The following is a 144179-nucleotide window of genomic DNA, read 5'->3' as shown; positions in this document are numbered from 1 at the left end:
CTAGAGATGAATGGGGAGTTTTCAAGTATCCCTGCTTATCCACAAGGTTTACTCTTTTTATTTTATTTGAGCCTCTATAATCTTATTATAGGTTAGTAGATTTACTGTTGTGAGGATTAAAAGACTGGCAAGTAGGCTCTCAGGTTGGCAGTAAGTGTGCAAGTTCAAAATATGTGATAAGATTGCACTGTATGTACATCAAAATGTTTTATCTCTGGAGAGATGGGATTTGGGGGTATTGTTTTCTGTATTTTCATTATTTCCCAAAATATTGAAAATTATTATATTTTAATTTTACATCAGGATAAAGAGGTATAACTTAACTTTTTAAAAATTATTTTCAGGTAGGCAATCATTTCACAGGGTTAAAGATCAAAAAGTTAAAAAACAGTATGCAATGGAAAGACTCCCTCTTTCCCCTGTTCTTCATCTCCTCAATTCCTATTCCTTCAATTTGCCTGCCCTGGGTGGTCATTATTACCAGTTTATTGCTTGTCCTCCAGAGATATTTCATGCATTTCCATATCAAAATAGATTTACATTTTCTCCTTCTTAGATATATTTGCAGTTTTCTTCCATTGCTTTTTCCACTTGACAGTGTATCGTAGAGACCTTTTTGTATCAGTATATACAGAGTATCCTCAATAAAAGTGTTTTTCTTTTTTTTTTTTGAATTTTTGAATTTTATTTTATTTATTTTTTTATACAGCAGGTTCTTATTAGTCATCCATTTTATACACATCAGTGTATACATGTCAATCCCAATCTACCAGTTCACCCCACCACCACCCCCACCACCCCGCCGCTTTCCCCCTTGGTGTCCATACGTTTGTTCTCTACTTCTGTGTCTCAATTTCTGCCCTGCAAACCGATTCATCTGTACCATTTTTCTAGGATCCACATATATGCGTTAATATACGATATTTGTTTTTCTCTTTCTGACTTACTTCACTCTGTATGACAGTCTCTAGATCCATCCATGTCTCTACAAATGACCCAATTTCGTTCCTTTTTATGGCTGAGTAATATTCCATTGTGTATATGTACCACAACTTCTTTATCCATTCGTCTGTTGATGGGCATTTAGGTTGCTTCCATGACCTGGCTATTGTACATAGTGCTGCAATGAACATTGGGGTTCATGTGTCTTTTTGAATTATGGTTTTCTCTGGGTATATGCCCAGTAGTGGGATTGCTGGATCATATGGTAATTTTATTTTTAGTTTTTTAAGGAACCTCCATACTGTTCTCCATAGGGGCTGTATCAATTTACATTCCCACCAACAGTGCAAGAGGGTTCCCTTTTCTCCACACCCTCTCCAGCATTTGTTGTTTGTAGATTTTCCAATGATGCCCATTCTAACTGGTGTGAGATGATACCTCATTGTAGTTTTGATTTGCATTTCTCTAATAATTAGTGATGATGAGCAGCTTTTCATGTGCTTCTTGGCCATCTGTATGTCTTCTTTGGAGAAATGTCTATTTAGGTCTTCTGCCCATTTTTGGATTGGGTTGTTTGTTTTTTTATATTGAGCTGCATGACCTATTTATATATTTTGGACATTAATCCTTTGTCTGTTGATTCATTTGCAAATATTTTCTCCCATTCTGAGGTTTGTCTTTTCATCTTGTTTATGGTTTCCTTTGCTGTGCAAAAGCTTTGAAGTTTCATTAGGTCCCATTTGTTTATTTTTGTTTTTATTTCCATTACTCTAGGAGGTGGATCAAAAAAGATCTTGCTGTGATTTATATCAAAGAGTGTTCTTCCTATGTTTTCCTCTAAGAGTTTTATAGTGTCCAGTCTTACATTTAGGTCTCTAATCCATTTTGAGTTTATTTTTGTGTATGGTGTTAGGGAGTGTTCTAATTTAATTCTTTTACATGTAGCTGTCCAGTTTTCCCAGCACTACTTATTGAAGAGACTGTCTTTTCTTCATTGCATATCCTTGCCTCCTTTGTCATAGATTAGTTGACCATAGGTGTGTGGGTTTATCTCTGGGCTTTCTATCTTGTTCCATTGATCTATGTTTCTGTTTTTGTGCCAGTACCATACTGTCTTGATTACTGTAGCTTTGTAGTATAGTCTGAAGTCAAGGAGTCTGATTCCTCCAGCTCCGTTTTTTTCCCTCAAGACTGCTTTGGCTATCCGGGGTCTTTTGTGTCTCCAGGCAATTTTTAAGATTTTTTGTTCTAATTCTGTAAAAAATGCCATTGGTAATTTCATAGGGATTGCATTGAATCTGTAGATTGCTTTGGGTAGTATAGTTTATAGTATAATTTTCACAATATTGATTCTACCAATCCAAGAACATGGTATATCTCTCCATCTGTTGGTATCATCTTTAATTTCTTTCATCAATGTCTTATAGTTTTCTGCATACAGGTCTTTTGTCTCCCTAGGTAGGTTTATTCCTAGGTATTTTACTCTTTTTGTTGCAGTGGTAAATGGGAGTGTTTCCTTAATTTCTCTTTCGTATTTTTCATCATTCATGTATAGGAATGCAAGAGATTTCTGTGCATTAATTTTGTATCCTGCAACTTTACCGAATTCATTGATTAGCTCTAGTAGTTTTCTGGTGCCATCTTTAGGATTCTCTATGTATAGTATCATGTCATCTGCAGACAGTGACAGTTTTACTTCTTCTTTTCCAATTTGTATTCCTTTATTTCTTTTTCTTCTCTGATTGCCGTGGCTGGGACTTCCAAAACTATGTTGAATAATAGTGATGAGAGTGGACATCCTTGTCTCGTTCCTGATCTTAGAGGAAATGCTTTCAGTTTTTCACCATTGAGAATGATGTTTGCTGTGGGTCTGTCATATATGGCCTTTATTATGTTGAGGTAGGTTCCCTCTATGCCCACTTTCTGGAGAGTTTTTATCAGAAATGGGTGTTGAATTTTGTCAAAAGCTTTTTCTGCATCTATTGAGATGATCATATGGTTTTTCTTCTTCAATTTGTTAATATGGTGTATCACATTGATTGATTTGTGTATATTGAAAAATCCTTGCATCCCTGGGAGAAATCCCATTTGATCATGGTGTATGATCCTTTTAATGTGTTGTTGGATTCTGTTTGCTAGTATTTTGTTGAGGATTTTTGCATCTATATTCATCAGTGATACTGGTCTGTAATTTTCTTTTTTTGTAGTATCTTTGTCTGGTTTTGGTATCAGGGTGATGGTGGCCTCATAGAATGAGTTTGGGAGTCTTCCTTCCTCTGCAATTTTTTGGAAGAGTTTGAGAAAGATGGGTGTTAGCTCTTCTCTGAATGTTTGATAGAATTCACCTGTGAAGCCATCTGGTCCTGGACTTTTGTTTGTTGGAAGATTTTTAATCACAGTTTCAATTTCATTACCTGTGATTGGTCTGTTCATATTTTCTTTTTTTAAAAGATTTTAATTTTAATTAATTAATTAATTTTATTTATGGCTGTGTTGGGTCTTCGTTTCCGTGCGAGGGCTTTCTCCAGTTGCGGCGAGCGTGGGCCCCTCTTCATCGCGGTGCGCGGGCCTCTCACTGTTGCGGCCTCTTTTGTTGCGGAGCACAGGCTCCAGACGCACAGGCTCAGTAGTTGTGGCTCACGGTCCCAGTTGCTCTGCAGCATGTGGGATCTTCCCAGACCAGGGCTCGAACCCGTGTCCCCTGCATTGGCAGGCAGATTCTCAACCACTGCGCCACCAGGGAAGCCCCTGTTCATATTTTCTATTTCTTCCTGGTTCAGTCTTGGAAGGTTATACCTTTCTAAGAATTTGTCCATTTCTTCCAGGTTGTCCATTTTATTGGCATAGAGTTGCTTGTAGTAGTCTCTTAGGATGCTTTGTATTTCTGCGGTGTCTGTTGTAACTTCTCCTTTTCCATTGTTAATTTTATTGATTTGATTCCTCTCCCTCTTTTTCTTGATGAGTCTGGCTAATGGTTTATCAATTTTGTTTATCTTCTCAAAGAACCAGCTTTTAGTTTTATTGATCTTTGCTATTGTTTTCTTTGTTTCTATTTCATTTATTTCTGCTCTGATCTTTATGATTTCTTTCCTTCTCCTAACTTTGGGTTTTGTTTGTTCTTCTTTCTCTAGTTCCTTTAGGTGTAAGGTTAGATTGTTTACTTGAGATTTTTCTTGTTTCTTGAGGTAGGCTTGTATAGCTATAAACTTCCCTCTTAGAGCTGCTTTTGCTGCATCCCATAGGTTTTGGATCATCATGTTTTCATTGTCATCTGTCTCTAGGTATTTTTTTATTTCCTCTTTGATTTCTTCAGTGATCTCTTGGTTATTTAGTAACGTATTGCTTAGCCTCCATGTGTTTGTGTTTTTTACGTTTTTTTCCCTGTAATTCATTTCTTTTTTTAAAAATTTTTTTTTCATTAATTAATTAATTAATTAATTTGGCTGTGTTGGGTCTTCGTTTCTGTGTGAAGGCTTTCTCTAGTTGCGGCAAGTGGGGGCCACTCTTCAACACGGTGTGCTGGCCTCTCACTGTCACGGCCTCTCTTGTTGCGGAGCACAGGTTCCAGACGCACAGGCTCAGTAGTTGTGGCTCACGGGCCTAGTTGCTCTGCAGCATGTGGGATCTTCCCAGACCAGGGCTCGAACCCGTGTCCCCTGCATTGGCAGGCAGACTCTCAACCACCGCGCCACCAGGGAAGCCCCTGTAATTCATTTCTAATCTCATAGTGTTGTGGTCAGAAAAGATGCTTGATATGATTTCAATTTTCTTAAATTTACTGAGGCTTGATTTGTGACCCCAGATGTGATCTATCCTGGAGAATGTTCCATGCACACTTGAGAAGAAAGTGTAATCTGCTGTTTTTGGATGGAATGTCCTATAAATATCAATTAAATCTATCTGGTCTTTTGTGTCATTTAAAGCTTCTGTTTCCTTATTTATTTTCATTTTGGATGCTCTGTCCATTGATGTAAGTGAGGTGTTAAAGTCCCTCACTATTATTGTATTATTGTTGATTTCCTCTTTTATAGCTGTTAGCAGTTGCCTTATGTATTGAGGTGCCCCTATGTTGGGTGCATATATATTTATAATTGTTATATCTTGTTCTTGGATTGATCCCTTGATCATTATGTAGTGTCCTTCCTTGTCTCTTGTAACATTCTTTATTTTAAAGTCTATTTTATCTGATATGAGTATAGCTACTCCAGCTTTCTTTTGATTTCCATTTGCATGGAATATCTTTTTTCATCCCTCACTTTCAGTTTGTATGTGTCCCTAGGTCTGAAGTGGGTCTCTTGTAGACAGCATATATATGGGTCTCGTTTTTGTACCCATTCAGCAAGCCCGTGTCTTTTGGTTGGAGCATTTAATCCATTCATGTTTAAGGTAATTATCGATATGTATGTTCCTATGACCATTTTCTTAATTGTTTTGGGTCTGTTTTTGTAGGTCCTTCTCTTCTCTTGTGTTTCCCACTTAGAGAAGTTCCTTTAGCATTTGTTGTAGAGCTGGTTTGGTGGTGCTGAACTCTCTTAGCTTTTGCTTGTCTGTAAAGCTTTTGATTTCTCCATCGAATCTGAATGAGATCCTTGCCAGGGAGAGTAATCTTGGTTGTAGGTTCTTCCCTTTCATCACTTTAAGTATATCATGCCACTCCCTTCTGGCTTGTACAGTTTCTTCTGAGAAATCAGCTGTTAACGTCATGGGAGTTCCCTTGTATGTTATTTGTCATTTTTCCCTTGCTGCTTTCAATAATTTTTCTTTGTCTTTAATTTTTGCCAATTTGATTACTATGTGTCTTGGCGTGTTTCTCCTTGGGTTTATCCTCTATGGGACTTGCTGCGCTTCCTGGACTTGGGTGGCTATTTCCTTTCCCATGTTAGGGGAAGTTTTCGGGTATAATCTCTTCAAATATTTTCTCTGGTCCTTTCTCTCTCTCTTCTCCTTCTGGGACCCCTATAATGCGAATGTTGTTGTGTTTAATGTTGTCCCAGAGGTCTCTTAGGCTGTCTTCATTTCTTATCATTCTTTTTTCTTTATTCTGTTCCACAGCAGTGAATTCCACCATTCTGTCTTCCAGGTCACTGATCCGTTCTTCTGCATCAGTTATTCTGCTATTGATTCCTTCTAGTGTAGTTTTCATTTCAGTTATTGTATTGTTCATCTCTGTTTGTTTGTTCTTTAATTCTTCTATGTCTTTGTTAAACATATCTTGCATCTTCTCGATCTTTGCCTCCATTCCTTTTCCGAGGTCCTGGATCATCTTCACTATCATTATTCTGAATTCTTTTTCTGGAAGGTTGCCTATCTCCACTTCATTTAGTTGTTTTTCTGGGGTTTTATCTTGTTCCTTCATCTGGTACATAGCCCTCTGCCTTTTCATCTTGTCTATCTTTCTGTGAATGTGGTTTTTGTTCCACAGGCTGCAGGATTGTAGTTCTTCTTGCTTCTGCTATCTGCCCTCTGGTGGATGAGGCTATCTAAGAGGCTTGTGCAAGTTTCCTGATGGGAGGGACTGGTGGTGGGTAGAGCTGGCTGTTGCTCTGATGGGCAGAGCTCAGTAAAACTTTAATCCACTTGACTGCTGATGGGTGGGGCTGTGTTCCTTCCCTGTTGGTTGTTTGGCCTGAGACAACCCAACACTGGAGCCTACCTGGGCTCTTTGGCTGGGCTAATGGCGGACTCTGGGAGGTCTAACACCAAGGAGCACTTCCCACAACCTCTGCTGCCAGTGTCCTTGTCCTCATGGTGAGCCACAGCCACCCCCTGCCTCTGCAGGAGACCCTCCAACACTAGCAGGTAGGTCTGATTCAGTCTCCCCTGGGGGCACTGCTCCTTCCCCTGGGTCCCGATGCGCACATTACTTTGTGTGTGCCCTCCAAGAGTGGAGTCTCTGTTTCCCCCAGTCCTGTCGAAGTCCTGCAATCAAATCCCACTAGACTTCAAAGTCTGATTCTCTAGGAATTCCTCCTCCCATTGCCATTCTCTCAGGTTCAGAAGCCTGATGTGGGGCTCAGAACCTTCACTCCAGTGGGTGGACTTCTGTGGTATAAGTGTTCTCCAGTCTGTAAGTCACCCACCCAGCAGTTATGGGATTTGATTTTACTGTGATTGCACCCCTCCTACTGTCTCATTGTGGCTTCTCCTTTGTCTTTGTTTGTGGGGTATCTTTTTTGGTGAGTTCCAGTGTCTTCCTGTCGATGATTGTCCAGCAGCTAGTTGTGATTCTGGTGTTCTCGCAAGAGGGAGTGAGTGCACGTCCTTCTACTCTGCCATCTTGGTTCAGGACCCTAAAAGTGTTTTTCTAAAAAATGATCAGAACAGAAAGAGAGAATAAAGACAGAAAATGGACCTCGATCAAAACTTCTTTTTGTTTTGTGTTTTTTTGTTAACAATGTTCATTTATTTTATTTATTTAGGCTGCACTGGGTCTTAGTTGTGGCATGTGGGGTCTTTGTTGCAGCACACAGGCTCATAATTGCGGCATGCAGCCTACTTAGTTGAGGCATGCGGACTTCTTAGTTGCGGCATGCAGACTCCTTAGCTGCGGCACGCATGTGGGATCCAGTTCCCCAACCAGGAATCGAACCTGGGCCCCCTGCATTGAGAGCATGGAGTCTTACCCGCTGGACCACCAGGGAATTCCCACCTTGATGAAAAAATTGAAAAGACAATTAAAAGAAGAATTTTCCTCATGGTTGTTGGGGTATTGAGTACAAGACTCTCTTGCTTAGTGAAGAGGAAATCGCTCTGAGTACTGATGTAAGGAATTGTAAAACCTTCCAGTTTAATTAGCCAATAAATTATTTTTTAAATGTTACCTCAACATCGAAGTAATAATATATATCATTGAAAAAATAAATCGATTCTTAAAATTTTACTACAGAAAAGTGGGACACATTCCTCTTGAGTGCTTGTTTATTTCCTGGGAGGCAACTACTTTCAACTCATGCAACTTTTCCTAGTAGTATTTACCTCTGTCTTTCTAAAAAGTATACTTTATAACTACTTCTTGATTTAAATGATTTAATGGCTTTTTTGATAAATTGAGAACTAATAAATGAAGATGAGGATTTAGCTCCTTTTCTCTGTATTCTATTTTGACTTCTTCCATCCTCTCAATTGAGATTTTTATCTCAATATTTAGTTAAATCAGTAGTGAGGTTTCATATTATTATGACTAGGTAAATATGATTAGCCTTTCAGCCAAAAGATAAACTAAGATTGTTTCTTTCATTTACTTAATTTTCTATTAATGTAAGGTTGATTTTTTCCAGTTACTCAGATGCATTAAACAAATGCAGGAATCTGTCAATTTCATTTTTTCCTTAAGACTTCCTTTCTCTAGACCTCATTCTTTTTTTCCTGTTTTTTATTTATTTAGCAGATTACATTCCATTATAGCTTATTACAAACTGTTGAGTATAATTCCCTGTGCTCTACAGTAAATCCTTGTTTTTATCTATTTTATGTATAGCAGTTAGTATGTGTTAATCCCATACTCATAAATTTGTTTTCTATGTCTGTGAGTCTGTTTCTGTTTTGTATATAGATTCATTTGTATTACTTCCACATATAAGTGATAACATATAGTATTTGTGTTTCTCTGTCTGACTTATTTCACTAAGCGTAATATTCTCTAGGTCCATCCATGTTGCTGCAAATGGCAAAATTTCATTCTGTTTTATGGCTGAATAATATTCCAATATATATATATCACATTTCTTAAGCCAATAGGCTCTTGATGGACACTTAGGTTGCTTCCATATCTTGGCTACTGTAAATAATGCTACTGTGAACATTGGGTGCATGTATCTTTTTGAGTTAGAGTGTTCACTTTTTTTTCCAGATATATACCCAGGAATGAAACTGCTGGATCTTATGAGTTCTATTTTTAGGTTTTAAAGGACCTCCGTACCATTTTCCATAGTGGCTACACCAGTTTACATTCCCATGAACAGTATACAAGTGTCCCCTTTTCTCCACATTCTCTTTGGCATTTCTTTGTAGACTTTTTGATGGTAGTCATTTTGACCCATGTGAGGTGATACCTCATTGTGGTTTTGATTTGCATTTCTCTAATAATTAGCAATGTTGAGCATCTTTTCATGTGCCTGTCAGCCATCTGTATATCTTCTTTGGAAAAATGTCTATTTAGGTCTTCTGCCCATTTTTTTATTGGATTGTTTGTTTTTTTTTGATATTGAGCTATATGAACTGTTTATGTATTTTGGATATTAACCCCTTGTTAGTTGCATCATTTGCAAATATTTTCTCCCATTTCGTAGGTTATCTTTTCATTTTGTTAATGGTTTCTTTCACTGTGCAAAAGCTTTTAAGTTTGATTAGGTCCCATTTTTTTATTTTTTATTTTATTTCTTTTGCCTTGGGAGACTGATCTATGAAAATACTGCTGTGATTTATGTCAAAGAATGTTTCACCTATGTTCTCTTCTAGGAGTTTTACAGTGTCATGTCTTACATTTAGATCTTTAAACCATTCTGAGTTTATTTTTGTATATGAGAAAATGTTCTAATTTCATTGTTTTACATATAGCTGTACAGCTTTCCCAGCACCACTTGTTAAAGAGACTCTCTTTTCTCCGTTGTATATTCTTGCCTTAGTTGTCATAGATTAGTTGAGCATGGGCTTATTTCTTGGCTCTCTATTCTGTTCCATTGATCTATGTTTCTGTTTTTGTACCATTACCATGCTGTTTTGATTGCTGTAGCTTTGTTGTGTGTAGTCTGAGGTCTGGAAGGGTTATGCCTCCAGCTTTTTTCTTTTCTCTCAGGTTTGCTTTGGCAATTCTCAGTATTTTGTGATTCCATATAAATTTTTTAATATAAATTTATTTATTTATTTATTTATTTATTTATTTATTTTTGGCTGCGTTGGATCTCTGTTGCGGCACACGGGCTTTCTCTAGTTGCGGCGAGTGGGGGGCTACTCTTCGTTGAGGTGCGTGGGCTTCTCATTGCAGTGGCTTCTCTTGTTACGAAGCATGGCTCTAGGTGTGTGGGCTTCAGTAGTTGTGGCATGCAGGCTCAGTAGTTGTGGCTCACAGGCTCTAGAGTGCAGGCTCAGTAGTTGTGGCTCATGGGCTTAGTTGCTCCACGGCATGTGGGATCTTCCCGGACCAGGGCTCAAAACTGTGTCCCCTGCATTGGCAGGCAGATTCTTAACCACTGTGCCACCAGGGAAGTCCCCATATAAATTTTAGAATTATTTATTCTAGTTCTGTGGAAAATGTCATGGGTATTTTGATAGGGATTGCATTAAATCTGTAGATTTCTTTGGATTATATGGCCATTTTAACAATATTACTTCTTTCAATTCAAAAGCATGAGATATTTTTCCATTTCTTTGAATCATCTTCCATTTCTTTTATCAGTGTTTTATAGTTTTTAGTGTATACGTCTTTTACCTCCTTGGTTAAGTTTATTCCTAGTGTTTTTTTGATGTGATTTTATTTAATTAATTAATTAATTAATTTTTTAACATCTTTATTGGAGTATAATTGCTTTACAATGGTGTGTTAGTTTCTGCTTTATAACAAAGTGAATCAGCTATACATATACATATATCCCCATATCTCTTCCCTTGATGTGATTTTAAATGGGATTGTTTTTTACTTTCTCCTTCTGATATTTCATCACTGGTGTATAGAAATGCAACAGATTTCTGTATATTAATCTTGTATCCTGCTACCTTGCTGAAATCATTTATTAGTTCGAGTAGTTTTTGTGTGGAGACTTTAGGGTTCTCTAGAGAGTATCATGTCATCTGCAGATAGTGAATTTTACCTCTTCTCTTACAATTTGGATACCTTTTATTTCTTTTTTTTTTTTTTTGTCTGATGGCCATAGCTGGGACTTCCAATACTTTGTTAAATAAAAGCGGTGAGAGTGGGCATCTTTATTTTGTTCTTGAATTCAGCAGGGAGGCTTTCAGCTCTTCAGCATTGAGTATTTTGCTGGCTGTGAGTTTGTCATAAATGACCTTTATGATGTTGAGATATGTTCCCTCTATACCCACTTTGATGAGAGTTTTTATCATGAATGGATGTTGAATTTTGTCAAATGTGTTTTCTGTGTCTATTGAGATGATCATGTGATTTTTGCCTTTCCTTTTGTTAGATCTCATTCTTCATACTCTGATCTGGTCTGATTCTAGGTTTGCACCAACCTGAAGATTAGGATCTTTAAAGAGATAGGAAAGGAGAGTGCACCCATGAAATAAGAATTGGATGCTATGGAAAGAAACAATCAGAGAAGGAGAAAATGCTCTATGAAATTAAAAATATGATAGCCAAGATGGAATTTTGAACTGAAGGGAGAAGATAAAGTTCTCTCAATTTGGTGCATAGCTGGGACTTTCCTTCACGTCTCTCCTAGTTTGGATTCTTTATTTGGATCCTGGTTTGGTTTACTCAATCACTTTGGTGAAGCACTTAGTCCAGTTACTTTCTAAGAGAGGATAAATTTTCTAAGTCCTTGTGTGTCTCAGAAATGTCTTTATTCTACCCTTACACTTGATTTCTCTGGCATGCTTCTTCTGGTACACTCCTCTCTGGTATTCTGAAATTTTATGGTTATGTGACCTTACTGTGGTTCTTTTTTTCCATTTATTGTGTTTTGGCTCTTTCAACCTGAGGCCTCTTTTTTCCTAGTCTGGTGAAATTTATTTCAATAAGTTTTTTTCTTTCCATTTAAAATATTCTCTCTCTTTCTCTTTTTTTTTTAAAATAAATTTATTTATTTTATTTTTGGCTGCATTGGGTCTTCGTTGCTGCGTGCGGGCTTTCTCTAGTTGCAGTGAGCGGGGGCTACTCTTCGTTACGGTGCGCGGGCTTCTCATTGCAGTGGCTTCTTTTGTTGTGGAGCACAAGCTCTAGGTGCACAGACTTCAGTAGCTGTGGCTCGCAGGTTCTAGAGCGCAGGCTCAGTAGTTGTGGCACACAGGCTTAGTTGCTCTGCGGCATGTGGGATCTTCCCGGACCAGGGCTCAAACCCGTGTCCCCTGCATTGGCAGGTGGATTCTTAACCACTGCGCCACCAGGGAAGCCCTCTTTCTTTTTTGTTCCTGTTTTGTTTGTTTGTTTGTTTTTGTTTTTGTTTTGCCACACCACGTGGCTTGCGTGATCTGGAACAGGGATTGAATGCGGGCCACAGCAGTGAAAGCCCAGAAATAACCACTAGGCCACCAGAGAACTCCCGTTCTTTTTCTTTAGTTAAGTATTTTAGACTTCCTGAATTGATCCTTTAGTTTTCTTCTCTCTTCTGTTTTTTATCCTTCTCCTTTTTTTTTTTTCAACTTCTCAAGGCAATTTTTTTTCAACTCTATCTTCTAGCACTTCCACTTCTATTCAGTATTTATTTTTGATTATCATATTTAAAATTTTAACCTTTCTTGTTCTCTGCTTCTTTGCATTTTATAGATGCAATATATTTTCTTACCTTTTTAAAGATATAAATTGTAGTTTTATTTTTGGAGTTTTCTTTTGCTTTTTTCATTGTTTCTGCCCTTTGTGGTCCTTTTTCCTGTTTGTTTGGCTTTTCAGTTTCTTCAGGGAGAAGCCTCCAGACCTCTGTAGTGTGGGATATAATCCTAGGTGTCGACATTCTGGGAGCAGGGCCAATGAAGTGGAATATGTCGAGATTACCTAAGACTACCCACAGGTTCAGTGATTCACTAAGAGGACCCACAGGACTTGGCATGTAGTCATACTCACAGCTATGATTTAATACAGTGAAAGGACACAACACAAAATTAGCAAAGGAAAAAGGTAGGTGGGGCAAAGTCTAGAGGAAAGCAGGCACCAGCTTCCAGAGTCCTCTCCCACTGGAGTCACACAGGCTGTGCTGAATTTTATGCACCAAAATTCTAGACTCCCAGAAGGAAAGCAGGTGTTCGGCACAAACCACATTGTTTGTGTTTAGGCACATTAAACTGCTTCTATCAGTTAGGGAATGGTGGGAACCTTCTTGAAATCAGAGTTTCCAGATACCAGCCAAAGGCTAGCCTTGCAAACAGGCCTTTCAGAGAATAGCAGTCTTAGGCCTACAATGTGAATTCTTTCCTGAATAGGAACTGAGGGCCCCACAGTTTAATATACAGTTGACACTTGAACAATATGGGTTTGAACTGCGCAGGTCCACTTGTACACATGTTTTTTTCAATAAATATATTGGAAAAATTTTTGGAGATTTATGACAATTTGAAAAACTTGCAGACAAATTCTGTAGACTAGAAACATGGAAAAAATTAAGAAAAATATATGTTATGAATGCATAAAATATATGTAGCTACTAGGCATAAGGTGATTGATATTTAATATAAAATTAATAATGTGTTAGTTTTCTTACTGTTTTATGACTTTGATTTCAAAGAATTACATTACCATACAGTATGCCTCTCTTTCTTCCTCTCTCCTAATTGGAGAAATTGTGTATCAGCCTATCATCACAGGTAAGTGGTTTCTTTAAAAAGGTAACAATGTTTCCAATACTGTATTATGAATATGACTGTATTACTGTATGCCATAAAAATTTTATAATGACTTATTTATTAGTGTATAGACTAGGCTTACCGTGAAATAATCACATTGATTACACTAGGCTACCATAAAACAATCATGTTGCTTCTTCATTATCAATGCATGAATCGTTATACCTGTAAATAAATATAAATTTCTTTTTCACATTATCCTTTCATTTTTGATGTCTGGTGTTAGTAATACATATAATATCTACAGTGTTTTGTATCTTATAAGACAATATGATGTAGATACTTATAAACGGTTGTAAATTACAGTATCAGTAAATACAGTCCAGTACTGTAAATGTATTTTCCCTCCCTTATAATTTTCTTAATAATGTTTTCTTTTCTCTAGCTACTTTATTGTAAAAATACAGTATATAATACATATAACCTACAAAATATGTGTTAATCGACTGTGTTATTGGTAAGGCTTCTGGTCAACAGTAGGCTAGTAGTATTGATAGTTAAGTTTTGGGGGAGCCAAAAGTTATAGGTTGATTTTCTGCTGCATCAGGGAGGTCGGTGCCCCTAACCCCACATTGTTCAAGGGTCAACTGTATAGGCTTTCTCTTAACCTTCTTATCTTCTGCCTGGTGCCCTATCCTTACCCTCTACTGGTAACCTGGTGGCCGGAGCCTTTCACCTGCTGTAGGTGACAAAGTCACCTGTTTGCAACAGGGTAAGAGAGTGGCCCTGGGTGAGTGAATATCTAATATTTTGCTGTTTACTTGTCCAATAACTAGGTGACTGGTTCTCAAAGTGTGGTCTCAGGGGGCTCCTGAGACCCTTTTCATAATAATACTTACATGATGTTTGCTTTTTTCTTATAAGCATACAATGGAGTTTTCTAGAGGCTATATAGTGTTACAATAGACTGAATGCAGAAATATAAGCAATGCCACTCTTCTCACTAATTTATTTTTTGTTTTGGAAAATATGGGTTCTTTTCCTAAAAATCATGAGCTTATTATTTTTAAATGGACTAATAAGTGGAGTAAAAATTTAAAATAATTTGAATTTCTCGGTTTTTCTTAAGATAACAAACCTAGATAGATATAACCCACATAAACAAAAGTTCTTTGGAGTCTCAATGCTTTTTAAATACGTAGGTCCTTGGACCAAAAAGCTTTTCCCATTCTTCTGAGTCTAGTAGTTTGTCCTTTTACTAGTTGTCTATCTATACCTGTGTTGTCCAGTATGGTAGCCATTAGCCACATGTAGCTATTTAAATATAAGTTAATTAAAATGAAATAAAATAAAAAATTCAGTTTCTCAGTCATACTAACCAAATTTCAAGTGTTCAGTAATCACATGTGGGTTGTGGCTACTGTATTGGGTGGCACCGATCTAGACCATTTTCATCATTGCAAAAAGTTCTGTTGGACAGTGCTGATCAAGGCTGTTAACATTTAGAAGCTGTTCTTATCTCTTCCCCTTATTCTTTTCTACTCTCATGCTCTGCTTACATTACGATAGCTGAGCCTATATGCATATATTATTGGTTCATAAAACATTTCATCACCACCAGGGCAAAGGGACAGGACAACCTTTCCTAGTGCACACACCCATGCACACTTGTGAAGTGGAGGTGGTGTTGCCATATATGCAGTGCAGATCTGTGCAAAGGACTATGCAGTGAAGCACATTCACAAAAACTGCAATGTGAACGGCTCCCACTGGAGGTATGCAGTGCAGGGGCCCTGAGTGCCTCAAAGAGCCAGGATTTGAATCCAGGTTTGTGTAATTCTACAGTCTGTGCTTTTTAAAAACTTCGGTTAAGGTCACACAATCAATCCCTCTTGTCCTAGATATATGTGCTGTTGGAGGAGAACTTTCAAAAATGGGTAAAATCATGGTTTTTATACAGATATAAAATGAACAAGCGTTAAACATTTTATTTAACTCACTGATTAAATGAGGGAACCAGTAAGATGTTACAGCAAATTCAAAGGGAGAGTTCAAAGGGAGAGTCCAAAGAACAGACACGTTTATAGATCAGGACTATTGAAATGAATGTGCAGAGAAGGCAGAACTGGCCTCTTCCATTGTAGAGGGAAGTCAGTTGACCCTCCACCAGACAGAATTCACATGCCTAACGGCAAGAGTTATTTTGCATCACTATCAGTTTTCTTCAGTAGAAACTAATAAAGTAAAACAGCTCAACAGCAATCAAAGGCTAGAATCAGATAACCTGGGAGGGCGTGATCTAAATGCAGCATAGTTTTCCACTGAAGCACATATCTTCTCTTACAAAACTCATCCAGCAAATTTTGGATTTTAATTTGCCTGCCCATGTAAAATTATCTAAATGAAAATTCTGGTTAACAGAGAAGTTACATCTAGCGTTGAACTGAATAAATTTGTATTCTGGGTTCGTTTTGTTTGCTAGGTTACTTGCTTGTTTTAAGCAAGTTGTTTAGGTTTATAAGGCAAATCAGTGATGAGCTGAATAGATAATTTAGAAGGTTTCTCGCTTTGGTCCCAGATAGGTTTCCTTACTGATACAGTACTGAGAGTGACTAGCAGTTTTTTTAAGTTCAACACTGCCTGGAGCTTGGGGGGGCATCAAACTTAGTTAAGTCTCAGTCCTATATTTTCACTGGAGAGACAGCCGTATACATAGCAAACCACTGTACCATGTGATAGGTACTGCACCAGAAGTGGGAATAGTGTGATGTAGAATCATGAACAAGGAAGCAATGAAATCTGGCTAGGGAGTTAACATTTCGTCAGGGCCTTGGAGGACAACTAGAATTTAACCAGAATGACTTTTCCATTCATACATATATAAGAACTTCCGATTGTACTTCCAAGTAAAAAGCCCATCTCCTAGATGATCCCCAGACCTAGCTTCCTGGTAGTTGCAGCCTGTGTAGGCTCGTTCAGCATTGTATCAGGATTGCTTTGTATACTTACATACACAGTGGTGGAAGTGGCAGCGTACGGATTCCAAGACTTGGTCATAAAATCCATTGCTGCTTCCATCGTGGTCTCTTGGCTTTCTTGCTCTGAGCGTGACCAACTGTCACGTTGTGGGAACACTTAAGCAGTCCTATGAAGAGGCTCCTATGGGAAGAAACCAAGTTTACCCTCGGCCAACAGCCACCCAGCCAAAGAGTATTTCCTAGCTTCCCTGGCATCTAGTTTTATCTTTGTGAGTAAGTTCTTGGGAGCAGGAGAGATGTGTGCAACTTCTGTTACTTGCCTTTAAAACATAATTTTGCAATCTGTTTTTCATGATCACTTCCGTGAGGAGCCTTCTTAGACTTTTTTTCCCTAATTGCCCCCATGAAATTTTAATACCACAGATGTATATCTATTTATGCACTGTATGTAAATATCTGTGCTTTAGCCATAAAAAGACTAAAGTTTTTTTGCTCTTCCACCGCCCGTGAACCAGATTTTGCCCCTTGGGGGCAATATGTCCTTTCTGAGAATGCATGCTTTAATGGGCTGGGTTTGTTCTCCCCTTCTTCTCTTTCTTCCTTCTCATGGGCAGAATTGTGCAGTGAGCTAACTTCAACTAGGCAGACAAAAAGAGAATGCAAGCAACAAGGTAGAAGGAACCTGGATGCTTAGACATCATCACAGAACAAAGCTGCTAGCCTATGTCTAGACAGTTAACTGAGAAAGAAACCTACCCTGATCTCATTTGACCCATTTTATTTGGGGGCCTTTATTACAGCAACTTAGTCTGTATACTAACAAATATGCCTCCCATTTCTTCAAAATTGTTTTAGAAATTTAAAAAATGTCTCTTCTATTAGTCCATGTCACCCAGATCTGCTTACCCATGATACAGAAACATTATTAACCCTTCTGCCATTTGCAAGCACCTTATGATTACCAGTACTGCAAATTGTATACATATTAACATTATTTTATTCAAAATTTGGGCCCCTCTAAGTGATATCTCGTAATCATTAAACCAAGGTGTTACCATGCTTTATCTCATAGCATATATTACTAATTTGCTGTAGTTTTGCTTTGCTGGGTTTTTTTTAACCATTAGTTTTGAAGCAGTAGAGTGTACTTGGAGCACGTTACAGGATCTTCATGAACATTTTAAGGTACATTTCAGATACTTGAAAAGAGAGTATTTGAGAATTTAATTCCCCAAACTTCAATAAAATGATAAGAGAAGGGAATAAAAAAGGCAAAAGAGAGGGGAACAGGAGACCACAGTAATTTCAAGCATCTTTTAGGGCAGTGATCCCCAAAGTGTGGTCCCTGGGGCAGCAGCGTCTGTATCATCTGGGAACTTACTGGAAATGCAAATCCTTGGGCCTCGCCTCAGACTTACTAAATCAGAAACCCTAAGGATGGGGCCCAGTAATCTGTTTTAACAAGCTCTCTAAGTGATTCTGATGTGTGTTCAAGTTTGAGCAGTACTTCCTTCAGAGAATGGAGATTCCCTTGAAAAGTAAGCCAGTTCACCACTGTCCTTCCCTCACTCTCCATGCTCAGTATTTGTTGGCACCAGGGGCCACAGAAGACGAGAATGAGATGTGCAAGCAAGGGTATCCTTTCATCTTGAGGTGGCCACCAGTAACATTCTGATTATCATGCTTTCATGCATCTCTGTATGTATATACATGTGCATATGTTTAATTTTACACATATGAGATCATATTGATATTTTTTAGTAGTCACTTTTTGGTTAATCTTTCCCTTCTTACGTTCCACATCTTAACAATGTAATCTTATATTAGCAAAATAATATGTATATTTCAGCAATGTGTATATTTTGTATATAGCTACACTTTTCTTTATGCTCGTATATATATCATACATAGACACAAGTTTTTCTCTTTTGAAGTAATTCATCTAATCAAATTTTCTATTATTTCATGAGTTAATTTTTATAATTTATATTTTGCTGAGAAGTCATTTGTTTTCTTTTGGTTTTCAAATTTGTTGTCATGGAGTTGCACATGATATTCTCTTGCTGTTTATTTAAGCTCCTTTGTGTCTTCTTTCTTCTTTCTGATCCTATGCATTTTCGTTCAGCCCTCTCCCTCTTCCCCACTATTTACCGAAATCAGGGTTTTGTTTTTTGTTCTTCCAAAGAGCAAGCTTTTGGATTTATATATCCTTGCTATTTTTTAAAATTTACTCTTAGGTTTATCTGTATCAATTCCTGCTTCCTACTGTATTCTGCTGTTTATCCTTTTTCCTTACTTTGCATAATAATTTCCTTACATTTTTTAAAAACCCTATTTAATGATGAAGGCATTTAAGGCTCTAAAATTTCCTCTGAGGACTGTTTTAGTTCCTAGAGTGGTATCTCATGGGTCTAAATTTTTCTCCTTTTCATCACTTTCAAAATGGTTTGAAATTTCACTTCTGATTTCTTTGATCAAAACATTATTTAGTAGTATGTTTGTTAATTTCCAAATATTTATGAGTTTAAAAAATCTTTTTTACTGGGCTTCCCTGGTGGCACAGTGGTTAAGAATCCGCCTACTAATGCAGGGGACACAAGTTCGAGCCCTGGTCTGGGAAGATCCCACATGCCACGGAGCAACTAAGCCCGTGCGCCACAACTACTGAGCCTGTGCTCTAGAGCCGGCAAGCCACAACTACTGATCCTGCATGCCACAACTACTGAAGCCTGCGGGCCTAGAGCCTGTGCTCCGCAACAAGAGAAGCCACCACAATGAGAAGTCCACACACCGCAACGAAGAGTAGCTCCCGCTCACACTAACTAGAGAAAGCCCGCATGCAGCAACGAAGACCCAATGCAGCCAAAAATAAAATAAAATAAATAAATTTATGAAAAAGAAAAAAAAGACCCACACATTAAAAAGAAAATTAATGTAAATGGGTAAAAATATATTAACTTGATTACAGATAGTGCTCCTGGAATAGTGAATAGCTGGGGTTAATACTGGACCATGTTGGAAAGAGAAGTCATAGATTTAATAATTTGTTTATTGCAGATTTTACTAGGAATAATTTTAGACCAAAAGCTTAAAAATGCAACCAATATAGTAATTATCACCGTAAATTGGATACTGATTCCTGAACTTAAGATGTTTCAAGACTTTGCAGTACTTATGGTATGCACAGCTCTAGTTTCCAATATGTAGCTTAGAACTCATAGTGCTTTTTTAACTGTTATAAGAAATCAATCTGGGGACTTCCCAGCGGTCCAGTGGTTAGCACTCTGCGCTCTCAACGCAGGGGGCACCAGTTCGATCCCTGGCCAGGGAGATAAGATCCCACATCCCGCATGCAGCACAGTGCAGCCAAATAATAATAAAAAATAAAATAAAATGCAAGGAGGAAAAAGGAAAAAAAAAAGAAATCAATCTGTACTTGTCATTCAAGGGAAAATCTTTGCCCTCAGTTTACCAGTGATGAATGGCTCAATGATTTGGCTTGTTTGGTTGACATTACGGCTCATCTAACTACTGCAAATACAGGGGCATTCACAAAGAGTGCAGCATTTATATGATTCAGTTCTCTCGTTTGTAGTAAATATATATGATTTTGGCAAACTTTTTTTTTTTTTGGCTGCTCTGCGCAGCATGCGGGATCTTAGTTCCCCCACCAGGGGTCGAGCCCGCACCTCCTGCAGTGGATGCGCGGAGTCTTATCTACTGGACCACCAGGGAAGTCCCTGGCAAACATTTTTTTAAGGAACAATCTGGATCACTTTCATATGCTGAAGTTGGTTTCCAGAAATGAAAATTATGGCCTTAACTTCATTCCCTAAATTATGGAATTTAAGACTGAATTCCAAGCAGGCTTTTTGATTTTACACTTTATGAAAATGAACATTTTTCAATTAATAGCAATAAGGTGAATGGATAGCTACAAATGAAAGTATTAAAAACTAAATATTGTAGGGCCTTCCCTGGTGGTGCAGTGGTTAAGAATCCGCCTGCCAAGGCAGGGGACACGGGTTCGAGCCCTGGTTTGGGAAGATCCCACATGCCGCGGAGCAACTGGGCCCGTGAGCCACAATTGCTGAGCCTGCACATCTGGAGCCTGTGCTCCGCAACAAGAGAGGCCGCGATAGCGAAAGGCCCGCGCACCGCGATGAAGAGTGGCCCCCGCTCACTGCAACTAGAGGAAGCCCACGCGCAGAAACGAAGACCCAACACAGCCAAAAAATAAATAAATAAATAAATTTATTTTAAAAAAAACAAAAAACAAAAAAAACTAAATATTATAACATCGGAGCACGGAACTCTGCAAAGAGCTTTGAATTATCCTAAATTTAAAGAACTATGCAAGAACTTCATCTTTGTTTGAAAGCACCTGTGTTTAAGAAGAGTTTTTTTCTCTTATGAAACTCAGTTTTAAAAAAATACTGCTCTTAGTTCAAGGATTCAGGGCTGAATTCTATATTATACATTGCATGTTAACTACATTGGCATCTTGGTACAGTTTTAGATCAAAAATATGTGAGCTACCAGAAAAATTTAATAATTAAGTTCCTATTTTTTAATTTGTGTTATTTATTTATTTTTGGCTGTGTTGGGTCTTTGTTTCTGTGCAAGGGCTTTCTCTAGTTGCGGCAAGCGGGGGCCACTCTTCATCGCGGTGCGCGGACCTCTCACTATCGCGGCCTCTCTTGTTGCGGAGCACAGGCTCCAGACGCGCAGGCTCAGTAGTTGTGGCTCACGGGCCCAGTTGCTCCGCGGCATGTGGGATCTTCCCAGACCAGGGCTCGAACCCGTGTCCCCTGCATTGGCAGGCAGATTCTCAACCACTGCGCCACCAGGGAAGCCCCAATTTGTGTTTTTTGAGTTTCAAATTTATGATATATCATAAATGCTTGCATTATGTTACATGCCTAAATCATAGTTCATTAAAAATAATGTTTGATTCTATTTCTGGCATTGAATTTTCTGTTATCTTGATCACTTCAATTATTTGTTACTAGCTTGTCCCCTGTGGGTATTTGAGTTTGCGACCTTTGTCATAGTTGAAAGGTAAAATCTTAGCTGTGTCCTTGGGGAAGATGCCTGTGAAAATATGGTGATCACATCATTCTAATTAATTTTACACTGTTACCACTTTTCCTTAACTTAGGCATTAAATAAATTTTCTTGGTGGTTTGTTTCATGGTGGCAGTCTTAGGAACTGAAAATTGAGCATTTATGCTTATTTATTTCAACATTGTAAGTACATATTAGACAACTCAGTATCATGGGGCAAGAGCTTTTCCCTTCACCCTTCTCTCACCCCCTGTAGACTCTTCAATGAAAATTCCCTGTGAAAACTTCTGGGCAAAGCATTGAAAAATAACACCCATAAGCTGTGATAGGATCAGAGACTCCACCCAGACTGTTTAGATGGGTAATTCTGTTCAGGTGAGGAACCAGAGGTTGTGCTACGTTTTGTAATAACTCCCGAGTTTCTGTCGTTGCCTCATTGAAATTCTTTGGTTTGGGATCAGTCGTATGCCGTCTGTGAGAAGCTGCCTGGTACTCCTCTCTCCCTGGCAGCACTATCCTTGCCTTGGCTCCGATGCAGCTATGGCTCTGCCTTCTCAATTGCTTGCTGTGTTTGCCTTTTTATAGAATTATAGACTTTAAAGAGTGTAGTAAAACTTTTGACCACAGAAGAAAAAGGTTTTGTCTAGTTTCTAAACTCGTCCAAGGAAAACAGAAAAAGACGATGGAAAAAGTTTTTCTAAATCTTATGTAATTTGTAGGTACTGAATTGTCACTATTCACATTTCCTTTGTTCTTCCCTAAAGTTCAGTGTCTATTTGGGTGTTTAAATTTTAACTTTGCTGACTGATTAGAAAAAATACGTTTATTTAAAGAAATGACAATATCAAGGGGTAAAATGGCAACTCTCCGCTCTTCACATTTCTCCTCGCTCCCTTTCGATCCTTCTTTGGGGTCAGATAGGTATAACGGGAGTTGTGTTTCTGAATCTGTTCTTCAGTGGTTCTCAAGTGTGGTCCCTGTGCGAATAGTTCCCCGTACCACCTGGGAACTTACTGAAAATGCAAAATCTTGGGGGCCATCCCAAACCTACAGAATGAAAAACTGTTGGGGTGTATGTGGGCAGCAATGTGTGGTGATTGTGGCTTACACTAAAGTTTGAGAACCACCGTGCTATATGACTTGAATTATACCTCTGTTAGCTTTGTACATGGAAACCTAGAAAAGTTTTCAAACTCCTTTAGTGTCTTTGTGCTTTCCTTTCATTGCTTTGGGAGTCTGAGATAAAGTATATATATTGTGGTAAGCTGGGGACCTTCATCCTAGCTGGCTGGGACTTTGTGGTCCCTGCATTCAGTGAACTGCCTTGAATGATAAAACTGATGGGTGAGGTAATGGATGAGACAGAGATGCCATGGGTACTTCCAGAAGAAGTCAGTTAGGTCTGGCATCCCAGGAACTATTGATCAGAAGGGAATCTAGTTTTGAGAGATGGCCAAGAGCAATTATTCTCATCTTGATTAGTTAGTGTATGTAATTCACTAGAGAAGAAAGAAAGTCTGAGTATATGACTTTGCATGCGAAATCGTGTGTTTAGTTTCTTTTTATTGTGGTAAGATATACATAACATGAAATTTACCATTTTAATCATTTTTAAGTGTACAGTTCAGTGGCATTAAGCACATTCACATTGTTGTGCACCTATCATCACTATCCATCTCCAGGACTCTTCCATCATCCCAAACTGAAATTCAGTACCTATTAAGCAATAACTACCCATTCCTCCCTCCCTAGAGCCCCAGGTAACCACTATTCTACTTTCTTTCCTATGAATTTCACTATTCTAAGTTCCTTATATAAGGGGAATCATACAATTTTTGTACTTTTGTGTCTGGCTTATTTCACTTAGCATAATGTCTCCAAGGTTCTTTTATGTACAGTAGCATGTCAGAATTTCATACTTTTTAAAGGCTGAATTCCATTGTATGTATATACCACATTGTGTTTATCCATTCACCTGTGGGTAAACATTTGGGTTGTTTCTACCTTTTGGCTCTTGTGAATAATGCTGCTATGAAAATTGGCATACAAATACCTGTTCAAGCCCCTGCTTTCGGTTCTTTTGATTATTTACCTAGAAGTGGAATTGTTAGATCATATGGTAATTCTATGTTTAGTTTTTGAGGGACTGCCACATTGTTCTCCGTAGTGACTGCACTATTTTACATTCCCACCAGCAAGGCACAAAGGTTCCAGTTTTTCCAAATATTTTCTTTTTTCTTTTTTCTTTTTTTTATAATGGCCCCCCTAATGTGTGTGAAGTGGTACCTTATTGTGGTTTGGATTGTATTTCCCTAATGATTAGTAATATTGATTTCATGTGCTTATTGGTCATCTGGATATCTTCTATGGAGAAATGTTTATTCAAGTCTTTTGCCCATTATTTTAATTGGGTTATTTTTTTGTTCATTTGTTTTTGAGTTTTAGGAGTTCTTTATATATTCTGGATATTAATACTTTATCAGATATACATTTTGCAAATATTTTCTTCCATCCTCTTGGTTGCCTTTTTACTTTTTATACTGTCCTTTGATGCACAAAAGTTTTAATTTTGATGAAGTCCAGTTTATATTTTTTTATCTTTTATTACCTGTGCATTGAATGTGTAGATCCCTTTGGGTATTATTGAGATTTTAACAATTTTAAGTCTTCCAATACATTTATTTGTTGAGTATTTTTATCGTGAAAGGATGTTGAATTTTGTCAAGTGCTTTTTCTGTGTCAATTGAGATGATCATGTGGTTTTTCCCCCTCGAATTCATTTTATGGAGCTAGTATTACCCTGATATCAAAACTAGACAAAGAATTTTTAAAAAAAGAAAAGTACAGACCAACATCCCTCGTGATATTGAAGATGCAAAATTCTTAGCAAAATATTAGCATTAGAATTCAACAAGATATAAAAAGAATTATACGCCATGATCAAGTAGAGTTTATTCTGGGGATGCATGGATGGTTTAATACCTGAAAATTAATCAATGTAATCAATCATATTAACAAGTTAAGAAGAAAAATCACATGGTCATATTAATCGATGTAGAAAAAGCATTTGACAAAATGTAAAATACATGCATGATAAACACTCTCAAAAAATAGGAAGAGAGGAGAACTTTCTCAACTTGGTAAAGAGAATCTACAAAAAGCCTACAGCGAAAATCATATCAGTACTTAATGGCGAAAGACTGAATGCTTTCTCTTTAAGATTGGGAACAAGAATGGTCTGGGAGTTATAGCAGAGAATAAAAGACATACAGATCAGAGAGGAAGAAACAAAACTGTCTCTATTTGCAGATGACATAATTGTCTTCATAGAAAACCCCAAGGAATCAAAAGAAAAACTAGAACGAATACATGAGTTCAGCAAGGTTGCGGGATACAAGAAAAACATACAAAACTCGATTGTATTTCTAAATGCCAGCAGTGAACACATGGACACCAAAATTAAAAATATAGTGCCATTTACAATTGCTCCAAAAATCTGAAATACTTAGGTGTAAATCTACCAAAAAATGTACAGGACTTGTTTGCCAAAAACTATACAACACTGATGAAAGAAATCAAAAATGATCTAAATACTTCTTTGGAAAGAAATACCGTGGATTGGAAGACTCTACATAGTGAAGATGTTGATTCTCCCCAGATTGATATACAGGTTTAATGCAATTCCTATAAAAATATCAGCAGCTTTTTTTTTGGAAAATCTAGGTAAGTTTATTCTAAAGTTTATATGGAAAGGCAAAGAACCTAGAATAACTACAATTTTGAAGAAGAATGAAATGGGAGAAGTCAGGCTACCTGACTTTAAGACTTACTATCTTTAGCTACAGTAAACAAGACTGTTGGTATTGCTGGAAGGAGAAACACATAGATTAATGGCACAGAATAGAGAACCCAGTTATAGACCTACACAAATATGTCCAACTGATTTTTGACAAGATGCAAAAGCAATTTAATGGGGGAGATAGCTTTTTCAGCAAATAATGCTACTGCAAGTAGATATCCACAGGCAAAAATATGGACTTTGACCCAAATTTCACATCTTATACAAAAATTAACTCAAAATGGATTACCAACTTAAATGTAAAATGTAAAACTCTGAAACTTTTAGGAAAAAAAATACATAGTAGAAAATGTCAAGATCCAGGGCTAGACAAAAAGTTCTTAGAATTAATACCAAAAGCACAGGCTAGAAAAGGAAACATTGATAAATTGGAATCCATCAAAATTAAAAACTTCTGCTCTACAGAGGACCTTGTTAGGGGATGAAAACAAGCTACAGAGTGGTAGAAAACATTTGCAAACCACATGCCTGACAAAGGACTAGTATTTAGAATATATAAAGAACTCTCAAAACTCAATAGTTAAACAAAAATCAGTCAAATTAGAAAATGGGTAAAAGACATGAGGAGACATTTCAACAAAGAGGATATGCAGATGGCAAGTAAGAACATGAAAAAGATGTTCAACATCATTAGCCATTAGGGAAGTGCAAATTAAAACCACAGAGAGATATCACTATACAATTATTAGAATGGCTGAAATAAAAAATAGTGAAAACACCAAATACTAGCAAGGATGCCAAGAAACTGGATCACTCATGCTTTGCTGGTGAGACTATAAAATGGTACACTCACTCTGGAAAACAATTTGGCAATTCTTATAAAACTAACCATGCAATTACCATACAACCCATCAGTAGCCCTTGGGCATTTATTTATCCTAGAGAACTGAAAACTTTTGTTTACACAAAATCCTGTACACCAATGTTCCTAGCAGCTGTATTCATAATAAACAAAGATTGGAATCAACCTAGATGTTCTTTAAAGGATAAATATTTAAATTATGGTACATCCATACTATGGAAAACTATTGGGCAATAAAAAGGACTGAATTATTGATATGTACAACAACTTAGGTAGATCTCCAGACAATTATGCTAACTGGAAAAATCCAATCCCAAAAGGTTACACACCATATGACTGCATTTATATAACATTCTTGGATACAAAAATGGTGAACAAATTAGTGGTTGTCCCTGATATGGAAGAAGGTGATTGTAAGAGGGAAGTAGATGTGGGTATAAAAGGGCAATAAGAGGGATCCTTGTGATGGACGTGCTCTGTATCTAGGCTCTATCAATGTCAGTATCCTGGTTGTGATATTGTACTATAGTTCTACAAGGTGTTACCTGAGGGAAAATGAAACAAAGGATACAAAGGACCTCTCAGTACTATTTCTTACAACTGCATATGCATCTACAATTATGAAAGGTTTAATTTAAAAATTGTCTGTAGACAAATTCAACAAAGTAGCAGGTTCCAAAGTCAACACACAAAAATCAGTTGCATTTCTATACACAAACAATAAACAATCTGAAAAGGAAATTTCAAAAACAATTCCATTGGAATTGTTTGGAAATTCCAAAAACAATTCCAAAAGCATCAAGAAGAATAAAATACTTAGGAGTTAACTTAACCAAGGAGGCAAAAGACTTGTACAATGAAAACTATAAAACATTACTGAAAGAAATTAAAGAAGATACAAATAAATGAGTACATATTCCATGTTCATGGGTTGGAAGACTTACTATTTTAAAAATGTCAATACTACCCAAAATGATCTACACATTCAATGCAATCCATATCAAAATGCCAATGACTTTTTTTTTTTTTTTTGCAGAAATAGAAAAACCCATTCTAAAATTCATATAGACTCTCAGGGGAACCCCAAATAGCCAAAATAATTTTGAAAATGAAGAACAAAGCTGGAGGATTCAGACTTCCTGATTTCAAAATTTAGTACAAAGCTACAGTAATCAAAAGTGTGACATTGGCATAAAGCCAAACATATAGACCAATGGAATAGAATAGAGAACTCAGAAACAAACCCTTGCATATATGATCAAATGATTTTTGCTAAGGGTGCCATGACCATTCAATGGAGGAAGGATAGTTTTTTCAACAAATGGTGCCAGGAAAACTGGATATCCACATTGCAAAAGAATGAAGTTGGACCTTTACCAAACACCATATAAAAAAATAACTGAAAATGGATCAAGGATCTAAATGTAAGACCTAAAGCAATAAAACTCTTAGAAGAAAACATATGGCAAAATCTTCACAACATTGAATTCGGTGATGATTTCTTGGATATGACCAAAAGCATAGGTAACAAAAGAAAAAAATAGACAAATGGACTTGATGAAAATTTAAGAATTCTGTGCATCAAAAGACACTATCAGCAGAGTAAAAATGCAACCCACAGAATGTGAGAAAATATTTACAGATTATATATTTGATAAGGTATTAATATGCAGAAACTATACAGAATTAAAACTCAACAACAAAAAAGGCCCAATTCAAAACTGGGCAAAGGACTTCCGGTGGCGCAGTGGTTAAGAATCTGCCTGCCAATGCAGGGGACATGGGTTTGAGCCCTGGTCCAGGAAGATCCCACATGCCGCGGAGCAACTAAGCCCGTGCACCACAACTACTGAGCCTGCGCTCTAGAGCCCACGAGCCACAACTACTGAGCCCCTGTGCCACAACTACTGAAGCCCACGTGCCCTAGAGCCTGTGCTCTGCAACAAGAGAAGCCACCACAATGAGAGTAGCCCCCGCTCGCTGCAACTAGAGAAAGCCTGCACGCAGCAACAAAGACCCCACGCAGCCAAAAATAAAATAAATAAATTTTAAAAAGCAGGGTCTCAAAGATATATTTGTAAACACATGTTCATAGCAGAATTATGCACAATAGCTAAAATGTGGAAGCAACCCTATTGTTCATCAATGGCTGAAGGGATAAACAAAATGTGATCTGTACATACAGTGAAATATTATTTAGGCTTAAAAAGGAAGGAAATTCTGCAATATGCTACTCAAAGATATGAGTCTCAAAGAAGTGACCAGAGCAGGAGGAAGCTTTTATACATTTTAGACAAAGAAACAATACATTTGTGAAGAATTGACAAGGCAGAGGTTTGGGCTAGGGACAGTAAATGTTGAAGAAGTAAGGTTTCTGCAACCTTCTGGTCCCTATATTCCTTGACTCTGGTTGATAGGGATTTCTCCCTTCCTCCTGGTACAGGGAGGATACCTTTCACATAAAAAGATTTATCTCTTGCTTTCAGGGAAGAAGGGCAGGGGTGGGGGCTGAGGGGGTGGTCAGAGTGATCTTGCTTCTGCCATCTTCTCAAACTCCTTCAGCTTAAGATCCACATTTTGGGGTGGCATGTCCTGAACCCCATCATGTGTAAATTGGTAGAAAGTACTTTGGAAAAGCTATTTGGCATTATCTACTAAAGTTGACCGAGAATTTTTACTCCCTTGGTTTATATTAGGGTAATCAACCATCCCAGTTTGCCTGGGATGAAGGGGATTTCCCTGGACATAAGACTTTCAGTGCTAAAACTGAGAGAGTTCTAGGCCCGCCGGGACATTTGGTCTCCTAGTGTATAATCAAGAGATATGCATACATGTGCACCAGGAAACGTTCAAAGGATGTTCATAGTATCATTATTTAGAATAGTTCCAAACTGCAAACAAACTGTTCAAAAACAAAATTCAAATGAGTAAATTTTAAAAACCTTATTGATTTTATTCAATGATTCATGAATCGGGCAGCATCCCATCCAGCAGATAGAAATGAGCTCCAAGAAGCTGTACAAAATGAAATATTTTTATAGGCAGAAGAGAGCAGGACAAGCAAGTTCTACTAGCAAAAAGTGGATTGACTGTGGCAAGGTCGCTTTCCTTTAGGGGATGATGGGAGTCTATGTGACAGATTACCTCACTAGCCTTGACTAGGTAATTCCAGATTGACCGGTTTAAGATTCTCTTTCCGGAAAAGCTGAAAGTATAATCAAGTATTGGTTTGGTGATGTGGGGCTTAGCGTAAGTAACTCCATTTTGAGCCTGTTGTCTTGTTTTTAACAAACCCAAATGCCCTCCAACAGTGGAACAGTTAAATTATAATATGTTCAAATAATGAGATATTATGCAGCAATGAAAATGAACAGTGAGAATGTAACCATATAGGTGAAATTCACAAACATAACACTGAGTGAAAGAAGCTATATACAAGAGAATACATGCTGCATGATTCTAATTATATAAAGTTTAAAAATAGAGAAATGAAATTAAAATGTTTTGGAATGCAAGATTAGGTGGTAAAACTATAACGAAAAGCAAGGAAGTGATTGTCATAATTGCCAGGCCCATAATAGTGGGCCTCTGAAGGGGAGGGAAGGGATATTATTGAGAAGGGGCAAGGACCATCTTTGCAATGTCTAATTTCTTGACCTTGGTAACAGTTATATGGGTATTTACTTTGTCATGAATTATTAAGTTATACATTTTTGTTTTGTCTTTTTTTCATGTATATATGTCATATTTCTCAAAGAGCCTCCCCTCCCTCCTTTCCTCCCTCCCTCCCTCCCTTCCTTGCTTCCTTCCTTCCTTCCTTCCTTCCTTCCAAGATTTAGCCTTGCTGGGGAAATATTAGAGAGCAACAATAAAAAGAAATCATTGCTCACCAGGAATATGATGGTAGTATCCTCTCACAGGTATCGTCACATAAACTATTGCAAACCTTCAAACCATTCTCCACAATGAATGATATCTGGCATTTATCAGTCAGAATAATGGCCGTTTCAAAATAGACATCTGATAATACTCTTTGGCTTAAAATCCTTCCACAAAGACTGGTTAAGTATACTCTAGGATAGCTCCATAAAATGAAATATTCTGCAGTCATTAAAAAGGATGAGGTAGAGCCCTTTGTATTAATATAGAATAATCTCAAAGAATTAAGTCAAAAACAAGGTGCAGAACAGTGTTTAAAACTGGGTTGATATAGTGGAATTTCATCAAAATTCATTTAAGTTACTCAAAATCAACCAATTCATGGAGGTGAAAGAAAGAGAAATAATATATTATTAGAGAGGGCCAAGGGGACTGCCGTTGCCTTTTTCCCACTTTTTGAATATATAGTCCACTCTATAACAGTCTCTGGAAATAGTTTGTGAATAATTTTAAGGGTTTTACTAACCATTTATAAAGAAGAGTTATGCATGATTTGAGAGGCCAGACAAATGAACGGTAGTGGTTTTCCTAACTATCGTGCTGGATTATTAATTTTAAGAGAGTGTCTCGCCCATTGCAGGATTTTTATTTATTTTTTTAATTGAAGTATAGTTGATTTACAATGTTGTGTTAATTTCTGCTGTTCAGCAAAGTGATTCAGTTATACATATATATACATTCTTTCATTGCAGGATTTTTAGTACATCTGGCCCTCAACCATTAAGTGCCAGTAGTTCCTGAGTTACTGAGTCAAAGAACCACCCTTACAGATCTTCAAACATTAGTGGGTGGGGCAGGGGTTAGGAGCGTACTGTCTCAGGTTGAGAACACTAGAAGAACAAAAGAAGAAAGAATATAAGGTCATAGAGAAAGAGAGCTGAGTGAAGAAGAATTAGAGGAACTGACCACCTGGTCTTTAGGATTGGTTGCACAAAACTGTGAATGCTGTATTTGAATAAGGAATTTTCAAAGATTATTTTGACCATAAGCAAGGCAGAAAAGCAGGTAAGCTGGGTTCATTCAAGTTCTCTCTGGGGCTTAAGTTGGGCTCTCAGTTGCCAACACCAGGGAGCTGCCAGGAAATGGACTTGTGCCTAAGGGACTCATCAGTCTTCCCTTCTGACCCTCACTCGGAAGTGTTCCCCTGAGACCTGCACTTGCCTTGTCTCCCCAGTGCCAGCTGGTCCCTCCTCCCTCCCAGAAGAAGGAAAGGGGAAATACCCTTGAGGGGGAGACTAATTTAAGATTTCTAATTTGATACAATGTGTTACTGGAGTTAACTAAGGAAACCCAGAATGAATTCTGCATAAAAACTGTCTTGAGACTGTTATAACTTGTGAAAAGTCACACGGACTTCCCCTCAGAAGGGGCTTGGTGGGACTTCCCTTTCTGGTTTTGGGCATGGCCATCCTTTGTCTAGCACTTTAGTGATAGACTGGATTATGCCCAGTTTTGGTTTCTACACTTTTAAAATGATGTAGATTAATTCAGGAGCCGGTGGAAAGGTGATCAGAGCCCAGCCCAAAGGTTTAAAGTTTTCAGTAGCGATACTATAAAAGACCACAAGATGGCAACAAAAGAACTCTAACATGCCACTTTTTTTTTTTTTTTAAAGCTAGATTTGGGAGAGGCAATTATCAGATAAGATGTTCCTTGATGAAAACAAGAAAAAGAGTTTAAGAATGTCTATATTTTAGGTGGTGTGATGAATTGGGCGATTGAGATTGACATGTATACACTGATGTGTATAAAACTGATGACGAATAAGAACCTGCTGTATAAAAAAATAAATTAAATAAAATTCAAAAAAAAAAAGAATGTCTATATTTTAAAACTTACAGAATGATCAAAATACTTGCTGTGGTAAATTTTTGCAATGCTTGCTTATTGTTTAGGCGAAGGATTTCATACATGTTAAAGAACAATATTGTGGTATCACTTATATATGAATCTAAAAAAACACCTCAAACTCATAGAAACAGAGAGTAGAAAAGTAGTTTCCAGGGACTAGGGGGTGAGGGAAATAGGGAGAGGTTGGTAAAAGGGTACAAACTTTTAGCTATAAGAAGAATAAGTTCTAAGGATCTAATATAAAACGTAACTATAGTTGATAACACTGTATTGTATAATTGAAATTTACCAAGAGAGTGAAACAAATATTCTCATAATACATATGTGTGTGAATCTAGTATATATATCATTTATATAGATATATACAATATATAGAGTTAATTAATATATCCATCACTATATAGAGTATAATATATATAATATATATATAAATACATATATATATAAGGATCTTGGTAAAATATATATATGTAAAGCCACATGTTGAGATGGCAGTGTCACAAGAAGGAACCATTTCTTGGTTCCATGGACATGGACACTCTGTGACTACTTGGAACAGAACCCTCTACCAAACTGCATTAGACGGGTAGCACAAACAAAAAATAAACTTTGTTGTGTTAATTTAAATATATCAATATATATGTATATATACACACATATGTGACGATGAATGTTATATGGTGATGGATGTGTTAATTAACTAGGTGGGAGGAAGCCTCACAATTATATCTATGTCAAATCATCATGATGTACACTTTAAAAGTCTTACAATTTTATTTGTCGAGTTACCTCAACAAAGCTGAGAAAAAAAAAAAAAGAGCAATATTGTTAAGTGAGTTAGATATTTGTTTCTCAGACTTTAACAGGTGTCAGTATTGCCTCTTAGCTTTCTGCCCTCCTTTTCTCTCTTTTCTGACCTCTGACCCTTTCTCTGCTTCCACCAAGACATTATCAGAGGAAAACAATATAACAAAGTGGTGAAGGGCATGGGTTATGGAGCCCTACTGCTTGAGTTCAATTAGAGACCACCAGTTATTAACTGTGTGACATTCAGCAAATTGCTTAACTCTGTGCCTTGGTTCCTTTGTCTGTAAAATAAGGATAATAATAGTGCCCACTTCATTGGTTTATTCTCAGGATTAAATGAATTGATATGTGTAAAAGCACTTAAAACAATGCCTGGCATAGAAAAATGTTAAATCTTTATGGAATTAAGGTTTCAAATTTTTCTACTCATGTATAGAGTTACATTGTTTTAATTTATTAAGCAGATGAGTTAACTGTTTGAGGATTTTCTCGTTAAAAACAAAAAACAAAAAAACTTTTAGGGAATTCCCTGGCGGTCCAGTGGTTAGCACTCTACACTTCCACTTCAGGAGGCATCGGTTGGATCCCTGATCGGGGAACTAAGATCCTGCAAGTCACATGGTGTGGCAAAAACAAAAACAAAAACAAAAACAAAAACAAAAACAAAAACAAAAAAAAACCAAAAACCAAACTTTTAAATCAAATAGTTGCTTTTGGTGTAGGTGGCATTTAATAGCTTTTTTTTTTTTCTGTCAGTCATGTTTCCCTATCTTCCACCCTTAGATAAGTCACTGAAGAGACGATGGCATGAATTTTGTTTATTTATATGGAAGACTTTTATTAAAGGGTTTAGGGTTGTTATATTCCAGAAAGTGAAACAAGAAAATAAAAAGACAGATTAAAGCAGAATAGATTTTTATTTTATAGATATTTGCTATCTGTATAGAAGAAAGACCTTTTCAATAATCCAAAAGGTTTTTTTTTTAAAGGATACTATGCTTACTTATTTAACCATTTCAGGATAATATTTTTTTAGGGTTTTTAAAAAATTGAAATACATAGTGATTTAAAATTTTTATAGATTATACTCCACTTATAGTTGTTATAAAATATTGGCTATACTCCCTATGCTGTACAATATATCCTTGTAGCTTATTTATTTTATTCTACTTTTTTTTTAATTAATTTATTTTTGGCTGCGTTGGGTCTTCCTTACTGTGTGCGGGCTTTCTCTAGTTGCAGTGAGCAGAGGCTACTCTTTGTTGCAGTAAGCAGGCTTCTCATTGCGGTGGCTTCTCTTGTTGCAGAGCACAGGCTCTAGGCACGCGGGCTTCAGTAGTTGTGGCACACGGGCTCACTAGTTGTGGCTCACGGGCTCTAGAGTGCAGGCTCAGTAGTTGTGGTGCACGGGCTTAGTTGCTCCGCGGCATGTGGGATCTTCCCAGACCAGGGCTCAAACCCGGATTTTTAACCACTGTGCCACCAGGGATGTCCCCTTATTTTATACAGAGTAGTTTCTACCTCTTAATCCCATACCCCTATCTTGCCCCTTCCCCTTCCCTCTCCCCACTGGTAACCACTAGTTTGTTTTCTATATCTGTGAATCTGTTTCTTTTTTGTTAAATTCATTTGTTTGTTTTCTTTTTTAGATTCCACATATAAGTGAAAGCATCCAGTATTTGTCTTTCTCTGACTCATTTTACTAAACATACCTTCCAGATCCATCCATGTTGTTGCAAATGGCAAAATTTAATTCTTTTTTATGGCTGAGTAGCATACCATTGTGTACATATATATCTTCTTTATCCATTCATCTATTGATGGACACTTAGGTTGCTTCCTTGTCTTGGCTATTGTTAATAATGTGCTGTGGGACAGGAATAAAGACGCAGACGTATTGAATGGACTTGAGGACACAGGGAGGGAGAAGTGTAAGCTGGGATGAAGTGAGAGAGTGGCATGGACACATAAACACTATCAAATGTAAAATAGATAGCTAGTGGGAAGCAGCTGCATAGCACAGGGAGATCAGCTCTGTGCTTTGTGACCACCTAGAGGGGTGGGATAGGGAGGGTGGGAAGAAGACGCAAGAGGGAGGAGATATGGGGATATATGTATATGTATAGCTGAGTCACTTTGTTATAAAGCAGAAACTAACACACCATTGTAAAGCAGTTATACTCCAATAAAGATGTTAAAAAAAAAATAATGCTGCTGTGAACATTGGGGTACATGTATCTTTTCAAATTAATGGTTTTGTTTTCTTCAGATATATACCCTGGAGTGGAATTGCTGGATCATATGGTAGTTCTATTTTTAGTTTTTTGAAGAACCTCCGTACTGTTTCCCACAGTAGCTGCACCAATTTACATTCCCACCAACAGTATACAGGGGTTCCCTTTTCTCCAAATCCTCACCAACATTTGTTATTGTGGTCTTTTTGGTGATAGCCATTCTGACAGGTGTGAGGTGCTATCTCATTGTGGTTTTGATTTGCGTTTTCTGATGATTAGTGATGTTGAACATCTTTTCACGTGCCTGTTGGTCATCTGTTTGTGTTCTTTGGAAAAATGTCTATTCAGTTCTTCTGCCCATTTTTAAATCAAGTTGTTTGGTTTTTTTTTTTTTTAATATTGTTGTATGAGCTGTTTATATATTTTGGATATTGACCGTTTATCAGTCATATCATTTGCAAATATCTTCTCCCATTCAGTAGGTTGTCTTTTCATTTTGTCAATAGTTCTTTTGCTGTGCAAAAGCTTTTAAGTTTAAATAGGTCCCATTTGTTTAATTTTGCTTTTGTTTTCTTTGCCTTAGGAGAGAGATCCAAAAAAAAAAAAAAATTGCTACGATTTATACTGTTGTGTTTTTTTTTCTTGTCTTACCTCATTAGCTAGGACCTGCAATGTAATGCCAAAAAAAGCAGGGAAAATGGGTATAGTGATTGAACGGCATTCCTCAAAATTCATGTCTGCCTGGAAGCTTAGAATGTGAACTCATTTGGAAATTGAGTCTTTGCAGCTGTAACCAAGGATCCCGATGAGATAATACTGGATCAGAGTGGGCCCAAATTCCAATGAAAGCATTCTGATAAGGGCAGAAAGGACACACACAGCCACAAAGAAAAGAAGGTGATGTGAAGATGAAGGCAGAGGTTGTAGTAATGTATTTACAAGCCAAGGATTGCCAGTGACCACTGGAAGTTGGGAAAGGGGGACATGTCCCTGTTTCTCCCTCAGAGCTTTCAGGAGTAACCAACCCTGCCAATACCTTGCTTTTCGATTTCTGGTCTCCTGAAATGTGAGAATACATTTCTGTGTTTTAAGCCACCCATTTTGTGATTGATTGATTTATTTATTTTATAAATTTATTTATTTATTTATTTATTTATTTTTGGCTACGTTAGGTCTTCGTTGCTGCGCGCAGGCTTTCTCCAGTTGTGTCGAGGGGGCTTCTCACTGCGGTGGCTTCTCTTGCTGTGGAGCACTGGCTCTATGTGTGCAGGCTTCAGTAGCTGTGGCACGTGGGCTCAGTAGTTGTGACTCGCGAGCTCTAGAGTGCAGGATCAGTAGTTGTGGCGCATGGGCTTAGCTGCTCCTTGTGATTTATTATTACAGCCCAGGAAACTAGTGCAATGGGCATCTTTATCTTTTTTCTGGCATTACTACTGTATTTATTTATTTAATTTCTGTGTGTATGTGTGTGTGTGTGTGTTAGCTTTAAATCTGAGAGAACTTTTAAAAATTACATTCTTTTAAAAAATTATTTTGAATAGGCAATGTACTTAAATGGTTCAAATTTAAAAGGTATAAAAGGCTATACTCCAGCCACCCACTGCACACACTGTTCTGCCTCTTATTTTTTGCTTGTCACTAAATATAGCTCAGTGATTATTCTTGATCATTCTACAGATTCCTTGGTCATTTCTACAATTTCACAGTATTTTTATTTGTTGAATGTACCACAGTTTTTTAACTAATTCCTTACTGGTGGATATTTAGGATGTTCTCAATTTTTTTGCAGTTACAAATATTGCTCAGTGAATAATCTTATGTGTTTGTACACTTAGGAGTACATCACCAGGATAAATTCCTAGTAGTAGAATTCCTAGTAATTTCTAGGAATTGCTGTTTCAAAGAGCATGTGCTTTTGTAATTTTGATAGATATCGCCAAATTGTCCTCCATAGAGATCACAACAGTTTACACTCCAAATAGAAATATATGGGGGTGCTGCTCTCAGCCTTAGCGCCATCTTCTGATAAACCTCCGCGCCATAGGACCGGAGTAGAGGAAGACGCGAATGCGCATGCCGAAGCACAAAAGAAAGTTGAAGCAGATGTCCGAGTAAACTCTTACACCCACGGAAGCCACAGGAGCAGAAACAAGGGAAGCCAGAGGCCAGGGACGCTGGTACAAATTGTTGGACTGCATGCCTACTGTCTAGAACTTGTCTCAATGGACCTGAAACATCTATGGCCATTCTGATGGCCTTGACCACCTTTGAGAGACCCACCTTGCTCTTATCAAAGCAGCCTCTTTTGGTCCTTTGCCCTGGACCTGGGACATTCTGGACTAGTTCTGTTCTCAGTTGTGACTGAATGTAACATGTGTACAATAAATTGTCTCTCTTGCTATCTTAGCTGAAGAAAAAAATATATATATATGGGGGTGCTGGTCACCCACACTCTAACCAACGTTAAGTCATACTTTTTGATCTATGCTAATCTGATAACAATAACAATGAGTTTTTTTTTCCTTTTTGATTTATAGGTGCTGTGTTGGGAAACTAGTCCTTTGTTCGAAATATGCTTTACAAATATTTTCCTTGATAATTTACTCTTTAATAACGTTTTCCACACTTTCTGATTTTGTGAATTCTTTTGTAAATTGTTTTTTTTCCCTTGGTGCTAGTATGTAGTTGTGATAGGTGTCAAGCCAGAAAAAAATAGAAATTTAGCATGCTTGAGAGATTGTATTTTCAAAGAATCCTTATGTGACTTCGGCAATCTTTAGTCAAAACTTGAGGGCTCTTATTCTGTGTTTCAGGTAGAATTTTAAATCTGAGAACTGTATCTTGATGGACACATAAGTTTTGCAAAGTTTTTTGCTTCGGCACGAGGAAAAAACTGTGGTCATTGTAAAAAAAAAAAAAAAAAAAAAAGTAGAAATAACAATAAGCAGGAAGAAAACCCTCTCAATCTCTTCCACTGTTAACACCAGGCTTTTTATGACATATACTTTTGGATATATGATTGCATATATATTTTGTTGTTTAAAAACGGGAACATACTATAGATACTTTAAACTTTTTCAACTAATCGTACAAATCTAAAAAATGTAATAGGTTAATAATATTCTATTATATGAATATAAAACAGTTATGTGGTCTGTCCTCAATTATTGCTGCATGCTCATCCTTTTCTTCATAGTTATTCATTATTGCCTATTCTCAACACTTGGCCTTGGCCGTCTGCTCTTCTCACTCAATATTATCTCCCCAGGTCATCTCATCCATGGTTTTCAGCTTCAATTATTAGATACATGCCAGTGACTTCCAAATTTACATCTCCTAAGCCTCTTCTGAGCCCCAGCCTAGGTATCTAACTGCCTATTTAGCACTTCTAATTGTGTCAAAGACACCTCCAACTCTGCATAGCCAAGCTAGACAGAACTAATGAATCCCCTCTCCCCCAAACCTGGCAGTCTTCCAATGTTCCCTGTCTAAGTGAATAGCAAGATCATCTGTCCCACTGAATAAGCCATAAACTTAGGAATCACCATTGCTGCATATTTCACCTCTCCCCTCTATCTACTGTATTACCAAACCATACCAGTTTTTCCTCTTAAATATCTCAAGTCTTTCTTGTCTTACTGTTTTCAATGCCAGCGTCTTAGTCTCTGCTATGATCTTTGGCCAGAGCAGCTGGTTTCCTGGACCCAATCAGGTATTTTTTGTTAGATACAATAAAAATAAGTTACTGGAAAAAATGAAATCATTAACAAAGGTATACAAAGCACAAGCCTCACATTTTATTAGATTTAACAGACATAAAACTGCTCTGTCAAATTGGTATAAAAGTTTCTGAACACTCTTGATGTTTGCACGTAACTCGATGTGTTGCATCCCCAGTGCTTAGCACAATACCTGGCATATAGAAGACATATAGAATAAATAAATTAAGAAGTATTTGTGAAACGAAAGATATAACTTTGGTAATTTGGGGACATTTAAGTTGTTTCCAGTGATTGGCCATTTTGAATACTATGAGAATGTTCTCATAGTATAGTTAAGTCTTCATTTCTTTCTTTTTTTTTTAATTGAAGTATAGTTGATTTACAGTGTTGTGTTAGTTTCTGGTGTACAGCAAAGTGATTCAGTTATACATATATATATATATATATATATATATATATATATACACACATATATATATTCTTTTTCATATTCTTTTCCATTATGGTTTATTACAGGAGACTGAATATATTTCCCATTCTATATATAGTAGTTTGCATCTGCTAGTCCCAAACTCCCAATCCAACCCTCCCCCGACTCCCTTCCCCCTTGGCAACCACAGGTCTGTTCTCTATGTCTGTGAATCTGTTTCTGTTTCGTAGATAAGTTCATTTGTGTCATATTTTAGATTCCACATATAAGTGATATCATATGGTATTTGTCTTTCTCTTTCTGACTTACTTGGTAAATTGGGAGGTTGGGATTGACATATACTCTACACACTACTGTATATAAAATAGGTAACTAATAAGGACCTACTGTGTAGCACAGGGAACTCTACTCGATTCTCTGTAATGACCTATATGGGAAAAGAATCTAAAAATGAGTGGATATATGTATGTGTATAACTGATTCACTTTGCTGTACCTCTGAAACTAACACAACATTGTAAATCAACTATACTCCAATAAAAATAAAATAAAATAAAAAATACGGGTGTTCCCTGGCTGTCCAGTGGTTAGGACTCCGTGCTTCCACTGCAGGGGGCCTGGGTTCAATCCCTGGTGGGGAACTAAGATCCCTCAGGCCACGCGGCACAACCAAAATAAATAAATAAATAAATAAACTAAAAAATAATAATAATAATAACCCTGTCAACCATAAGTTTGTTTTCTACATCTGTGACTCTATTTCTGTTTTGTAAATAAGTTCATTTGTACCATATTTTAGATTCCACATATAAGCGATATCATATGATATTTGTCTTTCTGTGTCTGACTTACTTCACTCAGTATGGCAATCTGTAGGTCCATCCATGTTGCTGCAAATGGCATTATTTCACTCTCTTTTATGACTGAGTAATATTGCATTGTACATATGTACCACATCTTCTTTATCCATTCATCTGTCGATGGACACTTAGGTTGCTTCCATGTCTTGGCTATTGTAAATAGTGCTGCAATGAACATTGGGGTGCATGTATCTTTTCGAATTATGGTTTTCTCTGGCTATATGCACAGGATTAGAATTGCTGGATCATATGGCAGCTCTATTTTCAGTTTTTTAAGGGACCTCCATACTGTTCTCCATAGTGGCTACACCAATTTACATTCCCACCAACAGGGTAGGAGGGTTCCCTTTTCTCCACACCCTCTCCAGCATTTGTTATTTATAAGTCTTCATTTCTTTAGGATCAATTCCTATATATAAAATTGCTATATCCAGGGTGGATACATTTTTTTAAAAATTTTTATTGGGGTATAATTGCTTTACAATGGTGTGTTAGTTTCTGCTTTATAACAAAGTGAATCAGTTATACGTATACATATATCCCCATATCTCTTCTCTCTTGCGTCTCCCTCCCATCCTCCCTATCCCACCCCTCTAGGTGGTCACAAAGCACCAAGCTGATCTCCCTGTGCTAGGCAGCTGCTTCCCACTAGCTATCTGTTTTACATTTGGTAGTGTATATATGTCCATGCCACTCTCCCACTTCGTCCCAGCTTTCCCTTCCCCCTCCCCGTGTCCTCAAGTCCATTCTCTAAGTCTGCGTCTTTATTCCTATCCTGCCCCTAGGTTCTTCAGAACCTTTTTTTTTTTTTTTTTTTTAGATTCCATATATATGTGTTAGCATATGGTATTTGTTTTTCTCTTTCTGACTTACTTCACTCTGTATGACAGACTCTAGGTCCAAGGGGTGGATACATTTTTTAAAGAGGTTTTTTTTGGAAATTCCCTGGTGGTCCAGTGGTTAGAACTCGGTGCTTTTACTTTGGGGGCCCGGGTTCTATCCCTGGTTGGGGAACTAAAATCCCTCAAGACACGAGGCGTGGCCACAATATTTTTTTAAAAAAGGTTTTTGTTAAGCTAAATTGCCTTCTAGAAAGACTGCATCCCCATCGATATTGAATGGGAAAGCTCATTTCTGTTCCTTAGGAATAGGCCTCCTTCTCTGTTAAGCTCCTTCGATCAATTTGACTGTTTCAGTCTTGGCCTCTGTCTTCAGGCAGCTTTGAGGTGGGGAGGCACAGTTTATCTTCCACTTGTCCCCAGTCTGCATCCCAGAGACTGGCTCACCTATGTGGTATTTACCTTTGTCCCACCTAGAGCCCTTTGGGGTGGGCTGGAGGAGGCAGGAAGGACCTTGGCCCTTCAGCTGTCCTGGTTCTTTGGCTCTTCCTGGATCCTGATCAGATCTCCCATTGTGTCTCCTTCTTTACTTTAGCATGCAGTAGAAGTTTTGGCTTTTGCACCCTAGGAAGGTTATTATATCTGACTCACACCATTTTGGGATTTCTGTCTAGGCAATAAAGGTACCTCTTTGCAAGGCTATCTATCGTATTTCCTATTTGCTTTCAGATGGACCAGCTTGACTGAAGCTTGTTCTTTTTTTTTTTATTATTTTTTATTTTTTTATTATTTATTTATTTATGGCTGTGTTGGGTCTTCGTTTCTGTGCGAGGGCTTTCTCTAGTTGCGGCAAGTGGGGACCACTCTTCATCGCGGTGCGCGGGCCTCTCACTATCGCGGCCTCTCTTGTTGCGGAGCTCAGGCTCCAGACGCGCAGGCTCAGTAGTTGTGGCTCACGGGCCCAGTTGCTCCGCGGCATGTGCGATCTTCCCAGACCAGGGCTCGAACCCGTGTCCCCTGCATTGGCAGGCAGATTCTCAACCACTGCGCCACCAGGGAAGCCCTGAAGCTTGTTCTTTCCTGCAAGAATTATATTCCAGAAGTAGCCAATTATATGACTTAGAATACTTTTTGACTTTGAGATACAGAAAAAAACAATTCAAACAAATTTATTGTCTTATGTAACCGAAAGTTCAGCAGTAGGGTGGGCTTCACACTGCTAAACATCAGCAATGGCTCCTTTATGTCATTATAGACCCAGGTTTATTCCTCTCTTCATCTGCTGTTATCAGTAGAGGCTTCATCCTAAGACGGGCTTCTTGTGGTGGCAGGGAAGCTGCCAGTAACTGTGGAGAGCACCAGAGACTTCCCTGGTGATTTCTTGGAATAGAGGCAGGGAGGGTCTTTCAACTAAAATGAAATAAATCTTTTCCCTTAGTCTGATTGCAACAACCTAAGTCATGTGTTCACATCTAAAATTTTCTAAAATCCTCTAAAGCTTTAGGTTTGATAGGCACAAAGTCAGTGTTCCAAGTTACAGCAGTTTTAACGAGCTCCTTTGTAACCACAGAATAAGACTTGTTACTTCCCAGCCAGGGAAAGAAGAATCCTCATGGCATTCCATACTGTAAGGTCTATCATTGCCACCCCTCCCCTTTTCCATATCAATTTATATATTAGTTAGGACTCTGGTTTGCAAGTGACAAATACCCAACTCAAACTGGCTTAAAGAAAATGGGAATTTATTTACACATGGAACTGACAGGGCTGTGGAATAGACTGGTTTGGGGCATGCCTGGATATAAGGGCTCAAGTGATGTCATCTACATCCTCGTTTTCTCTCTAATAGGTTTCCTCCATTTGGTAGTCATGAGGGCCACCAGAAGCTCAAGACTCACATGTTATCAGCTTAGCAACCTTGGCAGAAAGAGAGCATCTTCTCTGATAAGTCTGGCAGAAAAATCCCAGAGAAGATTCTGATGGGCTCTGTCCTCATTCCTGAATCAACTACTGTGACCATGGGAATGGAATATTCTGACTGGTCATGTGTCTACTATGGTCAGGGGAGGCAGATCAGCCACACCTAAACTATTTAGAAGTGGTTCCCTTCTGGAAAAGGGTTTGGTTACTGGAAGAAGGCAGGATGAATGCTGGGAAGGCAAAATAACAGCTGCTCACTATAATGGTATTTTAGCCATTCGAAGGAGGTCAATTTGGCTAGAGCAGTGGCTCTCAAATTGTGGTCCCCAGACCTACTGAATCAGAAACTCAGCAATCTGTGTTTAATAAACCCACCAGGTGACTCTGATACAGGATAAAGTTTGAGATCCAGTGATAAAGAGGTTTCCCTCAGGGGCTATGGAAGTGCAATGGAGCTAGCAGTTAATTCTGGGTATGGGGGTATTTCTTAGGGGAGGTGGAATCTATTTGGGTCCTAAAGTAGGAGGTGGACCTCATGTGTGAGGAAATTTCCATTTCGTACTCTCTAACTTCCTACTTTTCTTTTTCACTGAAGCCTGGCTAATGCCAATTTACCATATTTATCCTGCCTCTTTGAGCCACTGTGACTCATCTTTTCTTTCTCCTAGAATATCCTTCTTTTTCTCCTCACTGATTCAAACTCTAGCCATCCTTGAAGGTTCAGCTCAAACTTTTGTCTTTTCCAGGAAATCTTACCTGATAATCTCAATTTTCACATGCTTAATGATTCCTTATATACCAGGTACCATGGTAAGTACTGGAATTGCTTAAATGAATTATACTCCCTGGTTTAAAGGCTATATGCATATTTTTAAAGATGCCATTAGAATGCCCTCTAAAAATGGCTCTACCAGTTTACATATTCACCAGCATGTGAGGCTGCTTAGTTCCCCACATGCTCATCACCACTATAGACACTATCAGTCTTTCTCATTTTTTAAAAAAATTTATTTATTTATTTATTTATTTGTTTCTTTGTTTGTTTTTGGCTGTGTTAGGTCTTTGTTTCTGTGCGAGGGCTTTCTCTAGTTGTGGCAAGCGGGGGCCACTCTTCATCGCGGTGCGCGGGCCTCTCACTATCGCGGCCTCTCTTGTTGCGGAGCTCAGGCTCCAGACGTGCAGGCTCAGTAATTGTGGCTCCCGGGCCTAGTTGCTCCGCGGCATGTGGGATCTTCCCAGACCAGGGCTCGAACCCGTGTCCACTGCATTGGCAGGCAGATTCTCAACCACTGCGCCACCAGGGAAGCCCTCAGCCTTTTATTATTGCTATTTGCTTGATATATGTTTTTCCACCCTTTTACTTTCAACCTATTTGTATCTTTGAGTCTAAAGTGTGTGTCCCATAGACAAAATATATTTGGAGATATATTTTTATCTATTTTGATGATCTCTGCCTTTTGACTGGATTCTTTAATCCATTCACATACAATGTTATTATTTATGTGATTGGATTTATTTCTGCTGTTTTACTTTTAATTTTCTGTTAGTCTCATAACTATTTCCCTCCTTTATTGCTTTCTTCTGTATCATGTGGATGTTTTCCTACTGTAATATCTTAATTCTTTTAATAATTTTTTTCATTATATAGATATTTTTGAATTATTTTCTTAGTTGTTGCTCTAGGGTTTACCATGTACATTTTAACTTTTCAGAATCCATTCAGATTTATACTGACTTATTTGTAGTGATATTTAAAAGCATTACTCTTGTGTAGCTCTAGTGCCTCTTCCCCTTTTTGGTGCTTTTAAAATAACGTTACCTTATATATGTTACAAACCCCAAAATATATTGTTATAAGTATTACTTTATATAATTTTATGTCTTTTAGGGAAGCTGAGAGAAGAAAGGACAGCAAGTGTATATTTATAGAGTTTGTTATAGTAATCTTATTTACCATTTTTGGTTCTCCTCATTTGTTCCTGTGTTTTCAAGTTACCACCTGGTGTCATTACCTTACTGAAATACAAATTTGCTTCCATTCACTTCCTTCTATTATTGTCAAATAGATTACATTTCTATGTGTTGTAGGCCAACAAAACAATTATATACCTGTTGTTTTAAAAGTTGATTTTTAAATCACTTAAGAGAAGAAAGAAGAATAAATAGGCATTTATATTGTCTTTCATAATTACCTTTACTGGTATCTTTGCTTTTTCATAAGGATTTGAATTACTGTCTGCAGTCTCTTGTTTTCCACCTTAATAACTTCCTTTCGCATTTCTTATAAGATAGGTCTTCTTGCAACAAATTCTCAGTTTTTGTTTGTTTGGACTGTCTTTATTTCACTTTCATTTTTGAAAGATAGATTTGCTGGAGAGAAGATTCTTGGTTGACAATTTTTTTCCTTTAATACTTTGAATATGTCATTCCAGTGCCTTTTGGCCCCCATTGTTTCTGATGAGAAATCAGTATGCGATGAGTTGTTTTTGTACTGCTGCTTTCAAAATTCTTTTTGTCTTTGTCTTTCAACATTTTTACTATGATATGTTTGTGTGTGGATATATTTGCGTTTACATGACTTGGTCGAGCTTCATGTATGTGTAGAATAATGTTTTTCATCAAATTTGGAAAGCACTTGGACATTATGTCTTCAATTTTTTTTTTCTTTTCTGCTCTTTTCTCTGTCTCCTCTTTCCTCTTCTTCTGGTACTTACATTATGCATATGTTGGTGCACTTACTGGTATCCAACATTTCTCTGAGGCTCTGTTAACTTTTCTTCATTCTTTTTTTCCCTCTGTTCTTTGGGTTGCATAATTACCATTGGTCTATCTTCAAGAGAGCTGATTCTTTCTTTTGTTAGTTCAAACCTATTGTTGAGCCCCTCTAGTGAACTTGTCATTTTAGTTATTGTGCTTTTTTATCTCCACAATGTTCATGTAGTTCTTTTTAAAAGTTACTTCTCTCTCTTTATTGACATTCTCTATTTGTTGCAATGTTGTCATACCTTTGTCTACTTCTTCTAGCATGGTTTTCTTTAACTCTTTCAATATGTTTATAATGGTTATTATGAAATCTTTGTCTGTTAAATCCAATATCTGGGCCCTCTCACAGCCAGTTTCTGTTGCCTATCTATTTTCCTATGTATGAGTTAGTCACACATCCTGTTTCTTTGTATGTCTTGTAATTTTTTGTCATTGAAAACTGGACACTTAAGGTAATATACTGTAGCAAATCTGATACTGATTCTCCTTCTCCCCTGGGACTTGTTTGTTGTTGTTTATTTATTTATTTGTTTAGTGACTTAACTATTTTAGTGAAGTCTGTTGCCCCTGCAGTGTGCAGACTCTGTACTTGCTCCTTAGAGATTATAGCCTTCAATGTGCACAAGTTGCTCTGGGATGACAGTGTTTTAGCAGTGCTCTCTTTGACTGTCTCTTTCCCTGATCTCTCTGTTAAGCTGTCTGCCTCTGTTGGTATCACATCCAGCTTTTAGGCTGATTTCTCTATTGTTTCGGACATAAATTTCTTTATAATCTGGTCCAATTCAATTTGGGCTCCTTGGCTGGTGTACTTTTTGAGACTAGTCTCTGACATGTCGTCTGTCCCCAGGAGGCTATGTTAACTTTTTCTTTCCCTGGTTCTCTCTGTTAAACTTGCTGATCTACCAGTTTAGCTTGCTGATATTATGAAGCTATCAGCCTTCCTCTTAATTTCTTACCCAATTTCTCCATTATTTCTGAGATTGCCAGTGTAGGTTTGAACTTCCCTACACTGTTTTAAATAAAGTCATTTCCTCTGAGGAGAGCTTAAGAGCTCTCTGTTGTTATGACTGCCTTCCTCCCTAGGCAAAATCTCTGAGGCACTGCTCCAGAGCAGGTGTTGGGGACAGTGGCCCACTTCTTTTGGAATGACAACTCTGCTTATGAACAGGACTTTGGGTGGGGGCAGTAGCCTCTGGTCTTCTTGGCTTGCCTCTCCTGGAGTAAAATCTCTGTCCTACCAACAGATTGGGACAAGGGCAATTAGGGCCACAGTATTTTTGGCCTGCTTCATCTGGGATTGAGCCTCCAATTTATGAGTGTGGTCTGGGCTTAAGAAGGGAGCCCTAAACCTCTGTGCTGCACTTGCCTGAAATTTAGCCTCTATAGCACAGAGCTGGGAAGGAACAGAAATGTTGGTGGCCCATCCTTCTTGATGGGGGGGGGGATGCCATATCCCTTGGGAGTTAGGGGAAGAGGGAGCCCCATCCTCTTATCAGTAGCAACTGGAGTAGAGCTTCCATCACACTGAGATTGGTGGGAGTGGCAAGTGAGTGGGCCATGGGTAAACTGCCACAAACTCTCACTTCTTATCAAGGTTTAGTAGATTTTCTTGAATAAATATTTCTTCATTTGCCATCTAAACTTAGGACAATTTACAGACACTTTAAATGATTGTTTTTTAAAAATAATTTTCACCAGTATGTTTGGTTCACTGGGGAGTATGTCTATAGAACTCTTCATGCTTCCACTCTTGAAGTGGATCTTTTTCTGGAATTGCTTTTGTAGCTGGTATGTAGACTCTACACAGAATGTATAGGGGTAAGGAATTCATAAGATGAAAATCCTGAAGGTAAAGGATTATTCTCATTTTATGCTTGTGGAAACTATTATTATCGCTTAAATTAGAGTTCAAGTCAAAATTCTATTGTTTCTAAATCCCAGGTCTTTGTTCACTGATTGATATATCATGCTTTTTTAAAAAAAAATTATTATTTATTTATTTATTTTTGGCTGTGTTGGGTCTTCGTTTCTGTGCGAGGGCTTTCTCTAATTGTGGCAAGCGGGGGCCACTCTTCATCGCAGTGAGCGGGCCTCTCACTATGGCGGCCTCTCTTGTTATGGAGCACAGGCTCCAGATGCACAGGCTCAGTAATTGTGGCTCACGGGCCCCGTTGCACCGCGGCATGTGGGATCTTCCCAGACCAGGGCTCGAACCCGTGTCCCCTGCATTGGCAGGCAGATTCTCAACCACTGCGCCACCAGGGAAGCCCTATCATGCTTTTGATTTGTATTTTTAATGAATTGAGACCCCAATCTTCAGATAACAAATGCATTAGTTATGTCGGCTACATAAAAAATTACCCTAAAACCTAATGGCGCAAAACAAAGATATACTTTTAAAAAAATTTTTTATTTATTTATTTATTTATTTTTGGCTGCATGGGTCTTCGTTGCAGCATGCAGGATCTTAGTTGCAGCATGCAGGCTTCTTAGTTGTGGCATGTGTTGCGACATGCGGACTTCTTAGTTGCGGCATGCGAACTCTTAGTTGCGGCTTGCATATGGGATCTAGTTCTCTGACCAGGGATCAAACCAGGGATCCCTGCATAGGGAGCTTTTAGTCTTACCCACTGGACCACCAGGGAAGTCCCAAAACTATACTTTTTTATCCTTACCATTTCCATGGATAAGGAATTCATAACTGGGTAGTTCCTCCTTAGGGTCCGTCATGAGATTGCTTTCAGGATATTGATTTAAGCTGCAGTCATTTATGCTTCACTGTGGCTGGAGGTTCTGTCTCCCAAGTGGCTCAATGAAATGGCTGCCAATTTGGTGGTAGTTGTTGGCTGGAGGCTTTAATTTCTCTCCTTATGGGCCTCTCAAAGGCTGTTTGGATGTCCTCATGACATAGCAGCTGGCGTTCCCTGGTATGAGTAATCCAAGGGAGAGAAGGGAGGGTCAGTCAGAGGCTACCCTTTTCATGACCTAGCCTTGGAAGTCACATAGCATCACTTGCACCACATTCTATTCATTAGAAACAATCTGCTAAGTCTGACCTACATTCAGAGGAAGTGGAATCAGGCTCCACCTTGTGAAGTGAGATGTATCAAAGAATTTGTGGACAGGTTTAGAAACCACCTTAACAAGAAGAGGCAAACAGATTTCTGGTCACCATTGCACTAGCTTTGACAAAAACTCAGAAAAATAACTGCTTGTTTTTTTTTGTTTTTTTTGTTTTTTCACACACACACACTGTATTTTATTTTTACAAGAGATAAATAGACTGACACCAAGCATTGTACATGGATGACCACAACAAAAGCAACAATGATTGCAATTACCAAACATGAAACACACTCATACTATGTCATAATATTGACATTCAGTCCAGTAATCCTCCACTGTAACAGCTCCTTTACTTTGCAGTGAAAATTGATTTCTATATTCTTTGCCTCTGAGTCCTTGTGGGATTTTTTTTTTTTTTTAATTCAGACAGAAAGTCACAAAAATTGTACTCATCCTCATCAGTTCACTCAGTCCCATGTAATTAATTTTTTTTTTTCATCTTGATCTTTTGTTAGCACTTTTATGAGTTCATCAGTTTTTCATTAGAGTTCTGAAAATGCTTATTCATTCAGTTCAGCAGTACAGTCAGTTACCAGAAACCTGTACTTGTCAGAGTCTTTTCCATGAATTTCTTGAAGATGAAAGCCTTTTATAGGAACATATTTGCAAAAGCATCAGAGTACACCCAGAACTGTCTGTAAATGACAAAAGACTTAAAAATGACCACTGTTAAAGATTTGATGAAAGTTCATAATAATGCAGTTGACAAGAAAATTAGTTATTTTTGAGATACACATTTTAAAGTAATAACTAGGATTATTACTTATAACATTATACCAGAACATATAAGATTTTTAGAAATTTCATGTAATGTCTGAAACATTTATATTAACATATTTCCATACATATTTCCATACAAATACAAATATAAGATTTTTAGAAATTTCATATGTCTGAAACATTTATATTAACATATTTCCATACATATTTCCATACAAATACAAATATAAGATTTTTAGAAATTTCATGTAATGTCTGAAACATTTATATTAACATATTTCCATACAAATAACCCAATGAAAGTTTAGTATTAGTTGTTTTGTTTGTTTTTTTATACTGCAGGTTCTTATTAGGCATCAATTTTATACACATCAGTGTATACATGTATACAAGTCTGACCTACATTCAGAGGAAGTGGAATCAGGCTCCACCTTGTGAAGTGAGATGTATCAAAGAATTTGTGGACAGGTTTAGAAACCACCTTAACAAGAAGAGGCAAACAGATTTCTGGTCACCATTGCACTAGCTTTGACAAAAACTCAGAAAAATAACTGCTTTTTTTTTTTTTAATATTTATTTATTTATTTGGTTGCACCAGGTCTTAGTTGTGGCAGGAGGGCTCCTTAGTTGAGGCTCGCCAGCTCCTTTGTTGCAGCATGCATGTGGGATCTAGTTCCCTGACCAGGGATTGAACCCAGGCCCCCTGCATTGGGAGCACGGAGTCTTATCCAATGTGCCACCAGGGAAGTCCCAACTGCTTGTTTTCTTGAGTTAGTTTCTAAAATTCTATATATGTTATACCTGGGTACACACCTTATAGTCTGGCATGAATGCTGCAAAATTCAAGTATCAGAACTAAGTATTCTCGATGTTTATGTTCTATTGCAGGACATGAAATGTTGTGGGATTTCTCAAACTTTCATCATGGCCCTGTGTCTATCCCAGTCGTTGGATTTGGATTCTAAAGACAGAAGGAAGGCAATGGTTGCCCCCAAATCCTATTTATTAGGACAGTTGCAATTGAGATGAAATGGTGATGAGATTCTTTATGTCATTGAAACAAAGCCCCATTTATGTTAACAAATCACAGGAAACAGTTTGTGATGACTATTCTTTTTCTAATACGTTCAGGCATTGAGCTGTGGCTACGCTGAACAGGCAGAAGCTGAGCTTTGGATAGAGCTGCTCAGGACTTGTCTGGCCAATCAGAAAACAGAGTGGGTAAAAGTAGAGGATGGGGAATTGTAAAATAGAGTAATGGTGAGAAGAGGATGTGGGGTAGCATACCTTTTTTTTCTGTGAAGAATATTGACATTTTTAGATGGGAATGAGAATTTCCGTAAGTGGTCCAAAGAGACTAGATGACATAAAAGCTTGGCATAAAAGCATGAATACAGTAGACTCTAAGGGTAAAAATATATTTTGCTTTGGAATGCCATGAATATTGGTGAGCATCTTTCAGTTTACAGGAGATTTCCAGGCTCACATCTTATAGGCAAGCTAATCTAGTCCCCTCCCTTATAAGAAATTGAAATCCAGTGAGATTAGTATCAGAGCAGGGACTAGAAAGGTAACTCTTTTGATTCCTAATCTAGGGTTTTATTCAGTGTTCTATATTGCCGTAAGGGGTTTATAAGGCTTTGCATTATCTGGTTCCTTGCTATCTCAACTTGTTCTTTCTTTACATCACTTCACCTCAGCTGAGCTGGCTTTCATGTTATTCCTCAAACACACCCAACATGCTCCGGTCCCAGGGCTTTTGCACTTGATGTGTCCTCTACTGGAAAGCTCTTCTTCCAGATCTCTGTGTGACTTTCCTCCCCCCTTCCTTTATATCTCTGCTTAGCTGTCACCTCACCAGGGAGGACTTCTCTGATTACCTTATTGAAAGCATTACCCAGCCCCTGCTTCATCATTTTCCCTTACATGCTTTATTTTCCTTTAAAGAAGTGATTACAGTTAAATGAGATCATATGGGTGGGCCCTAATCCAATATGACTGGTGTCCTTATAAGAAAAGGGAGAGACACCTGGGATGTGTAGGCATACAGAAAAGCCCACATGAGGACATGGCAAGAAGGTGGCCAGCTGCCAAGGAGAGAAGGCTGAGGAGAAACCAAACCTGTCCACACCTTGATTTTGGACTTTCAGCCCCCAAAACTGTAAGAAAATAAGTTCCTGTGGTTTAAGCCACCCAGCCAGTGGTATTTTGTTATGGCAGCTCAAGCTGACTAATACAGCCTGTAAGTATTCCCTGTTCCCCTCCACTCATCTCCTCTGTCTCCTCTTACTCATGCTGTTGCAGCCTTATTGGCTTGCTGTTTCTCAAATATGCCAAGCTGGCTTTCACCTCAGTGCTTTTGTGTTTTACATTTACTCTGCCTGTAATACCCTTCCTCCTGGATATCTCTCCTGCTTATTCCCACACTTCATTCAGATTTCTGCTCACATGCTGCCTTCTTAGTGATGCCTTTCTTGACCATCCTATTTAAATTATAGCTTCTGTCACCTCCTGGTTCCCTATGTCCTGATCCCTATGCTTATTTTTATCCATAGCACTTAACACCATCTGACATACTACATACTTACTTGTTTATTGTCTGTCACCCCAAATCAAGGCTGTAGGTGTCATGAGGGCAGGAGTTAGCGTTGCTGTCTGGTTTGCCACTGACCCTTTGGTACCCAGAAGGGTTCCTGGCATAGAGTAGGCCCTCGAGTAATATTTGTTGGATCAGTTAATGAATGAACAAATGGTACTGGCCCATAGGTAGACAAATAGATTGGTAGGATAGACTAGAGAGTCCATAAATCCATTTTTATATACAGGAATTTAATAATGTTTGATTGTTGTTTTTTAAGGGGAAGGAGCATTTCAGTGAAGGGGGAAAATGGTGGTTTACTTAATATCTGGAAACTTCATGATGGATCTAATACATTTGGAAGAAAACAAAGGTAGGTTGCTACTTCATGTCACAAAAAGAATACATCTTAAATTAATTGAACATCTAACTGTAAAAAATAAAGTTATAAAATTGTAAGCAAAAATATAGAAATTTTAGAAGAATTTTTGTATAATTTCCAGGTGTATATGCTTCTGGGGGTGAGATGAGCCTTCTTAGACCAGAAACAAACAAAACAAAAACCCACACCATTTAGAAGTCATAAAGGAATAGATGACAAATTTGATTACGTATAAATTTTATAATGGCAAAAGACACTCAGAAACAAAATATCAATGTGGAGAAACCAATTGCAGCATATTTGACAAAGGGTTATATTCCTTATATACAAGCACCATCTCCTGATAAAAAAAGAGACAATCAGCTCATTAGAAATACCAGCAAAGAATATTAAAGGTTTTTTTTTTACCCATCAGGGTCATTCACCCTTTCATCAAATATACACTGATTTTCTACTGTGTGCCAGGTATCGTTCTAGGTATTTGAGATAAAGCAGTGAAGAAAACAGACAAATATCCCTAACATCATAGAGCTCATGTTCTAGTGGAGGGAGATAGATAAGAAATAATAAGAGCTAAACTATATGGTATGTTAGAAGGTGATATGTGCTATAGAAATAAAGCCATGTAAGGGGGCAACATAAAGGAAATGAATTTAAGAAGTTAGTTTGCCCAACTCTAGGGAAATGAATTAGAAAACCTAGATGAAATGGATGCTTTTCTGGGAGAATGTAAATTATAGGAATGATTGTGGAGGAAAGAGAAAAATTGTAATCAAATTATATATCATAAAATATCTAGAGAAAGTTGTTCAAGAGCAGCCGCTAGAGAAAGCACCAGAAGAGATATTTCAAAGGTGAATTCTACCAAACTTAGAAAGCAGACAGGTCCACTGATTTTTAAACTACGTCAGTTTAGAAAAAGAAGTGAGGTTGTGGAGAAATGGTCATTCTTTTACATATTTAGTGACAGTGGGAATTTGTATAGGCTTTTTGGAAAGTATTCTGTCAATATTTAGTAAAATTAAATATCTGTCTATCTATCCATGTCCTTTAATCTAGCTGTCTCACTATTGGGATTCTTGCCTTTGGAAATAAAAATATTAGTTGGTAAGGCTGTTTGTATAAAACAATGTTTGTAAGTATCAAAAAGACTGAAAACAACTTTAATGTTCAGCAGGTTGAATAACTGATGATAGAGTCATACTGTGAATCTTATGCAACTATTAAAAAAAAGAGGATTTATATGGTTTACTTGGAGAAATGACAGTAATCAGGAAAGCAAATAGCAGGGCAATGTGTAAATCTTTGGAAAAAAAAGAATGAAGAACATTTCCCATTATATGCAATTAACACGTTTGGGTATGTTTGTATGAATATAAAGAAATATATGGAAGGAAATAATCACACTTTAACATTGGTTATTTGGAGTTTTGGGAGAGCTTCTTGGCTTTTTCTTTGTTGTTTTTGGCTTGTTGCCTCTATCAGGACTTTAAGTTTGAAAAGAAAATCCAGTAAGATATATTTTATAAAAGACTTTTCTTTCAGCCTTTTCTATGCTTAATGTGAATAAAAGAAATGCATCTACTTGGGTTCTAGCAGTTGCTCGTAGGTGATGTGAATTGCATGGTATCCAAGGGACAGGACTTGTGTATTCTACCAGATTTTGCCCAATGATTGAATTTTTTTGTTGGTGTAGTAGAGGTACTTTGAGAAGTTACTCAAATTCTCTCAACCCAAGGTTTTTAATCGGTAAAATAAAGGTAAAAAATATCTACCACATTAGGTAGGTATTTTTATTATGAAACGACTCAAAGGATTTTCCAGGTGTTAAGTTTTAGCTCAGTTAGCTTTAATTGAATTCAAATTTCCTGACGTTTTCAGTGGCTATGATATGCCTCGCATCATTGCAAATTTATATCGATTTGATATTGAAATATTAAGTATTTCTATATCTATGTTTAGAGGATAAAGGCAGGCGAAATCTTAACCATACAAAGCATTACGATATCCAATGCCAGATGAATACTATGTATTTTAATGTATTATTGAAGGCAAAAATGATCAGGGAAGACTTCATGGAGCTGAGACAATGCAGGTCTTACATATGCGAATGATTTGAACAGGACAATACAGGACAGGCACAGAACAGGCAGAGGCGCTGATACCGATGCCCGAGTTTTGCCGGGCAGGCCTGCAACGCCACACGAGAGAGCGCCCCCTTCCGGAACCGAGTTCCTCGTGCCCCTTTCTCGTGCCTCCGGGCGAGCGCGGTGCCGGCGGTACGCAGGCGCCGCGAGCAGCTGAGGGCTCGCAAAGGCTCGACAGGAGCGCATGCGTGCGGCTCTTTGGAGGCGGTAGCTTCTTCGGCGTCGAGACTGGAGGCTGAGTCTAAACTGTGTGGGGCGCAAATGGGATCCGGCTGTTAGTCGGGTAGGCATAGGTAGGACGGCTGCCTTGTGGGGAGCAGGGGGCTGGAAGGCGGGAGCCCGTAGCGTGGAGGTCCTGAGCCTTTGCTTTGCAATCCGGGCCGACTATTGTATCTGTGTCGCAGCGGCTGCGCACAAAATGGCGGCGGGCTGACGGCGGGGGCGGGAGGAGGTTGGGGGACCCCCGGGATGGGAAGGGAGCTCGGCTGCCTCGCCACCGCGTCGTTTCACCGCATTGCCCCCGGAGGGCCGGGTCGGGGCCCGTGCTAGGACCCTACTTCAGGAAGAGCCGCCTGACGCCGTTTGCACTGGGCGGAGGAAGGAAAACAGCCCTTTGGCAAGGCCGTGGCGGCCCCTTCCCCATCCGCGCAGGGCCTGCCGAGAGCGCACCAGGCCTGACAGCCGGAGGAAGCGGTGGTGAGGGAGCATCGCGGAGGGAGTAACCATTCCCGTCGGGCCTGGAAGAGAGGCGGTGGAGCTCGAGCTGAGCCCTTTGGCGAGCGATATTGTGCAAGAAGCGTGGAGAGAAGAGCGTATTTGTGTTTGGGGCTGGGGAAGGGGGAGTTGGGGTTAAGAGGGAATCTACGATCCAGCGGCTTTTGCTGGTCGGGGTTTCCTCTGCCTGCGTTGTGCGGGCCTGAAGGCAAAGAGAGTGTCACCTCTGTGCGGGATACCGAGGGCTCGTGAACTGCTCTGATACTTATTTGCAAATTACTCAGAGGAATCCAGAATGCGGATCGTTAGTGATTTAGTTTTGCGTGATTCCTAGCTTGGGCCCCGTTCTGTTCAAGGTGGGGGGAGAATGTGTACCACACACAAGAATCCTGGAGGACATCTGAAACAGATCTTTTGTTGTTTGGGATAACTGTGAATAAGGGAGACATATTATTACAAGATCTTTAGTTGAAGTAGACAACGAAGGCTGCCTCAAGCTATTTTCTCTTAATTTAAAAATTTGCTCTGAGGCAAAATTTGGGGGGAAAGTAATATTTTAATCTGGAGGAGTTCTGAAGAAAAATTTGTTAGCAGGATCCGGCGACTTATGTTGATTCAAATTCTTTTTCTAACCAGCTTTGGAATTGTGCACAAAAATTTTTTTTTCTTTATTTGTTGTAAAGGCTTAACTCATTTTTCAAGGATGTTTGCTGGCTCAGATTTGCAATTAAAATTGATAACCTGTTTACAAAAAAAGTGAGTTTAATGAAGTTTATACAGAAAAATGAACGCATAATTTACATTATTTCAACATAGCTTTAAATATTGTTGATGATTAGGTATTCTAGACTTAGTGGGCTTATGTTGCATTCTTTTTCCTTTTGACAGCATTTCATATACACTTTATATTCTCATACTCGGTGATATACACTTAAATAATCATGTGAAATTAACATGTTATTACACAGAAATAATGCTGGGCCTTCTTGATTGTGTTGGAACCAAGTGAGGGTAAAGATAAAACAGTTGGAAGAAACCACAGAATCTCGTCCGTTTTTATTAACTAGTTTTCATGTCACACATATCTATTACCTTGAGTAGTGGTTGTATTTTAGTTTTGTAATCTCTTGTATTTTGTTATGGAGAGTGTATCCAGCATATACTCAGGTTTAAAAAAATACTTCTTACAATCAGTGATCACTTTGTACTTCATGGCTGTCTTAAAAATTTTCTCTTGGGTGCTCTTAGGAAGGTGATCTCTGGAAATTTTTTTTATGTAGTGAAAGAAAATGAGAGACAAACAGTTTAGTGGAAAGAGAATATAGGCTTTGGAATCAGAAGATCTGGCTTCGAATCCCTGTTTTCCTCTTACTGTATGAGTGAGATTTGGGGTAAGTTATTTTAGTCTTTCTGAACTTTTGTTTCTGTATCTGTAAAATGGTGATAATACTACTTCCTGCTTGGGATTATTGTGAGGATTAAGTTAGAAAAGGTATAAAAAGCCCCTATCCTTTGGCACGTAGTAGGTACTTAATAAATGTTAGCTGTTACTATTGTTTTAAGTTTTTAAGTGCTTAGGCAGCATCTTTTAATAGAAAATTGCAACCTGTGGATACTACCTCTTAATTAAAAAGAAGAGGCTTAAAGCAATTTAGGTTAAATTGATAGAATTTTGGAGCTGAAAGATCATATAATCTTTCATTAAAATATTTTGTTCATCTGTTGATATAAACTTATCAAAATATATTGTATCCATTTATTTATATGATTGTTATGTTCATCTTTGTATCTGTCCCAGTGCCTGGTATGTATTAGATGCTCGAACTCAGGTGGTGTTTGCCACAGTCTGGATAAGAACACAGGCCCTTGGGAGTCCAAATCATGCTCTTTCTACTGTGACTTAATGTATACTGGTCAAGGTTTGGAAAATATCTGTCCAAATAATTAATATAGTGCTTTATATACTGAGAAACAGGGCTTCCAGTATGGGTACCCAGTAATATATTTTGGGCTGTTGTGCAAGGAAACAAGCTACTGAATGTTACAATGTGTGGTGGTTTAGAGATCCTCCAAACTGAAAGTAATTATACTTGTGGCTAAAGCCAATAAGCCCTCTTTGTATCCAACTTTACTTACTCTTTCATTGCTTCAGCTTTATTTACTGTAGTCTGAAATTTGTGATTGAAATGAAAATGGAAAGAAGATAGGTATATGGAAAATAAGAGAATAATGGAAAGGAAGAAATAATGGTAGGGAAAAGGTGAGGTACAGAAATAAAACACAGCTCTTATGATCAGTGAGGATCAAGAGTAACGGGCTTTGTATTGAAAAGAAATGTTCAGGGAGTATAGGAGAAGGGGTTTTAAGGTGCATATATTTTGATGTTTTCTTAGTGCTTACCTTGGGGTGTGTACATTTTGGATTATTTTTCTACTCTTTTGAGCCCCTTAAATAACAAAGTTTATTTATTGTTACAGTCATTCTTAAGTTTTCATACTTTTTTTCTTGCCTTATTTCCACAGTCTTCATTTTATTAATCTTGCAACTGATTTCCCTGTTGTCCTTGCTAATGAGTGAATGTTGCCAACTTTCTATTCTTTTGAATTTCTTCACTTAAAAAAAATTTTTTTTTTATTAGGGAAAATTTTAAAGATACACAAAAGCAGAGGGTATTTTATAATGATTCACCTATCACCCAGCTTCAACAATTATAAGCTAATGGTCAGTCTTGTCTCTACCCTCCATCCTGTTATTTTTAAGCAAATCCCATAACATATCATTCATCAATTTATAGTTTAGAATTTTTCTCCAAAATATTTAGGAAAAAACATGCATATCGCACCTAAAGTAATAATAGTTCCTTAATATCAGAGATTCGGTCAGTATTCAGATCTCCCTAATTGTTTCTTATACACCACACACGTGTCTGTGTATACATGTATTAATTTAATTTCTATTTCTACTACCATATTGAAATTTTCAGAAATTACCCACGTCTTAATAAAAGGAACAAACAACTACCTGCTTCTTAGGTAAAGCATTTTGTTTACTGTCTAACATTTTTTGAGCATCTGTTGCATGTCAGAGGGTATAATTTTAATCATTCTTCACATCAACATTCTGTGCTGTTATACTGAGTCTTGGGTTCATCAGCTTGCTGAGGCTCACATTTTTAGCAAGCAGCAGGATCAGAATTAAAGCACTGAGTCCAGGGTCTAAGTTCTTAAAAAACACTATGCTATGTTAGTGTTAAATTTTACTTATGGGAGTTACCCAATTTTGCGTGAAGTCACTTGCTGGCACCCCTTTGTAGCGGGTGGATATCTTCAGATCAGTGGAAATTTCCCCAAAGATGAGATTATTATGGATTGCATAATGGGCTGACTAACAGTCAATAGTTAGGGAGTGAACATGTTACAGAAGAATAGCCAAATCCGAAAATGTGCTTAGGACTGATGCTCTTTATCATTGCCAGCTTTTTGTCTGTTGCCATACTTGCTTATAGTCCTTTTTTGACCTAGTACTAAGGTGTTAGATAGCCTGGTATTGGGTCATTTACTATTTGAATGAATTAAAGTGCTGGCTGACAGGGGAATTCCCTATTTCCCTTCCCTTTATCGTTTTGCGTGCTTGCATGCACACACACGCACCCTTATTTTTTTCCTCAACTATCTTGAGAGTAAGTTGCATGTATTGTGCTCCTTTACCCTTTATTAGTTTATTAATTAGTGTAATAGTTTATTTCCTAAGAATAGGATGTTTTCTTTTGTAGTCATAGTGCCGTTATCAATCTCAGTAAATTTAACATTGATAAAATTTTTTACGATATTCTGATTTTGTCAGTTGACCCAATAATGTTTCTTATAGCAGTTTTTTCCCCCCTCCAGTACAGGATCGGTCTAGGATTAGGTAATTGCATTTAGTTGTCATGTTTCTTTAGTCTTCCTTGCTTTGGAATATTTCTATAGCCTTTTAATCTTTTTGTGAAATTGCCATTTTCGAAGAATACTATTTGCTTTCTTTTTTTTTTTTTAATAGAACATTTTTCATTTTGGATTTTTTTGATGTGTCCTCTTGAATAGATTCAGATTATGCATCCCTGGAGAGAAAAATCAAATTGCTTTGTTCCCCCATGGTATCAGATCTGGAGGTGCAGGAAGTCCATCTGCCCCTCATGGACAATATGTTGTTTGATCACATGTTTGGTCAAAATGTTTGAGGTTTTTTCCTCCCTTGAACTACTTGATCTGTGGAGAGATATTTTAAGACCATGCAAATGTCCTATTCCTTGTCAAAATTTCACTCAGGATTTAACATGCAAGGATGATTCTTGCCTGAACCAGTCTTTACATTACTGTGACGGTTATAAAATGATTTTCCAACTTAGCATTTCCTCTACATTTACAGTGATTGATTGGTGTGGCGTTATGGACTCCTGGTTTTCTCAGTGGTTACTGTCCAGTTCTTTCTTGCTTTATCTTATTCCATAGATATATCTTGTTTTCCACAGTGAGAACCCTGGTTCCCAGCACTATCAAAACATTTACTTATATGCTCAATCCCATGATATATCTAAAGTAATTTAAGAATAGCTTCATCCATACCACTGCAAAAAAAAAAAAAGCAAAAAAAACACCAAACTACTAAAAAGGGTAAGAATTTGTTTGTAGTTCTCAGTTTTCTCCCAGCTCCACCAAAACTGAGGGTGTTATAGATCAAATAGTGGGTTCATAAATTACTTGTTTTTAGTTTAGTTTAGTTTTCTTTTTCGCCTTCAGTGAGTTACGGTATTCATTTGAAAAATGAATTAGTTTGCTTTCAGTTTTAGCTTTTTTCCTTCTTCCCATCCTTGATTTAATTTTTTAAAAAATTTAGTTTGTTAACATGCTTCTGAAAGTCAAAATTATATAGTAAGACATACTCCATGAAATATGGTTCCCATTTATTTCCTTTGAGTCCTGTTTTCTGTGTTATCCTACCTATATTTCTTTTTGTAACCATAAGCAGATGCATGTGTTTTCTCATTTCCATTTTTTATATAAAGTAACATTATATATGTTCTTTTGTACTTTGTAAAGACTTTAAGGCATTTGGCATTTTAAGGCATTTGGTCGGATAATTTTGGTATGCTTAATTGAAGATTTTGGAAACCCATTTTAGGCAGATGGGAACATTTTCTGGCTCATGCACATCATGAAAGAAGTGAACAACCAAATGGCAGGAAGGGTAGGGATGCAGTCTGACTTCAAGAACAATTGGAACTGGGTAGTGAATGTCTTCAGTACTATATTTACCTCTTGGTCCTGCTTACCTATTATACTGGCTTTCCTTTTTTCAGTATTCGTGCTTTCTCACTAAGGCAGTGAGTATGCTGTCAACAGCATTTTGACAACAGAATTTTATCAGTGTTCACCATTTTTCTCATTTCTAGTTTAAAAAAAAAAATCCCAGAAAAGATTTCTTTATTCCACGTTGGATCTAGTAGTTTTTCTTGGACTAATGTGTTGTATTTGTTGAGGGTAGCAAAGTAATAAGCAGGACCACCAATGAACATCTCAGGGGGGCATCATTTACTGTGGGAATACAGTGTTGTCTGTAGAGACCCATTTATGTATGCAGTATACATATTCCTGAAAAAGAAAAAAGCATCTGATTATACTCACATACCCTGTTTATCAAAAAAGTTGTTTTCCTGGAAATAATAGCTTTTAAATCATTGCTGTATAAGGTTGTTAATGGTGATCTGTTCCTGGTATTGTGCATTATTAGCAAGTTGATCTTCCATTTTCTTTCAGATCTGAAATCATGATGGTTACCAATCCTTCCAGGTAGCAGTGAAGTTTGATGATGCCCTTCATGATAAAAACAATGTTTCTAGTTTTCTGCTTATTTTTTTCTTTCTGTTTCTTTGACAGTTTCATTGAGGTGTACCACGTTTTGGCATTTTTAACAGTTTCATTGAGGTGTACCACGTTTTGGCATTCTTAACATCCAGCATGGTACTCGTGGCACCTTCAGAATTATGACTTGTGTACCTTTTGTGAGACATGAGAGGATAAAACTAAAGGTAGAAAAGAGTTGGCTGAGTGGATCTACCTATATACTAGAGGAGATTAGAAGATTGAGTACCAGTCAAACTGAGAAAAGCACGGAATGACGTGTACTCTTGTATTAACTGGCCAGTGTAATACTTGCATTCTTAGGTGTGAAAGTAGATATTATATATTTTGAAACAAACATTTGCTCTAACACAGGGTATCAAGTGAAGTATGTGGGTATATACCTAGAAAATAATGTTAATTGTAGTTTTCCCTTCGTGGTAAGATTATCGAAAACTTTTAATTCTTTTCTGCTTGTCAAGAGGATGATTTTTCTTTCTTTTGGGGGAGGGTGTTAATGAACATGTATTGCCTTTTTTAATAATTAGAAAAAACAAAGCTACAAAATTTAAATTTTATATATCTAGAATACAGCATGGAAAGAACACCAAGAGGAGCCACAGTTTCTATTTGTGACCTTGCCACTTAGTTCTAAGGCTTTACTTAACCTGTAAACTTGGATTCACTTGCTTACTGGGTTGTTGCAAGGCTCAGATGAGATAACGGATATCAAATTGCTTTTTAAACCGTGAAGTGCTATAAAGTTCAAGTATGGGGTTTGATGAGTCTTTTCATTATGAATCTAATGGAGCCATTATGATCTGGCTGACTAATTTTTGATGATGCTTTTATATTTTTAGATTTCAGATTTCTTTATGAATATCTGTAAAGAAAATTAAGGATTCCCTTCCATCTGAAAGACTATCAAAATAGCAGGTAGTGGACATCTCAGAAATATCTCATGGGATATCATGGCGATTTTTAAAAAAATCTTTTAAGCCATTTCTTCATGTCTGCCTCAAGAACTCAGTTTCTACTAGATGCTTCTAAAAGAATTTTTATGGTTGACATTTTATTGAATATTTCATTTCTTTTCAGAGTGGCATATTTTCGTTCTTGATAGGACATAGAAGAGTTTTTAACTGCTACTTGTCAAAATAATAATCCTTCAGGAGTTCAGAATGTTTTGTGACCATTAAATATCCTGTTTTTGAAAACCATTAAATATAGGAAAATAAAATGTTGATTGAAAATAGCAAATAGCGTAGTTCATACAATAAAGTTTGGTGTACCCTCTTCCCCTTCCCATCCATGTATGTATGCACATACACAAAACTAGAAGAAATTACATCAAAATATTAGTTCAGTGTTGGTAATGGTTTTACTGGTAAGCGTTTCATTTACTACTATTTATTGTTTTCTTTAACAAACATCTGTTAATATCATCAGGAATAAAAATTTATTTTAAAGGGTAAGTGTTATTTAATTGCAGTTGTGTTCAGAGGAGTTAATAATTAAGAACTCAGATCCCAACTCAGATTTTTCCAAGTTAGTTTAATGATTTGATGTGTTGGCTCTCTGTAAATTCCATTAGGTGAATGAACCTCTTTATGGCCAGAACTCCCAGAGTTAAGTGAAGAAGGCTTTATAATTGTTGTCTTTATTTGTTCAGTTGTTTTCCAGGTGTTAATGCCAAATTTACCCTTGTCTTCCTGGTTCTTTTTTTTTTTTTTTTTTTTTAGAGGAAGCAAGTTTTTTGTTTTTTTTAAAATTTATTTATTTTTTTATTTATTTTTATGGCTGTGTTGGGTCTTCATTTCTGTGTGAGGGCTTTCTCTAGTTGTGGCAAGCGGGGGCCGCTCTTCATCGCGGTGCGCGGGCCTCTCACTGTCGCGGTCTCTCTTGTTGCGGAGCACAGGCTCCAGACGCGCAGGCTCGGTAGTTGTGGCTCACGGGCCTAGTTGCTCCGCGGCATGTGGGATCCTCCCAGACCAGGGCTCGAACCCGTGTCCCCTGCATTGGCAGGCAGATTCTCAACCACTGCGCCACCAGGGAAGCCCTCTTGTTTCTTATCACGTTGTTTTTAGGTTATATCAGTTTCATTCTCAAAAGACTGAGGGTTTATTTTCTTTGGTGTGGCATAACCTAATTCTTAATCAGCGGTTTCATATCAAGAGTCCTTTGCTTGTTTTGCTTAATTTTACTTTTTTCATCTCACAAATAGTTTAACTTTTTTCCACACAGAGAAAGAGTGAAATATGAAACTGTTTAATATCTAATAAGTCTGTTGAGTCAGGTGGGAAGGAATGATGTAGGGGAAAATGAACTAAAATGAGATTTTAGATTTAATCTGCGTGTTATTTATACATTGCCTGTTAATCATAGCAAATTAGCTGATTTTGGCTTTTGTAAGACTTTGGTGTGATAATATTAAATTAGATTGAGAAGTATGAAGTTACGTTGGTTTTATATTCTCCCACCCTCTTTTTTTGTTTTGTTAAAAATGTCATACTTAATATTTAGCACTTTAATTTTTTATTTTGGTAATGTTCAAACACGTAAAAAAGTAGAGAGGAAAGGTGATAAATCCTTTTGGACCCGTCACTCAGCTTCCACAACAAATATTTTTGCCAGTTGTGCTTCATCTAACTTCTCACTCACCAAACCCCACCCCTCACTCCCGCCGACATGCACTCTTTGTTTTCTAGATTATTTTAATGAAAATCCCAAATTCATCATTTCACTTGCTAGATACTTGAGTCAACATTTGATTCTTTAAATGCTAGTGCATCAACGAATCTATGTGGATAACTGTAGATTTTCAGTTTATAACAGCCAAGGAAAAAGTGTTAATGTTAGACTGGAGCGTACTATTGTGTAGCTGGGAAGCTTGCCTTTTTCTGATCATTTTGCATTTTGAGTTTTTTTTTTTTTAAGATATTGACATTATCAGGAATTAATTGCTTCAAAACACTTTTATAAAGCACAGCTGGCTTTTTGGATTGCTTTTACTTTTGGGCTTCCAGAGCACCTATTGTGTTGTAGTTCTTCCAGGATAGGTTTTGTGTTCAAGAGATTTAACTCTATTTTTCTGAATCTGTTAAGATAGAAAGAGGTTGTATGTGAATAGAGATAGAAATTATTTTTATGATTTCTGCTTTTACTCATCTCTTACCCTTTTTGCCCCCCTAAATTTAGCTACCCTCTGCTTTGCAGAGGCAGAGATTAAAAGGTATTGATGCTTAGGAGTGAGATTTGTCTGCCTGAAAGACCCCTGCTCAGTGGAATGAGGGGAGGGAGAGTGAAACTAACATTTATTGGGCAGCTCCTTTGTTAGACACTGTACATGTTTGTATTTCATCTTAGTCCTTAACAGTAATCCATAGAGGAAGATACTTTCCTTTTTTACAGATGAGGAAACTGATGCTCTGGAGATTAAGTAGCTTGCCCAAAATCTTAATAGTAAATGGTGAATCTGGTAGAATTCAAACCCTTCTCATCTGACGTATAGAGATAATTACTAGCTTAGAAATGAATTTGAACATTGCATGTATTACTGCATTTATTAGATTAATAGCTTAATGTGTGCCATAGGAGATGATCAAAGAGATTCTTGTGGGGTGGGACTTGGAAACAATCTTGAAGATTGAGTTTGATTCAGAGAGCTAGGAGTATTCTAGGTAGTGAGGTATGAATAAAGTATGGAATGTGTTGAAAGTGGTCAGGAGATTGCAAATAGACCAATTTGGCTGTAGTAAAAATTTTTCATTAAGTATTATTGGCTAGGAAAGTGTGAAAGGTAGATTGGGATTAGGTTATATACTAAATGCCAGGTTGACAAGTTTGGACACTATCTTACGAGAAGCAGTAAAGTGGTGAAGATTTTTATGTAGAGGGGTGATAATAAAAGAAGTGTTTCAGGGATATTAATCAGTAACGACAGAATGAATTGAGATGGAGGCCAGCTGTGGTATAGAGTGATGAGAGCTTGCAGTAGGGTGGTGGTGGTGGTGACAGGAGAAAGGAAAGTATAAGAGACATCGACAGGAATACGTAGAATTTTATGATTAGTTAGAAATGGAGAATAAAATGTTTTTGAGCCTCATTGACTAAAGGAATTGGTGTAGAGAACAGAGGGTTGAAAATGGATAGTTTTGGGAGAAAGTTACAAAGTCAGTAAAAACAGTAGCTAAAAGTTGGCATAAAGGAGAGAGGTTCTTGGCAATTTTTTTTTTTTTTTTGTCTTCATAGATAATTTTATTAAATAGTCCTGGGGTTAATGAAGAATCACATATCTTAACTGAAACTATATTTTGTCTTGGTCCAGAATTTTATAGCTTTGTCCGAAACATGCAGTTAATAAGTTTAATTAGTTTTAAAATTTTAAATCATCCTAGCAAGCTGTTTCATCTTATTACAGTGTTTTATTCAGAAGCCTTAACCTAGGCTATTCTACATTTTAAAAAATTTGATAAACACATGTTTAGTAAGACCTTGTTATCTGAACTCTCTCTTACCCCAGTTCCCTCAAAACTCTAGAAGATACTCATCCTATAAAACTCAACTCAAACACTCATGACCTTTTACAGAAATAAATCCTTTTATGATGCTTTTTAGCATTGTTGTAATAATGAAAAACTCTATTTTGTTTTTCTTGTTAGATTGCTTGCACTTTGGCAGGAATCATGTTTTATTTGGCTTGAAAACTCCATAATGACTGTCATATTAGACAAAAAATGTTTAATAAATTGAATGATTCTGAATTCATTCCTTTCCACTAAAATCAAAAAGAAGGGGGAAAAAGATCTATGATGATAAAGAAACAACTTCTGAGAACTTACCACAGCAACTGAATGTATATTCTCACCCCATCCCCCAGTGGCATGCAGGATTTGGACACTTCTAAGAAGTTTTAAAAGGAGTTGTAATTACCGCTCAGCACCTAGGACAGCACCCAGTGCAACGCAGTGTACATGAACTCTGGCTTGAGGTTTGGGGTTTGTGTTCTGGATTCGGGAAAGAAAAGAAGAGAAAGTTTTGGGGAAAATTTAAAATCCTCGTAAGCACTCTAAAAGTGTATGAAATGCAGAATGGTTTCATGGCTTTGTTTCAAAATGTTTTACACTGGCTGTAGAACCCACTTCATGAAGTAGTTTGAGTTAAAATGATCTAATATTTGTGTTTTAACTTTCAGCTTTGTGTTATTCTTGGAAAATTTGGCACCACTTGTGAATTCCTTGAACCTGGGCATTGCAAACCCACTTCTGTTGGGCCCATCTCCTTTGCACTTTGCTCAGATTAAGACTCAGTTGGCGCTTCAGCAGCTGAATGCCGTTGCCTCACATAGTTCAACACCACCTTATACTTTATTAAATCAGGCTTTCTTGAAAATAGCCATGTCGAGACCCAGGTTTAATCCTCGAGGAAACTTTCCACTTCAGAGGCCACGAGCACCTAACCCTTCTGGGATGAGGCCTCCAGGACCATTTATGAGGCCTGGATCTATGGGTCTTCCAAGATTTTACCCAGCAGGGAGAGCCCGTGGGATACCACACAGATTTGCTGGCCATGAATCTTATCAGAACATGGGACCACAGAGAATGAATGTTCAGGTAACTCAACACCGAACTGATCCAAGATTGACCAAAGAAAAATTGGATTTTCATGAAGCACAACAAAAGAAGGCGAAGCCTCATGGTAGCCGGTGGGATGATGAACCTCATATGTCTGCATCAGTGGGAGTGAAACAGAGTTCTGTAACGCAGGTTACAGAGCAGAGTCCTAAAGTACAGAGCCGCTATACAAAAGAGAGTGCCTCAAGCATTTTAGCAAGTTTTGGATTATCTAATGAAGACTTAGAAGAACTCAGTCGCTATCCTGATGAACAACTAACTCCTGAAAATATGCCATTAATTTTGAGGGATATAAGAATGCGAAAAGTGGGGCGCCGATTACCTAATTTACCTTCTCAGAGCAGAAATAAAGAAACACTTGGTAGTGAGGCAGTTTCGAGTAATGTGATTGATTATGGGCATGCAAGCAAGTATGGCTACACAGAAGATCCACTTGAAGTACGTATTTACGATCCTGAAATTCCAACTGATGAGGTCAAGAATGAATTTCGGTCACAGCCGAGCATTTCTGCATCTGTTGCTGCTCCAAATGTGATATGTAATTCTATGTTTCCTGTTGAAGATGTGTTTCGACAGATGGACTTCCCCAGTGAGTCCTCCAATAATCAGTCCTTTTTCCCAGTTGAGAGTGGAAGCAAGATGTCAGGCTTACACATTTCAGGAGGACAGTCAGTCCTTGAACCTGTAAAATCTGTCAGCCAATCCATTAGCCAGCCAGTTAACCAGACAATGAGTCAGTCTCTGATTCCTCCTCCTATGAACCAGCAACCGTTTTCATCGGAATTAATTTCAGCTGTAAGCCAGCAAGATCGGATCCCACGTGAACCTGTCATTAATTCATCTAATGTACATGGATCGGGAGGAAGTAAAAAGAATTACCAGTCAGAGGCTGACATCCCCATTCAGTCTCCCTTTGGGATTGTGAAAGCATCATGGCTACCAAAGTTTTCACATGCTGATGCCCAGAAGATGAAGAGACTTCCAACTCCTTCTATGATGAATGATTATTATGCAGCATCTCCAAGAATATTTCCACATTTGTGTTCTCTGTGTAACGTAGAATGTAGTCATTTGAAGGTGAGTGTTTTTAAAGATCACTGTATCATGATACTCAGCGCCCAAGTTTCCTCTAAATTCTCATGTATGCTGGTGTTAACTAGTCATTAAGGAAAAGGCAGAAATTTTGATTGCAACATCAACACTTAGTTGTAATCTTAAGTAGCCTGGCCTAAGTACTGAATTGGGTGTTAGGCTTTCTGTATTCCTGTGACTGGGCACACCACATGGGTCTGTCCATTTATTTTGAACTTCTGAGAAGTTATCCCAGAAAATGCAACATAAAATTGATATGACATAAACTGTACTTATAAGACAATGTCACATGAGTTACCTTTATCTAAATAAGAGAATCTGTTAGTATAAAAATAAAAACTTGGAATAAAACATTTGTACTGCACACTTTTAAGAGACAGTCTATTGTAGCCTTGCATGTATCTATCGGTCTTGGGCTAAAGAGAGTTAATGTTGATTTAAATATCTTCTGATTCTGTCTGAATTAGGATTTTTAGCGTTTCACGAGGAGGAGCTTCCTCAAATAACCTAATCCATAGCAAAGTTGAGTCAAGATGAATTATTCGGACCAGCTGTGGGCTCAGAGCATAGAGTGTAGAATGATAGAACTTTAGAGAGAAGAGTCTTTAAAAAACAAAGAAGCCTTAGGTGTCTTCATGGTTAGTATAGTTAGAATGAAGTGTTTTACAGAGGTGCTGAAGAGTAATGTAGACTATACTGTTTGATAGTAATCATTGGTGGATTTGAGTAGAAATTTCCAAGTATGTTTTATTTACTTACATATGTTTGGAAACCACTGTTTCTTCTATTTACTAATGTGATTTGAAGATGTATATTATTCAATACAAGTGGTCAGGAAGGAATGTACTTCCCATGGGAAAAAGCTTTGATTCAAGGCCATAGCATTGGTTGTATACTTTGAATAGGCTTAAAAGTCTTTCGGTGTTAATTCTCTTGTTTTTTCTCCTTCCAGTGCTGCCCTTTTATTGTCTTTCTATTTCCCACTCACCAGGTTTCAGCCAACAAGAATCTGATACCTAAAACTGATGCTTTTGTCATAAAGGTTAACGCCAGCAAAGGAAATCAGCATTCTATCTCATTTTAGCCGTATTTGCTGAGTTCTAATAAAATAATAATTGCCTTGCCTTATCACAGGGGATAGCAAAGTCTTGAAAAATCTCAGAATAATTTATAGCACTTAGTTAAAATCTGTAAGTAGCCCTGGCCTAAGTACTGAATTGAGTGTTCGGCCCCCTGTATTCCATTTATTTTGAATTTCCAGTTAGTCATGATAAATCCAAGAAAAATATCTTAAATGTTTTAATTTTTAATCTGGTGAATAGAAAAGATATACATTTATTCAGTAACTATTTACTGATTACTAGTTTTGTACATGACTATATTAGGTGCTGGGATGGAAATAAAGAACTATATAAAGTTTACATGTTGTTCTTAAGCAGTTTTTACAGTCTCACTGAGGAGAAAAATTATACACCTAAAGAATTTTTTAAAAATTGGAGGGTAACAAATGGTTCATAATTGTTTGGTTATGCTGTAGGGGGAGAGATATTTAATATTTCTGTTTGATTGCAGACATATCAGTTTAGGCTAGCATTATCAATTTACTGACACTTATTGTGTATTTAGCAGTATGTAATTAGAAAGTATAATATACATTCTGACATCAGAAGACTTCCGTACTCCAGTTAAATAAGACTGATTGAGGACTACTGCACTAAGTCTGTCTGGATTAGAGTGGTCTGGGAGGGAAGACTTCATGGAGTAGGTTGAAGATGGGTCTTGAATGATGAGTAGGCTTAGATATACCCAGGGAAGGAGGGATGACATTTCAGATAGGAGCAACAACAGTAAGTTTGAGGGGCCTTGAAAAGCTAGCCTAAGGAGTTTAGACTTGAGGTGAGAGGCATTAGGAAGCTAATTAAGGTTCTTGACATGCGAAGTGACACATTAAAAATGTCTTTCAGGGAGATAAATCTGACTGATGTGTACAAGATTAATAGAAATGAGAAGAGAGAGGGTAGGGCACCTAATTCGAGACTTCCCTAGTTATTCAAGTATAAGTTGGTGAAAGTATGAATTACTATGATAAAAGTAAAAATTAGGAAAAGAAATCATTTAACGATTATTAGAATTCACAGAGATTGATTGCCATTTTAAATGAACAGATACCTTTTAATAGAACAACACAATGGACCTAACTAATGAATTCTTCACTACTGGATGACAAATGATAGGGATTTGTGAACATGGACTTAGGTAGTACAAACTACCTCTCTTGTTTCTGTGATATATCTTGCTGCCTTGTAAGTGTGCATGTATTTGACATTATAAATATGTAACCAATAAATATAAATTACCAACTGCAAATTTTTTCTTGCTAAGTAATATCTGACAATATGTTCCCCATCTCTGAGTCTTTAAAACTATAGCCTGAAAAAGACAACAAGAAAATGTGAAATTGTTTTTTTTCTAAACTGGGTTTCAGACAGAGGAGGAGCCGACCTTAGTTTAGAAGTTATGTCTTTTTGACTGTCACAGTTGGTTTAGAAGCCATGTCTTTTTGACTGAAATAATTCAGTTTGAGAAAATACTGACAAAAGATTTTTGAAATAGTTGGTGGATAGAGAGTGAGCTCTGATATGGGTAGGTATTTTCACAGTTTGATTCTGGGCCCACTCAAGTCTACAGTCCTTGCAGCATCTCCTGCTTAGTAGATAATTATCCCTTTTTCTCTGGAGAGGAGTACTGCTCTTGGACCCTTGTCTTACTGGAGAGTCTAGAAATTGGGGTGGTGTACATCTATTTACTGAGCTTAAAAGCGAGTAATGTCAGTGAGTAAAGCGGACCTATTAAAAGGGTGTGTGTGTGTGTGTGTGTGTGTGTGTGTGTGTGTGTAGAACTGGAGAGAGTATGCCCTAAGTAAGTTAGCTGTCAGCATCACCTGTTGGTTGCTATATCAAATACATGTCTAGTATTAATTACATCTTCATATTTTTTCAAGAAAAGCTGGAAATCTCTGGATTTTTAAATATCGGCAATTTATTCAAATAAAACACTTTATGGTCCAAATAAATCATGCCCAACTTGATACCTGCCAGTGTGTCTGATGTAAGCAATATCCAGTTAATGTCAAAGACATGGGTTTAACAGTACTAAAGACTCTTAACTGCCAGTCTCGTCTAGCTTTCTAAATATTTGTATCACTGAGCAGGATGTGCAGACATTTCTTTTTTGCAATCCACAATGAGTTACATGGCTTAATGAAATAATTTAGGGTTTGTCATAACCTGCTGCTGAGCATTGCAAATAGCATGCACTTATTTTCAGATAGTTCTCAACAAGGCAGATTCCAAAATTAGTGTCAACTGTTGTTTTTAACTCTGGATATTTCTAGTTCGTCTTTGGCAATGACAAACTAAAATGTTTTTGAAATGGAAATGAATAACATTTTCCTCAAGGAAAGCATTAAAATATGGAACTGTTCAGTAAGTTTTCTGCCTTTCCAAATGTTGGAGAAACAATAAAACATTGAGTAATATACACATTGCTTTTAACTAACTGTTTCGTTTGGGGGACTGTATCTTTGAAAACTGTATTGCCTTTAAAAAAAAAATCAGATGTATCTTCCAGGAGCTTTTTATGGATACAGAATGTAATTTTAGGGCAGCTTTGTGACACATGAAGTTATGTATAAGAAAGCATTTTGTTCATTGTAAAGCTCTATATGTAAGGGATATTATGTCTTTGAAATGATATTACTTTTCATTATATCCTGAAAATAAATTAGATTTGATCAGCATTTTTTCATATTTTTACTAATCTTATCCTTTGCCAATACATAGTGAGTACCTTGCTTGGAATAGTATTGGCCTAAGAGGTAGGATTTTTTGTTGTTAATGTTGTTAGCTTGAATTTTAGAGTTGTAAGGCATTGAGACTATATTTTAGAGACTATATTTTAGACTATATTTTATAGAATGATACCATTCTATTTATAGAGTTTTTGGTGTTCTCTGTAGTAGTGTTTTATATTTGAGATGAGTTATTTCTGATCCATGCTTTTATTTTCTCCAAGTTTACATGTATATTTGACTTCAAAACGAGTATCCATGGGTATGATTTTAAAAATGTTTTCTATACTAAAATGTTTTAAAATGGCATCAATGAGTTGGTTATTAAGTGCTTTTGTTTGGAGGCCTTTTATTTTTGTTCGTGAAAATTTTTATTGTAGCCAAATGGTATTTATAATTAGAATTGGTTAATTTTTGATAAAACAAAGTATACTGTGTCATGTTAAAAAGCCTAATTTCATTAGTCAAATAAGGAATATTCTAATTTGTGCACTCTTCTCCTTTTACAATAGGATTGGATTCAGCATCAAAATACATCTACTCATATTGAGAGCTGCCGACAGTTACGTCAACAGTAAGAACAATTTTTTCCTTTTTTATAAGTAGCAAATTTACAAAATAAATAATGTTTCAGGTATGACTGCTTAATACCTTTAGTGTGGTACTTTGGAGAAAAATATTTTTTTAGAAAGCTATTGTGTATTTGAAATATTAATATACAAATATATTTAATCTTTTCCCCAAAGGAGAGAATTAAATATGGTCCTTTCTTCTGACTCCTTCCTAATTTAATCCCAGTAGGTAACTTTAGTATCATTGGTTCATTCCTGCTGGCTTGCCTTCCCTTGGGATGGTTTATCTTTTTCAGAGCACATAGTCTACCCTTCTCCTACACTTCTTCCCCCTCATCCCCACCCCTTTCCCAAAGGATAAAAAACTAAAAACCACCCAAACCAAACACTAGTCTTTAATTTCAGGTCTAAACCTCTCCTGGTTTAGAACCTATATTCAGAAAAAACCTTAAGTAGGAGATGAACAAGCTAGATATGGTGCTTCCTCAACATTGGTTCTTCAATTCTTTGACCTTTTCCTTCTTTAAGACAGGGCACCTATGAAGGTGAAAAGTGTGATATTAACAGTATTCTCTAATATCACCTGGAGTTACATAAAATTAAATTGTGCTCCTTTTAACATCATTAAATATACTGATATAGTTGTGTGTCAAATTCCTGGTCACTATACTGATGATAATAACATGTTCTTGAGCAAATGGATTTGTGGCAGCTGTTTTGTTTTTTTGTTGTTGTTCTTTATGAAAATATCAACAAAATTTTTTGAGATTATTCAGGACTCTTCTAGTCATATGTGATAAACCTAACTCAGACTAGTTTTTTAAAGTAAGGAAATATATTAGCTTATTTAACTGGGAAGCTTAAGGAGTGTTTCTAGTTTCAGGAACAGCTGAATAAGATGCTCAAACAAAAATCAGAGTGTCAGAAATATTTTCGTTTCTTGGCTGTTCTCTTCTGCTTTAGCCTCATGAGAAAGGCACACTTTTCTCCACAAAGCAAAGTGACCCCCTTAGTTCCAGACTTAAGTGATCTGTATAGCTAGCAATTCCAGGAGTTAAAAAATAAATAAAAACACTTCTTTCCTCATAAATTCTGCGGAAGTCCTTGGTTTGACTCTTTTGGTTCACTGTGGGTTAGTTGTCCATCTCTAAACCAGTTATAATGGTTGCAGGAATAGGGTACTGAACCTCGGTTGGTGTCAAGTGTTGAGTGTGATATAAGCCCTACCTTAATTGTATAGACTAATAATAGAGTTGCTTACCTGTATAGATGTGTGCACACAAACATTGGTTATCATGTGGAGATAATTTGTTACTTAAATTGGATAGGCCTTACTGCCACTGTAAGTGGAAAATCTCTCCTAAGCCACAAATTTTCCCACAGATACCCAGTGGGATGTCTCATTTTTATGAAGGTAAGGGATTTAGGTGGGAGTTAGTTAGTTGCTGTAGGTAGGCATTAATGCTAGTAAGAGGATTCTAGCTACATGCACTGTCATTAATTTACTACATCAAATGGCATTTATACCTATTTAAAGACTTTTGTGTAGATAAGCCTTTTTTTTTTTTTTAATGCACACAGGACCCTGATTTTTTTTTTTTATATTTATTTTTATTTTTTATTTTTGGCTGTGTTGGGTCTTTGTTGCGTGTGGGCTTTCTCTAGTTGTGGCGAGTGGGGCTGCTCTTCGTGGAGGTGCGTGGGCTTCTCATTGTGCTGGCTTCTTTTGCTGCGGAGCATGGGCTCTACGCATGTGGGCTTCAGTAGTTGTGACATGAGGGCTCAGTAGTTGTGGCTCATGGGCTCTAGAGCGCAGGCTCAGTAGTTGTGGCCCATGGGCTCTAGAGCACAGGCTCAGTAGTTGTGGCACACGGGCTTAGTTGCTCCGCAGCATGTGGAATCTTCCCGGACCATGACTCGAACCCCTGTCTCCTGCATTAGCAGGCGGATTCTTAACCACTCTGCCACCAGGGAAGTCTCCAGGACGCTGATTTTAAAGCATGTGCTTTCCATGCCTGCTACTTCATTGCTTGTTTTACATTTTTATGTTTTTCAGGTTATGTGCTATTGAATAGTTTCTTTATGGCTTTCTATTGCAAAAAAAATTTAACAAATATGTTAGATTTGATTAGGTGCTTTGGATTTTTCCATGGCAAAATATATGCTACTTCATTCTTTTTTTTTTTTTTAAGCTGCGTTGTGTTTCTAAACCTTAATCTGTTTAGTCATTCCTCTGCTGATGTATATTTAGGTTCTTATTCCTTTTCTTAAGGCTGATTATCTCTTCTCTCTCGTTGTCTTGGATCTTTCTGGATTATGACATAAGAGTAGTTGGTTAACTTGAGAAAAGATAATAGTGCATTAAAGTTTTAGTATTAAAAATAAATAATAAGAGCTGTATGCTTATTGTGTGCTGGGCGTTCTTCTAAGTGCTTTACACAGTGTCTTTAATCTTCAAAGCAACCCTATGAGATATATGTATAATGATTATTTGTGATTTTACCAGTGGGGAAACTGAGAGGCAACTTCCCTACTACAACACAGCAAATAATTGGCACAGCTAATCTGTCTAACTCATGGATCTTTGCTCCTTTTTTTCCTCTCAACATTTTATTTTGAAAAGTTTCTAAGCCACAAAAAAGTTGAAGGGATAATAAACATTCATATAGTCTTTGTCTTTATTAACCAATTATTAACATTTGACATATCTATTATATCTTTATATGTACATTTTTAATATTATAGTTTTTGAAAACTACTTGAAAATAAATTACAGACATTATGACACTTTACTCCTTAATTCAACATCTGTCTCTTAAGAATAAGGAAATTTTTCTACAATGGTTATGTGTTATAACCACAATATAACACAGTGATTAACAAGGATTTCATAATGCCTTCCAGTACATAGGCCAAGTTCAAATTTTGCCATTTGTTTCCAAAATGCCTTTATAACTATCTTTGCCTACCCCACCCCTACACTTTTTTTTTAGCATTAAATTTTTTTTATTGGAGTGTAGTTGCTTTACAATATTGTGTTAGTTTCTACTGTACAGCAAAGTAAATCAGCTGTATATATACACATATCCCCTCTTTTTTGGATTTCCTTCTCATTTAGGTCACCACAGAGCATTGAGTAGAGTTCCCTGTGCTATACAGTAGGTTCTCACTAGTTATCTGTTCTATACATGGTATCAATAGTGTATGTATGTCAATCCCAATATCCTTTTGAGGAGGATTTTTCACAATGGTTGACTTCTGAAATGTCCACAAAAGTTGTCTTGTAGAATATTCCACATTCTGCACCTTTTTGGGTTTTTTTCCTCTTCATTAAATTCAGGTTGAATAGTTTTGGCACAAAAACTTTATAGGTGATGTGTATACTTACTGCATCACATTGGGATACAGATAATGTCGTTTACTTAGGTTCTTGTTCTTAGCCATTATGTTTATATTGCTTATGTATCATGCTTCTGAAACACATTTTAAAAAACTAGTTAGTACCAAATGTAAAATAGATAGCTAGTGGGAAGCAGCCTCATAGCACAGGGAGATCAGCTCGGTGCTTTGTGACCACCTAGAGGGGTGGGATAGTAGGAGGGAGGGAGACGCAAGAGGGAAGAGATATGAGGATATATGTATATGTATAACTGATGCACTTAGTTATAAAGCAGAAACTAACACACCGTTGTAAAGCAATTACACTCCAATAAAGATGTTAAAAAAAAAAAAAAACTAGTTAGGCAATATACAGGCAGTCCAAACTCTATTTGCAGAATAGTATGTATGCTTTATCTTTCTGCTCTGGGCAGCAGAGACAAGAATATGTATTCTAGCAGTTAACCTAGTTCTGAAACATCATTTCACATCTGAAACATTGTTACCCACTCTTGAACTGGAAAGCTCTGGAAATTTAATAACTTCTGTTTGTCCACAACCAGCTATATTTCCAGCATTGTACATAAGAGAAAGCTAAGGCTTACTCATAGTAAGTAACTGGCTTTCAGATACATGGCCATTAAGTGGCAGTACCTACACTTACACCCAGCTGTGTTTGATTCCAAAGGTCTTGCTTTAGTTTTTTTTTTTTTCTTTTGGTCGCACCACATGGCTTGTGGGATCTCAGTTCCCCAACCAGGGATTGAACCCAGGCCCCAACAGTGAAAGTGCCAAATCTTAACCAGGAGACCACCAGGGAACTCCCAAAGGTCTTGCTTTTAAACACCGTAACATGAGACCGGAAATGTATCTTCGTATCTTCTTAGATGGTACAGAGTAACAAAAGTTTTTAAAAATGTAGTAGTAGATGAAACAAAATTGTTCATGTTTTAACAGTTGTTGATGCTGGGTGATAGATACATTGGATGGAAGTTAAGTTTTTTTGCCTTCATAGTTTGTCACATTATAGTTAGAAGATGCATCATGTCTGCTCTTAAAGCAGGAAGAAGTGGGCAGAAGCTTTCTCAGAAGTCTGCCAGTGGTTTTGCACCTATGGCTGTCTCATTGGTTTGAAGCTATCACTGGCTATCTTCTAAGGAGGCTGGGAAAGCAAGTATTTAGCTTTTTTAGCCTTTGTTGTGGAGGCAGGCATGGGAAAAGAGAGTTGAGAATTGCTTTTGAGTTAACCTGCTAACAATGTCTGAGACAAATATCAACAAATAAAAACCACTTTACCTTTAGTAAGGTTTTGACCTCACTTTATTTTCCTGCCAGGTGACTTGTTGAGTCTGCTGCCTTCATTTCCTTACCTGGCTCTCCACTTGGTTGCTGAAATTGTATTTTTGAACATCAGTGATTCAGTAATTTAATTTAATCACCATTTCCAGTTAACTTTTAAGAGTCCAGAGCATCTAGAAAAGATGAGGATAAAGATGTCTTTTTTTTAGGCTTCCATGATGTTGCTGTTCCTCCTACTTTTTCTTTCTGTAATTAACCCTTAATCTCTTTCATTGGTGTATCTTTGTCTGCTTTACTCTTAAGTGTTAGTGTGCATAAGATTCTGTCCTCAGCCCTCTTTTTCCCCCGCAAACTATTCTCTGTTTATCTCACTCATTCTTAGTAGTATAGCTGATGCCTGATTTTTAATATCCCAGCCCTCATCTTTTTCTGTAATCCAGATATTTCCAGTTGTTCTGAAAACATTCCTATGTTCCCTTCACTTCAGAAATGTTTATTGTTCCCTGTTGCCTTTTACTTATGTGCAGCCTCCTTAACCTGATTTCAAGGACGTTCATAGTTTGTCTATGAGCTGCCTTTCCAGGTTTTCCCCCTCATAATTGCTTTTCGTCACTTACATGCTGCAGCCATACCGGTTCCTGGAATAGAACACATGTTTTGCCTCCAGTGCTTCTTTTATGTATCACCACTGTATGAAACCTAACCTGATCCATGCCTATTAACAAGACCTTTCGCCACATGGCTTGTGGGATCTTAGTTCCCCTGAAAAGCAACCTTTTTCTTTGAATTCTCCCCTGAATCCTCCCACTAGATCCTCTCTTGAGGAGCAATTGGTACAGTGTAAGGGGCACTATTCATGTCTTATTCTGTAGAGTGGTGGCCCCTGGGGTTCTGCAAAGTGGGTGAACTGTCTTTAACCCCTACCTAAGCTTGTGTTTTATACCTCTTCTATACCTCTCAACACTTTTATGTGTACTGCTTGTTTTACCTAAATAAACATCGAGGCCTTTGAAGTATAGGGAATGTGTTTCTTTTCCCTGAATTGCCTAATAAATCACTGTGTTAACTTTGGTTTTTTATCTTTTTTTAATCTTTTTAAAAATATTTTTTAAATTTTTAAAAATTAAAAAAAAAATTTTTGTTTTTAAAAATTTTTTAATTTTTATTTATTTATTTATTTATTTGCTGTGCCACATGGCTTGTGGGATCTTAGTTCCCCAGCGAGGGACTGAACCCGTGCCCTTAGCAGTGAAGCACGGAGTCCTAACCACTGGTCCGCCAGGGAATTCCCTTAACTTTGGTTTTGAACAGTCCTCTTGATACATTGCAGGGAAAGATTGAGCCTTATAATCTTATTTTAACTGTTCATTAATATTGTTTATTCTCAAAATAGGTATCCCGATTGGAATCCTGAGATCCTCCCATCAAGAAGGTAGTTATTTTTTTTAATAGTGGTATTATTGAAATTTGATTTTCTTTTAAAAGTAAACAAGTACTTTTTTTTTTTTTAAAGGTACTGTTTTGAATAGAGTCCTATTTTGACCATTTTTACTTTTAAACAATAGGCAAATGCAACCATCTCAATGAATCTTTCTTTAATTACCCCAGTTTAAGTGTGATAGCTCCCATCTGTGAACTTCTTTTTTTTTTTTTTTTAAGTCTGTTCTGAAAATACTTTATACTTTAATACTTTTTATTATTATTTTATGTTTGTGGGATCTTAGATTTGAAGGCTGGGAATGGGGTTCCCGGTTCAATGTGTAGGTATACAAGTACAACAGTCAAAGAAATATTTGTGGATGGCATAATGTTTCAGGAAAAATTGTTGAAAAACATTTGTTTATGTAAGTCATTTCCTAAATTCTTCATGTAATATAATACTTTCAAAACATAATTGGATATAATAGTGGTATAGGAAAAATGCAAGAAATTGATGATAATATTCTTTTGTAAATTAACAAAACAGAGGAATCTAAGCAATGAGAGAGGTGATCATCTGCTCTGATTGTTTCTTACTCATCTACAAGGCTGAATTGCATCATGTCAAACAGGTTTTTGCTTTACGTAAATACATGGTATCAGAATTTGGCGTTGTTAATAGTCTGTTTTTAAGAAGATAAATCTGTCATTTAATATAGATTTAAATTTATGTTAAATTGATGAATCTTGTGGGTTTTTTCCTACACTTTGTAGAAATGAAGGCAATAGAAAAGAAAACGAAACTCCAAGAAGACGATCTCATTCTCCCAGTCCTAGACGTTCTAGGAGATCAAGCTCAAGTCACAGATTCCGTCGATCCCGAAGCCCAATACGTTATATGTACAGACCAAGAAGTCGAAGTCCAAGAATTTGCCATCGTTTCGTTCCTAGATACAGATCCAGATCCCGTTCACCGTATCGAATGAGAAATCCATTTAGAGCTAGTCCAAAATGCTATCGATCAGTTAGCCCCGAAAGGACATCAAGGAGATCAGTGAGATCATCAGGTACACTTATGGTTGTGAATAATAAGTACTTATTTTGACTAAATTTTTTTAGTTTTTTTGTTTGTTTGAATTTTTTATTTCTATTAAGCTTGAAATGGTGACTTATATACTACTGTCAAGATTTTTTTAAATGTTGACATTTTGAGGTATTTGGCTCAGCTCTTTTTAAAACTTTCAAGGTTTTTAAGAGATGGAATGTTCTACTTCATTGAATTTTAGAATTTCTATATGAAATCCAACCCACATCCCAACCTATTTCATTCTTCTTCCCTTTATTATGTATCAGAAGAAGTGTGGGAGACTGTATCTATCCACCCAACATCAAACTTAAAAACCAAGGATATACAAACATCTTAGTTTGCTTTAGTAATTGATTATAGACTTGTCTTCGGTGAATTAATTTGAAACATTTAAAAAATTATTCATATTTTCAACCTGTGTCTTTGTATTGGTTTAGTGACCTTTCTGGAAATAGCTCTTATATAATTTTTTTCTGAGATCTTTGCAAAGGTCTGTGAGGTCTTTCCTTTTCCAACTACATGTCTTTGTGAAGCTGGATTTTTCTTTTAGTATTTCAGCTGAAATAGTGTATCCAGCAGATTGGATGCAGAAGCAGATACGAGAATTCAGACTTTTTTTAAGACCAATATTAAAGTATTTGGAAAATATACAGTGGTGCTACTCATCTAACTAATTTTTGTTTTGAAATTAAAGTTTTTTATAAAAATATATTATTTATATTAACATAGGAGTTTATTATTATTAAATGAATTAATATTTTAAAAATTCTATTTTAGTTTCTTAAATGGTAAACATTGATAAATTGAACACAAACAAAAGCTCTTTGGAGTCCTCAGTTTTTAATAGTGTAAAGGGATACTGAAACCAAAAGTTTGAGTACCACTGGTATAAGAGAAGCTCACTGAATAAGGGATCTTCATGTTTTTATATCTTCACTTTTGAGTGAAGAATTAAAGAAGAATAATTTTGTGTGTGTGTGTTTGCCACCTGTTTGGCCTAACAATAGCTCAATGTGATAAATATTTGGACAGTTGAGAGATGATTCTTTTTTTTTTAATAATGTGATGAGATGTTTCCTACCTTAAGTTCTTTTCAGTTGAAGTAGTATTTATGTCCTTTTTACCAGACAGAAAAAAAGCATTAGAAGATGTAGTACAACGGTCTGGGCATGGGTCAGAATTCAGTAAACAGAAACATCTTGAAGCAGTTGATAAAGGACACTCACCAGCACAAAAACTTAAAACTGTCAGTGGAGCAAAGCCATCAGTTAAATCTACGAGCTCTACAAAGAGTGATTCAAATATAGGACATTGTACTCGTTACAAATCAAAGAATCTTGAAGATGACACCTCACCAGAAAGTAAACAGGTGTCTGATAAAGCTGTTTCTCTACAACGTAAGGTCAGTAGTTCTTTGTTAGTGGAAGTGTGTGCATACATTTGTTAATATGACAAAGAGAAAACAAAGTTTTCAGAATTTTTAATTTTCATATTTCCAAAAGTTTGAAATCGTGACTTGTTATGTTGATATGGAATATTTATTGGTTTCTCTTCTGAATATAATAAAAGTCCAATAAAGTCCTGTAGATTACAAATCCTAGAGGTTTGGCATTTGATATATCAAAAGTGAAAACATTTTGACGGTTTGGTGTTTTTGGCTAACCACACAAACAGATCCTTGTGATAAGTTTTGCTCCCTGATTGGGGAAATGGATGTAATCAGCAGCATTAATGAGGTTTTATAATCTTTGTTAGTAAGTTATTAGTGAGTCTCTGCTGAGAATTGGTCATTTTTAATCTGTTTTATACTTTTTGCAGTACAGTTCATAAGTTAAATACTTCATTGTCCAGTGTAGAATACTAGTCTCTTTTCTGGGTACTAACTTATTGGTGTATTTTGATGGTATTGCTTTATTGTATATGTTAATGAAATTACTATTATAGCAGATAATATATAAAGCATCCTGAGACTATCAGAGTAACTCCTGATAGGCCAGATTTTCAAATGTTTATTATATTGTAATAGTAACAAGTCTTCAAGTATTTAGGTATACATTGCTCTTAACATTGTCTTAACTTTCAACAACTACAGTTCCCTGCCCCGGAGAGCTTATATTTAGAAGGATAAACTTAAAATAATCAACCTGCAATTACAGGATTTTGAAGAGCATTAATTAGGAAGAAATGTTGAGTACAGGGCATTAATCTCAAAGAGCCTTAGTTATTCTGTAACGTTCTTTCATTTTGTTTCTAGACTTCTAGATGGTGGTGGTGGAACTTTTAAAAAGTTTTTTCTTTTTGAGTCAATTTTTAACATAGGTGGCAAATTTGATAAAGTATATTTAAATTGTATGTAGTATAAATCTTTAAAAATATTATGCCCATCTAGATAACATTTTTAATTATTAGAACACAGTGTAAGTAAAGCTATAATTTCAGCTTCACTAGTGATGTGCCATGCAGATTCATATAGAAAAATACTCTTTAATAGTTTTGGACCATTTCATTTCATAGGTCTTGTTTGTTACAAAATGCTTCTAAACAGAAAAGAGCATCTGTGTTTGGTTACCCATAAACTCTGACCACTGTTGGGTTTGAGTGGTAAAATGTAAAACATATTTCTTACTACTTTTCTTTGGCCTTTAAAATTTTTTCAAATATGCTAAAATATGTTGAAAAGACTGCTTAAAGGACTAAGATTAATGGTAGAAGAAATTATAGTGGGAATTATTATAACTGTACTTTGTCACTTAATTTGGTTTAATTTTCTTTCATCCCAAAAAAAGCTTCGGAAAGATCACTCTTCACAGTATGGTCCCGTTCTTCTTATATCTGATTTACCAGAGGATGGCTGTACTGAAGAAGATATTAGAAAAATATTTCAACCATTTGGAAAAGTTAATGATGTCCTGATTGTTCCATATAGAAAGGAAGTGAGTCATTTAGTCTGTTCTAAAATTCATACAAAGTCATTATTTTATAAAGACTGTTGTTGGATCTTATAGCTGCTTTTCCTGCATACACAATTGTTAATTGAGTTATGTAAATGTTTGGATTTGAATGAACAAGGTCCCTAAGTACTGCTTTATGTCGTTTCAAACAGCACACTGTTTTTTTAGAAGAGCACACTTTTTCCGTGAAGGGCCAGATAATGTTTTAGGCGTTGCATGTTATAGGATTTCAACTATTCAACTCTGCTCTACAACTCTGTTGTTGTACAAACACAGTCATAGATAATATATAAATGAATGAGCATGGCTGTGTTCAAAAAAATTATTTACAAAAACAGGTGGCAGGCCATAGTTTGCCATTCATTGCTTTAGCACACCAGTAAGGTCATATTAAAAAAATGATTTTATCTGTACAGTATTTTTTTACATATGAGTTGTATTCCTATAACTCACATAATAGGGTTCACCAGAACTACAAACCCTAGGTTAAGCAGAACGTAAAAAATTGTGAGGTAAGACAACGGAACATAGTTGGTATTGTTTTCTTTGTTGCAAGAACCCTTAAAAAGGTCAGACTTAACAGCAGCTAGACCAGATCCTGCCTTCTCTTCGATTGTTCAGTGAGCCCTGCCTTCCCATTTCTTATTGTGCCATGATCCTGCCATGGACCCATGCTTCCTTCTTACCTTGGTAATGGTATAGAAATTCTATAAGGTTAAATGTCCATTTCATGTGTGAAAACATCCTAAACATCAAATTAAACTTTAGCAAAACAAAAAGAGGTGAAAGCAACCAGGACTTGAGGTAATTTCAGTTTTATATTCCACAAAGAAGTATTATATTAGGTCATACAGAGAAATTTAAGGTAGATTTTTGTGACTAAAAGTGGAATACATTTCATTTTAGGCTTACTTGGAAATGGAATTTAAAGAGGCAATTACTGCAGTCATGAAGTACATTGAAACAACACCACTTCTGATAAATGGGAAAAGTGTGAAAGTATGTGTTCCAGGAAAGAAAAAGTCACAGGTAAACTGAATTTAGTTCTTACGTGATTCATTGTTGATTAATTTTTTGTTTAAGTATGGCACATGCTGAAAAAGACATAAAACAAAAATGTTCACTCCACAGGTTAGGTATAAATTCAAATACATTGAACTTAGCAGCTTCTTTATACATACGTATATATATCACACTGTAAACAGTATTAAATGATAAGCAATAGACTAGGGGAAAATACTTAACAGAATTAGCAAAAGTCTGTGAAACCTCTGCCTGAGTCACAAACTACAACACTGACAACGTCCTGGAAGCCCCTTGCATACTTCTTTTGAATACTTACTTCGGGGCAGAGGGGAGTGTGTAACCCCACCTTGGTTTCTAATACCGTACTTGAGTTTTGCCTGTTTTGAAGTTTCTATAAACAGAATCATAGTGTATATATTCTTCTGGGCCTTTTGCTTCCTTAGAAGTATCAATGTTTATGAGTTTAGTCTTGTAGATCGTTTTCTTTGCTTTAGTTTATATATCCATAGATAATGTCTATAGAAGTACTTAAAAATATCCAGTAAGTTTTGCTTTGTGTATATGTGTTCTTTTTATGTTATTTTCTTTTTTTTTTTTTAGTTGTTTCTGAGATATACATTTTAAAGTAATAACTAGGATTATGACTTATAACATTATACCAGAACATATAAGATTTTTAGAAATTTCATGTAATGTCTGAAACATTTATATTAACATATTTCCATACAAATAACCCAATGAAAGTTTAGTATTAGTTGTTTTTTGTTTGTTTGTTTGTTTTTTATACTGCAGGTTCTTATTAGGCATCAATTTTATACACATCAGTGTATACATGTCAGTCCCAATCGCCCAATTCAGCACACCACCATCCCCACCCCACCGCAGTTTTCCCCCCTTGGTGTCCATATGTCCATTCTCTACATCTGTGTCTCAACTTCTGCCCTGCAAACCAGCTCATCTGTACCATTTTTCTAGGTTCCACATACATGCGTTAATATACGATATTTGTTTTTCTCTTTCTGACTTACTTCACTCTGTATGACAGTCTCTAGATCCATCCACGTCTCAACAAATGACTCAATTTCGTTCCTTTTTATGGCTGAGTAATATTCCATTGTATATATGTACCACAACTTCTTTATCCATTCGTCTGTTGATGGGCGTTTAGGTTGCTTCCATGACCTGGCTATTGTAAGTAGTGCTGCAATGAACATTCGGGTGCATGTATCTTTTTGAATTACGGTTTTCTCTGGGTATATGCCCAGTAGTGGGATTGCTGGGTCATATGGTAATTCTATTTTTAGTTTTTTAAGGAACCTCCATATTGTTCTCCATAGTGGCTGTATCAATTTACATTCCCACCAACGGTGTAAGAGGGTTCCCTTTTCTCCACACCCTCTCCAGCATTTGTTGTTTGTAGATTTTCTGATGATGGCCATTCTGACTGGTGTGAGGTGATACCTCATTGTAGTTTTGACTTGCATTTCTCTAATAATTAGTGATGTTGAGCATCTCATGTGCTTCGTGGCCATCTGTATGTCTTCTTTGGAGAAATGTCTGTTTAGGTCTTCTGCCCATTTTTGGATTGGGGTGTTTGTTTCTTTAATATTGAGCTGAATGAGCTGTTTATATATTTTGGAGATTAATCCTCTGTCCGTTTGCAAATATTTTCTCCCATTCTGAGGGTTGTCTTTTCGTCTTGTTTATGGTTTCCTTTGCTGTGCAAAAGCTTTTGAAGTTTCATTAGGTCCCATTTGTTTATTTTTGTTTTTATTTCCATTACTTTAGGAGGTGGATCAAAAAAGATCTTGCTGTGATTTATGTCAAAGAGTGTTCTTCCTATGTTTTCCTCTAAGAGTTTTATAGTGTCCAGTCTTACATTTAGGTCTCTAATCCATTTTGAGTTTATTTTTGTGTATGATGTTAGGGAGTATTCTAATTTCATTCTTTTACATGTAGCTGTCCAGTTTTCCCAGCACCACTTATTGAAGAGACTGTCTTTTCTCCATTGTATATTTTTGCCTCCTTTGTCATAGATTAGTTGACCATAGGTGCGTGGGTTTATCTCTGGGCTTTCTATCTTGTTCCATTGATCTATGTTTCTGTTTTTGTGCCAGTACCATATTGTCTTGATTACTGTAGCTTTATAGTATAGTCTGAAGTCAGGGAGTCTGATTCCTCCAGCTCCGTTTTTTTTCCCACAAGACTGCTTTGGCTATTTGGGGTCTTTTGTGTCTCCATACAAATTTTAAGATGATTTGTTCTAGTTCCGTAAAAAATGCCATTGGTAATTTGATAGGGATTGCATTGAATCTGTAGATTGCTTTGGGTACTAGAGTCATTTTCACAATGTTGATTCTTCCAATCCAAGAACATGGTATATCTCTCCATCTGTTGGTATCATCTTTAATTTCTTTCATCAGTGTCTTATAGTTTTCTGCATACAGGTCTTTTGTCTCCCTAGGTAGGTTTATTCCTAGGTATTTTATTCTTTTTGTTGCAGCGGTAAATGGGAGTGTTTCCTTAATTTCTTTCAGATTTTTCATCATTAGTGTATAGGAATGCAAGAGATTTCTGGGCATTAATTTTGTATCCTGCAACTTTACCATATTCATTAATTAGCTCTAGCAGTTTTCTGGTGGCAGTTTTAGAATTCTCTATGTATAGTATCATGTCATCCGCAAACAGTGACAGTTTTACTTCTTCTTTTCCAATTTGTATTCCTTTTATTTCTTTTTCTTCTCTGATTGCCATGGCTAGGATTTCCAGAACTATGTTAAATAATAGTGGTGAGAGTGGACATCCTTGTCTTGTTTCTGATCTTAGAGGAAATGCTTTCAGTTTTTCACCATTGAGAATGATGTTTGCTGTGGGTTTGTCATATATGGCCTTTATTATGTTGAGGTAGGTGCCCTCTTTCTGGAGAGTTTTTATCATAAATGTGTGTTGAATTTTGTCAAAAGCTTTTTCTGCATCTATTGAGATGATCATATGGTTTTTACTCTTCAATTTGTTAATATGGTGTATCACATTGATTTGTGTATATTGAAGACTCCTTGCATCCCTGGCATAAATCCCACTTGATTGTGGTGTATGATCCTTTTAATGTGTTGTTAGATTCTGTTTGCTAGTATTTTGTTGAGGATTTTTGCATCTATATTCATCAGTGATATTGGTCTGTAATTCTCTTTTTTGGTAGTGTCTTTGTCTGGTTTTGGTATCAGGGTGATGGTGGCCTCATAGAATGAGTTTGGGAGTGTTCCTTCCTCTGCAATTTTTTGGAAGAGTTTGAGAAGGATAAGTGTTAGCTCTTCTCTAAATGTTTGATAGAATTCACCTGTGAAGCCATCTGTTCCTGGACTTTTGTTTGTTGGAAGATTTTTAATCACAGTTTCAATTTCATTACTTGTGATTGGTCTGTTCGTATTTTCTGCTTCTTCCTGGTTCAGTCTTGGAAAGTTATACCTTTCTAAGAATTTGTCCATTTCTTCCAGGTTGTCCATTTTATTGGCATAAAGTTGCTTGTAGTAGTCTCTTAGGATGCTTTGTATTTCTGTGGTGTCTGTTGTAACTTCTCCTTTTTCATTTCTGATTTTATTGATTTGAGTCCTCTCCCTCTTTTTCTTGATGAGTCTGGCTAATGGCTTATCAATTTTGTTTATCTTCTCAAAGAACCAACTTTTAGTTTTATTGATCTTTGCTATTGTTTTCTTTGTTTCTATTTCATTTATTTCTGCTCTGATCTTTATGATTTCTTTCCTTCTGCTAACTTTGGGTTTTGTTTGTTCTTCTTTCTCTAGTTTCTTTAGGTGTAAGGTTAGATTGTTTACTTGAGATTTTTCTTGTTTCTTTAGGTAGTCTTGTATAGCTATAAACTTCCCTCTTAGAACTGCTTTTGCTGCATCCCATAGGTTTTGGGTCGTCGTGTTTTCATTGTCATTTGTCTCTAGGTATTTTTTGATTTCCTCTTTGATTTCTTCAGTGATCTCTTGGTTATTAAGTAACGTATTGTTTAGCCTCCATGTGTTTGTCTTTTTTACGTTTTTTTCCCTGTAATTCATTTCTAATCTCATAGTGTTGTGGTCAGAAAAGATGCTTGATATGATTTCAATTTTCTTAAATTTACTGAGGCTTGATTTGTGCCCCAAGATGTGATCTATCCTGGAGAATGTTCCGTGCGCACTTGAGAAGAACGTGTAATCTGCTGTTTTTGGATGGAATGTCCTATAAATATCAATTAAATCTATCTGGTCTATTGTATCATTTAAAGCTTCTGTTTCCTTATTTATTTTCATTTTGGATGATCTGTCCATTGGTGTAAGTGAGGTGTTAAAGTCCCCCACTATTATTGTGTTACTGTCAGTTTCCTCTTTTATAGCTGTTAGCAGTTGCCTTATGTATTGAGGTGCTCCTATGTTGGGTGCATATATATTTATAATTGTTATATCTTCTTCTTGGATTGATCCCTTGATCATCATGTAGTGTCCTTCCTTGTCTCTTATAACATTCTTTATTTTAAAGTCTATTTTATCTGATATGAGTATAGCTACTCCAGCTTTCTTTTGATTTCCATTTGCATGGAAAATCTTTTTCCATCCCCTCACTTTCAGTCTGTATGTGTCCCTAGGTCTAAAGTGGGTCTCTTGTAGACAGCATATACACGGGTCTTGTTTTTATATCCATTCAGCAAGCCTGTGTATTTTGGTTGGAGCATTTAATCCATTCACGTTTAAGGTAATTATCGATATGTATGTTCCTATGACCATTTTCTTAATTGTTTTGGGTTTGTTTTTGTAGGTCCTTTACTTCTCTTGTGTTTCCCACTTAGAGAAGATCCTTTAACATTTGTTGTAGAGCTGGTTTGGTGGTGCTGAATTCTCTTAGCTTTTGCTTGTCTGTAAAGCTTTTGATTTCTCCATTGAATCTGAATGAGATCCTTGCCGGGTAGAGTAATCTTGGTTGTAGGTTCTTCCCTTTCATCATTTTAAGTATATCATGCCACTCCCTTCTGGCTTGTAGAGTTTCTGCTGAGAAATCAGCTGTTCACCTTATGGGAGTTCCCTTGTATGTTATTTGTCGTCTTTCCCTTGCTGCTTTCAATAATTTTTCTTTGTCTTTAATTTTTGCCACTTTGATTACCATGTGTCTTGGCGTGTTTCTCCTTGGGTTTATCCTGTATGGGACTCGCTGCGCTTCCTGGACTTGGGTGGCTAATTCCTTTCCCATGTTCGGGAAGTTTTCAACTATAATCTCTTCACATATCTTCTGTGGTCCTTTCTCTCTCTCTTCTCCTTGTGGGACCCCTATAATGCGAATGTTGTTGCGTTTAATGTTGTCCCAGAGGTCTCTTAGGCTGTCTTCATTTCTTTTCATTCTTTTTTCTTTAGTCTGTTCCCACAGCAGTGAATTCCACCATTCTGTCTTCCAGGTCACTTATCCATTCTTCTGCCTCAGTTATTCTGCTATTGATTCCTTCTAGTGTAGTTTTCATTTCAGTTATTGTATTGGTCATCTCTGTTTGTTTGTTCTTTAATTCTTCTAGGTCTTTGTTAATCATTTCTTGCATCTTCTCAATCTTTGCCTCCATTCTTATTCCGAGGTCCTGGATCATCTTCACTATCATTATTCTGAATTCTTTTTCTGGAACGTTGCCTATCTCCACTTCATTTAGTTGTTTTTCTGGGTTTTTTTCTTGTTCCTTCATCTGGTATATAGCCCTCTGCCTTTTCATCTTGTCTGTCTTTCTGTAACTGTGGTTTTTGGTCCACAGGCTGCAGGATTGTAGTTTTTCTTGCTTCTGCTGTCTGCCCTCTGGTGGTTGAGGCTATCTAAGAGGCTTGATGGGAGGCTCTGGTGGTGGGTAGAGCCGACTGTTGCTGTGGCGGTCAGAGCTCCGTAAAACTTTAATCCACTTGACTGTTGATGGGTGGAGCTGGGTTCCCTCCCTGTTGGTTGTTTTGCCTGAGGCAACCCAACACTGGAGCCTACCTGGGCTCTTTGGTGGGGTTAATGGCAGACTCTGGGAGGGCTCACGCCAAGGAGCACTTCCAGAACCTCCGCTGCCAGTGTCCTTGTCCCCATGGTGAAACAGAGCCACCCCCCGCCTCTGCAGGAGACCCCCCAACACCAGCAGGTATGTCTGGTTCAGTCTCCCCCAGGGTCACTGCTCCTTCCCCTGGGTCCGGATGCACACACTGTTTTGTGTGCGCCCTCCAAGAGTGAGGTCTCTGTTTCCCCTAGTCCTGTCGAAGTCCTGCAATCAATTCCCACTAGGCTTCAAAGTCTGATTCTCTAGGAATTCCTCCTCTCATTGCCGGACCCCCAGGTTGGGAAGCCTGACGTGGGGCTCAGAACGTTCAGTCCAGTGGGTGGACTTCTGTGGTATAAGTGCTTGCCAGTCTGTGAGTCACCCACCCAGCAGTTATGGGATTTGATTTTACTCTGATTGCGCCCCTCGTACCGTCTCACTGTGGCTTCTCCTCTGTCCTTGGACGTGGGGTATCCTCCTTGGTGAAGTCCAGTGTCTTCCTGTCGATGATTGTCCAGCAGCCAGTTGTGATTCTGGTGCTCTCGCAAGAGGGAGTGAGAGCACGTCCTTCTACTCCGCCATCTTGGTTAATCCTCTTATTTTCTTTTTTACTGAAGAATGCCTGCTTTGGAGCACACATTTTTCAATCACTAATTTGATTTGGAGATCAAACCATGTTAGTACCTTGTAGATTTTCCTTATTCTTTTAAGGTTATATGTGGTGTTACTTCCTATGAATATACCACAGTTATTTCACCAGTTCCTTATGGATTGCTATTTAGGTTATTTCTAGTTTACTATAAATTGCTATAAATAGGACTTTAGTTAACTTCCTTGTATATGGCTTTCACTGGCCTTTCTTAATGCATTTATGATAATGTTTTTTAAGGTGATATCTATCATGGAATTGCTGGGTTTTAAGGTATACAGAAATAAATAATAATAGATTGCCTGTTAAATAACTAATAATTTATAGTCTAATAATTTATGTGAGTCAGTGTTTCTCTATTATCAATGACATCTTAATATTTGCAGTTTTAAAATCCAGTATGTAAAAAATGGTATCTGGTTTTGATGATCATCTTTAGTTTTGATTTGGGTTGTTTTTTCTTTTTTGTGTGTGTATCTATTGTAGTTTTTGGGTTTGCTGTTCCCATGAGGTTTTGATATAGCAGTCTATATATGTACAAGGTTGTTTTAAGTTGCTGGTCTCTTTCCCACATGAGAAGTTCCTTTAGCATTTGTTGCAAAGCTGGTCTGGCGGTGCCGAATTCTCTTAGCTTTTGTTTGTCTGTTAAGCTTTTGATTTCTCCATCAAATCTGAATGAGAGCCTTGCTGGGTAGAGTGTTCTTGGTTATAGGTTCTTCCCTTTCATCACTTTAAATATATCGTGCCACTCCCTTCTGGCCTGCAGAGTTTCTGCAGAGAAATCATCTGATAATCTTATGGGTGTTCCCTTGTATGTTATTTGTCGCTTTTCCCTTGTTTTAATAATTTTTCTTTGTCTTTAATTTTTGTCCATTTGATTACTATTGTCTCAGCTTTCCTCCTTGGGTTTATCCTGCCTGGGACTATCTGCGCTTCCTGGACTTGGGTGACTGTTTCCTTTCCCACGTTAGGGAATTTTTCAGTTATGATCTCTTCAAACATTTTCTCAGGTCCTTTCTCTCTCTCTTCTCCTACTGGGACCCCTATAATGTGAATGTTGGTGCATTTAATGTTGTCCCAGAGGTCTCTTAGACTATCTTCATTTCTTTTTTTTCTTTATTCTGTTTTGCGGCAGCGATTTCCACCATTCTTTCTTTCAGGTCATTTATGCGTTCTTCTGCCACTGATTCCTTCTAGTGTATTTTTAATTTCAGTTATTGTGTTGTTCATCTCTGTTTGTTTGTTCTTTAGTTCTTCTAGGTCTTTGTTAAACATTTCTTGCATCTTCTTGATCCTTGCCTCCATTCTTTTTCTGAGATCTTGGATCATCTTCACTATCATTATTCTGAATTCTTTTTCTAGTAGGTTGGCTATCTCCACTTCATCTAGTTGTTCTTCTGCGGTTTCATCTTGTTCCTTTATCTGGTACATATTCCTCTTCCGTCTCATTTTTTCTAACTTTCTGTGATTGCGGTTTCCGTTCTGCAGGCTGCAGGATTGTAGTTCTTGCTTCTGCTGTCCTCTGGTGGATGAGGCTATCTAAGAGGTTTGTGCAGGGTTTCTGATGGGAGGGACTGGTTCCTGCCTAGTGGTAGGTAGAGCTGGGTAGAGCTGGGTCTTGTCTCTCTGTTGGGCAGGGCTGTGCTCAGGGAGACTGGTCTACTGATGGGTGGGGCTGTGTTCTGCACTGTTGGTTGTTTGGCCTGAGGCGACCCAGCACTGGAGCCTACAGGATGTTTGGTGGAGCTAATGGCAGCCTCTGGGAGGGCTCATGCCAGTGTGTACTTCCCAGAATTGCTGCTGCCAGAGTCTTTGTCCCCGCAGTGAGCCACAGCTGCCCCCTGCCTCTGCAGGAGATCCTCTAATACTAGGCAGGTAGGTCTGGCCCAGTCTTTTACAGAGTCACTGCTTTTTTCCCCTGGGTCCTGGTGTACACATGACTTTGTGTGCACCCTCCAAGAGTGGAGTTTCTGCTTCCCCCAGCCCTGTGGAATTCCTGTGATCAAACCCTGCTGGCCTTCAAAGCCAGTTTCTCTGGGGACTCCTCCTCCTGTTGCTGGACCCCCAGGCTGGGAAGCCTGACATGGGGCTTAGATTCCAGTTTGTGGGTCTCCCACCCAGTGGGTATGGGATTTGATTTTATCACGATTGCACCCCTCCTGCCCCCTCGTTGTGGCTTCTTCTCTGTCTCTGAATGTCGGGTATCTTTCTTGGTAGGTTCCAGCATTTTTTTGACAGTGGTTGTTCAGAAGTTAGCTATGAACAAAGTGGTGCATGTATCTTTTTGAATTACAGTTTTATCTGGATATATGCCCAGGAGTGGGAGTGCTGGATCATATGGTAATTCTATTTTTAGTTTTCTGAGGAACCTCCATACTGTTTTCCACAGTGGCTGCACCAAATTACATTCCCACCAACAGTATAGGAAGGTTCCCTTTTCTCCACACCCTCTCCAGCATTTGTTATTTGTAGACTTTTTAATGATGGCCATTCTGACTGGTGTGAGGTGGTACCTCATTGTAGTTTTGATTTGCATTTCTCTAATAATTAGCAGTGTTGAGTATCTTTTCATGTGCCTATTGGCCATTTGTATGTCATCCTTGGAGAAATGTCTATTTAGGTCTTCTGCCCATTTTTCAGTTAGTTTTTTTGTTGTTGAGATGTATCAACTGTTTCTATATTTTAGAAATGAAGCCCTTGTCGGTCGAATCATTTGCAAATATTTTCTCCTATTCTGTAGGTTGTCTTTTCATTTTGTTTGTGGTTTCCTTTGCTGTGGAAAAGCTTGTAAGTTTGATTAGGTCCCATTTGTTTATTTTTGTTTTTATTCTGTTGCCTTTGGAGACTGACCTAAGAAAACACTGCTTTGACTTATGTCAGAGAATGTTTTGCCTGTGCTCTCTTATAGGAGTTTTATGGTGTCACGTCTTATGTTTAAGTCTTTAAGCCATTTGAGTTTATTTTTGTCCGCGGTGTGAGGGTGTATTCTAAGTTCATTGATTTACATGCAGCTGTCCAACTTCCCCAACACCACTTGCTGAAGACACTGTCTTTTTCCCATTGTATATTCTTGCCTCCTTTGTTGAAGATTAATTGACTGTAGGTGTGTGGGTTTATTTCTGGGCTCTCTATTCTGTTCCATTGATCCATATGCCTGTTTTTGTACCAGTACCACACTGTTTTGATTACTGTAGCTTTGTAGTATTGTCTGAGTCTGGGAGAGTTATGCCTCCTGCTTTCTTTTTTTTCCTCGGGATTGCTCTGGCAATTCTGGCTCTTTTATGGTTCCATATAAATCTTTGGATTATTTGTTCTAGTTCTGTGAAAAATGTTATGGGCAGTTTGATGGGGATTGAATTAAATCTGTAGATTGCTTTGGGTAGTATTGCCACTTTAACAGTATTAATTCTTCCATTCCAAGAGCATGGTGTATCTTTCCATTTCTTTGAATCCTCTTTTATTTCCTTTATTAATGTTTTATGGTTCTTAGCATATGTGTTTCACCTCCTTGGTCAGGTTTATTACTAGGTATTTTATTTTTTGTGTGCGATTTTAAAAAGGTATTGTTTTTTTTACATTCCTTTTCTGATATTTCATTGTTAGTGTAAAGGAATGCAACCGATTTCTGAATGTTAATCTTGTATCTTGCTACTTTGCTGAATTCACTTATTAGATCTAGTAGTTTTTGTGTAGAGTCCTTAGGGTTTTCTATATATAGTATCATGTCATCTGCATGTAGTGACAATTTTACCTCTTCCCTTCCAATTCACATACATTTTATTTCTTTTTCTAGTCCGATTGCTGTGGCTAGGACTTCCAATACGATGTTGAAGAGAGAGTGAGAGTGGGCATCCTTGTCTTGTTCCAGATTTAGCAGGAAGGCTTTCAGCTTTTCACTGCTGAGCATTATATTGGCTGTGGGTTTGTCATAAATGGCTTTTATTATGTTGAGATATGTTCCCTCTATTCCCACTTCGGTAAGAGTTTTTATCATGAATGGATATTGAATTTTCTCAAATGCTTTTTCTGCATCTATTGAGATGATCATGTGGTTTTTGACTTTTCTTTTGTTAATGTGGTGTACTACATTGATTGATTTGCATATGTTGAACCATCCTTGTGAACCTGGGATGAATCCCACTTGGTTGTTGTGTATGATCTTTTTTATGTGTTGTTGGATTTGGTTTCCTAATATTTTGTTGAGAATTTTTACATCTATATTCATCAAAGATATTGGCCTGTAATTTTCTTTTTTGATGGTGTCTTTGTCTGCTTTTGGTATCAGGGTGATGGTGGCTTCTTAGAATGTCTTTGGGAGTGTTCCCTCCTCTTCAGTCTTTTGGAAGAGTTTGAGAAGAACTGGTGTAAGTTCCTTACATGTTTGGTAGAATTCACCTGTGAAGCCATCTTGTCCTGGACTTTTGTTTGTAGGCAGTTTTTTTGTTACAGATTCTATTTCAGTTTTAGTGATCTCTCTGTTCAAATTATCTGTTTCTTCTTGATTCAGTTTTGGTGGGCTGTATGTTTCTAGAAAGTTGTCCATTTCTTCTTAGGTTGTCAAATGTGTTGGCATATAATTGTTCATAGTATTCTCTTATGGTTTTTTGTATTTATGCAGTATCAGTTGAGATTTCTCCTTTTTTATTTCTTTTTTTGTTTATTTGGGTTCTCGCTCTTCTCTTTTTGGTGAGCCTGGCCAGAGGTTTGTCAATTTTGTTTACCCTTTCAGAGAACCAGCTCTTTTTTTTTTGTTGATTTTTTTTTTAATCTCTATTTTATTTATTTACTCCCTGATCTTTATTATTTCCTTCCTTCTGCTGACTTTAGGTTTTGTTTCTTGTTCTTTTTCTAATGCTGTCAGGTGGTAGGTTAGGTTGTTTACTTCAGATTTTTCTTGTTTTTGATGAAGGCCTGTATCGCTATGAAGTTCCCTCTAAGAACTGCTTTTGCTGTGTCCCATAGATTTTGTATGGTTGTGTTTTCATTGTTGTTTGTCTCAAGGCATTTTTTAATTTCCATTTTGATTTCCTTGTTGACTGATTGGTTTTTTACTAGAGTGTTATTTAGTCTCCACGTAATAGTTTTTTTCTCATTTCTTTTCCTGTGGTTGATTTCTAGTTTCATGCCATTGTGGTCAGAGAAGATGCTTGAAATAATTTCCATACTCTTAAATTCGTTGAGGTTAGTTTTGTGACCTAGGATGTGGTCAGTCCTAGAGAATGTTCCATGTGCACTTGAAAGGAATATATATTCTGGTTATTTTGGATGTAGTGTCCTGAAAATATCAATTAAGTCTAACTGTTCTATTGTATCATTTAGTGCCTTTGTTGCCTTATTGATTCTCTGTCTTGAAGATCTGTCCATTGATGCGAGTGGGTGTTAACGTCTCCTAGTATTGTTGTATTCCCATTGATTTCTCCCTTTATGTCTGTTAGTATTTGTTTTATGTATTTGGGTGCTTCTGTATTAGGTCCATATATGTTGATAAGTGTAAAATCCTCTTCCTGTATTGATCCTTTTATCATTATATAAGTGTCCTTTATCTTTCTTTCTAGACTTTGCTTTAAAGTTTATTTTGTCTGATATGAGTATCGCAATTCCCGCTTTCTTGTCATTTCCGTTTGCATGAAATATTTTTTTTCATACCCTCACTTTCAATCTATGTGTGTCTTTTGCCCTAAGGTGGGTCTCCCGAAGGCAGCATATTGTAGGCTTTTGTTTTTTTGTCCAGTCTGCCACTCTGTGTCTTCTGATCAGAGCATTCAGTCCACTGACACTTAAGGTAATTATTGATACATATGTATTTATTGCCATTACAAACCATGTTTTTCAGTTGATTCTTTGTTTCTACTCTGTTTCTTTCTTTTTCTTTTTGTTTTTCTTTTTGTGGTTTGATGATTTCCTTTTATTTTATGCTTGTGTTCTCTTCTTTTAGGTTTTTGTGAATCTATGTTTTTAATTTGTGGTTGCCCTGTTTTTCAAGTATGTTAACCCCCTCATATGTCTGCTTGCTTTAGACTGATAGTCAGATAGGCTCGAACACATTGTAAAAAAAAGAAAAGAAATCTGCATTTTCTTACTCTCCTTCCCCACATTTTATGATTTTGATGTCCCTTTTTACATCTTCATGTTTATCCTTTTGCTGTTCCTTGTGTTTATCATTGCTTTCACAAATAGGGTGTTTTTTTTGTTTTGTTTTGTTTTTTTCTTTTTGATCTGTATACTGGCTAATTTAAGTGATTTACCTTCCAATTGTGATTTCCTCCCTCCTATTTCTTCTTGCCTCTTTTCCATTTAGAGATGACCTTTCAATATTCCTTTAGGATAGGCTTAGTATTGCTGTATTCTTTTAGTTTTTGCTTGTCTGAGAAATTCTTTATTTCTCCTCCTATTCTAAATGATAGTCTTGCTGGGTAGAGTATTTTAGGTTGCAGATTTTTCTCTTTCAAGACTTCAAATATATTTTGCCACTCCTTTCTGGCCTGCAGTGTTTCTGAGAGAAATCAGCTCATAGCCTTATGGGGGTTCCCTTGTGATGAACTCTTTGTTTTTCTCTTGCTGCCTTTAGAATCCTCTCTTTAACTTTTGCCACTTTTATTACGGCTTGGAGTAGGTCTCTGTGGGTTCATATTGTTTGGGACCCTCTGTGTTTCCTGTATCTGGATGTCTGTTTCCTTCTTTAAGTTTGGGAAATTTTCAGCCATAATTTCTTCAAATACATTTGCAGTTCCCTTTCTCTTTCTTCTCCTTCTGGAATCCCTACTGTGTGTAGATTGACCCACTTTATGTTATCCCATAGGTCTCGTATATTGCTTTCATTCTTTTTCATTTGGCTTTCTGTCTGCTGTTTGGTTGTGTAATTTCTGTTAGTCTTTTTTCCAGGTCACTTATTCTTTCTTCTGCATTATTCATTCTGCTATTCATTGCCTTGAGCTCAGCTTTTGTCTTGGCAAATGAAGTTTCTAATTTTTCTTGGCTCCTCCTTATAGTTTCATTCCTTTTCACAGTAATCGGCATTTCTGTCAATAGCCTTTCTTAACTCTTTCAATATTTTCATTACCTCCTTTTTGAACTTGGTATCTATTAGACTGAAGAGGTCTGTTTCATTGTTGGTTCCTTCAGGGGAATTTTCTTGGTTTTTTAACTGAGAGTGTTTCCTCTGCTTCTTCATTTTGCTTATGTATCTCTTAGTTTGTGAGTTTAGGGGGAACAATTATCTACTGTAGTCTTGGAGAGCTATTTATAAGTGGGAGTGTCCCTGTGTAGCTGGTGTGGATTTAATGTTTTTTTGGCATGAGGGCTGTTTTTGGTTTGGATGCTTGCTGTCTCTTTCCTTAGCATGTGCTGGCTGTTATCCCCTTGATAGGGGTTGCGCAGGTGCACAGCTCCTGCAAGCTCCCAGGAAGGCAGGGACAGCAGTTTGCTCCCAGTTGTAGGTCACTCCACAGTGGCGGTGGTGGTTTGCACACCCCTGGGGAGGTGGGGGCAGTGGTTGGCACTGGGTCGTGAGACTCTCAGCAGCAACGGCGGGCCATGCACGCTCCCAGGGCAGTTGACCCCGATCGTGGGACCCTTGGCAGTGGTGGGCTGTGCAGGCTCCCGGGAAGGTGGGGGCAGTGACCTGCACCCACTCACAGGGCCCTTGGCATCAGCAGTGGCTCACACCCACCCCTGGAGCTTGTGTAGGCAGTGTCCTGCCGCCTGCGAGTGCACAGAGAAAGAAGCTCCTATGGTGGACCAGCCTCCTCCTCATGTACCCCCAACAGCAGTGGTGCCTTGCCTCTCTGGTGGGCCCAGGCTTCTTCCTGGACTTCCTCAGTTGTGGTGCACTACACCGTAGCCCCCTCAGGGCTGTCTTCACTCAGCCAACCCCAGTCCTCTCCCCAGAGTCTGACCTCTGAAGCCCGAGCCTCAGTACCTAGCCCCCACCCATCCCAGCAGGTGAGCAGACAAGTGTCTCGGGCTGGGGAGTGCAAGTCGGCATGAGCCTCTCTGCAGGTCTCTCCCCACTTTGCACTCCACACACCTGTTGCTGTGCTCTCCTCTGAAGCCTCCCCTCTGGCCTGGCTGATCTCCCCGCCGGCGAGGGGACTTCCCAGTGTTTGGAAACCTTTTCTCTTTCACAGCTCCCTCCCAGAGGCACAGGTCCTGTCCCGATTTCCTTTCTTTCTTTCTTTCTTTTTTAAAATTTTTATTTATTTATTTATTTACTTGTTTATTTATTTGTGGCTGCATTGGGTCTTTGTTGCTGCGTGCGGGCTTTCTCTAGTGGCGGCGAGCGGGGGCTACTCTTCATTGCAGTACACGGGCTTCTCATTGCGGTGGCTTCTCTTGTTGCAGAGCATGGGCTCTAGGCGCGCAGGCTTCAGTAGTTGTGGCACACGGGCTTAGTTGCTCCGCGGCATGTGGGATCTTCCCAGACCAGGGCTTGAACCCTTGTCTCCTGCATTGGCAGGCAGATTCTTCCTTTCTTTCTTTTCTTTTTTCGTTTGCCCTACCCAGTTACATGGATTTTCTTGCCCTTCTGGAAGTCACTGTCAGTGTCAGTGTTCAGTAGATGTTCTGTGAGAGCTGTTCCACATGTAGATGTATTTTTGATGCACCTGTGGGAATTCCACGTCTTACTCCTCCACAATTTGATCCCATCTGGTATCTAGTTTTAAGTTGCATTTTCCTGATTATTACTGAACTTCAACATCTTTTAATATAATTACTCGCTATTTCTATTACTTGTTGTGTATATCTTCTCACATTGTTCTGTTAGGTTATTTGTCTTTTAAAAAAATTTCATCTGAAGGTGTTCATTATCCTAGACACTAACTTTGTATTATACAGGAGAAGTATTTTCTTTTAGACTATTGCTTGTATGTATACATATATAAAGTTTTAAGTAATTTCAGTGTACTCAAGTTTATTGCTTTTTTCCCTCTTAATGGCTTTTGCTTTCTTTCATCTTGTTTTAGAAGACCTTTGTACCAGTGCCAAAAAGATATGCTTTCGTTATTTTTTAAATCTGTGATTTGTGGTATAATGTGTGCATAGTATCAATATTGTTTCCAAAATGGGTAACCAATTAACCGAACACCATTTATACCTGATTTGTCTTTCCTCATTGATTTGGAAAGCTGTCTATGTGTATAAATTATCCTATACACACAGATCTGTTTCAGTCTGTTTATTTTTGTACAAATACTGTATGGTTTCAATTATTATAACAACTATAACTTTACAGTATTTGCCTAGTTTTCTAATAGAATCCTTTTTCTTTGTTCTTGATTTAAATTTATTTTGGTTAATCTTAAACATTTACTCCTCAATATTTGTTTTAGAATTAGTTTAAGTTCTCTGAACAATCTTATTGAGAGTTTAATTGATACTACATTGAATTTGTATTGATGTCTTTACAATACTAAATCTTTCTGTCAAAAACGTGGTTTATCTCTCCATTTATTTAGGTTTCATTTAGTGTCCCTCAGCAAGTTTTACATGTTTTTAAAATAAATTTATTTATTTATTTTTGGCTGCGTTGGGTCTTCATTGCTGTGCACGGGCTTTCTCTAGTTGTGGCGAGCAGTGGCTACTCTTCGTTGTGGTGCGCGGGCTTCTCCTTGCAGTGGCTTCTCTTGTTGCAGAGCATGGGCTCTATGTGCGTGGTCTTCAGTAGCTGTGGCACGAGGGCTCAGTAGTTGTGGCTCGTGGGTTCTAGAGGGCAGGCTCGGTAGTTGTGGTGCACAGGCTTACTTGCTCCACGGCATGTGGGATCTTCCTGGATCAGGGCTGGAACCTGTGTCCCCTGCATTGGCAGGTGAGTTCTTAACCACTGCACCACAAGGGAAGTCCCACACTGTTTTCCATAACATTCTTTTGTAATGTTTCCATAGCGTACATTTTGGAGGAAGTGTTAAATTTAACTTTTATTTATATTTACTTGTATACATTATAAATATTATTTCAATTGCTATTAGAGAAAAGAGTTTTTATTTATTTTTTTTCTCTTATGTTTTCTGGTTAGTTACTACTAGAGTAACCCATTGTCCTAGTTTACTAACACCTGCTATATACATACCCATTCCATTGTCCCATTGTCCTGATTTGAATAATGAATTACATGGTTACCCTAGTTATTACCAACTTAGAATTTCTTTCGTTTTCAATTAACAGAAAAGTTCACCAGTGTTTTATTAAACAAATACGAGGTTTATTTATATCATAACAGGAAATCTGCAGGCAGGCGGTCCATGGCTGGTGCAGCAGCTCCATACTGTCTTCAGGAACCCAGCCTTTTTGGTTTTCTCCTCCACTATCGTTAGCGTGTACCTTTCATTCTTGTTTGTTAGATGGTTGCTGTACCTTCTGGTATTGTTTCTGTCTTCCAAGCAGAAAGAAAGGAATAAAAATCAAGAGCAGAATGGATTTTTATCCCCCCCCCAACCCCTCCAGGAAGAACGAGTTCCCCAGCAACTTTAACCTACATTTGATTTACCAGCACTGTGACACATGGCCATGTCTAGTTGCAGAGGAGAATAAGGGGAATCAAGAATTGAATGCATAATTTAAACATTTAAACTTTATCCTGTAGACAGTTAAATGTTACTCAAGGTTTTCAGCAGTGCTATGACATAATGAAATGGATGGATTAGAAAGATTCATCAGGACGTGATCTGCAGAATGAATTAGTTGGGCAAATGACTCTGAAGGCAAAGAAAGCTTAGCAAATTGATTAAAGGAAAGAAGAGAAAAGATCACTGATCCAGTTAGAGTGCTCATCTAGCCAATCAGACTATTATAATAATAGTAACCGTTTGGGGTAGATTAGTAACCTTGAGAATAGAAAGGAGAAGTAGCTTATACCAGTGACTCTCAAGCAAGACTGGCTGATCATTAAATTTGGAGAACTGAGGAGATCAGTCTTCTTTAATTCTAAAACGTTTAATCTGGGAAAATGGGTGACTTAAGGATACATTTAGGGTATTAGAGTATTTCAAACAGTATTTAAAAAATTCTCTTGGATGACTTATTGATAAGTTTGGTAAGGCAGCAGTGTAAGTCAGATAGCCCAATCATATTTATTTATTTATTTATTTTTGGCTGCTTTGGGTCTTTGTTGCTGTGCATGTGCTTTCTCTAGTTGTGGAGAGCAGGGGCTACTCTTAGTCACAGTGCGTGGATTTCTCATTGCAGTGGCTTCTCTTTGTTGCAGAATATGGGCTCTAGGCGTGCAGGCTTCAGTAGTTGTGGCTTGCGGGCTCAGTAGTTGTGGCTCGCGGGCTGTAGATGACAGGCTCGGTAGTTGTGGTGCACAGGCTTACTTGCTCTGCAGCATGTGGGATCTTCCCCAAAGAGGGCTCAAACCGGTGTCCCCTGCATTGGCAGGCGGATTCTGAACCACTGCGCCATCAGGGAAGTCTCCATATTTTACTGTTTTGATTTTCATAGTCATGAATGGGCTAAGTATCAGCACTAGAAACTAGAAAACATGCCATCTACCTGTCAAAAACGTTGATGTTCTTCAATTAAATATGGTTTGGATGGTGCTGAAATGAATCCTTAGAACGCTAACTCCTGACTTCTCAGTTGTGACTGACCAGAGGGGATCCCTAACAGAAATCTGGTTATGGCTTCTTCAGATTAGAAGTATATGGGACAGTCTTTCTGGCCTGTTATCACAGGGGAAGACATTAAGTTTTCCTAATAGAGCAAGCCCAAAATAGGCTTGAAACTCAAACTAGAAAAGAAAGGGCAGCCCTAAAGGTTTCTTGATCCACATCTTAATTTTGGCATGAATAGTCAAAACTACAACGAAACTTTTCTGCCCACGTTTGATATTTCATGTTAGGATAGCCTTGGACTCTGGCTGTGATTCATAGAACATTCTCTTCATTTTGCTACTTCTTGGAGTCAATAATGAAATGTTAGAGAAAAGGTTAAAATTTTCTACATCCCTGTATTTAAGCCTGAAAGATTAAAATATGGGTCTGCACAACTCTGCCAAACTCAGTAACCTTGTCTTTAATCATAAGCCAGCATAGACCTCAATCCTTAACAGTGATTCTTAACCAATCTCCTGAAAGCAAGCATTCTTCTTTTCCAGAGAAATGGACACATGTTGATACTCAAAATTTTCCTTAAAGGAACAGGAGCCCTTGATAAAAAAGTAGAATCAGACTTTCCAACAAACAGAACCCTTGTAATTGTAAAATAGTGCTGCAGGTCAACCCTTTGCAAACACAAGACAAACAAGACTTAAAAAATTTTAATTTACTGTTTTCAGCAAGATTCATGGGGACATTACATCTAAAACCTAGAGCAAGCAGCCAGCTTAGATTTAAGAAGACTGAATGGAAACAAAAGCAGTGCTGGGAAGCAGTGAACAGTGGTTTGAGTGTTATGGAAAATCTAATGAATAACAAAGAGATAAAACGGCAGAGATACAAGCAATTCAGAAGAGAGTTTAGTTTTATTTTATTTTTATTTATTTATTTATTTATTTTTTAGTTTTATTTTAATTCAGAAACTATTTCTTGAACATCTGTTATGTGTCTGGCAGTATGGTACATGTAGAAGATGCAGTGATGAACGAGGCAGATGTGCTTCCATTCTTCTTAGAACTTATTGTCTATTAGGGAAGGTTAAAAAGTCTAAAATGATTAAGAGGAAAGGCATGGTGGATACATCTAGGAGACCCAATCTGCATATAACTGGAATTCCAGAAAGAGAACATCACTTAAAAACTGGTGAAGATGTTAATTTTCATAGTTATAAAGGTGCAAGCTATAGTGATCCAGGCAGAAACAGTATAAACGTAAAAAGTAGACTAGCCTTAGATAGCCAAGCAACACATTCTCAAGGTTGAGTGGAAAAAAGGATTGATTGTAATGCAGTACATGCATTTCAAGTCAAATCCCAAGTTGTATGCTAGATGGTATTCTCAGACATGTATGGGCTCGAAGAACATTTCATCTGTCTATCTTTCTGAAAATATTACTATCAAAATGAACAACTTAAGAAATGGAGAAATTAATATAAAATGATTGGTGATGAGTAATGAAACCATTTAAGCATAGAGTAAGATCCAAATAGTCGTTTGTATCTTTATAAAATAACATAAATTGTAAAAAAAAAAAAAATTACTTAAAATTAAAAACAATAATAATTTTGGTCTAAAATATGTCATCAGAAATGGGCATGGGGACTTCCCTGATGGTGCAGTGGTTAAGAATCCGCCTGCCAATGCAGGGGACACGGGTTCAGGCCCTGGTCCAGGAAGATCCCACATGCCGTGGAGCAACTAAGCCCATGCGCCACAACTACTGAGCCTGCGCTCTAGAGCCCGCAAGCCACAACTACTGAAGCCTGCACACCTAGAGTCTGTGCTTCACAACAAAAGAAGCCACTGCAATGAGAAGTCTGCACACCGCAACAAAGAGTAGCCCCTGCTCGCCACAACTAGAGAAGGCCCGCGCGGAGCAACAAAGACCCCACGCAACCTAAAATAAATAAATAAATACATAAAAAATTTTTTTAAAGTGGCATGTAAGCCAAGTTGTAAGGGCTTTTAAATTTATACAGAAGAAATCATTGGTTTCACATTTCTTTTAAAACTAAAGATACCTATTAGTAGAATAAAAGTAGGAGGATGATTATCTTCTAAACCATTGGGGTGAGGAAGATGTTTGGGATAAAATCCCATATAGAACAAAAGGAAATGGCAAGGATGCCCCAAAAGAACAGAAACATAAAATAACATGACAACAATTATTGTTAAGTTCAGATCAGTTTAACACATTTATTGAATGTTCACTAATTGCCAAGCATGATTTTAGGCACCAGTGATAGTGAAGAGGAGAAAGACCACAAGGAAATTAAACATATATATATATACTATGTCTATTAACAATGAGTGCTGTGGAGGAAAGTAACAGAAAAGGGAAATAGAAGTGCTCTTTTTGGGGAATGAGGAGCCGTGCACTTTCAATAAGGTAGTTATAGAAGGTCTCATTGAATAGGTGATATTTGAACAGACACCTAAAGGAGGTGAAGGAGCAAACTGTTCCTTGGATTGAGAGCATTCCAGAGAGAAGGAACAGCAACTGCGAAAGGCTTCTCAGGTCCATGCCTATGTAGTTTGTTTTGTTTGAGAAGTATAAAGGATGCTTAGGATTGGAAGTAGAGAAGGATAGGGAGAAGTATGGTAGTTTGGGGGTAGAGAGTGCATGGAATGTGTGGTGTAAACGCTTAAGTATTAGCTTTTTCTCTGAGTGTGATGAAAGGTTTTGAGTTTAGGAATGGCAAGATCAACCTGGTTCTGTGTTCAATATGGAGTGAGGGTGGGTGAAAAGGCAAAGACAGAAGCAGGGACCATTATGAGTCTATTATAGTAATTAAAGGAAAAGATGGTCGTAGATTGGACCAGAGTGATAGCAGTTAGACATCAGAAATATTATAGCACTATTTGAAATAATGTTTTTGAAAGGTAGTGATAAGAAAATGTAGATAAGTGATAAAAGGCAGGATGTAAAATTACACTGTATGATCACAAATTGAAGAATTTCTATCTATAAATAGAAAATGGTGATTAGCATTTTTATACTTTAGGAATATTTTAGATTTATGTACGTGTGTGTGTGTTCTTATGCTTTTGTGTATTTTCTAAATGATTTTTTATAATTGGGGAAGAAACTAAATTTTTCAAAATATTTTTCTTTCATAGAACAAAGAGGTGAAGAAAAAGATATCAGATTCAAAGAAAACATCTGCATCTACTTTAAAGTAAGTAATTCCATCATCTCCAATGTGAGAATGACTATGTATATGAATTAAAATTTTTTAATTTTTACAATGACATTTTTAATATATTTTATCATCCTGACTTCAGTTTAAATGGGACATCATTCAAACTGAATTATTTTAAACTTTTTTAATTTTAAGCTTTGCATCTTTAGAAGTTTTAGAAGTTAGAATTTTATTCTTTGCTAAATTTTTTTCTCCTTTTAATAGAAAAGAGACAGACGCTTCCAAAGCTGTTGAAACTGTGACTTCAGCTTCTGCTAGTAAGTTGTTACTTTCAGTACTCCTCCAAATGAGTATGTTCTGTCAGATGACTAGAAACTTCTTGTAAGATGATGCTAGGAAAACATTATTCATTGTGCTTTAGGAGAAGGGGGACCCACACTGGCCCCTGTATTAAGCTAATGGTTAATATTAAGCAGTTTAATTATGAAATCTCTTGTGGAATAAATATAAGGACTCAATGAGATAATGTATGCAAAATACCTATCGTAGTTACATAGTTAACAGCTATTTAGGTTAATTTTGCAGTATCTGTCTCCATTCCCTCCCAGTAAACTGACAAGACAAAACATAAAGGTATATTAAGATTGCTTGTGTGGTCCTCTTTGATTTTGAAAGTCTGCTAAGGACCAAAAAGTAAACAAAAAAGACTAAACAGAAATAGGTGATATTACACTCATGTGTTAATTCTTTACATACAGGCAAATACTTCAGGTCTTTATTATGAATCTAGCTAAATGAATTTTGCATACAATTTTAAACCCAGTTTATTTATTTTTTTCTCAGTCCATTTAGGATTGGAAATGTCAAGAGAAAAAAGTTATTGCCAAAACATACACTCTTGAATCTAGTAAACAGTGTGATAGTGAAGGACAAGACAGAAAGGCTGAAATAAACAATATATTAGGAAACTTACATTGTGTTTTGTATGTTATCTTTTCGAAAGGTAGTAGTTTATGGATTTATATTCAGAATAGATAAAGAGTTTTTGGTATTAGAGCTAATATTCAAGTGACTGGAAAATTGGATTGTGTAGCATATCTCAATTTTCCATAATGTTTAGTTGGATAGTGTCCTGAAGTTATTGGAAGTTAGTGGCGGTGACTATGAGTGGCTTCTGGAAGGCAATAAATTTTTACTAAAGTTTTAAATGTGAACGTGTAAACGGATAATATTTAGAGGCAGAAGATTACTTCAGTTAGGGAGATAACATAAAAAAGGTAACAGAAAGGCCTTGAAGAGTAGTGCTGGGGTGTTTTTTAATTTGACCCCATTAACAGCATTTCTCAAAATGTGTTGCGTGAAAGACTTATTCATAGAACATGTTTTGGATCAGGTAAAGTTCAGGATATGTATTATACCTTTTTTTTTCCTTTAAAAAATAATCCACAGACACATTCACTTTATGAAATCCTGCAGGAAAGAAACTTATTTAACTTTGTTTAACCCACTGTTTCCAAAGCTTGGATAAGTGCACCCCATTTTTTCTGTGTAAGACCTAGTAATAATTGGTACAAACTCTGGGAAATTTCCTTAGAGAATAAAGAACCACTAGTTGTTTAGGATTCTCATGTAGATTGGATACATGGAGTGATTGAAAAAGCCTATTGAGAAAACATTTGGGATTCACTTTCAGGTAATTAGGACCTGATATTAAAAGGTTAATTTAAATGATCTGGGATGCTAAAATCTGAATTTTTATTATATAGAATTTTTTAGTGGAAAAAATATAAAAATTTAAAAAATAATTTAAAAATTTCAAGGTTTCAGGGAGGATGGAGTTTTCTAGACGAATGTGGTCATGTTGATTATAATAAAATTTAGCTGCAGTGATTTCTTTGAACTGGGGGAGCACATTGCTGAATATCAGGTATCAAGGAATATCTATTGGAGATATCATTTAGTCAATCACATGGCATTGAAAGTGGGATACTTAGGAAAATTTTTTGTTAAGTTTAAGGTCTGAAATTTGGGAATGGCCCTAACATAATAAAAGTAATGCGTAGGGGGAGAAGTGCTTCAAGTTAAGTACTTCCTCCCTTCGAATATAAATGTAGAAAGAAAGAGAGGAGCCCAAGGCTGAGAAAGTGTCAGGTGAGAAAGATAAGGTAGCTTTTTGAGATCAGCAATGTCAGATTGAAGAGGGATAGGAAGTCAGGGTAGTTTTAAAGAGAACTTTGGTTATAAGCACAAATCAAAAAGGATGTAGGAAAGTACAGGGAGGGAGCAAAAGCCTAATTTTATCAGAAAGGGAAACTTTAGAACTTTTACCCAGTGCTAATTACTTTACTTACTGAGCACTCGGCTATATACCCATAATTAGAGGCGCTTTATAAAGTGGTTAGGATACATCAGAGTTATTTCTAAGTAGCTTTTAGTTTAACTTGTGCCAGAAGACAGAAAACAAGGGAAAGAAACCTGCCGTGGTTACACTATTTATAGTAGGCAATTTGTTATCTCACTTAATATTTCAGACCACCCTGTGAGTATAGTTCATACTGTTCTCGTTTGATAGATGAGGAAACAGATTCAGAGAGGTTAAATGACTTACTCAAGGTCACATGGAAGAGTTAGGATTCAAACCCAAAACTGTATGTTTCCCAAGCTTTTCACCTATACTAAAGTACCTCTCTGAGAATGAAAACTTGTTCTATATCTCCTTTGATTGCTCTTCTTTTATCTTCCCTTCATTGTTTCCCTAAATGTCTGTTCCTCTTCTCATGTCCTACTTTTCTTGCTGGTTGATTTCTTTCCTTTCCATATCTTTAAGGACCAATGACATCTCCCATACATACATAAACCTCTTCTGCCCCCTCAAGTTTATGCCTCATTTTCTTGTATTATCTAACAACACCACTAGTTATCCAGTGTAGGAATCTGTTAGTAATCCTTTACCCTGTCTTGTCTTCTTTTTTGTCCCACCCAGTTCAAACTTAAATAACATCGTTCCTCTTCTCCTCCAATAGGTGGCTGATTCAAATTAGTTCTCTCTTGAATATACCTCAAATTATCTCACTTTACTCCGTCACAGCTGTAAATGTTTTAGTTTAGACTCACATTTGAATTTTTGAAGACAGCCTCCCGACTGGCGATTTTTATTCTACTCTGCTCCGGTATTAACACTCTTGCCCTGAGGTCACTTTAAAGCAGATCTGATCATTCCACTCCTAGTGACCCACAGGGGAAAGCCCAAATTCTTCATAACGACCCCTTCCCCTTTGGCCCAGATGACTTTTTCAATCGCTTGTCACGCAACTGTATATTATGTTTAAGCTACTCAGAACAGTTTATTTTCCAGCTGTGCTATTTCATTTCTTGTGTCTTTATGCTATCCATTTGTGTGGAATCATTGTCTAAATTCCAGTTAACTTCACTTAGTAAGCACTTATGAAGTAGCTATTTAGTAGGTGCCAGACCTCGTGCAAGGTATTGAAAATACAAAGTCAATTAAGACTCCTTTTGGAGGGTCGAGGTGGGGCAAATTCTAATGTATCTTTTAAGGTCCATCTCAGATGAAGCTTCTTTGTGATACCTTCCCTGACTCTTAGGCAGTTGAATGCTCCCAACTCCCTCCTAGAAATACTGTATTGTGTACATTAAATCACTTGGTATTAATAGGTTGTTAATAAGTCTGTCTCTTTCACTTGGCTGGGTAAGGGAATATTTGTAGTTTTATTTTTCTGTACCTTAATATCTAATGTGGTGTAAGGGTTAATGAATAAATATTTGCTGGAGGAAGAGTATAGGGATACTCAAATCACATTTGTATTAGTGTTATAACTGAACCCATGGAAGGCAACTAGAGATTATCATACTAAGTGAAGTAAGTCAGGAAGAGAAAAATAAATACCATATGATATCACTTATGTGGAGTCAAAAATATGACACAAATGAACCTATTTATGAAAGAAACAGAATCACGGACATAGGGAATATGTGGTTGCCAAGGGGGAGGGAGTCAGGAGAGGGATGGATTGGGAGTTTGGGATTAGCAGATGCAAACTGGTATACATAGAATGGATAAACAACAAGGTCCTACTGTATGGCACAGGAAACTGTATTCAGTATCCTGTGATAAACCATAATGGAAAAGAATATGAAAAAGAATGTATATATTTGTATAACTGAGTCACTTTGCTATATAGTGGTAATTAACACAACATTGTAAATCAGCTATACTTCAATAAAAAAAAATAACTGAACCCGTGGAAAAACACATAGTGAACCAGAATTTTCTGATTTGTCATTCTTGATTTAATGATTTTTTTCTTCTGTAAGATTTTATTGGTTTCCGTTTTTTTTTTTTTAAGTGCATGTCTTTTTATCTTTTCAATTCCCAGATGAAAATGACTTTTTTTGTTTCAGTCAGTTGTTTCCCCAATAAAAGCACTCTGCACAAATAGTTCCCACATGTGAGTTCCAGCAGACCTTAAAGGAAGTAATAACTCTAGTTCTGATTTCAACTATTCCATAGCATGCAGAGGAAAGGCAAACATTCTTTAAAAGGGAGTGTGGAGGGAGGGGAGACAGGACGGAAAAAACAGGCTAATACCGACATCGAGTGCCGGCAAAGACGCCACACACTTAGCACAATGGCTAAAATAAGGAAATAGTAATACCAAATGCTATTGAAGATGTGGGGAAGCTTGTACATTGCTGGTGGGAATGTAAAATAGTATGGCCATTCTCGAAAAAAGTACTGTAGCTTTTTAACAAAACTAAACATGTGCTCACCATAGGACCCAGCAGTTACGCTCTTGGGCATTTATCTCAGGCAAGTGAATTACATTTCACAGAAAGCCAGTACACAAATATTTATAGCCTCTGTATTAATAGCCAAAAGCTGGGAACAACCCTAATGTCCTTCAGTAGGTGAATGGCTAAACAAACCGTGTTATGTCTGTAGCATGGAATACCTACCACTTAGCAATAAAAAGGAATGAATTATTGATACATACAACAACTTAGATGGATTACAGAGGAATTGTGCTGATTTTAAAAACTCAATCTAAAAAAATTATGTATTGTAAGCTTCTGTTTACATAACATTCCTGAAATGATAAAATTAAAGAGATAGAGAACAGATTAGTGGTTGTCAGGGATTCTGGGGGAGGGAGGAGATGGCTCTTTCTATAATGGGTAGTAGGAAAGATCCTTGTGGTGGAACTGCTCTTTGTCTTGACTGATGGTCACAGTAATCTACACATATGTGATAAAATTTCATAGAACTAAATATACATTACGTGCATGCAATCTGGGGAAATTGGAATGTTTGTAAATTTTATCAATGTCAGTTTCCTGTTTATGATATAGTACTTAGTTACGCAAAATACTACCATTAGAGGAAACTCCTTGAAGGGTATATGGGATCTCTCCCTATTATTTCTTACAACTCCATGTGTATATACAGTAATCTCAAAATTAAAAGTTAGAGAAATGTTTTAAAATGTTGATAAAGCTATCATAGTAAACTAGAATTATAGAACAATTTCACTTCTGAATATTTGATGTAAAGTTTTAAAGTAAAATTTTAGTGTCTGGAAGTACCTTAAATGAATAACATAGTATGCCCAAGAGGGGGAGGGGGGTCATGTCAGAAGTATAAAGATGGTTCAAAATTAGGAAATCTGTCAATTCCATTTACTATATTAAATAGAGGGAGATAAATGCTGAGAAATTCTTAAAGTAGGTGACTACTTCCTTAATATGATAGTGTGTTTGTGTATATATACTTTATTTATATACATAACAAATACACATATATCAAGTCAAAAGCCAGCATATGCTTAAGAGTTAAACAGTGGAAGCATTCCCATTAAAGTTAGGACCAAAACAAGGGATACTCATCATCACTTCTATGAGTTAAAATAAATATTGTTCTAAAACTAATAGCCATTAGCCGGTGCACTACAAGTCAAGAGGCATAAAAATTGGAAAGTATGATAAAACATTATTGTTTGCAAATATGTATGATGGAAAACCCAATAGAATCTATTGAAATGCTATTAAATAATTAGCCATCCTAATTCTCTAAATTACTATAAAGTTTTAATTGCTTTATTACATAAAAAAGAACCATTCATACTAATATACTAATAAAATATTAATATACTAATATTAATATATTAATAAAATATTCCATTTATAATAAAAAAGGTAGAAGCTATGAAAAGAAAACTTTTAAATACTAAGAGGCATAAAATAAGGCTTAAATGAGAAAACAGCTCATTTTTGGATAGAAAGCCTCTCACCATTATAATATGCCTTTTTTTCTTATATTAAAAGATAAATATTAGGAACCTAATACCAGTAAAGATTTTTTGAATCTATATAAGCTGATAATAAAGTTTATACATAGAAGAGACAAGAAAATTCTGCAAAGGAAGAGTAATTAGGACAGACCAGCACTAACAGATATTAAAATACATTACAAAGTTAAAAGATTTATAGTTTCATCTAGTTGCATAAATAGACAAAAGATCAGTAGGACAGAATAGATTCCACGGATACTCCCCCAAACATATGGAATATCAGTAAATCATTATGGTAATATTTCAGATTAGCAGGGAAAAGATCAATTATTCATTAAATTGACTAGCCTCTTTGTGAAGTATATAGTTTATAGTATCAAAATAAATTACAGGGACTTCCCTGGTGGCGCAGTGGTTAAGAATCCGCCTGCCAGTGCAGGGGACATGAGTTCGAGCCCTGCTCTGGGAAGATCCCACATTGCCGCGGAGCAACTAAGCCCGTGCGCCACAACTGCTGAGCCTGTGCTCTGCAGCCCGCGTGCCACAACTACTGAAGCCCGCACGCTTAGAGCCTGTGCTCCACAACAAGAGAAGCCACCGTAATGAGAAGACTGCGCACCTCAACGAAGAGTAGCCCCCGCTCGCCACAACTAGAGAAAGCCCGCGCACAGCAACGAAGACCCAACGCAACCAAATAAATTAATTAAATAAATAAACAAATAAATTACAACTGGATCAGAGATTTAACATGATACATAGACAGCAGTTAAAAGTATTGAAAGAAAATGTGGAGGGTTTTTTGGTTTGTTTCTAATTTCATAATGAGAAAGTCCTCCCATATCAGGAAGACACTGATTACATGAAAATGTTTTTGTATAAGTATTTCTCATAACTTTTTAAAACGTTGTTACCTATATGATACAGGTTAATTTTAATGTATAAAGAACTCTAATAAAATCCTCAAAACCCAAAAGATAAATTGGCAAATATTAAGAATAGACAGATCACAAAAAAATAGAGATAAATTACACATATGAAAATTGACACAGCTTTACTTAAAATTTACGAAACAAAGATTAAATCATACTAGTTTCTAGCTCAGATTGGAGTGATTAATAACTTCTTTTACATACTGTGTTTGTGTGGAAATGGAAAGCCCCACTCTTGTATACTATTGATGGCAATATTAATTGGTACAACCTTTCTGGAGGACAATTTCATGTTTGTTAAAATTTAAATCTATCCCTTTGTCTCAACAAGTCCATGGCTAAGAATTTGCCTGTAGTTATAGTTCCATGGGCATACAAAGATGAGTATAAGGATGTTTCTTGCAGTGTTTTTACCAAAATTATGCTAAGTTAGCTCTTTCCTAAATCTAAGTGATGTTTTTTTAATGTGTTACTGATATATTTTTCTTGTTATTTTAGCCAAACCTGGACAAACCAAGACATCTGCAGCCAAAATAAATAAATCTTCAGGTATGTTTTCTATATTAAGATCCTAGACATGTTAACTTTAAATTATTTAAGCAGTTTTTATCAGTAGTCTTGGATCTCATGTGACACAGTGTGTGCTGAGTATATACCAATCTGTGAAATTTATAGTCATCTAGAAGTTTTGAGAAAGCAGGTTTAGTAGATAATGCTCTTTCCTTGCAGTGATTATCAAAATAAAATAATTTAACTGGCAAACTGTTTCTCATGATGAATATTGGTGATATTTCCGCCTTTCTCTTTTATTGAGGTCTTCTCTGTTTACTTTCTTTTATAAACAAACTTACAGCAAATTATGTTCTCTTTGCATTTTTTATGGGCTATAGTGGATTTTAAAGTAATTATTAATTTTTTTCTCCTTCCCCTAGCATTTTCCCCATTTCTGTTTTTCTCCCATTTCTGCTAAATGCTGGTTAATTCAGAGTCATCTTTTTAAGAGGATAGAGATCAATGTATTAATTGTCTTTATAATGGTAGGAAGGAAAGGAAGCGGTCTTGAACCACTGTTAGTGGCAGATCCATAATTGTCATATAGTAGTTTCTTAGAAGCAGTAATCTGAGGGAGTCAGGTGTGGCTAGAAAACATGTTTTGAAGATGCACTTATTTAGCAAACAGTTTGATACTACTTTAATAGTAAGTTTATAGGAGTCATTGGTGGAAATCTGGGGGAGTGGGTGCTAAAACCAGTAGCTTCCCCCTTGAGTGTTGGAAATTAATTCTAGATAGTTTTTCCTTAAGTTCTGGTACCCAACTAGAAGTAGTAAAGTGAATCAACTTGTGGTAGTAACATAGGATAGTGAAAGAAACACCTTAAGAGCTCACTGGGGCTAAGGTTACTGCAGTGTGACAAAACGGGAATGACTAAGAAATGACTGGTTGAGTGACAATCTATAAAGATTGGTATTTCTCTTTTTGAGCAAAAATTAAGGTCTGTCTTTGGATATAAAGGGTGGATTTGTAAACTATTCTGATTAAATTTTGCAGATGTCAGTAATTCTTTTTGTTTGTTTAATAACTTCAAAAGCATGATCATATTCTCACAAAAGGTCCTGTTAGGTAGTTAAGGCAGTTACCACCCTGGTTTATAAATGGGGAAACATGCACAGAAATCAGTAAATTCCCCCAGACTTCACACCTTGACTTGGAATTCAACTTGAATTCGCTGACTTGTGATCCTGGGCTTTTTCCTTATACTACCTTGCTCGTTGGGCATCCTGATTTTCAGAGCTAAACCTCCTGTTGCTCTCTGAATGAAAAAGTTTTTGACTCTGGTAATCTTTTTAGTGACACTTAGATGATCACAGTCTTTATAAACAACATCATTTTGGAATATAAGCAACAGTAATATACATATGTACAAAGAAGGGTCAGAACAGTTTAAATAATCCTGCTCAGATAGGGCCCATTAGGAATGAGTCAAAATAGTCTTTATGTGGCCTGACCATGATGTAGGTATTCTTAAGTGCTTTTTAATCAACTGGGAGCCAAGGAAGCATGAGCTGGGAGGTCCTCAATGTAACTGCTTTTGGAGCCATTAAAGTCATCGTGGGATTGTGTTTATATCCTTGAAGTTAGTAATTTTGCTTCTAATTACTAAGTTGATTCACACATTTAGAGATCTGTGTAACTTGCCTGAACGCTGTTTTTAAGTACCCCAAAGGGGAGGTGAATTCTTATTTCAGTGATATTTTTCTTCCTAAAGAAATTATCATTTCTAATTTAGCAAATGACCTGTGTCCCTAAAGATGATAGCATTTTATGTTTTGAATAAAATATAGTTTGTTGCTCTTATATTCTTTGTGAGGTTCTTTGGGAATTGTTGATACTAGTTAAATAAATCAGTTTTGACTAAGCTTTTGTGATTTAGGGAAATCAGCGGGTTCTGTAAAATCTGTGGTAACAGTAGCTGCTAAAGGTAATAAAGCTTCAATCAAAACAGGTAAGACTGTTGGAAAAGAGAGGTTATATTAAGTTTATTCTTAATTCTGCGTTAAAGAATGTAATAAATATGATATCAAAAGCAAGTTTTAATTTGTAGTATGTAATAACATCTTGAAAAGTTTAGTAAATAATTCTTTGATATTTAGAACCTGACACACATAGGACTTTCGTTTTTTGATGCTTTGGTCTTTGACAGTATCTGCCATTGCAGATACATTTTTGTTTAGGAAACATTTCTGACAGCCGTATAATCATAGGTTGCTCTGCCACTTCCCCCCTGTTTAATCTTTTTTTTACTCATTTTTTTAGAGCTGTCACTTCATAATACCTTCCCCAGCTTGTAAAATTCCTCTGATATTTGTTACTTTAAAGATTTTCTTTCCATGTTACAAGGATGTATCCTCCATAAAGAAATGGAACACTAAATTGTAACATGTTGAAAATAACATGATCCATTTATTAATACATTTTTCCAATTGACTAATGTAATTTTAAAGAATCTTTGTGGAAGTTATAAAATAATGATTTTTGTGTGTGTGATTATGGTGTGCTTTTGCCACATGAGGATTTAATAACTTGTGAATCATTAATAGCCCTCAACAAAAGTTGTATCTCAGTTTAAATTTGCTTTTAATCTTATTGGTAAACAGATACTGAAAATAAATGGAAATAAGTATGTGGAAAAGAGCTGCTTTTATAATAAAGTTGAACTACTTATTTACTAATATATTAGTATGAAACATGCTAAATGACTGAATAGACCCTTAGAATAATGGTTCAACTCTACTTTTAAAAGCAAAATCTAGTGGAAAGAAGTCTCTAGAAGTCAAAAAGGCTGGAATTGTCAAAAACAAAGACGCCAGTAAACCTGTGATTGTACCAGGTAAGCTTGAAATGCTGTCATGCAGTGCTTTCTTTTCATTCAATTCTATTGGTATACATTCTAGGTATATTTTGAAATTGTTGCTTAAGAATCGTCAAAAGGATTATTTGGTGTTTCAAAGGAAAACTTGTATTAGCTTTGTCTTAAATCAGGTCAGCCTAAGGAGACTTGAAGTAACAAAATAAACTAGCTTAAGTTCCTGTTTAGATTCATTAGTTTAATTATATTAGTGTGTTTTTCTAGACTATTAAAGCAGACTATTTCATGCAGAAAACTCTGAAATAAAGATGAGTGTGGAAGTCAAAGCCACTGAAAATGGTGCTAAAGAAACTATTTCAGGTAGGTCAATAGAAATTTTATTTTGTTCTCTTATGTTTAAAGATAGAAAATTAAATTTTAGGAAAATAATTTTGTGTCTCATATATATATATATTTTTTCAATACCAGAGTCATACCTAAGTGAAATTAAGAATATTATGATTCAGATCTTCACCTTGTCTCTTGATTAGTCTGAAATTTTGCTCTCAGAAGGAATAAAACAATGTATTATTGAAAAGCCAGTGTTACTTATGTAGCTATATCCTACTTAAATTCTCTAGTCTTTTACCCATTGTATACATTTTCATGTAGCTACTATTTAATCCATTGTGGAATAAAGTGAGATCTTGATAAATAAAGTATATCTGTGTGAATTCTTATTTTATTTTGTCTCTTAAGAAGCTGCTTTGGAGGCCACAGAAAATGAACCAGTTAACAAGGTCAGTTTTTACATTTTACTTATTTTTTTAAAGCTTAAGAAATTTTGACACAATGTATTTTTCTTACTATAAACCTAGGTAAAAAATACACAGATTTGGTATGGTGAAAAATCCTGGTCATTGGAGACTTTTAAAATATGGCTTGAGTTAAAAAAAATCTTGAGTTACAAAAATTTAGGTGCAGATTATCAATAAATGTACATGTTATTGAGGATTACTTTTCACTGAGAAGAAAATGTTAGGCCAGTTGGGTTTTTGAGTAGAAAACAGGTTGTCAAATTAGAACCAATGGAATTCTGTGAAATTTCTTTTTTCTTAGAAGCAAATTGGAGATACGTTAGTATTTAGAATACCATTTATTTTTTGTGTTTTTAGAGGAGCAAGTGGGGTTTGCAGTTCTATTTGAAGGGCATAAAGTTCACTTTATTGTTTTCGTGTGCTTATATCTGTTATTATGAATATATTAAGATTTCATTAATTTAGACTTTACTGGTTAAGATCTTGAGATCCTTCAGGTGCTCAGGATAAGTTTATTTTAGACTGGTTGCTCCATTCTTCGAGTAGTAACTTAAGTAAGTAGTATGTGTTAACTTACTGTTTTGTTTTAAGAAGAATATTGTAAAACACCAGTAGAGTATCTTAGATTTACTTACTGCACTTTAGAAGGAATCTTTTTTTTATATATATATAAATTTATTCATCTTATTTATTATTTTATTTTTGGCTGCGTTGGGTCTTCGTTGTTGCACGTGGGCTTTCTCTAGCTGTGGCGAGCGGGGGCTACTCTTTGTCGCAGTGTGCGGGCTTCTCATTGCGGTGGCTTCTCTTGTTGCAGAGCACGGGCTCTAGGCACGCAGGCTTCAGTAGTTGTGGCACACAACCTCAGTAGTTGTGGCACGCAGGCTCAGTAGTTGTGGCACATGGGCTTAGTTGCTCCGCGGCATGTGGGATCTTCCCGGACCAGGGCTCGAACCCGTGTCCCCTGCATTGGCAGGCGGATTCTTAACCATTGTGCCACCAGTGAAGCCCAGGAATCATTTTTGAACAGAATTTACTTGCTAGTTAAAAATCATTCTCAACTAGCTTATGAAAATTATAATTTCCCACCTTCCCCCACCAAAAGAAAAGTCACAAATTGCCAAATTTATGCCTTTGGGGATTTCACCAACATCCACTAAAGGAAAAGTTGGCATTTATGAGAGTCATCTTGAAGAATAAAATAGATCTGAGAGAAGAGAAGGCAGAAATGAAAGTATTTACTTTGTAGTGGGGATTGGGTTATGGGGTAAGGATCCTAAGAGACTAGGTAAACTTTTTTATATTGCCAACAAGGGATTATTTTACTCAGTAAGATAAAAGAATATGCACTGATTTGGAGCATGGGGATCTTAGCATCACAAGGCACAGGAATGGCAACAGTATATGAAAGGAAGGAGCTGTAGTCAGAGACGGGCAAACCTGTGTTTTTAAATTTATTTTTAAGCAGTGGTTGCAGAAGAGAACTGAAGACCTTGACTAGATGACAGGTGGTATGACTGAAATATTCTGTGTACTTGAAGAGTGGAAAAGTGCATTTTGGTTTGTTTTTAATTTGTGGTTTAGACCAGCCTTCTGAATTAATCAGATTTAGTATTAAATACAATTTAAATACTAACATAACATATGATCTGCAGTGTAAATTCAAGTAAATATAACAGCAGTTAAGTTTTAATGTCAATTCTTAAATTGGTTTTGAAGGAAACAGAAGAAATTTGTGTGGTACTTATTTCTGATTTGCCTAATAAAGGATATTCTATTGAAGAAGTTTACAACCTAGTAAAACCATTTGGTGGTTTAAAGGATATTTTGATTTTATCATCTCATAAAAAGGTAAGAGTTGAAAATAGTTGTGAATTCATGTTGTCTGCAAGCACATTTTGAAAAACATTAACTTCACAAAACTAGGACAGAAGGGTTTAAGAGCAGCACCTCAGAATAAGCTGTCTCAAGTTAAGGCATTTTTAAAATATAAAACACAGATAATCCTTTATTTTAAAAATATATTATTCTAATCAGATGTAGTTTTACGATGGGAAGGATGGATTTCCCCATTAAAGTTTTGCTCAAACATTTACTTTAACAGAAAATACTTTACATCTGTAATATGTTAATACAAAGTTTTTTAAACAACTTATAAAATTTTGTTGAGCACTCTTTACTAGTATTTCTTTTTGTTTTTTTACCAGTTATACTCAAATGGGAAATAACCATTTTCAGACTCAGACTAGTGAAGTCATCAGTATTTAGAACAACCTAGATTTATCTGTATGTCTTCAGTTTTCTATAATGAGTATATATTGCTTTTGTAATTTAAAAACAAAACAAAATATTGTTAATAATGAACAACTTGTGGAAGGTATTTTATAGGACGTGAAATTTCAGGGAAGTTTAAATAATGGAAACAACACCGTTAGAGTGGTGGGAAGTAGTGTTCTTACTATAGGAAGGAGTTAATGATCACTAGAGATTTTTGAGAGTCAAGCAAGTGTGCTTAAGAAAACAAAGTAGGAGGGGAGACTAAGTGTAAGTAGTCATATGCAGTTTTACCTTATGTTAAAAGTAGATTATTTGAATGGTTGTACAACTCTATAAATGTATTAAAACCCATTAAATTATACACTTAAACAGGTGAATTTTATGATTTGTAAACTGTATTTCAATAAAGTGTTTTCTAAAAAGCACATTATTTGTAATGTTTAGAGATGGACAAGAATAAGAAAGAATACATTTTTTAATGTAAGAATTTTATGTGATGATACATTAAAATAGGGGAAAATTGTGGGAATCTAGGAATGAATAATTCAAATTCATACTTTGCATCATGTACCAAAGTAGATGTGTATGTAGATAAATACAGAATCCAAATACAGAAAATCTAGATTATTTATGCCCAGTTTTGATTAGAGTTGAGTAGAATTATTTGGAGATTTAATTTAATTTAATTTAATTATTTGGAGATTTAATATTTTTCTAGATGTTATATGGAAAAATATCAGATTCAGTCATAAAAACATTTTAAACATTTGTGAAACTAAAATTAACATAATCAAAGCAAAATGGAAATAAAAAATTTTAAATATTTATGTAAAATGAGAAACATGGTTCATATAAACATGCTATAAAATATTAAAAGTTTAATAAATTGGCAAATGACATAGAGAGATAATTTATTTTTAAAAATTACAACTATAAATAAAAATATGGACTATTTCCACCTCATTAACTATCAGACATATGGAAGAATGTTCAATCTCTTTACTTACCCAGGTATGAAAATTAAAACCAAAATGTATAGAGTTACAATTTTACATTTATGAAAACAACAAAATAAAAAATAACTTGGTAACCATTACATGTTTCTTTGATTCTTTCATTCCTCATATTTCTCATATTTTGTCAATCATTAAATTTATTTACTCAGGAAATGTTCATTAAATGTTTGCTACATGCTAGATACTGCTCTCGGTACTAAGGGTATAGTGATGAATAAGATAAATAAGATTTCCCTAGTGTCATTTACTACAGTGTCCCTTCTTATTTCTCTTTAGTATTGCCTTATGAGTTCAGTTATTCATTATTTCTTGGTTATGGTCGTAATGTTCTAAGGAATGCTTTTTTTATCTTAAAAACATTTATTAAGTTATTCAATTCATTTGACTCTTAAGTATTAAATTTTTTTAAGAAAAAGTAACTTAAGATTTATTTTTTCATTCTTGTAATTTGTATTTTAAAAGGCATTTATAGAAATAAATAGAAAATCTGCAGATTCTATGGTAAAATTTTATACCTGCTTCCCAATATCACTGGATGGAAATCAACTCTCAATAAGTATGGCTCCTGACAACATGAATTTAAAAGACGAGGTAAATAATAGACTTACCATCATATTTACTAGAATATTATTAAATTTTTAAATCAGATTTATTATAATCCGTTGTGTTTTCTAGTTTTCTTCTTTGGGTCACATATTTTCTCTCAAAACACTGAGAAAGCATCTTCCTGTTTCTCAATAGTTGCCCATCTCATAGTTTGAGAGTTACCTCCATACTGAGGGAATCCAATCCCTCATGTATGTTGGAATGGAAAAAAAAAGTTGAAAACAGTAGTCTGTAAAGAACCCTATTCTTATCTCACTGCCATTATCTGTCATCCAAACTGGAATTCCAGAGGTTACCATTATAATTTTTTCCTCTCATTTCTCATAACCAGCTGGTCACTAGGTCTGGTCTGTTTTAACTCCTGAATATTTCTGGAATTTGTTCCCTCTTCATCCCATTCACCATTGCTTCACTTCTTTAAAACGCTGGCTAAAATAGTTATTCTTTATATCCTCTACCTTCAGTTTTATCTCCCTCAAAACCTTTTTCACAAAGTCATGAGACTGGCGTACAATTCAAATCTCTTCAAATTCAACTGATTTAGAAACCCTTCATTGTTTCTGTGTGGCCTACAAACATTTACTGCTAAGAGGCATGGAACAGAGATACTAGAATCTAGAGGAAGGTGGAAATGCATGTATTTTTTTAAATTAATACTTATTGGAGTATAGTTGCTTTACAATATTGTGTTAGTTTCTGCTGTACAGCAAAGCGAATTAGTTATACGTATACATATATCCACTCTTTTTTAGATTTCCTTCCCATTTAGTTCACCACAGATCATTGAGTAGAGTTCACTGTGCTATATACAGTAGGTTCTCATTAGTTATCTATTTTGTACATAGTAGTGTGTATATGTCAATTCCAGTCTCCCAGTTCGTCCCACCCCCCCCACCCCCACTTGGTAACTATGTTTGTTCTCTATATCTGTGACTCTGTTTCTGCTTTGCAAATAAGTTCATCTGTACAATTTTTCTAGATTCCACATATAAGCGATATTATACGATATTTGTTTTTCTCTTTTTTTGACTTACTTCACTCTGTATAACAATCTCTAGGTCGTCCTCATCTCTGCAAATGTCACTATTTCGTTCATTTTTATGGCTGAGTAATATTTCATTGTATACATGTACCACATCTTTATCCATTCCTTTGTCTACGGACAATTTAGGTTGCTTCCATGTCCTGGCTATTGTAAATAGTGCTGTAATGAACATTGAAAATGCATGTATTTTGAAAAAGCCTTCCATTGAGAATCACTCTAACGTGATGTAATTGCTGGGGTGGTTTTATATATATCAGTAGTGTCAAAGAGGAAAAAAAATTTAAGAACCGTAGTCTCATGAGATAAAGTTCCTTTTCTATACATTTAAGCCTTTTATCAGCTAGCTTCTCCCAGCTTTGACATCCCTGTCTTGTGCCACTCTTGGCCTCTTTATATAATTCAGCAGCACCAAATCACTATACGCTTAATACCCTGTGATGTTTTTTTTACTAGCCTACATCTCTGTTCTTCCTCATCCCCTATTTTGCTTAGCTGACTTTTTGTTGTGTAATTTGAATTCTCTTACTGTCTGCTAAATTAAATCTCTTATTCTTTGTATATGAAGTTGAGTGTCTTCCCCTAAATGGTACCACCTTATTAGTCTTTAATGTACTTAGGGGATTAGGAAGAATTAAAGTCTATGGGTAGGGTGGGACTTAGATAACTTGTTTTAGGAAGAGGGAAAGATTTTTGGAAGGAACAAATTTTGCTTACTCCTCATTTTATGAAGTAGTTCTTAATGCTTATTCATATAGATTATTTTATTATATCAGTAAATCTTGACTAATTAAATATACAAATAAGAAAGAGCTTACACCTTCAATCTTCCTCTATTTGCCTTTCTAGGAAGCTATATTTACAACGTTGATTAGAGAAAATGACCCAGAGGTGAGTTTTGCATTTAAATGCTTTTGTACATTTGTTTAATTGATAGAAACATTGGTTGTTTTATTGTTCACCTGTCAAGAATTAAAGAAAATCTTAGCACTAGTTTTAAAATATTGAAGTGATGGAGATGTCAGATGAGTCTTCTCTTGGTAAAAATAAGAAATAGAGGGTAAAGGAGTCCTAATGTGCAATATTTTTTAGATTCTGGAGCCATATTAACTGACGGGTAAATATTCGGTATATTAAGTGTTTTGGGTACATATTATATTGATAGAAGAAAGATTATACTTCCTTTTTTAGTATATTGTTTCACTGATTATTCACATCTAGTACTAAGACCTCACTATCTTTACCCATATAGTCATTTTCTTACTCTTGGGAGAGGACATCACCTGACCTCTGAAAAATAAATTGTTAGTCTGTGTTTTACAGTTTGATACTTTAGCTGTTTTTCTCTTTTTCTATGCTGTCTCCTAAAAAAAAAAAAAAAAAAAAAAAAAAAAACTACAGGCAAATGTAGATAAAATTTACGATCGATTTGTACATCTTGATAACTTACCAGAAGATGGACTTCAGTGTGTACTTTGTGTTGGACTTCAGTTTGGAAAAGTGGATCACCATGTATACATGAGTAATAAAAACAAGGTAACAAGGTCACTTCTATTTTCGCTGTATGTTCTGTGGAGAATATATAATTGAACCCTATATCCTTATGGTCTGTAACTTTTAATTCAGCTTCTGAACTGAAGCACCTATAAACATTATTCAGCCTCTTAGCAGAATTATGATATACCATCATATTTTCTCCTGGGCTGTGGCAGGAAGGAGGAAGAACTCTTAGTTTGAAGGGGAAATAAAAACTTGCACAAGGGAGAAAGGTAATACGTGCAAAGAGCATTATCTTTTGGGGAAGTGCAGACTTGTATTCATCTAGCCTTAACTACCTTTGTGACCTTAGCTAAGTTGGTTTACACTTTTAGTTCTTATTTATAAAATGAAAGGGTGTCAACCAGGTATTTCTAAAGTCCCTTTACATTTTCTGTGCCCTCTGTCTTCTCTGTTTAATTCAGACGTGTCCATGAAAATTAGATTTTGGTCAACCATGTATTACCTAGAAAGGTAGAAAGGGTTTTATAGCAAAGTTGACAGTATTTGCTTCATAAAAAATACCTAATTGACCAAATAGTAGATACTAATTTCTTTGACATGTTTAAGAAATTTCTTTAACCATGTTTAAGTGTCAGTTCAGTGGCATTTAAGTATATTCACGTTGTTGTGCAGCCATCACCACTATCCATCTCCAGAACTTTTTCATTTTCACAAACTAAAACTCCCTGTCCATTAAACAACAACTCTCCATCTCCCCTTTTCCTAGCCCCTGGCAACCACCATTCTACCATTTAAATTTCTGTCTCTGAATTTAACTACTTTAGGTACCTCATATAAGTGGAATCATACAATTTTTGTCCTTCTGTGTCTGGCTTATTTCACTTAGCATGTCTTCCAGCATGTATTGTAGCATATGTCAGAATTTCCTTCTTGAGGCTGAATAATATTCCATTGTATGTATGTACCACATGTGTTTATCCACTCGTCTGTTGATCGACACTTGGGTTGCTTCCACCTTTTGACTGTGAATAATACTGGTATGAATATGGGTGTACAAATACTTGTTCCAGCTCTGGCTTTCAATTCTTTTAGGTATATACTAAAAAATGAAATTGTTGGATTCTATGGTAATTCTACTTTTAATTTTTTTAGGAACTATTAATTAATACTTTTCTGTCTTTTCCAAAGGCAATTCTTCAGTTAGATAGTCCTGAATCTGCTCAGTCAATGTACAGCTTTCTGAAACAAAATCCACAGAACATAGGTAACCATGTATTGACCTGCACATTATCTCCAAAGATAGACTCATCAGAGGTAAGATTATTTTGTATCAACTTTTGTGCTTTTAGAAAATGAGGAAAGCATAAAGGTCATTCTCCCAAAGCTAGAAGATACACTCTGAAGCTGATTTCGAGAATTATTCTTGGACAATAGTCAAACTCATTCTGAGTTTAGATACTGTTTCTTTTAAAAATTTATTTTGCAATCATTATTCCAATTTTCATGGTTTATGGAACAGTATAAATTTGTATAAATGAGAATAGATTGAGGTAATTTTAGAAAATGTAGCGTATTCATTCTGATGCTTACTATGGACATATGTGCAGAGTGATGCCATATACATAGCATGATTATCTCCAGAATGCAGTCTACATTGAGTCCATTTTGACTTCCTCCTGATAGAAGGTTTTTTCTTTTACTTGTTTAAATTATTATACTCTCTTCTTTCATAAGAAAGAAGATTTTACAGGTTCTTGGCTTGCACAGTAATAATCTTTGAAAACTATGAATAGTCTACCTTTGAAAGAATTAAATTGAAACTCAGATGTTTTCTCTTTCTAATAGTTTCATTGTATCTCAATAGCAGGAGGTAAATAGGGCCTTATATTTGGTGTCTGCTGGTTTTTGTTAATCTGCCAAACTCGTGCTTGCTCAAGAAAGAGAAAATTCCACCATCTAAATCCAGATTAAATAGAGCACCTATAAGTAAATGAATGCATCATGATACTGATTTAAGCACAAATTTTTTTTTTTTAATTTCTTTATTTTTGGCTGCATTGGGTCTTCGTTGCTGCGTGCAGGCTTTCTTTCGTTGCAGCGAGCGGGGGCTATTCTTCATTGTGGTATGCAGGCTTCTCATTGCGGTGGCTTCTCTTGTTGCGGAGCACGGGCTCTAGGCACACGGGCTTCAGTAGTTGTGGCACACGGGCTTCAGTAGTTGTGGCACACGGGCTTAGTTGCTCTGTAGCATGTGGGATCTTCCCAGACCAGGGCTCGAACCCATGTCCCCTGCATTGGCAGGCGGATTCTTAACCACTGGGCCACCAGGGAAGTCCTTAAGCATAAATTTGTGTGGCTTGTTTAACCTGATTTCAGAAAAAAATTTTTTTTAAGTTTTTAGCATTTTCTTTTTCTCAACAGAACATTGTATTTTTAAAACGTTGTGTTGTGGTATGTTTCAAGTTATTACTTTCAACTATGTTCAGAATTACAGTAAACACAGACTACACATAAATTTTTCTTCCAGAATTGTGGTCCCAAATTCTTAGACTTAAAGAAAATGAAACAAGTGGAAATTATATGAAACTTCTGCCTAAATTAATGCTTTTATTTCCCACATCCTAACTCAACCTCATTCTTACAGCTTATTAAATTGAAGAGCACATTTAACTTATTATAAAAGACTTATTAGCTCCACCACTGATAAGCTAGCCTTGTAATCTTGAGCATGTCACATAATGTCCATTATATCCATTTAACAAATCATAAATTGGATAGTAGAGGCAGGTGGACTAATTTCAAGGTGTTGTAATAGTCTATATGAGAGGTAATGAAAGCCTAAGCTAGACTATGAGGTGGAAATAAATCCTGCCCCCAGATTTTTTTAATAACAGTTTTTAATTTACCATGTTTATAATGAGTTAATTAGTATCCTATGTTACCCTCTGTTCAATATCCTCCCCCCATTTTTGTTACCTGTAATGTTACTTCCACATGTAGTACATTACAACCTTTAATTCTATAACTATAGTTACCTTGCATACAGAGTATGAAGGCTTAATTCTAAGTACGGAAACCCAGTACCTGCATTTTTGATATCTTGATTATGAAGATATTTACTGCAGAATTTAGTAATGAGAGTAGGTCTATAAAGAAAGAAATACGTGTAACTTGCACACTTGGAAGTGACTCTCTTATACTCCCGGTCTTTTCTCAAAATGATGCTGTGTTTTTGTTCAGTATTTGGGTTATGGCTTTCCTGTACAGTTTAGGAGTTGTTGTTTTGTTGTTGAAAGGAAAAAAGAAGACTGTCTTCATGTTACTCGGGTCACATAACTTAATTACTATTTGTTGAATAGAATATGCTCTCTTCTTAGAGCTACTCTTCTGACACCCTGTTCTAAATTTATGGCCATTTGCTTTGTAAAGGCATCTATATACCTTTGATTTTCTTTTTATTGCTCTTCTGAGTTACTTCTGTTATTTCTTGGACTATGTATCTCCTACTCTCTTGGATTACTTTCTGTTTGCCAGAATATATTGTCAAATAATTTTCCCAGAAAGTATGTATGGCCAGTAAACTTTCTAAATCCCTGCATATTTGGAAATGACTTTATTTTTCTCTTACATGTTTCATTGATGGTGTGTCCAGGTGGAGAATTCTGTGCTCAGATTGTTCTTGCTTTTATTGTTTTGTTTTTCTTAACTAGTGTTGTTAAGGAGAAGGCTGATTCCAATCCTACCTCTATGTAATTTTTTTTTTTCTCTTTGAAACCTTTTAGCATTTATTCCTAATTCATTTAGCAAATAGTTATCTAATTCCTTCTCTATGCCAGCACTGTTTTAGATTTTGGAATACATTGGTAAACAGAGAAGTCAATGGCCCAGTCTTCAAGGAGCTTATTTTATATATATATACACACACACACACACACACACACACACACGTATATATACGTAGTGTGAGGTGGTAAAAAGTGCTATGAAGTGCTGTGGAGAAAAATCAAGAAAAAATGATAGAGTGTGCTGGATGGCGGGGTGTGCAGGGGGATATGTGTATTTTAGAGTGGTCAGGCCCCTCTGAGAAAGAGTTATTTGAGAGACCTGAAAGAAAGAAGTAAGAGAGCGAACTCTACTAACGTATCAAAGAGAAGAGGTTTTTAGAGAGAACAAGAGCTAAGGCCTTAAGGACATATTTGGTGATTCGGGAATTCCAAGGAGGATCAGTATGACTGGTGCAGTGAGCAAGGTTTTAACTTGGTTTGGGACTTATTTCCTATATCCTGCTTAGATCATTCATTGAATTTATGAAATCTAAAAATTAGTGTGTTCCTTCACCTGAGGAAAATTTTCCTCTTATGTCTTTGAATATTTCTTCTCTTCAGATTTTAATGTTCTGTCTTTCTGGAAGTAGCACCTGTACTGATATTATGGATGCTATATCCTATTGAATTTTTTTTTAGAAAAATTTTTTAGAGTATTCTTTAGAGTTGTTTTTAAAGCAGTTCTCTGAAATATCTTCAGTCAGCTTTGTATGCTTGATTTGTTCTCTCTTGTGCATTTGTTTTTCTCTTCTATTAATTTATGAATAAAGAAGCAAGTTAGCTAATACAGGTATCTGGTACAGATTTTCTCTACTATCATATAGGTTGGTTTTGGTTTTGGTTTTGGTTTTGGTTTCCTCTAACAAGTTTCTCCCATGAATGAGAAGACCGCTTGTAAGCACTGTGGATGGGACTTATCAACTGCCATCTTTAATTTTCTTTATATACCATTACAGTGTAGAGTGGATACCTTACCAGATACCCTAGTAAAGAAGGCCTTTACTCTGGGACTCCAACACCCACACCTCTAGAAATATTATTCTAGAAATATTATTCAGTTTCTATACAATATAATTCTCAGCTTTTAATCTGAGAAAATCTAGAGAAAGATAATTCTCAACTCAGCACACGATTCCCCACAGAAAAAAACCTTCAGCTAGTATATGTAAGTTCTAAAGGGCAGATATTTTTGCTCTTTTGTTCAGTGATGTATCCTAAGTGCCTGGATCAGTGCTTGGCATAAGCACTGAATTTTAATTCCTCCTTTCATTTTGGGCCCCAGGACATTGCTTTCTTGGTGGTTCAGATACGTGTTTAAAAGGATTATTGTTAAATTTTGTCCAGCACTTCTGTGTGTTTTGAGTAGAAAGCTTTCTAAGTCAACTAGTCTCTCATAAATAGAAGTCTTTTAAAATAATAATTGCACAAAAAATACGTTGATATTTCAGATTACTTGTTTTTTGTTTTTTTTTTTTTTTTAAGAATTTCACTTTTATTTATTTATTGATTTATTTTGACTGTGTTGGGTCTTCGTTTCTGTGCGAGGGCTTTCTCTAGTTGAGGCAAGTGGGGGCCACTCTTCATCGCGGTGCGCGGGCCTCTCACTATCGCGGCCTCTCCTATTGTGGAGCACAGGCTCCAGACGCGCAGGCTCAGTAGTTGTGGCTCACGGGCTTAGTTGCTCCGCGGCATGTGGGATCTTCCCAGACCAGGGCTCGAACCCGTGTCCCCTGCATTGGCAGGCAGATTCTCAACCACTGCGCCACCAGGGAAGCCCAGGTTACTTGTTTTTATTCTTAGCAAAAGGTAGTATTTCCAGGCTTTTAAAGTTAAAATTTTCTTATTTATTATCAACATTATGGAAACTTATTTTTCTCATTAATTTCTGTGTGTCATTTATTCTGTATAATCTTATTTAGAGATCTTTATCTAAAAACGGGAAAAAAATTCTAGAACCTGATGGTTATGTGGACACTGAAAACTATCTGTTTTGATATATTTTTAAGGTATGGGTGTTTTTTTTAGCTTAGATTTTAAGAACTGAAAACACTGCATTGATGAGTTAAATATTTTAAATCCAGTAGAATAGCCTCTAATAAAATGTGGAATTATATTACAGGCTGAAGCTGAGAAAGACCCAGAACTAGGGAAAAAAAGGTATGTTGCTTTAAGTTTGCTAACAGTTTTTATAGTATGTAGTTAATTACTAAATATTATTTGTGTATTTTATGGTAATTGTTCACTAGTAACAAAAAGTTTGTATCTTTTATATGAGTGTTATGAGGGTGTTTTTTGTTTTGGGGTTTTTGGAGGGCTCTGTTTGACCTAGGGGCTTTTTTTGTTATTATTTTTTGTCTCTTTCAGATATTTACTGATTTTTTTTTTTTAGGAGAAGTGAATGTGTACACACAGTTTGAATTAAATATATAAATTTGCCTTCTTTATGAAATATTTTGCTAATTCTCTTGAACAGCTCAACTCTGTTATCAGTGTTATATTCTTGTTAGATTTTTCTATTCCAAAATAGTTAGGCACAGTAGTAATTTTAAGTTTGTTTGTATAATCCTTTTAAATTTTCATTGAGTTTTTAAAACCAGAAAGATAATATTCAGTGTGTATTTTGGTATAAAACAAAATAATATGTACACTGCTTTATATTTTCAGAGGGTGAAAGGTTGTTCTTCAGAGTCTATACAAACTGGTAACTCACAACTTTTTTTGACCACATATAGTATATCCTCTTTGTAGTGACTTTCTCATCCTGATGAATACCACACTCATCACCACCCTTGTCCCACCAATGAATAACCTCCCTTTTACTGCTCTTCATTGGGAATCACTGATAGAGAATTCTTTCTCTCTTTCATACTAAGTGATTTACCCTTATTTCTTAGTCAGTGTAGTAAGAGCTTATCAGTTTGAAAGAGGAGTTTGAGTGTATAAATATGGAAAGTTTATTTTATTTGATACACTGCCTAATTATAAGATGCCTGAAAAACAGGATGTCTTATGGATTTTTCTTCTCAGTAATTTTTATAAAATGAGACTTTTAAATGATAAAGATGATTACGAGTACATTAAAATATATCGGTAACTTTAAGCAATAGGTTGGCTATACATATCCACACAAACTTTTTTAAGTTGCACATCAGCATACCAATTATATTTACATGCCCAAGAAGTAATAACCAACAGCAAGCAGTGTTTGCTACAAAAGCCCGCAAAGGGCTGAATAAGTAACAGTGCTGCATGTAGTAGTATAGATAGACCTGCAGTTTGGCTGTAGTAACTCTGGCTGGTAAGTAAGTAGGCTCTTCCAAAAATCCATTTTATATATTTCATTTGACAGTTTCTTTCACGTCCAAAAGAATAGTTACTGTGTGCGTTTGGTCATTTTCTCTTTCATTGTTTTCACTTATCTTTTAAAATCAGATATGTCTTAATGAATTTACAAATAGTTGTCTAATCTTATTAATTTTTAAAGTTCTAGCACTAATAATTTCTTAATTCCCACTTTGCAGTTGTTTTTTTCTGACCTGTATGATGTTAGAGAAAAAAGACATGGGATGTGGCTGAATACTTCACATTTCTTTATTGGAGTAAGCTGATCCTGAGAAAATACTGGTCCTTGTATTTTTTTTTTTTTTTTTAAGCACTTGTGGATGCTAATTTGTTAATATGATCCTCTTGTTTATAGTTAATGTAAAGTATTTGTTTCCTTTTTAAAAGAAATCTCACATGGATATATTAATAATATAATAAAATTCTATATTTTCCCTGTTTTAACCAACCCCCATGTGAACATTATTTATTTATCATATGATTAAGGCTCCAAATAAGGGTGCAAGAGGAAATGTTCACCAGTTCATTAATAATGTTGGGCAGTACTCAGTGGCCCTCTGAAATAAATACTGATCTTCACTGTTATGTCTCAGTCTAAAGTTTCTCAGAAAGTATATGGTATGGTGTTAACCTTTGTTCTCATGGCCAGCTTTTATTATATACCTTCTCTGAAGATTTTGAAACCCTGGTTTTATGGAGGGATGGGGTAGGACAGGGGAGTGGGAAATTAGATACCTCTATCCTGAACCCAGCCTTTCTGGAATCCTTTTTTGGTCCAGTTTCCAGAATATGATTTTGTTTTCTTTATTCTTTTAAAAGACTGTTTTTTATACTCTGGTGTTAATAATTTCATTTATTTGACATCTCAAACTGACTTTCCAAGCTAACTTGATGAACACTGAAGCTTTTTACCGTATCAGCCAGAAAACTAGATACTAATTTTTGGAAAATAAATCCTATTTATTATGAAGAAAGCACTATAATTTTAAAAGACTGGCACACAAGAACAAATATGGAATTAAGCCATTTTCCTAAGTAGGTTCATGCTGTCTGTTTCAAGTGTGATACTGCATAGTGATTCATTTTGTATAAAAGGTAACAGCTTTTTAAATTTACTGACAAACTTTAAATGTGGTAAAGGGGGAGGACTTACTGTATCCTAGAGCCAGGAATCAAAATCTCCATTGTTCTCCTTCTAAAGCCCAGTAAATTGGTGTTTTTGTATAGCTCTAGTTTGTAAAGCCTTTAGGGTTAATATGCAGTTCTGTAATGAGGCAGGAGTTTGAATTTAATGTTCATTATTGGAAATGAGTCTTGTAACTTAAAAATGAAAGCTTATTTCTTGAGAAATAATATTCACATAACTGCTTTAACTGAATATCACAACTTTTTCTTTGTCATATTTGTGCTTGGCAACAAGTTTTTTTTTTTTACTTTTCCTAAGAATTTGGAACACCAAAAATCAGCCATTGGTATTTTTTAATATAAGGGATGTGAATCATTTCAAATACAAACCTTTAAACCCTTTCAGCATACAAAGGATAGCTTATACAGTTGAATAGAATATTATTTGATAAAGGTCTATGGTTACTGACTTTTTAACTTAAATAAATTCCTCAAACTCTTTGCCTTAATGGCTTTTCTTCAAGAGGTGTTTCTCTGATCTCTTAGAAAAGTTTTCTCCTCTGGAAGTTTAAACTTAACCATCTTTGGAGGAGGGAGGAATAGTTTATTGGCTCATAAGATTAGACCCTGATGTGGTAGCACTTACTTTTTCCAAACTTCTGAAATATTATTAATGTCTCAGGACACGGACACCATCTTGCAGTAACTAAAGAGTATATAGCCACCCTTTGAGAAGCATATCAAAAGGGATGTCTCATCCCCCCTCCTTCCTTGAAGAGTAGGAGGAAAAAGTCAACACTGAGATATTGATATGGCAGGATCACTTTCTGGAGTCTTTCTCCAACCTGTACCTTCTAATGTAATTAATCAGATGTATTTGTTAAACATTATTGTGTTGACAGAGTGCTGGATGTTGTCTTCAGAAGCTAAGATTTTCCTTATTACTATTCAGGATAATCTCTTATCCATGGAGCATTAATATAAAAACAGTTTATTCTGTCTCTGTCTCAGTGAAAATAGTTGTATCGCGCACTTTTATTTTTATGTTGGATTTGGGAGGACCTTGATGAATTAGATCAGTTGCATATACTTGCCATGTATTTCCTCCATTTCTTCTAAATAATTTTACTTAAAATTTTAAGCTATGTATTAGAATCTTAAATTAGTCTCTGTAACTGGAAGGATTTCTTTTAACAAATTTCTTCTTGTGATATAGCCAAAGGCACATACTTTATAATAAGTACACATGTTTATGTTAAGGTGGTTGTATCAGCTTTGCCTCTAACTTTAAATCTCCAACAGAGTATTTAAAAGATATTTCCAAAGAAAGTTTTCTTTTAAGTATTACTAATAAATACAGTTCTTGGGAAATTGAAAACAAATCTGTTTCACACCCAAAAGAAAGAGGTGACGTGTTTAAGATAAGTGTGGCCTATCAGTTTCTGTTTCTGTTCCTTTTATGTAAGGCTCACTTATAAAATTGTAAATAATGCATGGATCATTAGTTTCACGAACCATAAACATATTTTATTATTTCAGTTACCACTGTTGGGGAGATAAGACCTAATAATAATTTGAGATGTCTCAAATTCACATTCAGCCTTCTGGTATCAGGGGCAAACTTGACACAGAAGGAAAAAAAAATGGTTATAACTTATATGAGTAAAATGATCATATCAGTGGTCATAATATTGCCATAATTTCCTTTGAACTAAAAAGAAATCTTTAGTGCAATGGAGGATCATTTTAAAATTTTATGTTATCTGTATATTTACATCAAAACTTCTTAACCATTATTACGCTGATTGGCTGGATTTCCCAGTGCTTATTGCTCTTGTATCAGGAAGTCTTAACAATTAGCATCAACAGGATTATTTATGATGGTTGAATTCTCATCATAGTTTGATTTTTGTTTGTGTTTTTGTTTGTGTTCTTTTTGTTTTTAAATACTTTTAGCCCTGACTTGAAAAACCATTCAGTTGATGAAAGTGAGGTGCAAAGAGCAGCTGATAGTCCCTCCGTTAAACCTAGTGAAGTTAAAGAAGAATCTATTCCCAGCATTCAAACAGAAACTTTTATACAACAGGAAGAGCCTTGTGAGGAAGAACCAGAAAAAGCACTATGTGTCTCTGACTTTGCTATTGAAACATTTGAAGTTGAAACTCAAGGAGAGGAGGTCAAAGTGGAAATTCCTCTTGTAGCATCCACTCCAGCCAGTATTGACTTATTCACTGAAAATGGAGAGCAGTCTGTTTTAAATCAGCAGGTGTATACCAGTGACTTTGAGAAGGAAGAGGCAGAAATTATTAACCCTGAAACAGAATTAACATCATCTGATAGTGCATTTATAGAAGAAAGGAACATCAAGGGAATTCTAGAAGACTCTCCATCTGAAGCAGAAGATTTCTTTTCTGCAATTACACAGTCTATGATAGAAGCTGTAGCTGAAGTAGACAAACATGAAACTGTTTCAGAAATAGTACCATCTACTTGTGTTGTGGCCTTAGTACCTGGAATTTCCACTGGGGATGAGCAGTCAGTGAGCACAAAGGGAATTTCTGCAAAAAGTAATATGGATGAAAAGGAGGAGAATGAATTAAATACCAAGGGAACCAGAATGAATCTGCAAATACGAATAGAGAAGGCTGAAAAGAATGATGATAAGATGGTTGCAGAGAAGTTGGAAAAGATTGTGGCTGCAATGAAAGAAAAGCCTGCAGAAAACTCAGTGACCAAGGCATGCCCAAATAAAGGAGTGGTTCAGGCCAATAAGTCTGAGGAAACTAGTAAAATTAGTATGCTGCCTGCATCAAATGCATCTAGCAGTAAATCAAGCATCAAGGCTGGTATGATCTCTTCTCTAAAGGCAAAAGCTACAGCTTCAAAATCTGAAAACCAGAAAAGTTTTCTAAAATCTGTACTCAGAGATCAAATAAATGCTGAAAAGAAACTTTCAGCCAAGGAATTGGGTCTCCTTAAACCTACAAGTGCCAGATCAGGCTTGGCTGAAAACAGCAGTAAATTGAAACCCACTCAGAGCAGTGTTACCAGAGGAGGCAGTGGAAGGATCTCAGCCCTGCAAGGCAAAGATTCTAAACTGGATTACAGGGATATTACAAAACAGTCTCAGGAAACAGAGGCTAAACCTTCCGTCATGAAACGGGATGACAGCAACAATAAGGTGAGGAGGGTAGGAAGAATGTTCAGAGAATCTTTGAAGTGATTAGCTCTCTGTTGTAGCTAAGGAGTAGGAGATGTAATCTTGTTTTATGCTTTCATCTGCTCACTCCCTTCACCCCCAAGCTCCCTTTTCCCTTTCTTAAATGACTCCATTGATTTAAGCCAGTAGACACTTAGAATAATAAGCTCAAGTTTTTAATTTATTAACAGGTGTGAAAGCATTATTTGGATAAAATGTGGTCAGAAATAAAACTTTGCATTTAAAAAAAAAAAAATCTGCATTGAATCTCCTGAGGTGATTTAGCTTCTGAAATGGGAAACCGTTTTCTCTTTTAAATTGAAGCTTCCTTTATCAGCTTACTGATGGCCCTACTTAGACAGTAAAACTGAATTTAACTACAGCTTATGGAGATGATGCCTATACTGTTAAATGATTGTTGACTTAGCTTGGTATACCTGTTAAATATTTGTATAATTGAATGTGTTTGGGTAATATTTGCTTTTTGAATTCTTTTTGTGTTTTAAAGAACATTAATAACCTAGTTGTAAATTCTGTTTTTCTGTATTTCTTATTTAATATTTCAGACTTTGACTGGGCAAAACACTAAGACTCCTAAAAGCACCACTGGTAGAAGTTCCAAACCCAAAGAGGTAAGAAACAATCTACTAACACAGACCCATCTATTCCATCATTCCATAAAAGAGTTCATCCACCTTGTCACTTGTGTCTCTCCTGTAATAATTAGTTAGATATAGAACAAGGGACAGGAATGAGATAGTATATTTTTGACCCCACCACCAGTTCATTTTCTGACCTTGAGCTAGGCTAAATAGTTTGTTCTTGGTGTGGAGCAAAAAGTTACACAGGGATGGAAGGGGGATTAGAGTAGGAAGACACCTCCAGTCTCAACATCAGTAGGAAGGGGTTGTAACACAGAATAAAATCATCTATGTAAAGGAGGTTGACATTTGACTTGAGTCCTCTCCATTTTGTTATCCTTTTGGTACCACTCAATTTAACCTAACTAGACGGGCTTTAAGATTTACTTTCTTGGTACTGACTTCTACTGCCAAATAAACTTGTTACAATTTATATTTGGCTGTTTGGTATTTTAGATTTCTGTTATTCATAGAATATTTTTTCAGTTATTTTACTTTTTTCCCCTGGTAGGGCATAAATTTGGGTCTACTTTATTAGGACAAGGAGAAATGTTAGTAGTTTAAGAAGCAGAAGTAAGGATTATGGCTCTTCCATGGCTTAATAAATTGATAGTACAGTTGCTTACACATCCCCCCTCCTGCCCTAAATTTACTGTGTATGTATTCTAATGCCATTATTATATTTACTAGTAATTGACCATTGATAGTGTACTAAATGTGTAGGAGGCCTGCCAGGAATTTATTTTCTTTAGTAATTGGCACCATTTTTCAAATTACAGATACTATTTTTTTTTCAAGTGCAGTTATATTTGTCCTTAAGTCTTAGTAATAAATTTTCTGTATAACTTTCTCAAAATATAAATCTTATATAGGCATACCTCAGAGATATTACAAGTTCTGTTCCAGACCAGAATAGTAAAGTAAATATCTGAATAAAAGTGAGTCACACAAATTTTTTGGTTTCCCAGTACATGTAAAAGTTATGTTTATACTATACTGTACTCTATTAAGTGTACAGTAGCATTGTGTCTTTAAAAAAATGTGCATACCTTAATTAAGTACCTTATTGCTAAAAAATGCTAACCATCATCTGAGTCTTCAGTGAATCGTAATCTTTTTGCAGTAGTAACATCAAAGGTCACTGACCAGAGATCACCATAACAAATACAATAATAATGAAGAAGTTTGCATATTGTGAGAATTACCGAAATGTGACACAGAGACATGAAGTTATCAAGTGCTGTTGGAAAAATGGCGCCAATAGACTTGTTTATCACAGGGTTTCCACAAATCTTCAATTTGTAAAAAGTAATATCTACAAAGTACAATAAAGCAAAGTGCAATTAAGCAAAGTGTGCCTGTATCTTAGTATTACATATCTTAAAATATGTATTATGTATCTAAATTGATTGATGGAACAATCTAGTTAGCTATTAACTTTCTAGTTGCATTTGAGGTGCTTTTAGTAGTCCATGAAGTCTCCAAAACACTTGCTAGATATCATTTAACATATGGAATGGTAAATTCTTTATATTATGTTAATTGTTTGATAAATGCTCTTAATGTAGTATTTTTGTACATCATATTTCCAATTCGCACGTCATTTAGGAAATAATTGTAATCTTACTGAAATTAAGTAAAGGTGGAATTAGATTGCTATTGTTAGGATTTTACCTTTGGCATTGTTTACTCTTTGGATTTGTTTGTGGGGCTTTGAAAAATAACTAATTTCAGCTTTAGGAAACATCTCTATACTGAAATTCTCACAAATGATAGGTATGTCATGCACATTTATTGAGACTGTATGGAACCTAGCCAGTTATCAGTAGTTGTTCACAATTCTGTGAGTTTTTTTACCTTTCCAACAGGAACCTTTATTTCCATTTAATTTGGATGAATTTGTTACTGTGGATGAAGTTATAGAAGAAGTGAATCCTTTTCAAGCCAAGCAGAATCCACTGAAGGGAAAAAGGAAAGAAGCTCTCAAAAATACCCCTTCCTCTGAACTTAACTTGAAGAAGAAGAAGGGGAAAATCTCTGCTCCTCGTGTTGTTGAGGGAGAATTATCTTTCGTAACATTGGATGAGATTGGGGAAGAAGAAGATGCAGCTGCACATCTAGCACAAGCTCTAGTCACTGTGGATGAAGTAATTGATGAAGAAGAAATAAATATGGAAGAAATGGTAAAAAATTCAAATTCACTTCTTACATTAGATGAGTTAATTGATCAAGATGATTGCATTTCCCACAGTGAACCTAAAGATGTTACTGTACTGTCAGTGGCTGAAGAACAAGATCTTCTCAAACAGGAACGCTTGGTAACTGTGGATGAAATTGGAGAAGTAGAAGAGCTACCTTTAAATGAGTCGGCAGACATAAGTTTTGCTGCTTTAAATACTAAAGGAGATGAGGAAAATACTGGAAGGGATTCCATTGGGTTCATTTCTTCTCACATGCCTGAAGACCCTTCTGCTTTAGTTACTGTAGATGAAATACAGGATGACAGCAGTGATCTGCATTTAGTGACATTAGATGAAGTAACTGAAGAGGATGAAGACTCTCTGGCAGATTTTAACAACCTTAAAGAAGAGCTTAATTTTGTTACTGTTGATGAAGTTGGAGAGGAGGAAGATGGAGACAATGATTTAAAAGTTGAATTAACACAAAGCAAACATGACCATCCCACCGATAAAAGAGGGGATAGAAGAAAGAGAGCTGTGGACACAAAGAAGACAAAACTTGAAGCTTTGTCCCAAGTGGGTCCAGTAAATGAGAATATTATGGAAGAAGATCTGAAAACCATGATTGAAAGACACTTAGCAGGTAGATACTCAGAAGTGGTAGCTTTTGTTTTATAGGGGACTACATTTAAAATTTTTTTAAATATATGTTACAACATTACCAATAATTTCACTGTGTATTGACATAAGAAGCCAACAGATAGTTATGGCCAAGTGATATTTTCCAAAGAAATATGTTCAAGTTTCACAAATTTCTCTTAGTTCAGACCCTGCCCCAAGTTACTGTATCTTAAGAAAAGATAACAAAACCAGAAAGCAAACTAGAATACCCAGATTAGAATTGGAATGAAAATGATATGTTTGTATTATTGAGAAAATACAGCTTTTGATAAGTAGAAGGCTGTTTATACCAGCCTGCCTCCTAGTTTTTGCTTAGACTTAGGATTTGGGAAAATTTGTGAAGGTACCATTTCACTTTTAAGTAATATTTTGATGGTATAGAATAATAGGTCAGCTCACTTTCAGTACTTTAGGGAGATCAAAATAATTTCGAATACAAAAATCTTGAAAAATTTAACCAAACTAAGAAAAAATACTAGAAAGGTCCCACAGTCTTGAACAAAATAGAAAAATGTGGGTAGGCTCCTTGAGAAAAGCAGGTGGTAAGGTGGAGTTTTGATCCCGATAAATGGGAAAATAAAAGGAGAATGCTTAGACTAGTGCTGAATTTTTAAAAACAGAATTCTCCTATTTTATATTAGAAATAGGTTTCCTTCCCAAATTTGAGTAATATCTATCTTGTTTGCAAAAAAGGTGTTAAAGTTGTTATTCAGAGTTAAAAGCAATTTAAACACTGTTACTGTAGCAATAAATTAGACTTTCTCTTTAAAGCTAAAGTGCCAGCCAAGAGAGTTAGAATTGGGAAAACGCCACCATCAGAAAAAGCTGTTACGGCAGAACCAGCAAATGATGAAGAGGCCTTCCAAATTAGTGAAGGTAAAGCAGGATTGATAGAAGTGGGGGAGAGAGTAACGCAATATGAGGAGTTGGTTAAAGTTCCAAAGATCTACTGTCTAAGAAGAAAAGTAGAAAAAGAGTCAACAGAGCAGGGATGGGAGTTGAGGGAGTGAGGGAAGGCAGCCCATTAATGATTAGATCTGGATAAAGATTTTTATCTTTGCAATTATAGAGATAATGGAACATAATGGAATGGGATAATAGAGAATAATATGGGATCCTGTTATAATAGAATGTGACAAATTTTTGTGGAAATGATCCACGAAAGGTTATTCTGACCATGTTGCAGCATCAAGTAAAAATTATTTATTAACTAGCTTTTATTTGTGTACCAGATCCCTTGCTTTGTGGATGCTGCCAAGCAGACAGCCAGTGAATTAAATAAGATGTCTTAATAACAGTGCAATTCATGTTGAAACAAATAGGGAACAGTGTCTAGAATACTCCAGTTACTTAACAAGTATTTGTCATTGTGTCCATATATTCATAGCAAAATCCTAAATCCCTTGTACCGTTCTCTTTGAAAACAGCACCCTCATTGCCCTCCTGCTTTTGTATCCTGTGTTCTCTAAGGAAAAACTACCAACTGTGATTCAGTCGAATCTCATTGACCTAGCTCTCAGCTGGGTCCTCAGTGCTGCTCCACAATTTATTTAGGCCTCCTTCCTTTCCCATTTCCTAACCAGGTGTAATAAAAACCTAAAACCCTTCTGCTTGTCATACTGGATTAAGTTTTTTTCTTCTTAATTTAGTCTTATTTGACTTCTCTGCATCATTTGTTACTGTTGATTATGTACTCTTTCTTGATGCTCTCTCTCTTGGCTAAGTGGGTACTCCTCCTTTGTCTATTCTTCTCCATTAACCTCTCCTTGATACCAAGCCATAGTCAGTGTTTTTACTAACTGACAAATGCTTCTAGCATAATTTCATGAGGGCTTTCCCCCCTCGGGATTTCTGTTGTGATAGGGCAACTTCAGCTACCAGCTTGCTTAGAACTGCCTCATCTCAACAGAAGAATAGAGAAAGAATCATTTCTTTACTGCTTTTGTAACCATTTATTTTCATTAATAGACAATATATTTGATGAAAGAACCTAGCTTAAGAAAAAGTCATTTTTTAAATAATTTTAAACTTAAAATATTTGTTTTAATCTTTTAAATTATTATGTAATTATATATAATATGTATTATTGTTGTTGTTATTATTAGATAAAGGTGCCTTTGGAGTGGCAGCAGCATATGTGTTTGAGGAAGTATTACTCTGTTCAGGGTTGTAGCAAGACACTGGAGGCTGTTTTAAGCATCAAGTCAAGAAAAGCGAGACAGCCTTTTCAATCGACTCTTTGGGACTTGATGACTGGTAAAATGCAAGGAGTACGAGAACAGTAAATAACGATTTCATAGTTTCTAACCATCCCCTCAGATTTGGTAAAGAGTAGCCCAGTTACATGGGGAGAGCACTGAACTTGAAGTCACAAGTCTCTGTCACTTACTGGCTATGCATCCTTGGACATAATCAGTTTCTTACCTCTTTTGGTTTTGCTTTTGCTTTCTCCATCTGTGAAGAAATAGGGATAATAATGATTTGACCTGCCTGTCTCACATGAGATAAAAGCTAAATGAATGATACATATGTGAGAGAGATTTGTCCAGTGCTTTACAGCAGTTAGGTATTTCAGCTACAGAGGGTAACCAGAATTGCTTGGAACCAGTTTTTGTTTTTGTCTTCCCCCAAGATCCTGTTAGGCATTTTGCTGATCACATTGAGTGCTTCTTACATGTTAATTCACTTTGCTGGGTTTGAATGTTTGTAGTTTCACTTGTGATTCAGTCTAACAAGGGTCTTAGTCCATCAGTTTAGGTTTTGTTTTTCTTGGTTGGAAGGGTTTTCAGTACAGGGCAGCAGAATTATTCTCTGCTCGTGTCCTTTTCCCCTCAATCCACACTCTTCTCCCACCCCAGCACTTTTGCATACACACGTTAACTCTTGCCAATAATATAGAACTTGAACTTCTTCCATTACCTTTTAAATTTTTTCCTTAACAATGTGTAAATAAAATATGCTGCTAAGCATTAGTCCCATATCCTTAAATCTATTTAATAAGGTTGAACAGATTTACCCATTTATTCCTTATATAAAGACTCTTGGAAGAATAGTCGGGTAGGATTAACCAAGAAAGGTTTACTTAGAGAGGTGATCCATAAATTAATCTTTTTTTTTCATAGATTAATCTTTAAAGGCAGAGATTATCTGATGTTAGCTTCAGATAACATCACTTAGTATAAAATCTATAAATCTATTTTGAATAACTTTTTTTTTTTTCCTTGAAAAATTTAATGAGTTTAGTTGATGAAGAATCTGAATTAATGGATTCAGAACCAGAACGAAAATGCAGGAAGATTGAGGACTCTTCTTTGGGGAAATCAGTGGCACCTGATGTCCCTGAAGGTAAAGTAGAAATGACATTTTTTCCTTATCCATGTGAAATAAAAATTCAGAACCGTAATAAGTGTTCTGTTGTTTAGATGAGTAATGCAGTGACCTTGCTTAGATGATTAGAGTGGAAATTAGCAAGCTTTGCACACTGGCATTTCTGAGAACAGTTTATTAAGCTGTGTTTTTACCTGGCAAAGATATTTTTATTGCACTCTTGAAGTCTGGGATACGTACTTTCTTTGTTGCTCTAGTAAGAATTGAGTTATACTTGCCCAGGCAGAAATTCCAGTTGAGTAGGACATGCTGGAAAAGCTTAGCTAGCAAACTTTGTTCATGGCCAGCTCAGATGAGCTAAGGGGCACCTTATTCGTTTACCCAGTGTATTCCTCAAGCAGACAGTTGACTATCATTTTGCCTCTTCTCCCTGTTTTATTTTAACAGTGGATTCCTAAGAGGTTTATTTCAAAGACTACCAGATTCTTTCCCAGTGAACTGCTATTCTGAAGGAGTTCCCTGCCATTCCTGGAGGCTCTGGAATATTACAGAATTTGTTTAAAAATAAAGACTTCGGTTTTGTGATTAGAGGCTTAATTGCTCTTGATCCCTAGATACATAACAGTGTGTATTATGTTTGTATATAAGTGTATACTGTGCTTAGTATGTTTATCATGTTTAGATAAATTAACACAGCTCTAGATAAATCATTGTTAATTTTTTTCCTTCCTCTTCCCCCTCTCTCTTCCTGTCCTCTAGATTTAGACTTTCTTGTACCGAAGGCTGGATTCTTCTGTCCAATTTGTTCCCTCTTCTACTCAGGTGAAAAAGCAATGACAAATCACTGCAGGAGTACACGTCATAAGCAAAATACAGAGGTAGATATTTTTAATTTTTAACTCATCAAATCTTCAGGTGGTGGTATCATAGTCAAACTACTGAAGTGTCCACACAAAATGTACATTCTTTCCTTTTGGACGAACTTTTTAAGGTTTGTTTATTCCTCTTAAGTTTATTCCTCTTAAGTTCAAAGTACTATTCATGTCCTTCACTGTATCTTGCCAGTAACTCCTAGTTTTTATTCCTTTTCCTCTGGCAACGTTTGCCAGAGTAGATTTTGCATATCACTAGTCCCATGTGACACTCCATTAAAGTGTGGGAAACTGTATATTCTGATGCCCTCTTGCAGAGTCATGGACACATAACATGTTAAAGTTTCAGACTTGTCTAGCCAAAGAATCCACTTAACTTTATTTAATCCATTTCCTCACTACCACCACCCCTTTTTTTAGTTGTACATGTCTTTGGGACACATTTAGATTAGAACTCTAGAGAATCGTCATTAGCCATAGTTGAAACAGTGGTTCTGATTCCTCCTGAATGTTTGAGAGTTGCTTTATATATCCTCTGTATTGAATTTGTGGCACAGACACTCATCTAACATTCATTGAGCTGTTATTTGCTGGAAGCTTGTTCAATCCCCCAATCAATTTTATGAGGTAGATGCTATCAGTTCCAATTTTGAAGATGAGGAAACAGGATTGAAGAGTACCTAATCCCCAAGATCACATAGCTAGTTAGTGGCAGATTTAGGATTTGAACCTACCTTTGTTTTATTCTAAGCTTATGCCCTTAAACATTGTGCTGTGCTACCTATGCTCTTAACATGCCACTTTTCCTCTTGAAATCTTCCACTGCCTTCATATTACACTTGGAATAATATCCAAACTTCTTATTGTGGGTCTGTAAGGCCCTTCGTGATCTGATTTTTTTTCTACTTCTCTGACCTCACTATTATTGCTCACTCTGTTTCAGCTTTTTTGGCTCTTTTTTTTTTCGTACATGAAAGGCCCCTTGGCTGCCTTTGCACCTTTATATTGCTGTTCCTTTTCCCTCTCCCAACCCCCCTTGTATAGCTGGTTCTTCCTCATCTTTTAGGTCTCGACTCAAATAACAGCTTCCCTGAAAGACCTTTGACAAAGAAAGACCTAGCTAAAGTAGAACACTCCTCCCACCCCAAAAAACAGTCAATCTCATTTACTTTACAGTCTTTCTTTCCTTTATAATACTTAACCACCACCCCCTAAATTATCTTGTTTATTCTTTTATTGTTTCTCTTCCCCCACTAGAATGTCAGCTCCATGAGGTAAGGGGCCTTATCTATCTTGTTGACCACTGAGTCCCCCAGCATCAAGATAATGCATAAGTATATCATAAATATCAGATGATTCACGAATGGAAGGAAGGAATGTTAATGTAAGGCACTGTGTTTCTAATCTTTATTCTGTAGGATCAAGCTCTTTAAATTGTAAATACAATGAAATATATTAGATACGTTTGTAACACAGCAAAGCAACATCTAATAAATATTTTATATTATGAATTGCTTTTAACAGAAGTTCATGGCCAAGCAAAGAAAGGAAAAGGAGCAGAATGAGGCTGAAGAAAGAAGCTCTAGGTGATTGGGGGAAAGGGGAAAAAATTCATTAGAAATTCGTTTAGGGTCCAGTTGATTTGTGTATTTTTGTTATCACTTAATTTGTAATTTTTGTTTCAGAAGCAAATATTCATGTTGTACAAATTTCTGATTGCCCTTGATGTAGAGAGACTGAAGGGGAAAGTATGATGGGTTTGATTTTTATATCAAATCATCAGGCATGGAGAAATATCTTTTAGAAGTGTTTAAATAAATGTTCCTACTGTATATTTAAAATACCATGTTGTGTTTGTGGCTGATTTATTAAAGACTTGCTAGCCTCTGCAAACAGGCTTCTCTGCAACCACTGAGACTTGGGATGTTTGGGGATTCTTCTTGTGTTACTGGAAGTCATAGGCATGACAGTGTTTGGCTTTGCTTCAACTGGTACAGGTCAAAGATTTCTTAAAACTCTCAATTTTTCTGGATAAAATTCAATTACAGCATGTTTGGCTCAGGTAGGTTTGAGTAAAACCTTGCTTGACTTTTTTAATGGGTTAGAAAGATATTTTTCCTGCGTCTGGTAGCATCTGCTATTTTTGCCAGGACCCATTTAAGGTAGCTCCTAGCAAGTCATTTAATATTAACTTGAAACTACAAAGACAAAGTAGCCTTTACTTTCTGTAGACCACAAGAATTGCTTTTTAAACCACTTGAATTATTATTTAATATGTTTGTGGGGAGTTGTAAAGGTACAAAAAAAAATAATTCACTGGATTGTTAGGTGCTGGACACAGCCCTGTACTGTAAAGTTTTAGATGAGGCCATGCTTCAGACGTAAGCCTACTGACTTAGAATTTTTAGTATCTGATTCTT

At 36.5% G+C, this 144179-nt stretch overlaps 1 protein-coding gene across 11 annotated transcripts; it reads left to right on the top strand.

Moving 5' to 3' along the window:
- Nucleotides 1-54568: 54568 nt before the first annotated feature.
- ZNF638 (zinc finger protein 638) lies at nt 54569-143602 on the top strand. 11 transcript variants are annotated; one of them, XR_014234634.1, is made up of 29 exons: nt 54569-54708; nt 66203-67718; nt 72096-72157; nt 78226-78264; nt 79026-79318; nt 80466-80740; nt 82125-82271; nt 83196-83318; nt 104703-104761; nt 104990-105042; nt 112461-112511; nt 114395-114466; nt 115265-115351; nt 115622-115690; nt 116069-116109; nt 117847-117978; nt 119883-120011; nt 121918-121959; nt 122470-122604; nt 123757-123882; nt 128512-128549; nt 132816-134040; nt 134625-134690; nt 136568-137522; nt 138332-138436; nt 140804-140905; nt 141647-141765; nt 143017-143143; nt 143284-143602. XR_014234634.1 is itself a non-coding variant. In XM_082356279.1 (28 exons), exons 2-28 carry the CDS (start codon nt 66405-66407, stop codon nt 143347-143349), a joined length of 5925 nt encoding a protein of 1974 aa, XP_082212405.1. In that variant the 5' UTR covers nt 54569-54698; nt 66203-66404; the 3' UTR covers nt 143350-143602. The 11 variants fall into 11 exon arrangements, 8 of the variants coding, with proteins under 8 accessions (XP_082212405.1, XP_082212406.1, XP_082212402.1 ...); XM_082356279.1 differs by lacking the exon at nt 143017-143143 and having other exon boundaries at nt 54569-54698; XM_082356280.1 differs by lacking the exon at nt 143017-143143 and having other exon boundaries at nt 116072-116109.
- Nucleotides 143603-144179: the final 577 nt, after the last annotated feature.

Source organism: Balaenoptera borealis (assembly GCF_965194805.1).
Source record: "Balaenoptera borealis genome assembly, chromosome: 15".
Lineage (NCBI taxonomy): Eukaryota > Metazoa > Chordata > Mammalia > Artiodactyla > Balaenopteridae > Balaenoptera > Balaenoptera borealis.
Note: the sequence above shows the minus strand (reverse complement) of the source record. Positions and strands in the feature narration are given on the sequence as shown.

Bases quoted from the DNA above. Each gene is read 5' to 3' on its own strand.
- ZNF638 (XM_082356279.1), top strand. From the start codon at position 66,405: ATGTCGAGACCCAGGTTTAATCCTCGAGGAAACTTTCCACTTCAGAGG. The intron at 80,741-82,124 runs GTCAGTAGTTCT...TCCCAAAAAAAG, and splicing joins CTGTTTCTCTACAACGTAAG to CTTCGGAAAGATCACTCTTC. The intron at 115,691-116,068 runs GTAGGTCAATAG...TTGTCTCTTAAG, and splicing joins TGCTAAAGAAACTATTTCAG to AAGCTGCTTTGGAGGCCACA.